The 141941-nt window shown below is 33.7% G+C and overlaps 9 protein-coding genes and 2 long non-coding RNA genes across 26 annotated transcripts; 5 read left to right on the plus strand and 6 right to left on the minus strand.

The window, feature by feature from the left end:
• Positions 1-4485: 4485 nt before the first annotated feature.
• Positions 4486-7841, minus strand: LOC110655098 (IQ domain-containing protein IQM6). The gene is made up of 9 exons (XM_058143452.1): positions 7356-7841; positions 7096-7210; positions 6947-7012; positions 6767-6855; positions 6578-6665; positions 5998-6237; positions 5793-5894; positions 5253-5580; positions 4486-5219 (listed from the first exon to the last, which is right to left on the minus strand). The coding sequence occupies exons 1-9, from the start codon at positions 7790-7792 to the stop codon at positions 4798-4800; spliced, it is 1887 nt and encodes a 628-aa protein (XP_057999435.1). The 5' UTR covers positions 7793-7841; the 3' UTR covers positions 4486-4797.
• A 2506-nt stretch (positions 7842-10347) lies between these two features.
• LOC110655107 (eukaryotic translation initiation factor 3 subunit C) lies at positions 10348-14702 on the plus strand. Of its 2 annotated transcripts, none has more exons than XM_021811286.2 (4): positions 10348-10568; positions 11053-11120; positions 11212-13014; positions 13511-14702. In XM_021811286.2, exons 2-4 carry the CDS (start codon positions 11097-11099, stop codon positions 14483-14485), a joined length of 2802 nt encoding a protein of 933 aa, XP_021666978.2. In that variant the 5' UTR covers positions 10348-10568; positions 11053-11096; the 3' UTR covers positions 14486-14702. The 2 variants fall into 2 exon arrangements, with proteins under 2 accessions (XP_021666978.2, XP_021666979.2); XM_021811287.2 differs by having other exon boundaries at positions 10348-10546.
• A 782-nt stretch (positions 14703-15484) lies between these two features.
• LOC110655108 (uncharacterized) lies at positions 15485-20121 on the minus strand. 4 transcript variants are annotated; one of them, XM_058143732.1, is made up of 4 exons: positions 19930-20121; positions 18705-18751; positions 17611-18541; positions 15485-16635 (listed from the first exon to the last, which is right to left on the minus strand). In XM_058143732.1, exons 3-4 carry the CDS (start codon positions 18538-18540, stop codon positions 15856-15858), a joined length of 1710 nt encoding a protein of 569 aa, XP_057999715.1. In that variant the 5' UTR covers position 18541; positions 18705-18751; positions 19930-20121; the 3' UTR covers positions 15485-15855. The 4 variants fall into 4 exon arrangements, with proteins under 4 accessions (XP_057999715.1, XP_057999717.1, XP_021666981.1 ...); XM_058143734.1 differs by having other exon boundaries at positions 17611-18503; positions 18603-18751; positions 19930-20119; XM_021811289.2 differs by lacking the exon at positions 18705-18751 and having other exon boundaries at positions 17611-18552.
• Positions 20122-20237: 116 nt separating this feature from the next.
• Positions 20238-23970, plus strand: LOC110655110 (uncharacterized). The gene is made up of 3 exons (XR_009147545.1): positions 20238-20713; positions 21354-21520; positions 23522-23970. It is a non-coding gene; the product is annotated as an uncharacterized LOC110655110 (long non-coding RNA).
• Positions 23971-29344: 5374 nt separating this feature from the next.
• LOC110655111 (strigolactone esterase D14) lies at positions 29345-30648 on the plus strand. The gene is made up of 2 exons (XM_021811290.2): positions 29345-29825; positions 29920-30648. Exons 1-2 carry the CDS (start codon positions 29422-29424, stop codon positions 30350-30352), a joined length of 837 nt encoding a protein of 278 aa, XP_021666982.2. The 5' UTR covers positions 29345-29421; the 3' UTR covers positions 30353-30648.
• A 3023-nt stretch (positions 30649-33671) lies between these two features.
• Positions 33672-44564, minus strand: LOC110655112 (syntaxin-61). Of its 6 annotated transcripts, none has more exons than XM_058143735.1 (10): positions 44440-44535; positions 43890-43943; positions 43561-43691; positions 42539-42617; positions 40940-41053; positions 40526-40639; positions 40101-40291; positions 34301-34391; positions 34059-34124; positions 33672-33973 (listed from the first exon to the last, which is right to left on the minus strand). In XM_058143735.1, the coding sequence occupies exons 4-10, from the start codon at positions 42590-42592 to the stop codon at positions 33863-33865; spliced, it is 741 nt and encodes a 246-aa protein (XP_057999718.1). In that variant the 5' UTR covers positions 42593-42617; positions 43561-43691; positions 43890-43943; positions 44440-44535; the 3' UTR covers positions 33672-33862. The 6 variants fall into 6 exon arrangements, with proteins under 6 accessions (XP_057999718.1, XP_057999720.1, XP_057999719.1 ...); XM_058143737.1 differs by having other exon boundaries at positions 43890-43935; positions 44440-44531; XM_058143736.1 differs by lacking the exon at positions 43890-43943 and having other exon boundaries at positions 44440-44564.
• Positions 44565-45916: 1352 nt separating this feature from the next.
• Positions 45917-90631, minus strand: LOC110655113 (rRNA biogenesis protein RRP5). Its single transcript, XM_021811296.2, has 40 exons — positions 90328-90631; positions 89830-90041; positions 85922-86062; positions 85632-85802; positions 84106-84205; positions 83394-83512; positions 83183-83305; positions 82975-83046; positions 82539-82631; positions 81829-81942; positions 81624-81746; positions 81093-81278; positions 80885-80959; positions 80565-80701; positions 79366-79500; positions 78827-78969; positions 78679-78744; positions 64200-64306; positions 63972-64052; positions 63536-63610; positions 63351-63452; positions 62973-63141; positions 62743-62891; positions 61986-62069; positions 61805-61905; positions 60853-61006; positions 60588-60662; positions 60310-60457; positions 56430-57075; positions 55659-55719; positions 49110-49255; positions 48847-49030; positions 48529-48627; positions 47926-48299; positions 47631-47807; positions 47302-47398; positions 47059-47214; positions 46732-46962; positions 46546-46629; positions 45917-46447 (listed from the first exon to the last, which is right to left on the minus strand). The coding sequence occupies exons 1-40, from the start codon at positions 90500-90502 to the stop codon at positions 46340-46342; spliced, it is 5793 nt and encodes a 1930-aa protein (XP_021666988.2). The 5' UTR covers positions 90503-90631; the 3' UTR covers positions 45917-46339.
• A 250-nt stretch (positions 90632-90881) lies between these two features.
• On the plus strand, positions 90882-94002 carry LOC110655116 (serine/arginine-rich SC35-like splicing factor SCL33). Of its 6 annotated transcripts, none has more exons than XM_021811302.2 (6): positions 90882-91038; positions 91840-92010; positions 92303-92380; positions 92963-93127; positions 93430-93552; positions 93673-94002. In XM_021811302.2, exons 2-6 carry the CDS (start codon positions 91862-91864, stop codon positions 93779-93781), a joined length of 624 nt encoding a protein of 207 aa, XP_021666994.2. In that variant the 5' UTR covers positions 90882-91038; positions 91840-91861; the 3' UTR covers positions 93782-94002. The 6 variants fall into 6 exon arrangements, with proteins under 6 accessions (XP_021666994.2, XP_021666995.2, XP_021666990.2 ...); XM_021811303.2 differs by having other exon boundaries at positions 93679-94002; XM_021811298.2 differs by having other exon boundaries at positions 90883-91038; positions 93658-94002.
• Positions 94003-94590: 588 nt separating this feature from the next.
• Positions 94591-95901, minus strand: LOC110655115 (F-box/kelch-repeat protein At1g15670). Its single transcript, XM_021811297.2, has one exon. It carries the CDS (start codon positions 95765-95767, stop codon positions 94748-94750), a length of 1020 nt encoding a protein of 339 aa, XP_021666989.2. The 5' UTR covers positions 95768-95901; the 3' UTR covers positions 94591-94747.
• Positions 95902-102119: 6218 nt separating this feature from the next.
• LOC131178613 (uncharacterized) lies at positions 102120-102467 on the plus strand. The gene is made up of 2 exons (XR_009147546.1): positions 102120-102176; positions 102278-102467. It is a non-coding gene; the product is annotated as an uncharacterized LOC131178613 (long non-coding RNA).
• A 135-nt stretch (positions 102468-102602) lies between these two features.
• On the minus strand, positions 102603-109291 carry LOC110655118 (serine/threonine-protein phosphatase PP2A-4 catalytic subunit). 2 transcript variants are annotated; one of them, XM_021811306.2, is made up of 11 exons: positions 109021-109290; positions 108489-108545; positions 108024-108107; positions 107383-107454; positions 106173-106244; positions 105760-105800; positions 104768-104834; positions 103610-103801; positions 103380-103469; positions 103173-103280; positions 102603-103085 (listed from the first exon to the last, which is right to left on the minus strand). In XM_021811306.2, the coding sequence occupies exons 1-11, from the start codon at positions 109111-109113 to the stop codon at positions 103020-103022; spliced, it is 942 nt and encodes a 313-aa protein (XP_021666998.1). In that variant the 5' UTR covers positions 109114-109290; the 3' UTR covers positions 102603-103019. The 2 variants fall into 2 exon arrangements, with proteins under 2 accessions (XP_021666998.1, XP_021666999.1); XM_021811307.2 differs by lacking the exon at positions 108024-108107 and having other exon boundaries at positions 109021-109291.
• Between the last annotated feature and the right edge of the window lie 32650 nt (positions 109292-141941).

A 141941-nucleotide genomic window follows, 5' to 3' on the forward strand; every position in this document is an offset into this window, starting at 1 on the left:
ACAATGGACTCTAAGATGATAGAGAGAGCTTCATTAACAATTGATTTTTGAACAATTTTACAAATCTTGACACGCTTTATTCCAAAACCAAAACCAATAATGCAATCGCCTTCAACTATGGCGCTGTCAGGTTCTGGGTTGATGGCGTGAGGGAGATGGAGCTCTCCCTTACTCCACTCTCATATCCCACATTTCTCACAATGCCCAAAGTAACTCCTGAGCTCCACACACTTGCACACAAATCCATTTATGGTCCCTACACCCACCTGTGACATCACACTAATATGATGCTCCACCTTCGAGTTCCTTTTCCTCCAGGCATCATTAGATCTCCAACACCACTCGCAGAAGCTTATTGAGCTTTAATTCCCATAATTTGCCTCCCAAATCTTTAGTACTAGACCTCGGCACCACTCATACCCATCACATACGCACTGCCCCATGAAAATCAACATAGTCAATCTCACTTCACAAAACACCCCTTGTCCTCAGCATCATCAACAGTTGCATGTGATTGTGGGAATCGACGCATGGGAAAAGACCTTTGAGCTATTAAAGAGGCGAGGGACCATAGAAGCGAATAGGGGAAGTAGAAAAGGAAATGCAATGAAGCCTAATGGAACAGGGGAAGTAGGTCTACTTGAAGGAACGAAAGCGTGAAAAACACAAGTTTATACCATTGAATTCAAAAATTTTCACCTAGGGTCACATGCATCATGCAAGATTTATTTTTATGTATTTGATTTCAATGATAAACAACATATTAAAACTCTTTTAATATGTTTTTGAATCTGTATTTGCCATTTAAGATTTTAAAATTAATCAGATTAATTTTAGAACCCTAGATTAAATCAAGAACGATTACACTAACCTCTTGATGCAATCGCAATGTCTCGCGCTTTGAGATTCGTCTTCGTGACACGGATGTTGTCCCTCTAGCTTGTCCACACCAAGAACACCTATGGCAGCCCTTGAACAGCTTCTAAAGCTTTTTCTATTAATTAGAAATTCAAGTTACGCTTTTAAGAGATTAGAGATGTAAACAGGACACTAGAAACAATTTCTAGCGTTCTTAATTCAAGAGATTGATGGCTAATCTCTTTGAATTGATGAGAGATGAAGAAGAATAGATGAAAACCCTCAAAGTGGCTGCTGGTTATTTTTTTTTTTCATAACCACACTTAAATAGCTAGGTTAACACATTAAACCCTTGTCACATGTCACCCTTTGATTAGCTTTAGGTTTAAGTGACCCAATCACATTGTGCCAAGTGTCAAACCTATATTTAATCTTGATTTTAATCATCTTACATGATTAAAAATCATTTGGCAAGCTTATGTGTTATGCCACGTGTCACCATCTCATGGTGCCACGTGTCACACTGCAAAATGACCAAAATGCCCATGTGTCTTAATTTTGAGTTCTCAACCCAAAATAATTATTTTTCTTCTTCTAATTAATTTATATCAAATATAAATCAATTAATTAATCTCTATTAATTAATTTCTCATCAATTAAATTCATATTTAAACACTTTAAATATAAATTTAATTTATACTACACATCCAATAATCTAGATTTGGTTTCAAGTCATGCTAGGAACTTTGCAATTTAATTGCAAACCAAACCTATTTAATTAATCAATTGAACTCTTTAATTAATTAATTAAATCATATTTAAATAGGTGATAACTTGTGTATGTGTGTGACTTACTAGGCTCATCACTAATTGGCAATGAGACATGATATCAACTCTTAATATCATCAGAACTCTTTCATACCATAAATGATTTCTCTAAATCATTTTATGAACCTCATAGACCATGGTTAACACCTAGCATAGCATGCCATGGCCACCCAATTAGTAATAAGGTTTACCTTAAATGAACCTATAATCATATGTTACCATGCACTCGAATCTCTCTGTTACAAAATCCCAACTCAAGCTGGAGTCATAGTTTATGTCAAACTCCATTTGCTATGAATATTATGTTCTCTTTTAATTCCAGTTCTTGATTAAAAAGATTTTCTCATCAGAAACTCTTTTCTGAATAAATCTATCTGTCCTGGCCAGGAACTTGAAATATCAAGAACAATTAAATGAACATAAGATTTTATCTCTATTTACTTAGAGGAACAGATTTCATCTTGATCAACACCTACCTCCATATATAACTAGTAGGAGCCAACACATGCCCATATACCCATACACAGTACAAGTATGAAAGCAGTATCAAACTCAAACTACCTATATACAAGATAACTGTGCTATCTCAGGTCTAAAGATTATATGTACTGATATGATTTATGACAAAACATTGACAAGAGTAAACTCCATGTGCTTGTCATAAGTGTCACTGGTTCGGCCTACTTATCATTTATAAGTGCTTATCATGTTTGTTATATGGCATGAGACTCACCATTCCATCTTATTTATATCTCATATAAATAACTTGGTAACAAACATGAATACAATCTTTTTGGATAAGTCATGTCCTTATTATGAAGTATCCTCGATTGTGAACCTATTTATGATACTTTGTACTAGAAATATTGTCACTCATATTCTTAACAACTTAAGAATAATATTTCTAACAAAATATCAATGGACCTTTTCTATTACACATAAATATATTATGTAAACGGAAAAGTGAAAATGCCTTTTATTAATAAAATATGTACAAGATACATACTAAATGATATGCTCTAGGGCATACTATTAACACTACTTGTTGTGCTATTAAGGGCTTATTTGGTTTAACCGTTGAATACAACCGATAGCTGTTAGCTAATAGCTATTACTGTTAGCTGATAACTGATAGCTGTTACTATTAGCTGATAGCTGTTTTATGTTAAGTGTTTAGTAAAATTATATTTAACTATTACTATTGATATTGATATGTGAAATGACTAATAAGGTTATATATCATATAATTTATTTTATTATTTAAATAAATATAAAATTATAAATTTATTACATTATATTATTTATTTTATTATTAAATTAAATATATAATTATTAAATTAATATATTATATTATTTAAATAAATATATAATTATTAATTTATTATATTATATCATTTATTTTATTATTAAAATAAGAAAATAATTATTTTTTAAGATAATTAAATAATTTTAAAAATATAGATAAAATAATAAAATAATTATTATTGTTAGAAAAATTTATAATTAATTTTAAGTTTTTAGATATAAATAAATATTTTATATTTTATGTTATTAATAAAAAATATTTTAACAAAGTTGAAATATGTTAATTAAAATATTAAAATTATAAATAAAAAATAAAAATATTAATTTTCAAGTTAAATAAAAAAGAATAATATGGTCAAAATAAAAAATAAAATCAAATCAGCTATCAGCTGATGTTTCGCTCTAAAAATAGAGCTGATACAAACTGCAGCTGATGAGTATCATATCAGTTGTCCATCAGCTATCAGCTCTATTTTTTTAAGCTTATCAAATACTATAATTTACCTGTTTGGGTGTCTATCAGCTATCAGCTGCACCCAACAGGTAAACCAAACACCTCCTAAGTAGTGGGCTTTTATTTTTTTAGTTAGGAATGAGTTAGAGTAAAAACAAGAAGAAGAACAAGAAGCAAACATCGATTTTAGGTTAGGAATTCTTTTGGTTCAGAGATTTTGGTAGGGGAGAGCAGTTTTTGGTTTAAACCGAAAAATCGAACCGAACCGATTAATTCGCTTTAATCGGTTCGGTTTTAAAATTTAATCGGTTCGGTTCGGTTTATAATTTTGATAATTTCAGTTAATCGGTTCGGTTCGGTTATTTTCATAAAAAAAAATCAAAAAAATCAAACCGAACTGAAATTATTAATATATATAGGAAATCAAAAAAATCGAATCAAATTGAATCGAACCGAATCGAACCGAACCGAAATCAAAGAAAACCGAACCGAACCTTAAGATTTTTGAGTTTTGATTTCTAATTTTTTTTGTTTTTATGTTTTTATTATTTAGATTTAATGTTAAAAATATGAAATTTTATAAATTTTGGTTTGATCGGTTTAAAACTAAACCGAACCGATATTTATCAGTTCGATTCAGTTTGGTTTTCTCTTATCAATTGGTTCGGTTCGGTTTTTAAAATTTTTGATTTTCGATTTTCGGTTTTATCGGTTCGGTTTGGTTCGGAACCGAACCCACCGTTTGCACACCCCTAGATTTTGGGATTATTAGGGCTGATTAGATGTTATAAAATTGGTTTCTAAAGATCAGGGTGAAATTGATAAAAAAAAAAGTATGGGGTAAAATTATAAAAAGGCAAAAGGTTGGGATTTTTTTTTTGCCATTTCCTTGTAGTTTAAGATCTTATTCCTTGTTTCCTTTAACAAGAGGATAATAATAATAATAACAATAATAATTATAATAATAAACATGACCAAATGCCTAGTGACAATAACAGAGTATCTATTAATAAACAAAGAGTCGTTATATTAACTTTTAGAATGATACAATAGCAATAACAGAGAACTCATCGAGGAGCTCTATTAGAAGCTTAAGAGGCAAACATTCCTACTCTGGCATAACATGCATGTAAACAAATGCATGGACTGAAAATGCTAGGGAATATATAAATTTGGGGACAACAAAAAATTATTAAAAAAAAAAAACTGAACCTCTGGCTGGCTTTCAGAGTGGGATGTACAATGGAAACAAAAAAAAGCAGAAAAATATAAAAAGAAATCCTATGTCACCTTCTCTATCGCAGATGAAGATTTAAATCATTTGAAGGAACCTTTCTTGCATCTGAAACAGCCTAGGGTGACAATACCACCTGACCTGGAGGAGCAAGGGAGCTTCTGAATATTGTTTCCCTGCATACTGAAGTTGGTGTCAAAGCCTTTGGGCTAAAACGGGATGTCATCCAAGGAGTTGAGTTAGCTCTTCTAAATCTTGGAGACAAGTTTACATGCTCTAAGACCCGGAGTTGAAGCTCTGATGGATAGTCCCTCATACACCCAATTCGTGGCCCTGCCCCTGTAGTCCATTTAGAGGATAACTGGTTAGCCAGCTGATATGACTTCATTTCTTTATGCGAATTTATCCTTTTCATGATTTTTTCTTTCGGAATGGCTTCTTCATCTTCTTCTTCTTGATCTTCATCAAAAAGATTCATCTTAAGAAACATGAAATCTTCCTCAGTAAAAAATGAATCTTCTGCTGAGTCATAACCATCATCTTGGCAAAATGCATCTTTTGCTGATTCATAACCGTTGTTAATGGGAGATTTAGGAGACTTGGCATTGCAGCTTGGTTCAGTTGCAGCCTTTTTGAAAATTTCATACATGTCATCTCTATTTGGTATCTCAAGTTTAGTAATCTTCGAGCATAATTCAGGAGACAATTTTGTAGAGTGTAGATCAGTATTTTCTTCAACATTAGAATCTTTTTCTCGAAAATATATGTTTTGCTGAGGCAAGCTTTCAATGTTCATTACTTTTGTGTCTTGACCTAAATCTGCATATTGTTGGTTGTACCGAACACTACTCCTGCCGCCCTTTTTGGTAATGGGTTCTTCTTCCTCCTCCTGGGGGCTTTCCTTTGAAATAACATAAGTAGAGAAGTGCATCAATGGTTAGTCTCTACATTTGTAAAAATACATCAAAAGGAGAAAGACATTGTTCTTCTGTCAACCCCAGTAACGATGCTTCAGAAACCTACATACTGCTATCGAAACTCCCTATCCCAAACTGACAGCACATTTGAACTTTATTGAAATTACTGAAAGCAAATCTAGTTGTGTGCTTATACCTTTACATCTGTGAGGTCTATGTTTTGTTCCCTGAGAAAGGACTTGAACTCCTGAAAGTTTTCTTCTGTTGGAAGATAATGTCCACTATGAGGCCAGACTGCCTATGGATTTGAAAGAATCATATGAATATATAGAGAAAGTCCCAATGTAAGAAAAACAATGCAATTCATCATCCTAAAACACTAGATATAGTTTCTGTTCTACCTTCAAAACACCATCTTCCACAACTAATCTTCCAGCAGATAGCGTAGCTCCACCGGCCAAAAAACTTGAATGTTGAAATGTTCCTTTCTTCTTTAAACCCACATATAATGTCTTTGACGTACTGAGAACAAAAATCCACTTAGCATCTCTTGGTCCCACTGTTGTATCAACAATCTTCCCACTTTGCTTGTAGGCAAACTTCCCATTCTCCACTACTACCTCGTACATCTCCCTTTCAGTCTGGACAAGGTACAAATACAACTAATAAATAGATGTTCAACAGCCAACTAATCCAAATGAAAGAGATAACAAGCTAGATGTGAACATAACTTATAATTTTTTTTTGACATTTCATTCATTTTCCAACCCAGGTAATAGAAAGAAATTGTCATGTTGAACTAATCTTTTCAGAATCTCTTTTAAACTTATATATATATATATATATTTAGTTTGAAATCAGGACATGCTTTAGATTAAATTAAATGAAATTAAAGGGAGGGGGGAGGGGGGGGGGGGGGGGGGGGGTGGGTGGGGGGCGTGGGGGTGGGGGGGGGGGGGGTGGAGAGTGGGGAGAACTCACAGGACCAAGATACTTTATGCACTGTTGTTGAAGCTTTGATCTTGGACACCTATCAAGGTTGACTTCTTTCCCTTCTCCAATATCAAGCCTGCGGGTTTAGAGTTGGCTCATTAACAGTAAGTAGCATATTCCTTATTGCAGAGCAATGATATCTTTCACATTTAAGTCGTCAATGGCAAGAAATCTTACCAATAAAAGAAAGGTTGTTCACTTTGACAGTGGAGCCACTTGACATAATAAAATTGAAGATTATGGCCATAACGGTGCCGAGGATCAATCTATTAATAGGAAACAATAAAACCAGAATAAGAAAAAAGAGCACCAGCAGCTTGCTTCATTGAGAGGTTTTATTTTAAGACTGGAACTTACTGCCTCGAGCCAATGCTGTAAGGCAAGCTTTCGAGCCTTTGCATCCTTAGACAAACCTTTTCCTACCTGTCCGAATTATAAAACATCTAGCAGATTAGAACACAAGTAGAACTATAATCAAACCACACCTCAAGTTTTTGAAAATTTACCTTGGCAGCTCTTGTTCTTGCTCTGGACCAACGTGAAATAGCAGTCTCTGGTTTCTCAATGTCAAAGAAAGATATAGAGCTTCGCTTGAGTTCAGCAAAATCAAGCAGCTTCCACCTACAAAATGTGATAATCTTATGTTAATAAACACATCCAATCAATAGAAAATTAAACAAATGATAATTGTTCCTTTAAATTTTCAATAGTGAAGATAATGATTTATTATTTCTGCTAAGTAACCAAAGAGTTATGCAAATGATACCATTTCTGCTCAACAACAATTGCACAATCTGCCAGTTGCCTTCTAGTTCTGAAACTTTTGTACACTTTCTGCAACTTGACTGCAGCCTGGAGCCTTTGGTTCCCTGATTCAGTCAATGGTATTTGGCGTTTTATCTCGGAGAAGCTATCAAATCTTGTTAATTGGTCAACCTTATCTCCACTTTCAGGGCTAACGGATCTATAAAACATCTCATTTTCCATTTTTGAAGTAAGAGATTTAAAGGAGAATGTGGTATTCAATTCTCTTCCTCTAAAGCTTATCGTAGCGGGTTCTGAATCACGACCATTGAAACTGACAGAACGTAAAGCAGTCCTCATATCTTTATCCTCTAAACTCATTGATCTCACTAGAACATTATCTAAACGACTATCCAAATCATCAAAATCAGCAAATGGGCAAGAAAGTACTACCCCCATTTTATTCAAGATAAGGAATTTAGTGATATGTTCTTAACGTCTCCCAACAACCAATATCGCAAACAATATAAGGTGGTCTTGATAACTGTAAAACAAGCATGGAATAAAAAAAAAGAACATTAATTCTAACTCCAAATGCAACAAACTAATATCTATAAATAGCATTGTAAGCCGGGGACATGAAGACCAATTCTCAGTATTCCTAAACTAAGGTTCATTAACACCATTGTTTTTCCCTTCTCTGATAGATTGCTATTGTTTACATGGATTTTAATTAAGGCTTCATTTTTTTTTCTGGCAAATAATGACACAAAAGAAAACCTTTAACTCAAAACATCAAAAATAAAAAAAAGGATATTAAATGAAAAAAAAAAAAACAACAAGTATAGAAGGAAAAGAAAGGATGTAATAGGCTTACCTCAATCAGAGACAAAGAGAAACAGGGAAGCAAAGTGACTTAAGACAAAATACAAGATACAGAGAGCCAAGAAAAGGTAGGGACTGAAAATGGATACACCAATGAAAAGAAAAACAAACAACAAAAAAGAAGCAAAACCCAAAAGAGAAAACTGCACAAATGTCTGAGATTGGAACCTTTTTGGGGGAAAAATGTGAGAGAGAGCGAAAAATGTGGGTTCATTTGTGATTTTTGGAGGTTCTTATTATATTTAACAGATTGGTTTTCTATTAGAGCTCTCTCCCAATGGTTTGTGAATTTTTGAAAGCAAATTAATGCTGGTGCCCGGCTCCATGCCATACTTGCAAATTTATATATAGAAGAAAGATAAAGAAAATTATATATAAAAAATTTCATAGCAACAGGGAGAGAGAAGTGATGTATCAGACACACATCTGCCCTTAAGTCCAAATAATAATAATCATAATAATGAGAGGAGGTGGAGGCTAAATGATATTAAATTATTTATATTATTTTTAATTTTAATAATAAATTTCATTAAAATAATTAAATTCATCCATTAACAATAATTTAATTTTTATTTTATTATCAATCTTTTTAATTTTATTAATTTATTCAATAATTTTAATAAATTTTATATTAATAGAAAAATATTTAATAATAAAAAAATATATTTAATATTTGTTATCTTAACTTTTAATTTTTTTTATTTATAAATTTAATTAATATTTTTTAATATTTTATAATAAATATAAAAAAATTCAAATATAAAATAAGTGTAAATAACATCAACAAAAGAAAACTAATTATAACTTTTAAAACAATATGCATTTTATCAAGAAAAAAACAATATTTGTTTCTAAAATAAGTGTTTATATATAAATAAATAATTAATTAAAATAATATTTAATTTAATTTAATAAAATAAAATAATATTTTATCAATTTAACAAAAATTATTAAAATTATAAAAAATTAAAAGAATTAGATAATATTAATAATATAAGAAAATATTTAAATTATTTTTATCAATTAAACCATCTAATTAAGTTAATTATTAAAATTAAAACTAATATAAAATTATGAGAATTGAATTAATAAAACTAAAAGATTTGATTAAAGATAAAAAAAAGGTTGCAGAGGTTTAGATTTTTTTTAATAATTTAGTTTCGTTAAAAAAATTTATAAACATAAAATTCTTAATAATTCTTTTAAAATTATATTAATATATAAATAAAATAAAATAATTATAAATTTAAAAAATAATTATTTAATAAAGATGATAAAATTGCACGGCGTGCTATAAAAAACTTGTTAAAAAATATAAGCCAAGGGATGAAATAGTAAATAGAAATAAAAAGTTAGAAATATACTAATGAATTTTTTAAAATGGAGAAATAATGAATAAATAATTACAATACTAAAAAACTTGAGAGCAATTCAAAAAAAATTTTTTTATTCAGTTTGATGGGTTATTATTATTATTATTTTTACTATTCACCCCTAATTTTAAAAAAATTATATAATAAAATTAGGAAAGAGCATTCGATCGGTTCGATTTCGAACGGAACCGAATACCAATAATCGAAAAATTGAATCCCTTAAAAATATAAACCAAACCGAACTGATCACCTAAGAATAACCGAATCGAATTAAACAGAAAAATAACGGTTCGTTTCGATTTCGATCCGTTAAACCAAAAATATTATATTTTTTATTTTTTGGACTAGACTTATGCATCTTAGGTCTTGAAATTTATACATCTTGGATTGAAAAATTAGTTGGACACTTTACTATTTAGTTTAATTGGTTTTAACCGATAAAAAATCGAACCGAATTAAAAATCGAATATATTAAAAATTTCAAATCAAACTGAATTAACAAAACTAAAAAACCGAACTAATTGAATCAAAATAAATTCCATTCAATTTTTTAATTTACACCAAAAATTATACACCCCTAGATAAAATTAATTTATAATTAAACTAACATATGAATAACAGTCGTACTGATAAAAATTCCTAGTTTTGACAGAGTTTCGAAATCCAAAATTAAAACGGCATAGTTTTGAATTGGAGATTGAAACGAGCCAATACTACGTCGTTGTCACTTAGGGTTTTAATACTACCTAAGCCACCGCGCCCTTTATCATTCTCTAGAATCTCTCCTTCCCTTGCCTCTCTCCTTTACTTCACTACATCGCTCTCTCTATCCCTCTGTTGCTGCTTTCACTGACGACGACAAGGCCTGCCGTTTTCCCAGCAAAGACAGCACCTTTACCCGCAGCCTTCCATCCCTTTCAGATCGCCGTCGTCGAGCTCGCGCCCTTCTCTTGCGGTACTGCCTTTGTCAATCTCAGGCATCGTCGACTAACCTCGTTTATCCTTAGTATTCTTCAATTTTTTTGCTTGATTTATGAGTATTGTACTGTTCCATTTTTTTTAGTTTTAACATTTCTGTTAATGTTTTCTATTATTATTATTATTATTATTATTATTATTATTATTATTATTATCTGTAAATCAAATGCTCGTCGATTTCTTTATTAGAGAAATATGAAGCAAAATTTTATTGAATGCCAACGCGATTTAAAATTTTGGTTACCTAATAGCTTCATTTTATTAGGGTTTTGAGGGATTATTAAGTTGATTAAAGATTCCGATTATTAATTAGTATCTGGAAATTAGGATTTTTGAGGGAAAACCAAGTTTAATTCTAACTAAGGGTTTGGGATATCTGGAAATTACGGCAGTTCTGATATTTTAATATTCTTTTAATTTATTAAAAATGCTTTTCTTTGGTTTATCTTATTATCTTTTCGGTGTTTACTTTCGTTATTTCAGATTCTTGCGCTTTTCTGGTTCTTGCATTTAATTTCTACTAGAAGATGGCATCGCGATTCTGGGGACAGGTTTGTTGTAGTTGCAAGTCGTTATGTTGGGATTGTGTATTCTAGGGGAATATAAATGACATTGTATCATCTTGATCTTGTCTTTTTTCAGGGTGGCAGCGACTCTGAGGAGGAAGAGAGTGAATTTGAAGAAGATATTGATAATGGGGAAGAAGGCGAGTCTACCACTCAAGCCCCACAAAACAGGTATCTCAGAGGAACTGCTAGTGACAGCGATGACTCGGATGATCAAAAGCGTGTTGTCAGGTCAGCCAAAGACAAACGATTTGAGGAGATGTCGGCTACTGTTGATCAAATGAAGAATGCAATGAAGATCAATGATTGGGTCAGTTTGCAAGAGAGCTTCGACAAAATCAATAAACAGCTTGAGAAAGTCATGCGGTTGACAGAATCTGACAAGGTCCCTAATCTTTACATCAAAGCTCTTGTGATGTTGGAGGATTTCTTGAATCAGGCTTTGGCAAATAAGGAAGCAAAGAAGAAGATGAGCAGTAGTAATGCTAAGGCCTTGAACTCGATGAAACAAAAACTGAAGAAGAACAATAAGCAGTATGAGGATTTGATTAATAAGTATAGGGAGAATCCGGAGAGTGAGGAGGAACTAGAGGGAGATGAGGAGACAGAAGAAGAGGAAGATTCGGATTTGGAGTTTGTGGAGGACCCTTCAAAAATTGCTGTGTCTGATGAGGATGAAGAAGAAGATGAGGATCGCCAGGATAATAGAACTGAGATTGAAGGTGATTGGCAGAAGATGATGAGCAAGAGAGATAAACTCATGGATAGACAGTTTATGAAAGATCCTAGTGAAATCACCTGGGATACAGTGAACAAAAAGTTTAAGGAGGTTGTTGCTGCTCGAGGTAGGAAGGGAACTGGAAGGTTTGAGCAGGTTGAGCAACTAACCTTCCTGACCAAGGTTGCTAAGACCCCTGCACAGAAGCTTGAGATTCTTTTTAGCGTGGTCTCTGCTCAGTTTGATGTGAACCCAGGACTTAGTGGTCATATGCCTATAAATGTATGGAAGAAATGTTTGCAGAATATGCTGGTTATTCTTGATATTCTGGTCCAGTATCCTAACATTGTAGTGGATGATATGGTTGAGCCTGATGAGAATGAAACCCAGAAGGGGGCAGACTACAATGGGACTATTCGGGTTTGGGGGAACTTGGTGGCTTTCCTTGAGCGGATAGATGCTGAGTTCTTCAAGAGTTTGCAATGCATTGATCCACATACGCGTGAGTATGTTGAGAGACTGAGGGATGAACCTATGTTTTTGGTTCTTGCTCAGAATGTCCAAGAGTATCTAGAGAGGGTTGGAGACTTTAAAGCTGCATCAAAGGTTGCCCTTAGGCGGGTTGAGCTGATCTACTACAAACCACAAGAGGTTTATGATGCCATGAGGAAATTGGCTGAACAAGCAGATGATGGGGATAATGGTGAAAAGTCAGGGGAGGAACCTAAGGTTGAGGAAAGTAGGGGTCCATCTGCTTTTGTTGTCACTCCTGAGCTTGTGCCTCGAAAGCCTACCTTCCCTGAGAGTAGCAGAACAATGATGGATATATTAGTCTCACTCATATACAAGTATGGAGATGAGCGAACTAAAGCTCGTGCAATGCTTTGTGATATCTACCACCATGCTCTATTGGATGAGTTCTCAACTGCCCGTGACTTGCTATTGATGAGTCACCTGCAGGATAGTATCCAGCATATGGACATTTCAACCCAGATTCTTTTCAACAGGGCTATGGCACAGCTTGGTTTATGTGCATTCCGTGTTGGGCTAGTCACTGAAGGACATGGCTGCCTTTCTGAACTGTATTCTGGTGGAAGGGTAAAGGAGTTGCTTGCACAAGGTGTTTCACAAAATCGGTATCATGAGAAGACTCCAGAGCAGGTGCTATTCTTTCTGTATTATATTCATCTATATGTTTCATACTTGCTGCCCATAATGGAATGTTGTCTCGATTTTGTTATTTCAAGTTCTCAACTTGATAACTTTGAAATTGCAGAAGAATCTCTTGTTACTGTTATCTTTAGGGTTTTAAAGTTAACAACAGAGTGCATGCAACTACATGCCCATAACACTTACACTTTAGTTCATGTAATATGGTTGTCCGTTCTGCCCATTTGTGTTTCATCTTGTGTAAAGTGTTAAGCATCATGAACTGGATAAGAAGCCCTAGGGTGGCACAAAACATGTTATATGATGCTAGATTTGTTTTCATTTGTTGGATTACTTAATTGTGTGATATCAAGGATTAGTAGTGTTTTATGCATTTTATTGTGAAAATATTGTTTCTTATATTTGATCCAAATGTACCCTAGCTGCTAAAGCATGTGTATATTATTTTCTCAAGTATCCACTGACAGTTGTAAATTGATTATAACAGGAAAGGTTGGAAAGGAGACGCCAAATGCCATATCATATGCACATAAATCTTGAGCTTCTGGAGGCTGTCCATCTCATCTGTGCCATGCTACTGGAGGTCCCCAACATGGCAGCCAACACTCATGATGCTAAGCGCAAAGTCATTAGCAAGACATTTAGGCGATTGCTTGAGGTGAGTGAGAGGCAAACTTTTACTGGCCCTCCTGAAAATGTCAGGGATCATGTGATGGCTGCCACTCGGGCTCTTAGCAAGGGAGATTTCCAGAAGGCCTTTGATGTTATCAATTCTCTTGATGTCTGGAGGCTTCTTAGGAACAGAGACAGTGTCCTTGAGATGCTTAAGGCCAAGATTAAAGAAGAAGCTCTGAGGACCTACCTTTTCACCTACTCATCGTCTTATGAGTCACTTAGCTTGGACCAACTCACCAAAATGTTCGATCTCTCTGGAGCCCAGACTCACAGCATTGTTAGCAAAATGATGATCAATGAGGAGCTCCATGCAAGTTGGGACCAGCCAACACAGTGCATTGTCTTCCATGATGTTGAGCACACAAGATTGCAGGTTCTGGCATTCCAGTTAACAGAGAAGCTTTCGGTACTTGCTGAAAGTAATGAAAGGGCAATAGAGGCCAGGATTGGTGGTGGTGGTGGTTTGGATTTGCCTATGAGGCGGAAAGATAGCCAGGATTATGCTACCATGGCTGCTGCAGGTGGCAAGTGGCAAGACAATTTATCTTTCACTCACGGAAGGCAAGGCTCAGGGCGTTCAGGGTATAATGTTGGTGGTGGGAGACCACCGGCATTAGGCCAAGGTGCTGGTGGTGGTTATTCGAGAGGGTCGCGTGCTGGTGGATATCCTGGTGGGTCACGATATCAAGATGCTGCATATAGTGGGTCTGGAAGAACTGCAGTGAGGGGATCTCAATTAGATGTTTCTAACCGCATGGTTAGTCTCAACAGAGGGGTTCGTGCTTAAGGCTCTATATATATGCACATATTTTAAGGAAGTGCTGAAAGAAGAGAAGCCATCAATTTTCGTTTAAGTAGCAAGTCTTTTCTTCTGTTGGTACCAGAGATTTGTTTTGTTGTTGCTTCTTCATTGCATTTTTTTTATAAGCTGAATTTGAACCTCTAGTAGACTTGTAAGTTTTATTTTTGGCTAAAATCTGATGTTCTATTCCTGTTTTGAATTATTGAATGCTTTGTCAAAATGATGCATTGAAACGAACGCATGTAGTTCCATTGTGTTCTAGGAGAAATTATGTTTGAACTCTAGCATCCTTCAGGTGGCTAATGACTTAGATTGGCATCTTTCTGGGAGAAGGTGAGAGCAGTGTCTATTTTCTTCTTATTTTCATGAACAAAATACAAATCTTAAAATATAACACAAAAAAGTTGCAACTTCGAGGCCATTGGTCCTGTCTATATGTTGGGAATCTGTACTTATAATATAGCTAAGCAAACCTGCTTTTTTTCTATTTGGTTGTTATCCACCATCAACCTATAAACAATGGGCCTATCGGTTATGGTTGCACTTGAGGTACAGAAGGCCGTCCTGTACCTTGTAGCACTCCTGTCGCGCTTTATAATTTTGGGACCAAGTCACGAAAGCCTTTGCCCAACAACTAAAGGGGAGGTAAAATTGCAGCAGAATCATTAACATGGAGAGAGCTTTTCATTGCTGAAGACGCAAGATAATCGAGTTTGCACTTGTCTGCCTTTGTTAATCAGATTCAGAGATCCTTCGGAGAAATAACGTCTATTTCCTTCTCATTTTTTATTTCCTCCTAGCCTGATAGCCTGGCAATCAGCAGAAGGAATCCAACAAATTGGCAACTTGCATCCTTTAAGGACAAAAACTGAGCTTCCTGAAAGAACATGCAAGGAGAGGTGATTCTGAAGGGAAGAGGCTTAGATGGTGCTTGGTACTTAATGCCTACAGATTGAGCAACAACAATTATCTGCAAGACATCAGTTTACATCATCCACACAACCATTTAAATTTCTGTAATTGTGTTTACCCATTTGACAATTGGGATCATCATGTTCTGATACAGATACCTCACATTAATTGATGCTGCAGATACACGCCATAGCGACAACTACAAAGTACATAGTATTGCCATTTAAATTATATGATTTCAAAAAAAGAAAAAAATCATTGTCAAAAAAGAACTTGATGAAAGAAAAGGTATAGAAGGGAAGGAACAAAACCAAGATCTCAAGAGCAAAAGTTTTGCGGAGGAACCAGTGTTTGAGCATCTGAGAAGTTGCATGATTGAGCTTCCTCCTAGATAAGATTTCTAACATTTCATTTATAATGTCTACTGAGAAATCACAATTGATTTATGTTGGAACTTGGCTTCTAGCTTCCTCTGAAGCATAAGCTGTTACATTTGAAGTCTCCGTAGAGCCGCCACCAACCTTGTCTTTTGTGTTGGTCCATTTTTCAATAACACTATTTCCAGCCTCAGATGATTCTTCAATTGCCTCATTTATAGCCTCAGAGGATTTGTCAGTGATGTTATTTGCAGCCTTTGTGGACTCTTCACCAACATTGTTTGTGGTATTGATCGATTTTTCAATAACATTATTTCCAGCCTCAGATGATTCTTCAAATGCCTTGTTTACAGCCTCAGTGGACTCTTCATCAACCTTGTTTGTGATATTGGTTGATTTTTCAATAACACTATTTCCAGCCTCAGATGATTCTTCAAATGCCTTGTTTACAGCCTCAGTGGACTCCTCATCAACCTTGTTTGTGGGATTGGTCAATTTTTCAACACCACCATTTCCAGCCTCAGATGATTCTTCAATTGCCTCATTTATAGAATCAGTGGGTATGTTGGTAATGTTATTTGCAGCCTCAGTGAACTCTTCACCAACATTGTTTGTGGTGTTTGTCAATTTTTCAACACCATCATTTCCAGCCTCAGATGATTCTTCAATTGCCTTGTTTATAGCCTCAGTGGATTTGTCAATAATGTTATTTGTAGCCTCAGTGGCATCTTCACTAACCTTTTTGGCAGTACTAACTTCTAATGGCCCAAGCTTTGCATCAATATCCCTGACTCTAAGGGTTAGAGATCTTGCATCTCTAGTTGCTTCTAGCTGACCAGAAGATGACTGTCATGGAAAATCAAAAGTTTCACCTCTGGTTAGAAATTATGTGTCGATTCAAGCACTATTATATTAACAGGGCATATAGAACATGTGCTAGTGAATAACAAATGAGTGATCAAGAATCAAAATGTGAAGGAGGATGAATCTGTCTACCAAAAGGCCATGCAAATAAGTTAATAACATCACATGTACCGGGACTCCACCCAAAACCAGCAACAATTTGAAAGAACAAAAGACAACCATTTTTCAAATGCTTAGAACTTTATGCCTCAAGTTAGATCTGTGTCCACAACAGATGGATGATCCCCTATTTTACCTTGTGAAAGAACGCCATTCTCTTTCATTGTACCCTTGTGGATGGAATGGAAATTTGCAGGAAGCTAATCATGCAGAGCACAAGATGAAATTTATTGTGGCCTATTAAATATAATTTCAACAGGAAAAAAATGGCAATCTCATGTCAAATTTTGATGCTGGATGTTGACTGATTGCTAATTTTCAAGGGGATTTTTTGTGGAGAAATTAAAAGAATGGTCAAGTTGTAAAGCAGTGGTTGTGAGTGTAGTGATATTAAAAAAAAAATGGCAGATCCCATAATCTCCTTTGTCCTCCTCAAGGAACCAATACACAGACAGGGAGAGAGATTCAAAGAAAGAAAAAAGTTTCAGCAGATATCGATAACAGAACCTTTCAGGTTTCTATGTCTATAATAAATAAGTAAATATATATATTGGTTACAAAAATTACTCATCCTATATGGCAATCAGGTAAATAAGAATGTAGAATATAGATAAGTTGAAGTACCCGGTAAACGCCCCATCAGGTACTCACTATAATTTCATACACATTTTGACATTCCAAAATGTGTGAGAATTTTTTTGTGTTTCTTGCTGGTCTACAATCATTCGTGGTCCTACAGTTGGTATAGGTTGGATTGATATTTATAGCTTAAATGTATATGTTAAAACTATGACACACCTTCACTATCTGATCCACCCGTTGTTTTAGGTCCTCCTCAGTAGCTCCCTTGTGAATATTTTTAAGAGCATATACCAAGTGCAAATGGAGGTCGTCTAAACAATGTTGCTTTATCATACACCGGGCTATGGTGGATTGACAACCCACAGAATAGAAAGGACAATTCACAAGCTTCATTGGACAGACAGTTATACAATGCCGGTCCATTTCGCATCTCATGATGCTATCTGAGCACTTCTGTTCACATGGGATTATTTTGAAAGGACAAACACAATCATGATTCTCCATTTGGCTTGCACAAAAGACAACAGTGCACCCCTCATTTTTGCAGTTCATGGACCTAAAGTCACAGTTGACAACATGCCCAGCTAGCTCTTCTGCTGTGTTGAATTTCTTGTCACAGTGAGATGTGTTCTTAAAGTCAACATTCTTAACCAATGTCTGAGCAATTGCTTCTGTCCTGTCTGTCAGCCAAAACCCATTTTCTTCCATCTCCTGTACGAAATCATCTATCTTGTCTTCTCTCTTTTCACTTAGTAGCCATCCTGAAACCCGACTAAAGATATTTCTCTTTGAACTTGCAAAGTCATCAACAAAATCAGAAATGATATCATAAGGATGGTCAGATACCTCTGTATTTGTACCACCTTCCAAGATAACAGTCTCAGCAACAAAACTTTCGCTTCGCTGGGTGAGGTAGTCAATCATTTCTTTTCTCAAATCAACAGCCACTGAAGCAGGGGACCTGAATATACCACCTGTTGTGTTGTCGACACAAGCTGCTGCTAATCCAGGAAGGAACACTTGGGCTATTTTGTGAACTATTTCTGTGTCATAAAGGTCACAATGGAATGCAGGGCATCCTTCTTTTCCATCTTCAATCGTCTCTTTTTCTGGAACAAGTTCAATGATGGTTGTGGGAAGATCCATGCTGAAAGAGACCTACAGTAAGTTTTTTTTTTTTTTTTTTGAAAAAAGCAAAAGAAACTTACAAATGCATCCAGAAATCAGCATCAAGTGAATGCACTATTGATTCAGAAATAGGAAGCCACCAGGACTTTTACTAAACCAATCTTTGTGGTGAATGTCCAAACCTTTGCTGTTGAACTGTTACTTGGGAGCCTTTCCCCTTGCCCCTTACCTTTTCGTATTGTAAATAGTTTAAAAACAAAACAATAAATGGATTTGCATTATATTTCCACATTAGAAAGAATTAAAACAGTTTGAATAGCATATGAGTTGCTATTTATTCCCTCGAAAATCAGCATCTGCTTTTAAGGGAGGCAAGTACGCTTCTCATCATATCATTGCTCTCCAATTTTCTAACTTTTCCCATTCATAAACAACTTCATGGACACTATCCAGTTTAAAATAGAAAAAGTGTAGATAACTTGAAATAAGAAAAAAGAAAATCATCTAGTTGAGACACACATCATTGTCCAAAGTTATTTTTTATCATCTTCACATTGGGTGCCAGGTTATTTGTTGACATTACAAAATCATTCCCACAGTTGCGCTTCTCATCTTGTCAAGTGGCATGGTTGTTCTGATTCCGATGCTACTTGGATTACTAAAGAGGAGTTTTGAACTTTGGATGTTTCTCTCTTGGATTCTCACTTGCAGTTCGACTCTTTGGAGTCAGAATCAAGTTCTTGTCAGCCAGGAGGAATGATGTACGAAATACTAGGGATTTTAGGACCACCTATTTTATGAAAAAAATATAGGAAGTGGAGTTTTATTTTATTTAGAATTTTGCGTGATTTGTGATTCCTAAATCCTAATTAGAATTAGATTTAGGGGTTCCTAATCCTAATGTTAGTAAAATTATAAACACCTTATATATAGGCCAAGGTTCTCTATTTGATAGATTTTTGATATGATTGACAATTGCTTTGAGCTAATAAACTGAGAATGTGTTTCTCTACCTTTAAGATATGTTTCTCACCCTCGTTCCTCATAAATCTACTGGTTCTACATCAATATTATTTCTCCAAAATCTGATTCTCTCCTTCATACTCTAGATGGAATGTTGTTTACATGTTAACTAAATCAAATTTAGCTTTCTCCAAAAACGCCTCATTTGAAAAGAGGGGCAAAAGTTTTGAAATTTCCATTGATAACAACAGCATTTATGCCCCATTTCAATCCACCCACAGAATTTCAGTTCTAGTGCTGGATCTATCCTTATCTTTCTACTGCTCAAAAACCCCAATTCCCACCTTTTTTGTCTTTTGATGAATCGAAAATTTGTTTAAAACAGAAAAGGAAATTCAATGCATGTACACAAAAAAAAAAGGGAAAGCAAGCCTGAAGATTTACCTGGAAAAATGGTTCAGAGATCTGAAAAATGGGAAACCCACCAATTGGATTGGGCACTAAAATTCAAGTTTCAATCAGAAAGAGATCAACAGCAAGTTTAGGCGTCATTTCCCATCTCTTTGCTTACGCCGGAGGAGGAGAGAGAGAGAGAGAGAGAGAGGGGAAAACTTTACTGTATTTTGAGGTGGCCCATCCTTCCTTTTTTGTATTGTTTGTTTTATATGTCAACTGCTTTAACGGTCCTCTTTGACCTCATCGTTTCTTATTTTACTATTTTACCCCTACTTTAATTTCCAAACCTTACCATATCGCAAATACGCCGCCGGTTTGCCAATCCTCTCTCAAATCTAGCCTCCAGCGGCAGGCCGCTCTCTCTCCCTACCAAACCAACTCCTTGCAAACGACGTGGTCTTCTTTCTTGTAGAAGGCCGAAAGAGGAGAATTTTTTTTTTTTATTTTTTTTCTAAGCGAAAGAGGAGAATTTGCAATGGCCACAGCTACATACTACCCACCCCCACCACCGTATTATATAGATTGCACGAAGATTACTTACAAAACCCTAAGTCCGCTCCTGAGCCTCCTCCAATTGAAGGGACCTACATCTGTTTTGGTGGAAATTACACCGTAAGATCCTTCAGTCCATGGCATACACTTACCTAGAAATTATGTTTCCATGGTTGTTTGTTCTTTTGATTATTGGAATTTTTTTTATATACTGATTATGTGCTTCCAAGCTTGGAAGAGCAAGGAGTGCGTCGGCTCTATCCCAAGGGACCCAATGTAGGTATGTTTACTCTAATTTTGCTTAAATTTTGGAAATTGTGGCGAGTATTGAGTAGTGGTGTTGATTGATGAAGTTGATGAAGTATTATTGAGAGCTAACTGAGCACTGCTGAATTGTGTCCTTCAATTTGTTACGTCCCTTCTGCTTTACTCCCCTACATTCGACCCTTTTCAGATGATCCTTGTTTGGATAATGGTTTGTTATGGTTTCATATTGAATGGCATGGTTATATTAGATTGTTCCTGAAGTAAGACGGTTCTGGGTTGTAAACCATCAAATTGGTTGTTTAAGATGGTTTTAAAGTTTTTATATTTCCATTTTATATAATAACCATTTATATATTTAAAATAAAAACAAGGATATTTTAGTAATCTTTATATTTATTTTATCATACCATTACTATATAACTAAACAACAACAACAACAAACAACAAATAAGAAAAAGGTTATTAAACCATCTTATACCATATAGCTAATAATAAAAGCTATATCATTCAATATAATATGATACAATACATTAATAAACCACGCTACACTCAATCCAAATGAGGTGTTAGTGGTTTCATTCTTTTTCTTGCACATTTTTGTCACCGAATGTGGCGCAAAGCTACTGTTTGATAGATGGTGTTATCTTTTCTAGATTTCAAGAAAGAACTGAGGTCGCTTAATAGAGAATTGCAGTTGCACATTTTGGAGCTTGCAGATACTGTTATTGAGAGACCATCGCAATATGCTAGAAGAGTAGACGACATATCCCTCATATTTAAGAACTTGCATCACCTGCTCAATTCATTGAGACCCCATCAGGTATAAATATTTTTTGAGTTGTTTGGACATCTTTTATTTCTGTTATATGCTTGAGGGTTTGATTCTTTATGTTCCCCCTTCCATGCTCGATCTATGTTGATTCATATTCTAGAGCTTCAGATACAACGCCGTAAACAAGCAGTGAGGATATCAAGAGGTATCTTTTTACTTGTTAAAATTTAAGAAGTAGAAGATTTAAGAATTAGAAGTTAAAAGGAAGAAAGTGAAGAAAGGAAGAGGAGGAAAATAACTTGAAAGGCTACATCTTTTTTCTCATTAATTTCAAAGCAACTTACACTGATATATCTATATCTATATATATATATATATATATATATATATATAGAGAGAGAGAGAGAGAGAGAGAGAGAGAGAGAGAGAGAGAGACACACACACACACACACACACAATTCTTTCCTATAATTGTGCTGTACTATACCGACTAGGAATTCTTTACTAATTAGGAATCCTTTTCTAATTAGGACTATAAATCCTACACTAGATAGTAATATAACTAAATATAATATTGACTTTCCATAACACTTCCCCTTAAAATGGAGTCTCATCAATTCCCAACATTACCGAAATGGTTCAAACTGCCAATACTGTGAATGAAAGAGTCTCCTTTATTCCAGAGCACTTGAAATGATTTTGTTTCACTATTTGATCCTTTTTTATTCTAAGTTGGGTTATGCAGTTTTTCCTGGGTGAAACCATTTTTAAGGCTTTAATTTTATTGATAATATTGCAATTATTCTGCAGTTGGTCTGGAGAAAGACCACTTAATTATTCAGATTTCAGTAGTAATTCTGTGATTGTTGTGATGAGTGCATCTTGCTTGCTAAATTTATAGGTAATGGCATAAAAATCAAAGCCTAAACTTATATAACAGGAGTAGATGACCAGCATGTGCAGCTTTTTTCTTGTTTTATAGCTGGGCAAGTTTAGCCAACTAAGCTTGACCTTTTTTTAACATCTTGTCCACCTGTTGACCTAAGAAATGGTTAGAGAACAAGCAAAAATATATTTTATGTTAGAGCTCACTGATCAAACTTAAGCAACTAACTACATGGAATGGCTTGTTTTTGTCATCATGATGACCGTGAGATGTTGGCGTAAGGCTGAGTGAAGTACTGTTACTGTAGCCTCTTTACACTCTGATATGGTAGAATGTGTTTAGTAAATCTTCTATGCAATGACATGACTTTTCTATATTCTTGCACATGGAGCAGAAGGAAATTCATATGTAGATTGGATTTCTGATTGCAGCCTAGTTTTGGGGAGGCTGGTATAGGGCTTACTATTTTAAATTTAGGAGGCAGGTTGTGTGCTCAGTTTCCATTATTTTCTTTCCAGCTTTAGTGCATCAGAATCATCGTCTGATCAGAATTGTTCTTCACTATGGCATAATCATTGGAGTAAATTGTTGTGCAAGATTTGGTTGGATCATCATTGAGTAGGCTGACTATATGTGCAGCCTATTTATTGCCTGTTATGGATTAAAATTTATGAGAAAAAGGTTAGCACAATAATTGGTTTGACCTTTGTTCCTCCTTTAATTTATTGCCAAGTGAATCTTCTTATAATATTTTCACATCATGTGAAGTGTAGACATACGGAGGCTCCAGTTAGACAAGTAGAGCACATTAGGTTAGAGGATAGAAAGAAAAAAATGTGTAGACCTAAATTGACTTGGAGGAGAGTAGTACAACATGACCTAGAAGCATTACACATTTATGAGGATTTAACCCAAAATCGTTCAGAGTGGAGAAAGCGAATCCATATAGCCGATCCCAAATTTTTGGGATAAAGGCTTAGTTGAGTTGAGTTGAGTTGAGTTGAGTTGAGTTATGAGCTATACTTTCACAAGGTTATTTTGATATCGGTTGGCAAGTGTTCATGTTGTGTTTGTTTGTCGATAGGATGAACATTATTCAAACACTAACTTCCCTGATATATTTATAGTTTAAATTCTGAATATTGCTTCCTACACTTGTCTAGGAGGAGAGTTGAAGCGCAGAAACTTCTCAAGGAGGCTCTTGGAACTTTGGAGTCAGTAGCGCATAAATTGTTCACTGAGTTTAAAAGTAGAATGGTGTGTGCTGGTAGTTGCCACTTACCATCGATGGTTTTTCCCTGAAAATTTGTGGAGGTCTCTAAATTCCAATACTTGTAGATTGCAGTTTCATACCATAAAGATGTGACAAATTTTCAAGGCTTGAGTTGAGTAGATTGCAGTTTCAGTTGGCATCTCAAGAGGGTTTATGCTGACAGTTTCAATCTTGCAGTTACCTTTTATGTAGACTAGAAATTCTTGATGTTAGATCCTGAAGTTCTGACTTGTAAAACAATCTTTGTGTAGAATCTTAATGCCATTTTGAGATGTTATTCATGTGCTGTTGTAAAATTTTCCTATACTATGTCATATCTGAGAATTTTGTGCCTGGCAATTTATCCTCAAACAAGGCAAGCTTTCAACCTCCCTCTGGTGGTAATTGAACTAACCGTTTGCTTCATTTGCTGCAAAAAATGCTCCTATATCCCTAATTGGTAAAAATAATAAAATATTATTTTATAAATTAATTATAGGTAAAAAACATCTCTACTCCCCTACCAGGAGCCATCTTCTTATGCTTTACTTTCATCTTTATCTCTTGCTAAGTGCCAAATCCAGCCGCTCCTAAAAATTTCTCTGTTGATAAGTTTATAAAATTTTTTGATAAATTGAAATTACTAACAAATTATTAATAATATTTTACAAATGGATTTGAAATTCATTGGTAATTACCAAAGGATTTAAATCCATTGGTATTTGGTAATACTCATGGATTTCAAATCTGTTATTAAATCGGTAAAAAAATAAAAAAAATAAAAAAAATCAAATATTATAATCCATTAGCTAAATTCAAGAATGGATTTTAAATCCGTTAGTGAACTAGAAAAATTATTTTCAATTAAAATAATAAATTTTATTTTTTTTATTTAGATTATTTTTTTCTCAAATTATTTTATTATTAGAAATATGATATTATTTTATCACTAATAATTATTATAAATAAATTACAATATGAGGAAAAAGTGGTAGAAAAGAGAATAAAATGAGAAAAGAGAAAAAATGATGAGAGTGAAAAAAAAAAAGAGAAAATCGAAGAAAATAGAAGAGAAAAGCAAAGAAAATGATGATAGAAAAAACAAGGAGATGAGAGAAAGGATAAAAAAAATTGAAATGGTAAAAAGGAAAATGAGTGAATGAATGAAATGAGAAAAAAAAAAAAAGGTATTTGTAAGTATTTATAAACTTAATTTTATATAATAGCGAATTTAACTACAATTAAATATAATTTAAATATAAATATTTAATTTAATAAATTTAATTTTATTTTTATATAACTTACAATATCCACACCCAAAGAACAAAATGTATCTAACATCTTATATCATATAGCTGGAGTGATTCCATTTCTTGAATTTCATTTCATTTGCCAAACACAACCTGAATTGTTGACAATTGCCATTGACACTCAAAAGGAATGTTTTGAGTACATTACTTCCCTCCATGAATGCCTCTTAACCCATATCTCATAGCAACAAAACTATTATTTTATTTTATTTTATTTTATTTTTATTATAAATCACAATACTTCAATCCATCTCTCTTACTATTCCATAAAAAAATATTCATATTAAAATTAAAAATAAAACTTAATAAAATTCTTATAATAATTTAATTTGACCTCAAATTAAATCTAATCAATAAAGCAAAAAATAAAAAAAATTACCTAAATTTGAAAAAATCAAAATAAATGATTGAGAAAATCGATTCTTGAGAACCTCCGAGGTACTGTAAAAGAAAAAATTACATAATTTTATCTAATTTATCGTAATCTATTAATTAATATGTTGATTAATCGTATTCTGAAACACAAAAACAAAAAAAATAAACGAGTGAGTTATTGTTTATGATTTATTTTAAGTTATATCGAATTGATCTAGATAAAAATTAAAGAAAAAAAAGAGTCGGTTGCCTATGATTGAGGCAATTAGGTACAACCAACTCATTTATTGATACAGTTGAATGAAAAAGAGATGAAATCGAACATCTGGCGTGCAGAAAATTGAAGCAAGAAATATGGAAATAAATCTGTTGGGATGAGTTTGGTTGTTGCATAGAGCCACCAAGAAATAAAGAACAACACCTAAAAGCATTGAATGAGGAAGAGGTGCCAGAACCAGAAAAGCAAGCATCATTCAAATCAAAAAGCTTTTTGCAGCAGACGAGCAATAAAGCCTGGGATGGCAAGTTTGTTGGATTGTAGTTATGGTGCTCTATCAAATACCCAAAAGAAATGGCAGAATCCCTCTTGTATTTTCATTTCATCAATATCAATTTCAGCCCTTTATGGCAAAAATTGATGGGTCAGTTATAGTACCTGCAAAAGTATACACGTTACAGAGATATTGCTTTTATCACTATAAACACAGCTGAAACCAAGCATGGCTGAAAGCTTAAGGGACTAAACGAAACTCTCTGCAGGTACGTGCTTGCAACATAATAGAACATCGGGCGGATTAACTTGAGTAATATCTTTGTGTTCGGATTGTCTACTAATTTTTTAACTTTAGATTTAAAATATATTTTTTAATTTATAAATTAATTTAAAAATAAATAATTAATTATTTAATAAAATTACTTAAAATTAATTTTTAAATAGTTTAAATATTTAGTAAAAGACATTTAAAAATAATTTAATTTATTAAAATTACAAAAAAAGATATATTATTAAATGTTATATTGTTAAAATAAGAATAGTATTAATATTTTGAAATAAATAAATAAGTTATAAGTAAGATATACTTATTTTGAAATAATATTGATATAACTTACGATTTATTTTAAGTAATTTTTTAATTTATAAATTAAATCAAATATTAATCTATTTATAATTTATAATTTATAAATAGGTTTGATCAACTTATAAGCCAAATCAAATACCATTTAAATCAATAAGGGATCTGAGATTAAATCAATGGAACTTTTCATAAATATATTTGTTACTCCTAGCATATGATTGAGGATCCCCAATTAGAGTAGAATTTAATATCCCAAATAAAATGAGATGTATACCTTTAGCTGATAGAGTCAGTGTAGGATTAGGAAATGCATTGTTTGATCTTTCGACTATGCAGATGTAATAGAGTGTGATCCTTAAAACTCAATAACCGAATCAGGTGAATGTCCAAGCCTTGATTCGAATCTTAATTGCTTGAGTACCCAATTAATCGAACCCAACCTTCAATAAAATTTTTTTTATTTAATTACTAAAGGAGATTGATTCTAGGGGAGAGCAGTTTTCGGTTTAAACCGAAAAACCGAACCGAACCGATTAATTCGGTTCAATCAGTTCAGTTTTAAAATTTAATTGGTTCGGTTCGGTTTATAATTTTGATAATTTCGGTTAATCGGTTCGGTTCGGTTATTTTCATAAAAAAATCAAAAAAATCGAACCGAACCGAAATTATTAATATATATAGGACATCAAAAAAAAATTGAATCAAATTGAATCGAACCAAATCAAACCGAACCGAAATCAATGAAAACCGAACCGAACCTTACGATTTTTGAGTTTTGATTTCTAATTTTTTTTGTTTTTATATTTTTATTATTTAGATTTAATGTTAAAAATATGAAATTTTATAAATTTCGGTTTGATCGGTTTAAAACCGAACCGAACCGATATTTATCGGTTCGATTCGGTTCGATTTTCTCTTATCAATCAGTTCGGTTCGATTTTTAAAAATTATGATTTTCGATTTTCTGTTTTGTCGGTTCGGTTCGGTTAACCGAACCGACCGTTTGCACACCCCTAATTGATTCATTAGTTTTGAAGAGAAGTCTTCATGTATCATGCTCTCCTTACATATATCCATCAAATTTGTTATTTTTATGTGGCTTAAATTTTGGATATATTTTTATGGATCCGAATTATGAACTGACTCAAAACCCACCACTGATTTCTTTGGGGGTACGGGGGCAATGCTTCATGGTATGAACCAGTATAAATATTGTAATATTCTGTCCTTTGCGGTAGAGTTGTGAGATACTCGGAAAACACACTGGGGTTAGGGTTGTATCTTGTTCTTTTCATCATAATCAAATCAAATCAAGTTAAATTCTGTATTATTCTTTTTTTTTTTATATATGCTGTGTGATTGTACAATTTATGTGTGTATCTTAAATTTGCTTGCTTATTATAACAAAATCAATTAACATTTTCCCTAAGTGAAAGATTTTGTTAATAATTTGATAGCAAATTTAGTATTTAGGAAAAAAAAAAAACATTCTTAGTCTACATCCACCCTAAAGGCATTGTCTTGTATTGTGAGTAGTCAATTTTATTAGTGGTTGGAACATTTAATTCCAAAAGAAACCTTTTGTTTATTGTAATATTTTGCCTTTTGCGGTGGAGTTGTAAGATACTAAGAAAATACACTGGAGTTAGGGTCTGAGAGTATTGAGTAATTGTATCTTATTCTTTTCATCATAATCAAATCAAATTATGTTAAATTCTGTTTTATTCTTCTTCTTTTTTATATACTGTGTAATTGTATAATTTATGTGTGTCTTAGATTTACGTGCTTATTACAACAAAATCAATTAACATTTTCCCTTATATAAGTGAAAGATTTTGTTAATAATTTGATAGCAAATTTAGTATTTAGGAAAAAAAAAAAAAACACCTTCTTAGTCTACATCCACCCTAAAGGCATTGTCTTGCATTGTGAGTAGTCAATTTTATTGGTGGTTGGAACATTTAATTCCAAAAGAAACCTTTTGTTTAATTGTTGTTACTCAACCCTCCTTGTCTATAGAATTAGCATGCAGATAGATTGTTTTAGTACACACTAAACAACATTTATTAATCATACAATATTTTACAAGAAAAAAAAATCTTACTATTTGGCTTATAATATATATTATTTATTCTAATTAATATGACATCTTTCTATACTTGTAATGATTTATATTTATTCACAGAGTTTTAGCATGGATAGTTATCCTTATATTTATTCAAGTTTTATTAGTTTTGAGATTTTTCCATGAGATCAATCATAAAATAATTGAATATTTTTTTAATATGCAATAAAATTTTGTAAAATATTATCTCCAAGTGTTGATAAATTCAAAATAAAATATGAATTACATAATTCTTTTTATAAAATAATAATATTTTGTTATTTACTTAATTTTTTTAAAATATAAAATATATCCCATGATATATATATATATATATATATATATATATATATATATATATATATATATATATATTAAATTCCTTTTAATAAAATCTTAAAACTATATGCTTGACTAAATTCAATAATAAAAAATGTATAATTTAGATTTAGATTTCAATCTTCACTTCCTCAATCCCTTGAAAAACAAAATTCTTAAAACCACATATATTAGGACTCCGTCAAATTTATTATTATCCTTTTTAAATTTCATGTTGGGTGGAACCAAATATGTCAGGAAAAAAAAATTATATGCCAAATTAACAATTATAACAGCTTTATGACATTTAGCAATGCAGTGCTAAGAGCAATACAACTCAACTCAACTAAACCTTTATCCCAAAAAATTTGGGGTCGGCAATACTAAGAGCAATGCTACAGAAAATTAAAGAGTCAAGAAAAACCCTTAGCCTCATTTAATAAAATCATGAAATCATATAGTCTAAAAAAAATAATGAAATCATATGGTATTTTTCCATGATTTTTGAAAATTTTAAACTTGTGTAGGAGATACATGAAAAACCCTATTTATATAGCCCAAGAAACCGAAGCCAAACAACTAGGTGAGTCATTTTTGAGTAGTGTTGATCTTCTCTACTGTTGCACTAATGAGTGCTAACATGGGTGTGTTTTTTGAGCATGGTAGAGGAGGTATTGTTGAATCTCTAAACGCTAAGGTGTATGGAAATGGCAGTGAGACCTTAGTTCTTGCTCATGGGTTTGGTTCAGACCAGAGTGTTTGGCACTTTCTTATACCTTATCTTGCATTATACTTCAAGATTGTGGTTTTTGACTTGGTTTTCTCACCAAATGTAAACCCCAAATTTTATGATCCAAACAAGTACTCCAACTTCACTGGATATGCAAGAGACTTGGTGACCCTTCTTGATGAGCTAAATGTAAACAAGACCATCTATATGGGTCATTCTATGTCAGCCATGATTGGGTGCTTAGCTGCAATAGAAAGGCCAGAACTCTTTCAGCACCTTATTTTACTCAGTGGCTCGCCAAGGTCTGTGATCTTTTCCTTTAAATTTCACAGATACAAATGTATTATATCATCTCTTGTTTCTTGTTTCAGAGAATTTTATTTTATTTTTGTTCAGGTACCTTAATGCAAAAGGATATGAAGGAGGCTTTGAGAGATCAGGTATCAATGAAATACTTAGAAACATAAATAACAATTTTTCAAGTTGGGTTCAAGACTTTGCTCCAAGAGCTGTTGGTGTGAAGAACAAACAAGCAATATCAGAGTTTGAAGATAGCTTAAAGAGAATGAAACCCAAGATAGCGTTTAGTACTGCTAAAACCGTGTTTTCAAGTGATCTACGAAGCATTCTTCCAACAGTTTTAGTACCTTGTACCATAATCCAGTCCGAGAAAGACTTTGCAGTTCCACAATTCGTTGCCCATTACATGAAGAGTAAGGTGGGAGGTCATGCCAGCGTTGAGATACTCAAAACAGAAGGCCATTTGCCCCACCTGACAGCTTACCCTTTGCTTTTGAAGGCTTTGAAGACAGTTCATGTCATTAAGTAGCTAATACTCTGCTCGTTTCAAGACTTGCTTGCTTCTTAAGGAAAATGGTAGCCACCTGAAAGGTGTTTAGGAAATAGGATTAATTCTTCTCGTGATGTGTAACTCGTTTGATGATTTCCTTTTTCTTTTCCTTTGCTTTTATCATTTAAGTGTAGGTTCGTCGAATGCCTGCTAGAAAATAGAGAAGACTGAACCTGAAATGGCAAGTCTCTTGCCATTCTTGAATCTTTGTTTTAAGAAAAAATAGTTGTGTGTTTATCAAGTTTGTTAGTGCAAGTAAGATTCAAGTTTCAGAACATCTCAACTCAAAATGAATCAAGAAATAGGAAAAACAAGTAATAACAATCAAGTCTTGATCCCAAACTAATTTGATTTATATGAATTATTTTTCGCCATTCAGCTTTGTTAGACACTAAATCTACCAACTCAAAATCAGAAAAATTATTGTGTTTGAATTATCTTTTTTTTTGTCCTCCCTTTAATATGAGAATTACAACCGAAAGGGGGGAAGAAAATTCCTCTTCTGTTGTCTAATAGGTAAATAAATAATTAAAAACCATTTTTAACACATTAATTTGCATCCACCATTAAAACCAACATGTGAGTTACTCCTAAACTTCTAGTTTTTGTTTGGATTGGATCAGAAAATGCAGAAAGTCCTCTATCCCTTCTCTCTCCAAGTTCCATATCAATTATTTTCAACTGTTTTACGTCCTTTTCATGCTACTTTTGCAATTTTTTTTTTAATTTTTTACAAATAGTTATGATTGGGAATAAGAACTCAAAACCTCAACCTGAAGACTTTTACTACTCTAATACTACTAAGTTTTTTATTTTTTCTTTTTTAACAATCAAGAGGTGTATCTAGCTATTAGCTAACCAGACTAATAACTCTCTGAACCTCGCAATAACTTGAAAATCATAAGAGCCAGAGAGTAAGATCCGAGCCAAATGGTACATTTACAATTCAGATTCGAACCTGAAATCTCTTCCCACTCACCTTATCATTAACTACTAAACCAGCGAATCATTGGTTAATACTAGTGAGTTAAAAGCTCATTGATTTTATCTTTTTTTTTTATTATTAGATGTGAGGGAAGAAAACTGAGATGTAAGACCCGGTACCAACAGGTCCAACCTCATACACCCGCCAAAGCTATTACCAGTAGATGATGAAAATCCCGTCACAGAGACAAAACTTAAGAAGCAGACATACAACGCCGTAGGAAAACGTAGCCAGAAAAGCTAAAGGAAGGCAATAAAATCCTCATAGTGATGTGACCCTGATTTTTCAAAGTGATTTTCATAGGAGTTCGCTCACTTCATGCAATGCATGGACAACAGAGACTTGAGGCGGCGAGGTTGAGAGATTCACTGTGGACTTAATCCAACAGCTTAGTTTCCAAGGTCCCGCACCGTATAGATCCCGGTAGCCAAGATAAAACGTTTCTTGAGTCGGTCTCAATAATAATGGCATCACTCTAGAATTCGGGCTTTTTGTTCCCAAAAAAAAAAAAGTCTAAAAATTAAAAAAAAAATTATTTTGGGGTGATTTAAAAATTATTTACCATACACGTGTGAGGGAGAGAGTGGAAATCACTATTCAAACTTGCGATCAAATAATAAAAAATGCCTACAATAAAAATTAACATGAAAGGGAAACAATTAATAAAAAAGTAGAGTAGCATCTCGGTTTAATGTAGCATCTTGCGAAGATCACACACACACACACACACACATATATATATATATATATATATATATATATATATATATATATATATATATATAATCGGATGCTCATTTTGGTTTAACATATATTTTTTCAAGTTACAATATGAGTATTTTTCTATAGAGTCTAATCTACATGTTTATCTGCATATATATTGTGGAATTATTTAGTAGTAGTTTTTATTGTGTTTTGTTAATTATTTACTTATTTATTTATTTCATTCTTAGAAATTCACTATGGCACTAATATATAATAATATATTGTATTAATTGATAACAATAAATAAATTAATTAAATATATTAGATATTAGGATCGAGTCAAGTTAATGTGTTGTAAATTGAGTTGAGTTGGATTTTTCATATTATATTATAATATATTATATATATATATTTTTATATATTGAGCTTTGAGTTTGAGTCTAGTTATGGGTTTATAGGTTTAGGAACGATGAGTTTGATTATAGACTTTAGGCTTTAAAAGCTTTACTCTGGCCTAAATTCTAGTGCCAGTCCGGTCTCCAAAGTCGGATCTTGACACTCGAGGGTTGTCCTCATTCTACTGCCATTCTCAGAATGGGTAGGGGTCAACTTTTCTTGCCCCATGAATGGGTTCTCCCTTCTCACCTCCAGGCAAGGTTGTTTATAGTTTTGGTTTCGCTAAATGTTTGATCTTCATTGAAGACAGAACCAGGAATCTGCTTATGTGTGTTTCTTTTCTACTTAAATATTTGAAGCTATGACGAGGAGATTTTTTACTGTTTGTGGTTATTATTGCTTGGGCTGCTTCGGATCAATGGGTTAACGAGTTCTGATTATTTGTGGCACGATACCTCTCTGAGACGCTATTCATGTCATCTTTAAGGCGTCAGTCCCTCAAGAGCTAGAAAGCAAAAGAGCTGTCTTACCGCTCGTTCGTACCTTTTATTTCGATCTTTTGGTTCCAGAGGCTTGGGTGCTAGATGGGAAATGGTCTCCGCTTGCTCAGTTTGGGATTCCCTGCGTCGCCTGGTTTTTTCCTTTCCCTTTTGACATTCCAGCTCAGTGAAGGATGATTGACGGTGCTGAAGAGAGGAAGATGGTGAGTCTTCTGCTTGTGATTCTTGGGGTTTATTGTAATGGCGATGGGCTGTTGTTTGGGCTTGCTATTCTAGGCCTCCTGAATGCAATGCCTTCTCTTGAAGGCCTTTGTTTGCAATGTGATTTTCTGTACAGTGAGAGATCATCTTTTGTCCAGTCAATCCTTTTCATAATTATTTTTAAGTAGTCAGACAGACATTTTTGGATTTACGAATTTGTTTTTTTGAAAATTATTTTTTTTTATTTCACTAATGTCTCAATTTTTGGACTTTTGAATAATAGAATTAAAGCTAGGGGATCCTATTACAATTTCATTCAAATATATTTATGATTTTATTGTAATTTATCCTCAAAATTATTAACTATTAGAAACTAAATAAAATAATTATAAAAAAAAAAAGGAAAAACAATGGAACTTTGTCCACCATATGCATACACCTAATATCTTTGAAAAACAAATATTACTAATTACATGCAATGATGCAAAGAAGAAACAAACGGATAACCATATGAACCAATCATGCATGATATTTCATGACTAGAAACTGCAACAAATCAAATGGCAGTCAAGTTCAAATGCTGCCGAAACCTTCAACAGCTATCTCGTTTCAGTTCAGTATTTCTAGGCTTGACTCCAATTTCCTCGTTGCACATTCTCTTGTGTAGGCACATCGCAGGCTGTGGCTGCTTATTTTATAGGTTTAAGTAAGAAAGACCAGAACAAATAAAATGATGAACAAAACTATCAAAAATAAAATCATCATGATCTGCCCCTTCGCACTGGCTTTCTTCATGACCATAGCCACTTTTTTCTGCAAGTATAGAATGACCAAGAACTTAACATCTGAAGAAGAAAAGAAGGTCCTTTTTCATACAAAGCTACAGAGAGAAAATTACCTGAACAAAATCGAGACGATTTGATGTACTGTCCATTTCCATACCCAAATCATCTATAATCTTTTCCTGAAACAACCAAAGTTTGGATTTTAGCACTTAAAACTCAGGACAACTGGAGTCTGTTAGTTGAGATTACTAATTTGCTTTTCAAAGAACACAAGCACTAATAACTTTTATGCAAGTTTATGCCATTTGGATTGAGGTTGACACTTTACAGAGAACATCAACCCACAAAATCAAACCTGTGCAAGGAGTTCTTCATGTATAGTAAGCCCAACACCTCCAATACGCTCCACACTTGCACTAAGCTCATCCAACTCCTCATCCTGTTGCCTGCAATCACCAACAATCATAAAGATCTATGATTCTTTTTGCCTCATTAACTTGAAACAAATAAAAGAATGAATCAAAATCTTGTTTGTTATTGATTGATTCATTTTGGTCCATGGCAATACAACATGATAATATAATATACATCTTGGACACACAGATAACCTCTACATCTGAAGACTGATAAGAGGGAAAGACACTACAAACCGCATTAACAACATTTACTGCAATATAAAAATAAACATTTCTTTCCTAGCCCTAAATTACAACAAGCACCAGACAAGTCAAGATGACTGTAAGTCTGTAACATCATGAAAAGCAACTCAACTACAAATTACTCACTTTTGCCCAGTAACCAGTTTTTCAATTGAAAATGCCAATTTATTGTCAAATATTTATGCAAAACAATCAGGAAATTATCACCATAGGTTCTACATAGCCAAATCCAACTAAAATGTCTAAAAAGGGAGGTGTGTTCACTTCAAGAAAGATGAGGTTTAGCAGATCTAAAAAAAAAAAAAAAAAAAGAAAAGGATTGTCATTTCTAAAATCTCAAGAAACTTGATGATGCAATGTGAAGCTCACAAAGAACACACACTCACAAACATAGTGAAAATAGAGAGAAAAATTCTCCGCTGGATTTCTATTAACTGCAAACTACAACTAGATTACATAGAATTTAGGGGAATTTATAGAGTTTTAAGTCTCCCAAACTAACTAGGAATATATGTAATGCAGAATAGGAAGTTTAGAATTTTATTTAAGAATTTTAATTATTATAGAATTAAGAAATGTAAAGAATCTTTATTGTTTAAGAATTTTATTATTATTAGGTCTATTGTTTTCTAATTTATCTTATTTAGTATTCCTAATTAGAGTTAAATTAGGATTTCTATTCCTAATTTGATTAGGGTTGCAAGCTCTATAAATAGAGCTAATTTTTATTATTCAATAGCTTTGGATTACGATTATTATTGAGAATTAGTTCTCTTTTTTAAGGATTGGTCCTTGATTTCTCTTCTTCTTGATTTTTTTCTTTTTGTTCTACATCAATTTTGGTATCAGAGTCTAAATTCAATTCAAATTTCCATAGCTTCCGCAAACTTTCAAAAATCCTTCAACCTGTGTTCTAACCTATTTCAAAATTTCCTTCGTTTTCCCTGTCAAAATTTTCATTCAGCCTTCAAAACATATACTGCCTAGTTTACAATTTATTATAAAAAAAAAAACAAAAGCCAGAAACAAATTTTCCGGTCATCTGACCCCCAAGCCCTTCTCCGACTGTTGATCTACCCATCCCTATTGTTGAAAGTACCGTCCACTGCTCCTAGCACCAATTCCTTTAAAGTCGGGTCAAATCCAACTCCTGAACTCGCCACAGCTTGAACTAGATCTCACGCAGCTCACTCTAGGTTGTGTTGCATTGGATTCCATTCTCTATTGTAGGGGTGGCCACGGTCCGGTTTTGAACCGGAATCGAACAGGAACTGGTTCGGTCAAAACCGGACCAAAACCAGAACCGGCTTCGAACCGGACCGAAACCGTCCTTCTGCGGTTTGGTTCAAGTTCATTTTTTTTTTCGAACCGTGAACCGGCGATTCCGAACCGAATTGTACCGACGATTTCGAACCGAATTAAACCGGCGATTTAAATATAAAAAAATTTAATAAATATGTTACCTCACTCCTAATTCATTTATATATATCATTAATTCTCTACACAATTATTCTCTGCATTTTCTTCAATTCTTAATATTTTTTCAATTTTTCTCAAATTCTCTAAATAATTATTTTCTACACTCATTTTAATTTTCAATATTCTCTCAATTCTCCTACTTTATTATTTTATATACTTACTGAAATTTTCAATACTATATCAATTACTTTGTTATTACTTTAAATTCTCAATAAAATTTCCAATACCCTCTATTTTAATTTTTTTTCTCTTTTATACTTTTTAATTATTAATTATTATATAATTTTTAAAAAAAGGCAAGTAATAGAACAAAAAATTTTTATTCCTCTAAATCCTAAAGGGATATTTAGGCAAAATTAAGTTCATACACTTTTTGCTAATTTCTTTAAAAAAAATTAATTTCATCTCTAGTTTTTTAATCAAGTTCAAGTCTTTATTTATTAAATTTTTCTTAAAGATAAATTATTTTCTTTCTTTTTTTTTCTTATTTTATTTTGATTGAAAGATTTCTAAGAAAAATTAAAATATTTTTACAAATATAACTTAAATTTTGAATCAATAAAATTTTTCTCTAATTTTTTTTGTCTAAGCTACTCTTAAGCCATCCCTAAACCGCTTCCAAACTGTCCTCCAAACTGTCTTGAACCGTTCTTTTTCGAACCGCCCTTCAAACCGTTTTAAACCGGGGCTCAAACCGGAGCCGGCGGTTCAGGAACCTTCCAAACCGTCCCCTAGCGGTTTGGTTCAGGTTCATGATTTCATTGAACCTAAACCGGCGGTTCAGGAACTGTAACCGGCGGTTCCTGAACCGTGGCCACCCCTACTCTATTGCTCTCCTTTGCCTCCCACATCACTCTCCAACAGCAGATTGTGCCACAACTAAAAAGAGAAGTTGGAGTTTTCTTGGATGAGGTATGCTTCTTTAATTTGAATATCATGTAGTGGACCAATAATGAAGGACTACATAATGAAATTAATGATTCTAAGGTACAATCAGATGAATTATGGGATACAAGTCAAAGAATACAAGTTGAAATCGATAACTATTATGAACAACTTGATGAAATATCTTATTTGATAGATTTACATAGTGGTCCTAGTTATGCTCCTTACAGTTTATTTGATGAGTATCAAGATATACGAATCTTACAATATAGGGAGAGAGCACTTGAAGAATGTAAGAATAAGTATCATGATCAACAAGCTCATCAAGAAGTTAAGGATAAAGAAGTTGAATGTTTTGAAGCATGGAAAGAAGCACAATTGTTTCAATTGAGACAACATTTGGATACAATAAAAAGTATTGAAAATATAAAAGCAAAAAAGTCTTGAAAAAGCAACGCAACAACAAGAACAACATCAAGAGAAGCTTGAATTTGAAAAGCAACTTGAGGTTGAAGATGAAAGTGAAAAGGAACAACTTGAAGAATCTGAAGATTTGAGTATTGAACATACACCTATTGAAGAGCCTATTCTAGAGCAAGAAACTGATGAGGCTATTCAAGCCATGGAAACTTTAAAGGAGAATGAAGAAAATCAAGTTATTCCCAATGATTTGAAGAGCCTTTCAACTGTTAATAAGCTTGATTTTATTTATCTAGATTCTTTTAGAGATGCAAAGGAAAGCATGAAGTGCTTGATTTCAAGCTTGGTGCTACTATACAAGAATGAAGAGTTGATTGTTCTCCTAATGCAGACTCTGATTCTCTCGCACTTCCAAGACTCGAGGTCGAGTTTTTTCCAACCAAGGGAGAATAATGCAGAATAGGAAGTTTAAAATTTTATTTATGAATTTTAATAATTATAGAATTAAGAAATTTAAAGAGTTTTTATTATTTAGGATTTTTTTTATTATTAGGTCTATTGTTTTCTAATTTATTTTATTTAGTATTCCTAATTAGAGTTGAATTAGGATTTCTATTCCTAATTTGATTAGGGTTGTAAGCTCTATAAATAGAGCTAATTTTTATTATTTAACAGTTTTGGATTATGATTATTATTGAGATTAAATAAAATTATTGAGAATTAATTCTCTTTTTTAAGGATTGGTCCATGATTTCTCTTCTTCTTTATTTTTTTTTTCCTTTGTTCTACATCAATATACCTGCTATTTAGGAAATTTAGTTAAGCTAAAATACATTAGGTATCCTAAACTAAATAGGAAAAAACTAAATCCTAATTAAAACAGGAAACCTAAATAACTAATCCTAGGTAGGGCAGAGCAAATGATAGGTTCGGTTTGGTTCGGTTCAATTCATCGGTTCTTGAATCAAAGAAAACCCATCACAAGCTACTACTCAAAAACCGCTCTGCAACTACACAAACAATAACATAAACACAAAAATATATGTGTATCACAACAATATTATCAATTCAAGAAACAAAAAGGAGCCCTCATGATCTAAGAATTCCACAATCATAGAAAAAGAAAAAGAAATCAAGCGTGGGAGACTCCAAGCATAGACATAAATCAAGCATGCAGGCCCATCAAAGCCTTCACCCATTGATATTCATTGCACAAAGCCACAGATCCCTTCGACCTTCGTGGCAAAATCAGCGAAGCATGAAGGTGAACGATACTTCCAACGTGTGAATCCCTCTAGCCATTACAACCGTTGTCCATTGATTAAGCCAGCCACTACCATTGATGATGCTGCGTCAATCAAGTTTGAGCCACAACCATTGATGATGTTGCATCTATATAGAGAATAAAAGAACTAGAAATGGAGGAGAAGAAGAAGAGGAAGAAAACTCAAAAAATCTAGGAGGGGAGGCATCTAAGAGAAGCGAGAGAATGAGAGGAAATGGGTACTAAGTAAAACAAGTTGCATTTATTTATGTTTATTTATTGAGCAAAACGCAACATATGAAGTGAGCACATGACAAACGTTAGTAATACTACGTCCCTAAAATCGAGTGATAGGTCAGTTGTTTAGATGTCTAACCCATGTACATTGACCTATATGATTCGACTCATGCGTATAGCTCGGACATTCAATGACTAAAGGATTAGGGTTCCAAGATACTTGGGATGATCAAGTAACAGTCTTGAACCTAGATGGACTTTGATACAAGGAGATCAATCCCATAATACTCAGACTCCAAATCCTAATCCAATTAACACTCCTACTTTTACAGGAGTCTATATGTTGCCCATATAAGGGGACTATTAGGTATGCTTACCTTACCTTAGTTCTCTCTTACTCCATATTATCTTCGATTCTTTTACTGATTTAATATCGCAGAGGTTACTTAAGCCAACCCACCAATGTTTGCTCCTGTATTGCAGATCTATACCCGTATAGAGTTAGAACAATATCAATTAGTATGTAGTTTCAGTCAGTTCAGTTTTCTAATTAAATTAACTGAACCGAACTGAAAAACTGAAATTATCTAAAATCCTAATTCAAACCAAACCGACTAGACTGAAAAACCAAACGTATTGAACCAAATTGGTTTGGTTCGGTTTTTCAGTTTAAACCAAAAACTGCACGCCCCTAATACTAGGTACTATGGGAAAACAAAAAATAAATCTTTCTAAGAGTTGGAAAGCTCCTAAATTGATTCTACACTGATTTCCACCTAACAAAACTGGAAGTCCTAAGTGAAATAGGACCGTTGGAGAAGTCTTTGGACCAAAAAACCCTTCTGCCCGCTGCTGGACAGAAGAACACACATTAGGCATGTTTTTGGGTCCTCGTACATGCCCCAGTGTGTACTATTCTGTCGTGACATTCTTCTTTTGTTTTTGGATCCAACAGCACTGCGTCACCTGCCCTGATTGAGTCTTCTATTCAAAAAAACAAGTAAATTCTTTTCATCTAACCTTCCATCAAACATAGAAACACTTACAAAAACAACTATACATTTAAACAAGTGAATGCTGATTATGTAGACATCAATTGAAGCACCTACACACACACACACACACACACACACACACAGAGAGAGAGAGAGAGAGAGAGAGAGAGAGAGAGAGAGAAGCAAGCCTGAGTAGGAGAATGAGGAAAAGATTACTTTATAAGAAGCATTTGTCGATCTGATTCTGATTGTATGAAATCATCATTATCTTGAGTATACAGGTTGGATTTATCTGTCTGGTGAGAATTTTGCAGCCTCATTAACTCTCTGCGCATCCCATTTACGCTGGTAGTTCCATTACTGTTCACCTCTTTTCCAGCTACAACTGCTTTCTTCACATTGCCCACCTTATAAAGTAATAAAATCCTTCAGGAAATGCATATGGAGATAAAGCAAACCTAAGGCTCTAGTTATGTTTTCAACCAATAGTTTGTAAAATAAAAGTTTGTTATGCCAATTAGCTAACAAAAAATAGGGCTCACCATCCTCAAAAAATGAGGAAAAATTAAAAACTGAAAGGAAATAAAACACATTTACATTTCTGTAACCTTTTTGACATAAAAAAATTACAAAGATGATACCTGAACACGAGCAGTGCTAGTCCATCTCTTTCGTTTTTCGAGCTCCACCTCATCAATCCCATACCAAGAAGGATCTCTAGCTGCTACAGAAATTGTTTTGTCTAGCTCATCCACCTTCCTATCATGAAGAAAGTTTTCAGCAGTTGCAGACAGCAATTAAATTGTTAAATTAAAAGACACAATGTCACATGGAGTACACAATGCCAACTTTGCCTAAATAATTATCTTAGTTTATTAATAGAGTTGCACAAGTAGAAGTAACGATAATAGAAATTGGTTAATCAACTTAGGATTACACTCGACTTTTCTTCTAACTGACTTTCTAAGCACTCAACCAAGAAGAGAAATTGATTGCTGACTTCCAATGAAATATAAGGAGAAGTGCTCCAAGAACACTATAGCAATATCTGGTACCTGCCATGCAATGCTCTCACAACCAGTAACTAGCTCATTTGCCAGATGCATTTGGTCTTCAGGATCAGAAGAAGCCCGTTCCCATTGGTGAAAAGTAGATAGCAGCTTATCAATCTAACAAAAACATCAAAAGAAGGTGAAGGATTAGGGGAATCAGCCCAATAGAAAATATCCCATAGAACTGAAAAAGGCAAAGACATCACAAATATATGCAAATATCAAAATGATTTTCATAAAAGCTTAAAGACATTTGAATGCAAAGGTATGCATGAACGAGCAAGAGACTTTTCCTCTTTTTTATTATTATTTTTTTAACCAGTAGGAGTGGCGTGTTGATGACTCCAGAGATTAAGAGATTATATAATATATTATAGTCCATTGTCTTAAAAGTGAAAGTTCACTAGTAATTATCACATCATTGATTATTGATAATACCAAAAGGAAAAAGTTCAACAGATACATTGTTAGCCAAAACAGAGTAGTGTTATGGCTCATATTTGTTAGAGAAGAAATTATTATTCACTAAAGGATCCCAGCAAAGGGGAGGAGTGTAGTACGGTTAGGCCTGACCACAGGCCGGGTAGGGCACGGTACCAGTTTGGTCAAACCCATGACCAAAACCAGTCAACTGTTCACAGACTCGACTCAGGTGCGCACACACACTACACCACGACAGGTACTTTCAATTATATACAACTTTTCAACTGAGTTAAGGGTTTATATATATATATATATATATATGAAAGTCACCATTTTACCCTTACTCATAGCTATATAACAGCTAGTTTCAGGGATATTTTGAGAAGATGAAAATTTTAAATTTGCCAATAAATACCCACAATCAAATTTTCTTACCACACTAACAATTCTCCATCTTCTTCTCATTCTTCCAATTTCTCAAGCTCTCAATTCCACTCTCTCATTCCTCTAATTACATTCATTTGCCATTATTTCTAACAATTCCCAAATAATTCATATTTTCAACAAATTTTCATCCATTATTTTTTCCCACATTCTCTATATTTTAAAATTATATTTTCTTTCTAAATCCCAGTTCTCTACTTTTGTTACTAATCCAAACATTTATAGAAAATGTTAATTGAATGTTCTTCGAGGTGTCTAAAGAAGCTATAAGAGTAAGGGAAAAATTAAGAAAACCAATTTTCTTTTGATCCAAATTTTCAACCAATGAACACTGACATTATTGATCACATGTTGCAAATTCAATTACCCTTCAGTCTCAACCTAGGCAATTTCCTCCACAAGAGATTCAACACATAGACCTAAATGAAGAGGAAAACGAAGCTCTAACACAAATGGAGCAAGGATGAAAGACTCAAATCTAATATTTTCAAGATGTGTTTTACCAAAATTCATCATTTAGAGTATAATGCAACTATTTAAGTTCAAGGAAGGATGGTATGACCCTTTTAAACAGCACTAGCAAAATAAGTATCCTTTTGATACAAATATTTTTACATTGTAAGTTGTAACTAAAAATAAAATTAGCCAGAAATTAAATATATGCACATATTAACACATTGGAGCTATATTTCAAGAGCAACAGCACAATCTACAAATAATGACAAAAAAACTTACAGATTCTTGAATTTCCTCCTTCACTATATAAAATGGATCTTGAGCTGAAGACATCGCGTGTCAGTAACTATAGCTTATCCTATACACACAAAACAAGCTTCAATGAGAAATAATATATGAATATCATGGTTCCTGCCAAATTACAGACAAAAAGACAAGTTAACTTGAATTTGTTTATCTAGAGTTCCAGCTAACCATCAAATTATGTTATCAACAGAAACAATTATTTATTCAAATGTGAGAATCAACAGAAACACCCAAGCATCAATCAATCAAGTATTGGATCCCACCAAATCTTGTATACATTCAAAAAATTATTTCTTCCATCAGTTTTGGCCATGCTTAAGCTTTGTAGAAGAAAAAAAAAAAGAACTGATTTTATAAGCGTTGTCAAAAGCGCTAGGCACCCTTAGGATGAGAAGGTCCTTCATCGTCCAAGGGGCTAGGCGCTTGCCCGAGCGAATTGAGGAGCTAATTTATTCTAAAATAATAAATAATTAAATATACAATGAAAAACGGTCTAACATATTACACAATCAATAAATTGCCAAATTTTATATTCATGTTTCATAATATATTATATGTTTTAAGCTTTAAGATCAAAAGCATTCCTCTAATAACACAAAATGTTAAAGCAAAAACCATAAAACACATAATACAATTTAAAATTTTAGATGCATTGTTCAATTTCATTCCCTATGTCATGCAAACTCAAAATCCTTATTTTCTAGTCATCATGTGGATGCCAAAAGGTGAAAACAAATAAGGTTAGTTTCACTCTCTCTCAACTTTTCTTTTTTAATTTCTCGCTTGGGGGCGCTGGTGACGCCTCGCCTTGACCTCACCTGGGTGCTTATGCTGCGCCTAGTTGAAGGTGCCTTGCCTAGAGGCTTCCTAGGCGAGGTGCCCAGATTCCACCTCGCCAGGGCACCTAGGTGAGCACCTGGGCGCCTCTTGACAACACTGAATTTATACTGGACTTTCTAAGTTCCTAGAACCAGAGCATGAACCACAATCCTTACCAAGGCACTCAGAACTGAACACCATCAACAGAGAATACAATAATTGATGACATTCACATAAATCCTGTTCTTTAACATTTGCACACAAGTCCCAGAACACAATGAGAGCACGAATTCTCTTCAATGAAAACCTGAAAATGAGAAGTCAGGCAGTAGCTTTCATCAACAAAATTACTGTTCATATCTTTTAGCATGTAGATTGAATCTAAACAGGAACAGCTTAACTGTTCATAGCTAAAATAAAAATAAAAACCAAATCTACCAGTTCAAATGATCAGCTCTAACAATATGATTAAATAATACAAGTAATTGCAATTCCAATAACTTACAATGAAGGTAGAGCACATTTCGATAAAAAATTCAACCTTCCAGCAACTGCAATTCTAGAGATCCAAGGACTCAGATCGAAGATAAGAAGAGAGTATAGAAGGTAAAAATTCTCCCAGAAAATGAAATTCTATTGCTTTAAAAAAAAGATGCCAATTACAGTGATATCCAAAGCTACCCATGAAATTCTGAGATAAGATTAATGGAGGTTTTATACATCTACTAAGTACGTTGAAAAATGAAAGGAATTCACAACCTCAATTTCGTCTCTAATTCCATTTCCGCAACTACCCAAATCAAAGAAACCAAAAAAAAAAAAAAATGCATATTAAATATCGATCAACACATTGCATCCATCTCATCACCGTAAACAACAGTAAGCGTCTCTAGGATTAGCTAAGCTATAATATTTTAAAAACTGTAAGATTAATGAATTGATCAGCTGAACTACACAAGCTCATCAAATCGTCAAAACTCATCAGAACAAGCAAAGCTGAAAGTAAATTTGAAGCACAGATCTGCAAAGTAAGACGCAAGATTGAGAAGATTTACCAGAAATCAAAAAGTTAGATCAAGACAGTGAGACAGAAGGAGTTAGTGAAATTTTCATGATGGAGATTACAGATGTTTGGATTTAGAGAAAGTTGAAGAGAAAGAAGAGTACAGGCGAGGGACAGACGAAAAAAACAAAAATACGAAAGAGAAAAAAAAGGATCTGTAGGGTAATTAACTAATTTTATTTTTTTTTAAACAAAGTAATTTTAATATAAATAACTTTAATTAAAATTATTTATTGTAAAATCTGATTAATTTTAGTCAGATTTATTTTAAATTTAAAATTAATTATTATTAAAATTAATAAAATTAAATTTTATATTAATTCAATTAAAGTTTACAAAATTTTAAAAAATTGAATTAAAACGAATTTAATCAAATAAGCTTGAATTTTCGCACTAAGCCCAGCCCCAATAAATCAGCTCTAAACAACTTAACTCAGACCAGCCCATATGACTCAAACTTTCTTTAAAAAAGAAAAAGTTTAAATTGATCCTCCAACTTCATAGAAAAATCAATTAAGTCTATTTTTTTTTAATTATTTAACCTAATTAGGGCTACATTTATTTTATGAAAAATATTTGATTATAAAACATTTTTTATATTTTCTAGCATTTAAGAAACTTAAAAAATTGAGCCAATAAAAAATATTTTCCTAATTAAAATGAAAGCTAAATTATTTTTTATTTTTTATATTTTAATAATCTTATTAAAATATGAACATTCATACATTCCTGACATAAATATATACTATTAATTTAATATTATAAATAAATAACAAAAAATATTTTTTAAAAAAATATTTTTTATATATAAATTATTTTTTGCGAAACAAAATCTAGTTACATGCGGCACATTGAAACTAATATTAATATATTAAAAGGTATAAAATAAAACTCTTCCAAATTAGAAATTTTTATTTAAAATTTGGAAATTTTTATTTTCTCCATTTTTAATATACACGAATATTATATTAAATTAATATTTATGTGTTTTATATGATATTAATACCATTAATTTTAAGAAATATATGCTTCAATTGTCAAATTTTATAAGGTGCAACTGAGCCAAATTGAAATATAATTTATATCATCGAGCAGTTGGGCGGGCTAAAAAATTTCACAAGACATTTTTTCATCTTTGATGTACAATTCCCTTGCCATTTTTATTCTGCTTTTGCCAGTCTTCAACTGTAGGCTCATGTGATGCTTGCTGGTGAAAAGAGATTATAGTAAATAAATCAGAAAATGAGCTAAAATGGCAAGAGCCCTGCCATTCTTGGATCTGCATTTTGATAGCATCTGAGATTTGATCATATTCATGGTGCACCTGAGCTATGAAGGATGTTTCTTTCTCTTTTGTCTTGCCTGTGATCAAAACTCAATTTCTAGACCATCTGAGATTTGAATCGAAATGAGCTAAGCATCAAAAGTTTAGACTCTTCAGATTCGACAAAATGCAAGCAGGAAAGGAGTAGGAAAAAAAGCAGGCAAAAACAAGAAAATTGATACATTTGGATGGCCATTCCCCTTCATTTTTACATCATTAATTTTCTAAATAGTACAAGAAAAGCCCTTGGGATCAAAATTAGGGCTCAGTTCACAACATATCTTGAGTTCTTGACATTAATGTCCATTTGCATCCATTTCTTCTAACATTATCCATACTGCCAATTAGCACTCGGGCAATTTCTGAAACTTCATATCAATGCAATGGCCTCTAAGTTAGCCACACCTCAATGTTATGCTCAATTAGCTTGACATAATTTACGCAGCCTTTCTTTCATTTTGCTTGTGAAAGAACATGGAATAAATTCACTGATATCTTTGGACTGTACAAGGCCAATTAACTGATTCCCATTTTGTTGCAAGTTGAAACTGGAAACTTAGGACCAATATCAAGCCAGAGTGTTCTCAACATATTCCATTGCCTTTTGTCTCACAGAGTCGATTTGTTCCTCATCACCAAGAGACTTCTCATACTCGAGATATTTCTTGAATAAGAACTGCAAAAATACAGAAAATGATACATACAAAAATGCAAAAATAGGAAGACGCAAAACGAGAACATTTATGCAAAACCTAGTGTATAAATTGAACATACCTTCATCTTTTTAGGTGGGAGGCTCAGACTAATGGCCCTCTCAAATAGAGAGCGAGTTACATCCACATCTCCGAGTCTAATCTCCTGTCATTTTGTGAAACCAGAACAAAAGTTATGGGCAGTGGAATAACAAAGTAACAAAATGAAGTAATTGTCTAAAGTAACTAAATAAAGTAACCATCTTACCTGATCAAGATAAACACTCCACAAATCTGTTCTCTTTGGGTACTCCCGCAAAATTCCTTCAAACATGGATCGCCCTCTATCAGGAACCCCGCATTTGAATTCAAGGATAGCTGATTGTGAGATGAATTTGATATGCCTATGACGGGGAAGGCATAACAGGGCACGCTGAATAACAGACTGAACCCCATCTTGCTCTTGCTTCAAAAGTCTCTGTACCCGTCTCAGCCAAATCTAGGATTCCATAAAAGGTAACACTTAAAGGTTCAACAATGTGTCAAACAAAAACTTTCAATAGAAGGGAAACAAAAAACAGAAACCATAATATACCTTGCATGAGTGCTTGAACTTCTTGACCATTCTTTCAAGAAGCTCATCAGCCAAACTATGCTGCTCAGTCCTTTCATATACTCCCAAAAGTGCTAGATGTACTTTCTTAGGGTCACAATACTGCAGAGCTCTTTGAAATACTTTTTTAACAGCTTCCTGAAAAGAAACTCTAAATTGCTGAATGACCAATTCATGTTATGAAAAAAAGGTAACAAACATGAAATTCAAGTCATTTTCTATTACCTCTGGAGGATTTCCATATTCATTTTCCAAATTGAAGTAGGCAACCCAGATGTTTAGCTTCTCATTTTCTTCACGAATATTTATTGTTCTCAGAGCCCTTAAAAAGTAAATAAAAACAGCACTCAAGTTATTTTACATCTCAAGACAATCACAGTATCCTACAATGCATTTCCATATAATCAACTTGTGCGACAGTATTACAAATATGCACTATAAGTTCTGTTATTGCCCAAAGAAAAATATTAAAATCAAGCAGATGGATAAAAGGTCTCAATCAGCAATTAGCATTCACATTTCCAATAGATAGCCATTCTTGTAAGCAAAAATACCTTTCGGCAATCAAGCGAGCTTTCTCAACATCAGCCAAATTAAGCATGAAAGCCATGTATTTTATCCAAACAAAACTGCTATTAGGAGAACTTCGAACCAGTTTCTCAAATTCATCAGCAGTTCTTGGTATATCCTTTTCCAGCAGTCTTTCTTCAGCAGCTCTAATTTCTTGCTCCCTGCAGAGATAATTCCAGAATTAAATGTCAAAATAAAAAAAATCAAAAGGATAAAAATAACCCCTCAAAGATAAGGGGGCAGGGGAGAAGAGAACTCAAGCATGATATGTAAAATAACCTCTCTTCCTTTGCCTTCTTTTCCCTTCTCTTCTTCTCACCTACGATCTTTGCCTCACCAGTATGTTCTTTATTTTTGTCAATCACATCATCCACATCAGAGTGCTCCATGTCATCAAGGGTGACATCAAGTGGAGGAATGTAAGCCCTTGATTCTGCTTGTGCAAGAACTGGACATTCTTCATTTTCAGATTCAATATCCATATCTTGGATCCCAACTGAACTGCTCGCATGTGGTTTAGAACCACTGTCATCAATAGTACCATTTTCACTAATGGTATCATCAGATTCTGCTTTTAAATGCAGAATGTTAATATCATTTCCAAGATCCAAATTTTTCATGCCAAGAGAGATTCGACGTCTTTCCTCATCCACCTAAAAAATGATATTGATAAAGAGATGAAAATAAGCACAGAAATTCTGTTCCATATTTAGCCCACACAATGTGCTAAAGGGAAAGAGCAGATCACCAAAAAAAACTGATTAAATTTATAAAAATTGAGGTTATTGCCAACCTACTTATGGAGAAACAAACCCGATATGATGGCACATATAGTTTCAATAATATATTAAATAATGTTTCCAAAATTGCAAAAATTCCTACCTTCAAAATCCTTGCAGTAACCATCTCCCCCACTCCATATTTAGTTTCAATATTGTCAACACAACCATCTGGAAGCTCTGACACATGACATAATCCAACCTAGGCAGAGAGAGAGACAGAGAGAGCACGCAAAGTCAGAATTCGTAAATGGCAATTTAAGGTTAGAAAAAAAAAAGCACCAAAATATACAAGAACATTTAGATAGGGTCCACTGAATATTGGTCACTAGTGCCTTAGGCAACAGAGAAATAGTACTTAATTTAAACCTATTTATTTGGCAACATAAGGTCAGTTATTCATAAATAATTTGTTCTTTACCAAGTTTGTGTGGTCAATTGTGATAAACAGACCATATGATTCCACCCGTTTAATCCGGCCGGAAATTATGTCTCCAACATGTAGAGAACTCAAATTATTAGTTTCAGATTCTGCGGCACTGCTTGCACTCAATTTCTTCAAGGTAACTTCAACTCGCTTGGACAAAGGCTCCACAGATAATACCCTGGAATAAAGTTTCTAAGTGCAACGAACCATAAATATCATCATTTTTGAGATAGGAAGAAGGACAAAGGAACACCAACCTGCCAATTACAAGTTTCCCTATAGGGAATTCTTTTTCAGGATTGTCAATATACTCATCCGATAAGTTTGAGATGAGAATTTTGGCATCAATCTTCCTTGAAAGCATAATGAAACACCCTTTTGATGTCACATTCTTAACATAACCCTGTCAGACAAAAAACAAGAGGTAAACGATATCCCCGAAATAAACCATTGCCAGCAATCAATAAAAAGCAACAACTATATTTACCATTACAAGGTATGGATCAGAATGCTTAGTTCATGGAATAAGAAATCCAAAATGAGTAAGCAGGAGGCAAAATCCACTATCATGATAAAGGGATACTTCAGGGAAAAGGTAAGGCTAGAATAAAGAAATGCATGCACAAAGTATCATGATGATGGTGTCATCTTCTACCTAGGCAACCTGGTTCAGATTCACTAAAAAAAATGTTCCTGGTGTTTTTGCTCAGTTGACATAATGCACATGCTTGTGGAGCTCTCCCTGAGTGAGACATATTGGCAAAAAGGCATAAATCATGCAAGTATATAATATGATGTCGTTAGTTGCCTCATATCATGCTATTGCAGATTGGACATGCTGACATATGACACACAAAGAAAGTCGTTAATATATGGATGTGCGTACTAGCATGCCATTACGTGCCTCATCTTTAAAAAAGTATTCACTTTTGTTGACAATATTAGCATACCTGAGATTAAAAGGTGGACTTTTTAAGATGAGGCACATTATAGCTCCTAAGTTTATAAAAGGTGGATTTTTTAAGATAAGGCACATTATAGCTCGTAAGTTTGATTTTACATCTGAACAAAGTGCCCTTAATGCAAACTGCAACACAAATGAAGCAAATAATATTCAAAAGATGAAATTCAAAAAAAAAAAAAATCAAAAGATGAAGAACAATGGCATATTCCTTTAAAATAAAAGGAAATTCTCCAATTTTATCAATTTGCAATTATTCTGATACGCACCAGATGCTGGCTGAAGGAAAAGGTAGAGCAAAAAGGGAATGGAAGGTGTATTCTAGAAGACTCAAGGATCAAGAAAATAGGTGGACAGTGGCTGCTCAACAGAATGGGGCAAATATTTAGGAAATACAGCTGGAGTGGTTAACAAATTTGTAAAGGGAGGGAACTCTATATATAGGTTAATAGTAGAATAAAGAGGCATGGAATTGTAATACTGAATTACCAGCTTTTGTAAGCTCGGTGGGCAGAGAGATTCTGCTGGAGGAAAACATATTCTTGTATTGAGATTGTTTTTCCTAATTAATCAAAATTCCTTCTCTTCTTCTCCATTCTATTTCTTTTTTTCTTTTGTGGAAATTATAATTGGTGAAGAACGGGTCCTTACTCTAACAAATTGGTCAGACCTGCCGTTCGAATGCCCAATACACGAATGGACACCAGATTTGATACGTTAGAGAGGACCGTTTCCACTCTCGAAGACGGATTCGCTAAACTTCACACTGATCATGAGCTTTTTCATTCCAAATTTGCTGCTATTGAGGATCTATTAAGCACTATTGCGAGGGGAAAAACTGTGCTACCTGAAAGTGAGGTTACTCCTTCCCCCAACTCAATTCCCTTGCCATCTGCGCCTGCGTCTTCTAGTGATGGTTCTATATGTTGCCCAAAAGAATTCCAAAATTTGGATCAAACTCTTCTTGCAGGTCGTCGTATTGAACTTCCACTTTTTGATGGTACTGATCCTTTGGGTTGGCTCACTAGGGCTGAACAATTCTTTGAGTTAAATGGTACTCGATCAGAGCACAAGATCCATTTGGCCGTTATATGCATGGATGGCAATACTGTTCATTGGCTTCGCTGGCTTCGTCAACGACTTCCAACACTGACATGGGAGCAATTTTCAATGGAGCTATTGAATCGTTATGGGTCTGATGGTATTACCAGTCCTTATGAACGGATGGCCGCGGTCAAACAGACTGGTTCCGTCGATGCATACATTGATGATTTTGTGGCCAGAGCGGTGCAGGTCCCTCACTTTACAGATCCCCATTATTTGGGTTATTTTTTGAATGGTCTTCGTGACGACATCCGGGCTCAATTACGCAGTCATGAAACTACAGATCTATCACACACCATGACTCTTGCTCGAGAGGTTGAGCATACTCTCCAAATCTCGTCGGCATTTTCAGAACCTCGACGTACTTCCTCTCCTTTGGGGAAGATGGCTAATTCTTTTGGATATGGCTCTAAGTCATTCTTGAGCTCAGGTGCAAAATATCAAGCCCATTTTACTCCTACCCAATCTTTTTCTTCGGTCCATAAGCCCACACCTGTGGATAAGCCCCCTGGGTCTAGTCTCCGACCTTCCACTTCTTCTTCACCATCGTCTCTTACACTTAACACCACCATAGAGTCTCAAGGGCAGAAACTATCGCCAATATTCCAATCAGGAACTTCAAGATCTTCGTGCTAAGGGCCTCTGTTTTCGCTGTAAGCTTCCATATTCTCCATTGCACCAATGCCCTAACAAGTCCTTGCGTTTGTTAATTGCTGGCGAAGATGATGACCTATCAAGTATTGGGGATCTGGACTCTGTTGACATTTCTGCTTCTTTATCCGATTATCCAACGGTAATTGAGTCCCATTTCACTCGAATGGACCTTCCTTTGTTTTCGGTGGGAGGCATCAGTCATCCTCGGACTATGAAATTACAGGGCACGGTAGCTAATACTCTAGTCATTGTAATGGTGGATAGTGACGCTAGCCACTATTTTGTTTCTGAAAAATTAGTTACCACTTTACAGTTGCAAACTCGGTTGACTTCTCCTTTTGTGGTGCGATTGGGGGATGGGCATTGTGAAACTTCTTCTGGGCTTTGTAAGGCTCTCTCTATTATTCTAAGTGATTTTTCTATCTCCACTGACTGCTATATATTTCCTTTGGGAGGCGTCGACATCATTTTGGGTATTTCTTGGTTGGAAACGTTAGGTGATGTTTGTGTTAATTGGCAGAAAATGTCTATGAAATTTTCACAGGGAGGATGCGAAATTACTCTCACTGGGGATCCGTCTCTGATCCACTCCCCCGTTTCACTCCATTCTCTTATTAAAATGGCAGATGTTGAATACGGTATTTTGCTTTTAAATTGCTCTTCTTTGATGCCTACATCTAAGGAATTTTTTCGATTTCTCTCCTCTTCTCAAACTGATCAACTTAATGCATTATTGGCCAGGTATTCTTTTGTGTTTACTGAATCTAGTACTTTACCACCTTCTCAGGTAACTGACCATGGTATTCCATTACAAGCTGGGGTTGGTCCAATTTCAGTCAAACCTTACCGTTATGGCCACTATCAGAAGGATGAGATAGAACGATTGATTTCAGAAATGTTAGCAGTCGGTATTATACGCCCCAGCACTAGCCCGTTTTCTAGTCCGGTCTTACTTGTTCTGAAAAAAGATGGGAGTTGGAGGTTTTGTGTAGACTATCGCAAATTGAACAAAGCCACGGTTCCTGATAAGTACCCTATTCCGGTGATTCAGGAGTTGCTTGATGAATTACATGGGGCAACTTATTTTTCCAAAATTGACCTGCATTCAGGCTACCATCAGATTCGGGTCAAGACTGAGGACATTCCCAAAACGGCTTTTCGAACGCATTCTGGCCACTACGAGTTCCTTGTTATGCCATTCGGATTAACCAATGCCCCTGCCGCCTTTCAAGCCACTATGAATGATATATTTCGCCCGTTTTTGAGACACTTTGTGCTGGTTTTTTTTTATGATATTCTTATTTACAGTAAAACATGGTTAGATCATTTGCATCATTTGGACATAGTTCTTCAGACCCTACAACAACACTAGTTTCATGTCAATAAAAAGAAATGTGCAATGGGCCATCGTACCATTGAATATTTAGGGCATATCATTTCTCCCAAGGGTGTCGCAATGGATCCTAAAAAGATTTCTGTTATACTTCAATGGCCCATTCCTATATCAGTTCGAGGTGTTCGAGGTTTTCTTGGTCTTACAGGCTATTACCGTCGGTTTATTAATGGGTATGGCGAAATTGCTCAACCCCTTACTTCATTGACTACTAAAGCAGCTCAACATCACTTTCAATGGAATTCTCAAGCTCACATTGCTTTTGAGAAGCTCAAGATAGCCATTGTCTCTGCTCCAGTTTTGGTGATGCCCAATTTTCAACAACAATTTGAAATCGAATGTGATGCATCGTGTAACGGTATTGGGGCCGTTCTTATGCAGGGCGGTCACCCTGTTGCCTATTTTATTCGTGCTCTTTCTTCCCACACTTTATCTAATTCGGCTTATGAGAAGGAATTAATGGCCCTAGTGTTGGCTATTCGGCATTGGAGACCCTATTTGTTAGGCCAGAAATTTATTGTTAAAACAGACCAACGAATCTTGAAACATATCTTGGAGCAGCACATTATCACCCCTGCCCAACAATGTTGGGTTTCTAAGTTATTGGGGTTTCAATTTGAGGTGCATTATAAACCTAGCAAATTGAATTCTGTTGCTGATGCTTTATCTCGTCGAGGTGATTTTGATAATATGCAATTAGCTACTATAAGTCAACCTCACTGGCTCAATTTAGATGTTGTATCTCATGCCGTACAACAAGATCTAGACCTACAACCCATTATTGCAGCTTTACGACATGATGCTCATTCTAGGCCCTCATATTCTCTCATCCAGCAGCCTTTATTTATAGAGGCCATTTGGTCATTCCATCAACCTCTTCTTGGGTGCACCGTCTTATTTCAGAGTTTCATTCCACCCCTATTGGAGGTCATTTTGGGACATTCCGAACATATAGAAGGTTGGCTACAGGGTTATACTGGCGTGGGATGATGAAATCAGTCCAACAATTTGTTGCTTCTTGTCTTATTTGTCAACAACACAAGTATGAGACTCTCTCTCCTGCTGGCCTCTTACATCCTCTTCCTATTCCAACAAATATCTAGGCAGATATCTCTTTGGATTTTATTACTGGATTGCCAAAATCTCAAGGCGTGGACTGTATATTAGTTGTGGTTGATCGACTTTCTAAATACGGCCACTTCCTCCCTCTGCGGCATCCTTTTACAGCTGCTACTGTTACTAATCTTTTTGTTCAAGAAATCATCAAGCTCCATGGTGTTCCTCATTCTATTGTCAGTGATTGCGATCCGGTGTTTGTTAGTAATTTTTGGACTGAAATTTTCAGATTGATGGGTACCCAGTTACGAATGAGTTCTGCCTATCATCCGCAGACTGATGGTCAGACTGAAGTCTTAAATCGGAGTGTGGAACAATATGTTCGGTGTTTTGCTTCTGAACAACCCAAAGGTTGGGTTAAATGGCTTCATTGGGCTGAGTATTGGTATAATACTAGTTTTCAAGGGCTGCAAAGCTCACTCCCTTTCAGATTGTATATGGTAAACCTCCTCCCTCACTCATTCAGTATTTGCCAGGAGAAACAAGGGTGGAAGCTATTTCTCATGCTTTGATGGATAGAGATGAGATACTTAGGCAATTGAGATACAATTTACAGCAAGTACAAGTTATGATGGTGTAGCACGCTAATAAAAAACGTCGTGATCTTGAGTTTCATGTAGGCGAAACCGTTTTCTTGAAATTACGGCCTTATAGGCAGCAAACAGTGCATTCTTGCATCAGTCCAAAACTTGCTGCAAGATTTTATGGGCCTTTTCGTATTACAGCTCGCATTGGGCCTGTTGCTTACCGTTTACAACTACCTGCTACTGCTAGAATTCATCCTATTTTTCATGTATCTCAATTGAAACGAGTAATGGGAGATCATCCTGTAGTAACAGACCTCCCTGCTACACTGGCTGTTGATGAACCTATTCCTACTCTTCCTGAAACTATTTTGGCTCATAGGGACTTTGTTCAAAATGGCACTACAGTTCACCAAGTATTGGTTCGTTGGCAAGGACATCCTATCGAGGAAGCCACTTGGATTGATGTTAGTGATTTTCACGGCCAATTTCCAGATTTCAGCCTTGAGGACAAGGCTGTTTCAGTAGCAGGTGGCAATGATACGCACCAGATGCTGGCTGAAGGAAGAGATAGAGCAAAAAGGGAATGGAAGGTGTATTCTAAAAGACTCAAGGATCAAGAAAATAGGTGGACAGTGGCTGCTCAACAGAATGGGGCGAATATTTAGGAAATACAGCTGGAGTGGTTAACAAATTTGTAAAGGGAGGGAACTCTATATATAGGTTAATAGTAGAATAAAGAGGTGTGGAATTGTAATACTGAATTACCAGCTTTTGTAAGCTCGGTGGGCAGAGAGACTCTGCTAGAGGAAAACATATTCTTGTATTGAGATTGTTTTTCCTGATTAATCAAAATTCCTTCTCTTCTTCTCCATTCTATTTCTTTTTTTCTTTTCTGGAAATTATAATTGGTGAAGAACAGGTCCTTACTCTAACATATTCAGATTAACAGCAAATGGTGTTAATGAGATTAAAAGAACTCCAATTTATATGAAGATCTAAGTCATAAAATCACCCCTATTAGAAAATATGGAGAAAAAAAATTGTCTAGTACCTGTACAACTGTATCAGGGTGAAGATCCTCAATCTTTTCCACACGCTTTGTTAGAGCATCCCTAGAAATCATATCACAGCAATTCAATGACGGAGTTTTTATTTTCTCTCCTTAAAAAAAATTATAAAAAAATAAAATCAGGAAGCCCACACATTGAGCCCTAATAATTCCAAATGTAAGTGACAAAGTGGAATTAAACATATTATTTATTAATGATAGAAAAATCTTAGTAGTTTATAAATAGAATATTTTGTTCAATAATTAAGACCTCAAATGATTTAATGCTGCAGTCAAAAGCATTCACTGTTAAAAACTGAAGGACTTAACCATGAGCTACAAGCTTGAGAGATGGCCTTTACCCAAAAGTAGAAGATGACAAACTGTGAAATATTATGGAGTGTCACCTACATATTCATTATACATCATAAAGCTTCAGTTCCAATCAACATCAAGCTCATTACATGATAGTCCTGACCTTAGTTAAATTCAACATTTCATCATAGCAAATACAGAACCTAGAATCCCAGATGCAATAAAACTGTTATCAACACAATTTCAGCAGTAATTTTTTATAAAACAATGCCTTTTTTATTTTGCAAACCAGCTTTCTTTGCATAAATGAATACAGTGACCAACTTCGCGATTTCACAAAATCATTTGTACCCATAAATGCAACAGCAAGTTTCATCAGTAAGGACATGCCAAATGGGTTAATCCTGATAATTTAAATATGAAAAGGACACAAAAATGATCAGAGATTTTAAGACATACGCATTCTTTGAGAGCTCAGCCGAATTCTGACTAAGCATGCCATCTAAAGAGAAACATAGTGACAGATCAATGTGAACAGTGCCCCTGACAGATTGACTGATCTCCAAGACCTTGCATTTGACAAATTTGCCTTCATGATATCCAGACAATGGGTCAGGCACCCATGTGTCCTGAAGTTCAGTAAAATGAACTCTACCATGTAAGTGGGGACCAATCTGCACAAGTAATCCACCAACATTGGGAAGTATTTTGGAAATTCTGCCACCTACAATATCTCCTTCTTGAATATGAGAAGTAACATTGAAATGTTGAACACCATTTTGTGCATCATCCATGTTTAGAACTTTGCCATCAACATGTCTACTAGATAAAGCACATAGTGGATGCAGCACCAGACGTAACAATGTATTATCTTTTTTGTGACTTAGAACATGGCCTCTAACAGCTTTTCCCACAAAAAACCGTTTCTGGAATTCTTGAAGTTCACTCGGTTCATGTGCACTGTCAAGTACAAAAAGCTGTGCATTTACATGTCGAGATATAGTTAACCAGGCCCATTCATCGTCCACTTTATACACATAACCAGCGACACATTGTCCAGATGAAAATTCACACTTGGACATTTTATCGCCCGACTCACAGAAATCTGCATAGTATAGGATTTCAAAAACCCAAAGGAAAATAAGACTTAGTGGCCATAGTAAACAAGTAAACCATATTTCACAGGTACATTATCTATCACAAAGAAGTAAAACCATGAAAAAAAAATTCTGGTAAGTTAAGAAGAAAAGGTTTGCCAAATCACATACATGAGCAAGCCTTAAGAATACATCAATGAGTAGAATCTTGTATTAATAGATTAGTTTCATCAAACACAAATCATATAGATGGGCAAGCCCAGTGTTCGCCCAAAATGGAACCACGATTCTGATCGCATGTTCCCAAAGGTGATCTGTTTGCTCACTGGAACACCAATGATACTACCAGATTTTTAAGTTGTTTCTTTAATATTAATGCACCTCAAACTACAAAAATCATCTATTTAGTTATATTATTAATTGTAGCTCATATGTACATATATACACATCCAAAAAAGTTATCCAAGTAAACCTACTCCCCTGTACCATGCACCAAAAGGGATCAAAATTCTGATTATTGTCAACAAATTTTCAGTGATTTCATGTGATAGCATAAATGGATGGCCGCAGTATTCAGGGGCATTCTGATATCACTGAAAAATATGAGGGGGGAGAGAGAGAGAGAGAGAGAGAGAGAGAGAGAGAGAGAGAGAGCCTTGACAGGCTTTGGTATGATATTGAAACATGCAATAGAAATCTAGTCCTTGGACTTGGAGATAGAACTAAAAAAAAAATGCATTTAGAACAGGAACAATTACATTATAGATTTTTTAAAGGAGCTCCAAACATGGTTTTAAATAATGGCCATTACATAACATAACAGTCGTTAAATACAGGTTTTGAAGGCTACCATTACCGTTATATGCAGGTGTGACATGAATAATGGCCATTACTCACGTGGAATGCTTTTTATTTTGGAGCTATTGGGAAATCCCACATTGAAAATATATATAGTGAAAGAGCAAAATATAAATAGTTGAGTTATAACATTGAATTTGCTAATCATTTTGATAAGCAGCTCAATCACTTATATATACTCTTATTAAAAATGAATTACTAGGTGATATGCTTAACAATTTCTCCAAGTTTATCAAGAGCAAAGAGGCAGACAACTTATTTCTTTCTAATTTCTAAGTTCCCTCTTCTATTTCTCTCAACTTTCCATCTTTCACCTTCATTTCTTGAGCTAAGATCATCAATTAATGAAGGCTTATTTGAGGTGAAGGAGAGCAATTAATCACACTTATACGTCGATATTTTTCTAAGGGTGAGTTATTTGTTTTTGTTTTTGGTGTTTTTGCTTATTTGTATAAGAAAATTATGGTTTATGTTAGGTTGTTTATAATATTTATAATATGAAGCATTAGTTTGCCCAATCTATATGTTGTCTTTTTTTTTTTTTTTCTAATTTTGAACTATTTCGGAATGACTTTTAATACAATATATAAGTAATTGGAAAATAACATCAAAGAAAGTTGCATAGATATTTCTAGTATCAACATCATCAAGCTAATTATTAGAACTCTTAGAATCAAAATCAAGATAATCAAGAACCTTCTGAACACTCATTTTTGTGATAATAAGGATAGTTCTTTACTATCTACCAATGTTTTCAAACCCAGCCAGGTCATTGAACCGGTGAAGGTAAAGGGTTAAGTATTTAAGATTCAATCGGGGTTGAACCGAGATACCAATATACTATTAAATAAATATTATAAAATTATTAATAATAGTATTTTATAATAGTTAGTAGTTTTATATATTTTATAAATATTTATTAAAATAAATTTAGCTAAATTTTACTATGTAAAAATTTTTTAAAAATAATTTAGATCTTAATTAAGCTTATAATAGTTATTAATTATTTTAAATCAATAAAATATAATTTAAATTAATGAAAGAAATAATTATATAGCAATTAAGTTGATTATTTTATATATACATGCTAAACAATGCTCATTAATGGCATAGAAGAGATGGTCTTTGATCACAAAAGGCAATCCTTAGGTTTTGGGTTCGATACCCAGCGCCCACACCTCATATTTTTTTTAACTGAAGTGCTGGAAAACTGGACCATACCCAGTCGGTCAACCGGTTCACCAATTACCCAACCGGTTCTATTGAAATTAGAATTTGTAAGTGAACCGAACCGGACCAAGCTTTGGTTTCTGGTTAAACTGGTCCGACCAGGCGGTCTGGTCCCGTTTATAAAAAAATGCCATCCACATAGTTATTTTAGTTTTAAATTGATTAATGACAATGATATCTAAAAATGATGGATTTAGTATTTTTATTCGATATATTTATGCTTTTTTTTAGTTGTGTATCTTAGTTTTACTTACATCTTTAAATATCTATTCATTCCATAAACTTTGCATATTTTTTATAAAAAAAAATATGCGTAGCGATAGACAGTTACCATTACGGCCTGTTTCCGCTACCCGCAAACACAGCTACGATTGCGATTTAAATCCATGCCTTGGATGTGGTGGCAGCTGTCTATTTTTCTCTGACGGGTAGAATTGGCCTCTTCAGATTGCATTGAATCAAAGATGAAGAAAGGATAGTTAAAATGTTTATATATATATATATATATTTGGGTCTTGTTCCTGGTTAGAAATATGGTGAAATTACTTATCTGTTCACTTGGGATTCCAGCTACAAAGAAACATGTTTACTTTTCAAAATCAATTATACATGCATGCAAGAGCAACAACAAGTGATAAATTCTACAAACGCAGATATGGTAAGGAAAATCATGCAAAAAAAAAAAAAATCCCCTGGGGTTGGGCCAGGTGGAGGGGGTTTACACAAGCGAAACACAAAAGATTTCAACATGACACATTATTTTCCCATCAATGAGAGAACCCAAGCACCAACTTGAAATCCATGGGAAACTAAAGGAGGGGTAACTTAGAGCAACAAGTTAAAATGGTTGTTCATGTATAACTTCTCAATTACTTTGGAACACCGATGCAGGTTAAGAAAATTATGACTGAAAGCCCGATAGCATGCAACTCAAGAAAGTGTTGTACACTTGTACCAGGGACTAGGAATGATGTGTGGACCACAAGTCAAAGGAAATTACGCCCTTGAGGCAAAAATGACCAATAACCGAAAACACCAACAATTTTGAACCATGTTTAGACATGTGAAGGGATTTCAAAAACAAGTAATATAAATTTGGTTTGCTTAAGTTCAAATTAGAAAGCAAAGAAAGTTCCACCATATTAATATTCTACCTGTAAGAATTTTTGGTTTAATAGATAGCTCCCAGAGCTTCATTTTTTTATTATCTCCTTTACTAGCTTTAGCAACAATCCTTGCAGTAACTGTTTGACCGATTCTGAAGTTAGCAAATGGATCATCCAAAATAGAATCATCATTGACCTGTCGTTCGATTAATAGAAATTAAATCCAACCCAACAATAAAAAAACCATCAAACCAACAAGCAAATGAAGGTTGTTCACATAAAAGCACAAATAACAATATCCAAATCAACTTATTTAAAGAATTCACCTCAGTTATATGAATCCTCCCACGGAAACCAATACCAAATTTCAATCTCATTTCAAGAGGCTTTTTTTCAGTAATCTGAAAAGCAATAACATGAAATAACAACAAAAGTAGTACAATTTGTCAGTACAAAAAGTAAATAAATACATAATACTAATAAACCTGATCAGGCATATAAAAAAGAATTAAAACTTTCATTATGCAATGCTGTAACAATTTGTTCACAAATATGTAAAGAAAGCATTCAGTAAATACCGAAGTTCACTACCTCTGCTTGAACGAGGGATCCCACATTATAGCTAGACTTCTTTTTTGCCTTCTTTGAACTGGATGTCTCAGTTGGGTCACTAATTGATTTCAGAAGCAAAAGCAACCTCCCTGCAGTTGAAGGGCTTGGGAGTGCCATAACAGTTGCAATCACACTGCACAAAGCAAATCATTATAAGTTGGACTGAACAGTGATACCTCGATCGGAATAATGAACAGATATTAAGCTACATAAAGCAATAGCATACATAACAAAATTTCAATATAAACTAGCAAAAGTTGAGGTAAAGACAAATAGGTAGAGAAATCTCACAGAAAATGAGCATGTTTTACAGTCTGTTGGATGGGAACAAATGGAAGTTAAGGCAGTTACCATCTGATTGCTTCGCTAGAGGGTGAAGAAAAAAAGAAGGATAAAGAGGGTCAAAACCTTCCACTCATTTAGTTAAGCAATGAAGGCTAAAGAAGGGATAGGAATGGGTAAAGCTATTAAAGTACCAAGAGACAAAAGTAACGTTGTCTTTGGAATTGCAATTGAAAAAAAAAAATTATAAACCACCCATCCCCTCAACCCTTATCCATCTCTCCCCAAATTATAAGAAAATGTATCCTGACGGAATGAAAGTAAATGGAGTATCTTCCATTTTTCTTTGCTCTTTAAAAGAAACTCTCAAACAGGTTTCTTCACTCTTTAAAAGAAACTCTCAAACAGCAGGGTTAAAAGATTTTCTTCCTCTCCATTGTCCACCCCTGTATATCTCTCACCAAAGCCAACATAGTGTTGAACCCCACTTAGCAACTAATTTTAGTCAAGCTGGAAAGAAGTATTTTGTATCTGTACAGTTTAGCATAATTTACCAATTCACACGTCTATACAACAAATAAGGGGGAAAAACGAGTAAAGGAATTAGAGATAATAATTGTAAAAGATTAATCATCTAAAACACATCCACCTCTGTCCATTAAAAAATTGTTTCTGTGGGAGCTTCTGTATGTTGTAGTCTGATACCGATGCATATCCTATAGCATAGTTATGCTCAGGAATTGAAAGAACCTGCTTTCAGCAGAGCAGATCAGTATGAAGATATGTATGAATCATTTGCAGCAATCTATTACCAGAAAGGAAATACTTACCAAGTAGTTTTCTTTCACAATCTCCACAACAGCATTTACTGTCTGGTGTACCTCCAAGCTCTTAGACACTTCTCTTTTCCGTTTCTGGGATCAAGAATGGTGTAAATTAGGCCCAAACAATAGAAGCACCAAAAAAGAAGAAAATATTCCCAGAATTTACATTTGGCAGGGAGGAAACAACACATAAACCAGCCACAATGGCAAATTGATAATTGAAGTGCTAAGAACATAGGATGTGCATAGCTTACAAAATATTTATTTATTGCTGACGAATAAATTGTTCTCCTTTTTCACATGCTTTTTCCTAGGAAGTGTTAAAAAATTTTTGTTTGTATCACCTGTTTTCTGGGTAGTACAGGAACATACAATAATGCTTTTACTTTCTTAGTACACATTTATTTTAGGATAGTATTTGAATACTTTTTTTAAGTAATTTTATCCTACATACACTCAGAAAGTTAAACTTATGACCTCCTCAGAAAGTTACTTAGAATAAAGGAAGTTGAGTGGTCAAAATGAAATTTTAAACCCTGACTGTACTTGTGAATAATTAACAAATATGTTTCACCTGCTTCCAGGAAAGTCAATTTCCTGAGCCTACTTCTCACCAAACAGAGAAGGCCACAATATCAATCTTTAAAACTTCCTTCTATTCTTCTTCATTTTTTCTCTTTCACTTCTTTTTTTTGGCTCTTATCTTATCAGAAAGCCAATACACAGAAATAAAACAAGTGAAAGACAAGATTCAAGGATTAACCTTTTTGTTAGTCTGGCTGTTAGAACTCTTAACCCTCGATTTATCAAGAAACTCTGGCTTTAGAGATAAATCAACAAGGTGTTCAGTCTTGGCAACATCAAGAACCGCGGCTTGAACAGTAGAGCCTATTTCCACTTTTGTTCCGCCTACTGTAGCAATCATAACGCATAGATATTAGCAGTCGAAAGGCAATTCCAAAAGTCAATAAAATATACCAAAAAAAGTATTACATTGATAAAGTGTAATAAAACCAAGGACATCATTATAGTTATCAAAGCTGACGACAATTCCAACTTCCTTAGACTCCTGAACTTTTGTCTCAATGACACTGCCAATTTTAAATCCTTCAACCCACTTTAAATCAGGCCCTTTGGAGTCTGAATATTGTAGCTCAGCAATCTGGCAAAGATGATAATAGAAAAAAAGAGAAGTAGGAGATCAGTATAACTTAGACAGTAAGGCAGAAGATGGAAACAAGGGGCATGTTATATTTTTATGTGATAATCAAAGATCAACAGAATCAATAAAGAAAATGACATTTCAGCCTTAAAATTGCATAAAGATATAGTATAAAAAATAATTAAGCAAATACAGCACACTAACTTTACCTTCTCCTCTAGTTGAAAATATCCTTGAAGAAAGGATGCATCTGTAGATGAACAGCCTGATTGCTTCAGAGACACTGTTATTCTATTTTTTTCACTATTTACCTGGAAATGATAGTAATAAAATAATCACTAAAAGCTCAAAAAGGCATAGTTTAGGAAACTTTAGTCTCAGCTAGTTTACTGACATCAATTATGTTGCTACGAATGGATTGTCCAAGATAAAAGGCTTCTGCAAGCTGAGCTCTTTGGTCATCCATTGCCTGCAAAATGACAATTAGACAGATTGGAATAAGCCAAATATCTCCTTTTTGCAAACAGTATAACATTGTTCTGTCCCATTAAGTTTCCAGCTTTAAACTACATAGACCTTCTGGCATTAACAAGTCCAACATATAAGCAGTGCATTGTTTGCTTGTTTTGTGTTTGTGCATTTATTCATTTATTGCAATACACAACATTTGGTTCACACCATTAGAGATATAAAACTTATTATTGGAGCTTCACCAAAAAGTTTGAACCAATAGGAATGGTTCTTTAAAATATGATCTACTAAATTTATCATTTCTTGCTCAAAATGTTAGAACATAATTATTAATGATAAAAAATTTAAAAAAAAATTACCTTGCTTCGAGGGGAGAAACCAGTCAAGCGACCAAGAAATCGAACAAAACAGCCAGTTTCAATTAAGTTACAAATGTACCCCTGATCCACAACACAATAAATCCATAAACATAAAGCAGTAAAAGTCAATTGCATTGTTAATGGAAACATTCAAAACCACATCAACACATAAGATATATCTACAAACAAGACTAGAATAATTACAAGAGAGTAACCTGTAATACTCACATGGACTATTGACTGAGGATGAATCTGACTAAGATCTGAAGGAAGATGCTGAGCGGACTTGACAAGAGAATATTTCGCAGAAAGAATCAAATTGTTGCTCTCGATATCTATTGCAATGCATCAACATATTCCAAAATAATTAATTGATATATCATACTTAGTGTAAACAATCTTGCACACAGCAACAGAAAAAAAATGAAAAGGGGGACAGGGATCACGGGGCAAATCAGGCCTTTACATTTTGGTAGCTTCAAATTCACAAAGCACCACAACAGTGGCATGGTGCTTCATGATGCTCACATAGAACATACAGGTTTGTACAACAGGGCAGGAATTTTAGGGATTTTGCTCCTTTTGCACTGATTAGTATTATAGCAAACCTAATTTATTCAAGTGCAAATAACAAAGAACAACAAAATAGGGGGGAAAAACCATACAAATTTACAAGGTTAATGAATAGCATAGATCCACGGGTGAAGGAGAGCAAAAAAAACAAAATCTCTCAAAACCTAAACCTCTGTACACCCAGTCTTTCAAGTTAAAATTTAAAAAAATAAAAAAAGAGGGTACAGAGATAATTAGACTAAAAAACCTTGTGAAAGTACATATATGCATGAAAAATGAATCATACCAGATTTCCTAATGATAGAGTGATTTGGGTTGACAGGTCCACATCAAGCTCCAAAATGTTTCAGATTGAGTCAACTATCAGATTCAATTAAAGAATCTGTCGTATATGCATAATAATTGGATTTCATAAAGATCAAAATACAATTCTACCAGCATGTCTCCAAACTTTTTAAGGTTGGACCACATATTGGATCCAGTTCAAAGATTTCAAGGCACACAACAATTTGGTTTTGAATACATATCAACATAAAATCCCTGAACGTGAAGACAGCTGTCCAGCTTACAGTACATTATTAGAGAATCAAATGTATGCACTGTGATGAGGACAATTAAGCCAAGAAAATTCAAATTTAAAGACTCAGGAAACAGAGTTATGGTCCAAATGTCATATAGGGCTTATGTAGGACATTACTAACTATTTTCTGGTCCTTAAAGTCTCTTTTATGTGTGTGTGTGGGCGTGCCACTGATTTAAAATTTTACAATTTTGTCTCATGCATTTTTGTAATCTCCGCATTAATGGTCTAGATGTCATTAATAGCCCACTATTTGTTTAGGAGAACATTTTTTTTAGTTTTCTTAGGGGGTCCAAATCCTCAGAGGATTATCAACAGTTTTTCGAGTCCAATGTTTTAAAGGTTTACAGTTACTTTGAGTCTATATATACTCATGCTTTGTAATGCTTACTATTCAGTTTGCGACCAATAAAAGTCCCAGCAGTTATAAGCTTCATTGGATTGTGCGATGCAATTCAACACTAGGTGTAGATGTCTACGGGAACCCTGATATGATGCCCAAGTGATGCTGAATAAGAAGTTGGAACTTCGGAATTATATTCATTGTAGAACCAAGAAATTTAGAATTCTATTAGGCTTAGAATTTATGATTTATAAACTCTAAAGGACTTATAAGTGTATGTGTAGAACCTTCTATATTTTTCTTTTATTTTTAACTGCAAACAGACCTGAAAACCAGCAATTAATTACATATTTCAGCCATCCATCATTTTATTTTTAAGAGAAGAAATGTTTTATTTTGAGAGAATGGGAGTTAATACACTGTGCAGGACAAGAAATCTTCCTAAAAACTCCAGAGAAAATTACAAACAAGAACATGAAAACAAGCTAAAAAAAAAAGGCAATGAACTCCAATCAAGTAGGATGCCCTACAAGTCCCAAAAGTATGGGGGCCACATTGAAGCCAAAAATGCCGCTATGCCCCATAAACTAATTAAAAAGAAAAGCTCTACTTTGAGCCAGCCACCCAAAGTTAGCCTTAGCTGTTTATTTGAGATTCTACCCCTTCCCAGCCTTTAAATTGACTCAAACCAGACCTAGAAGACAAAACCTGTAAAGTTGTCTTGACCCACTAAGCAAGAATATGCACATACAATTCTTGCAATCTTTTGATGTAAACTCCTCAACCATAGCTTGACCACAAAAATGTGTTAAAACCAGTTTTTTTTTTTTTTTGGAGAAATATTGAGCATGAGCATAGAGGGTGGCTTTTGTGTAATGGTAAAGTTATTCCAATTGTGACCAAGAGGTCACGGGTTTGAGCAACAAAAACATCATCTCTACAAAGTGATTAAGTCAAATTATATAGACATTTAAGGTTAACATTCATTGCATTTTGTTGGCATTTAGTCTCCTTTCATGTTTCTTTCATGTTTATTTTTATGTGTTTTCATTATTATTTTAGAAAACATGTTAATCCAACTCAATTCATTGATTTTTATATTTTATCAGGTGTTTTTATGTGGTTCTAGAATCAAAGACGAGTTTGGAAGAGATTTAGAGGTCAAAACGTGAAGAATACAGGGCCAGAAGCATTACACGGGCCGTGTAACCTGCCCCGTGTAACTTCCTGGACCCCGTGCAACTTTCTGGACTGAAGAAAACTTGAGAAACAAAGTGGAAGAAAGTTACACGGGGCGTGTATCACTACACGGCCCATATAAAGTACCCTGACAACAATTTTGATGGGGTTTTCTTGCTTACAACCCGACCCGGATAGACTCCTAATGCTTCTAGGACTCTGAAATTAGGGTTTTTACACCAGATATAAATATAACAAGTCAAGAATTGAAAGAAGGAGAAAAAGAATTTACATTCAAGGATGCACATCAACTTCAAGAGAGGCATGGGAGAAACAAGATCTGCAAGATTGCCAGAAGGGATTTTCAGCTGAAATTCCGAAAGTCCAAGGCTGCAACTCTCCTTTTGGGTTCTTTCACTCTATTTTCTTCTGATGTCTTCTCTTTATCTTTTTATAAACTTGATTGTAAAACTCACCATGTGTGAGCAGTTTCTTTGATCTAGGGTTAAGGATGTAGCGCTCTCAATTTAATTATGGATCTGATTTTATTTTATTTAATATATTGGGGGTTTTGTCCTTTGATTCAATCTCGTGTTCTTAATGCATGCTATATGTTGGTACCCACCTAGCTATGATCTAAGATACTAATTAAAGAACTGAAAGGTGAAGATTAGTATTAGAAAATCAAGATTTTGAACCTAGGAAATCTGACCTAGAGATAGGCTAATAACCTTTATAGAGTTCCAAAATTAATCATAGATCTCAAAGGATGTTGATTAGGACTAATCACCAATGAAAGTAGGGTTTTGCTATAATTGAAATACAATTTAGATACCTTGAGAGAAGATCTAGGATACTTTAGGATTAATTTCCATCAAAATAATAATCTCCCATTTATTGAATGAATTAGATTAATTCAATAATTGATTGAAGTGTGAACCCCTAACTCTGGATTGTTTTCATCCATTGGTATTTTAGATAATTGTTTTAGACTTTATTTCTTTTAGTTTAGATTTAATTATTATTTCTCCATAACTCAATCGTCTAGATAATTAAAATCACTATAATTTGATACTCAACACGGTCCTCGTGAGAACGATACTCTACTCATCACTTCATTACTTGTTAGCGATCCGTGCACTTGCGGTGGTTGTAAAACCAGCAAACAAGTTTTTGGCGCCGTTGCCGGTGACCGGTGCTTGATATCAAGCGATTAGCGATTTGATTATTCTAGACATTCTTATTTCTTTTATAGTTTATTTCTTGTCTAATTTTATTTTTACTTGTTTTTCTTGTGAGGTACATTGAGATGTTTTATCAACAGGTTTTCACAAGTTTTATTCAACAATACAATGAACCATTTTACAATGCTTGGAGAAGATTCAATAAATTGGTAGAGCAATGTGCCAATCATAGTCTTTCAAATTATGAACTCACTCTAAATTTCTACAATGGTCTGGATGAAGTGACAAGGAATTGGATAGATTATGGAGCTTGGGCTATCGGTGATCATGTTCTTCAAAGAAACCATGAGAATGCCATTCACTTGTTGAATGACATGGTAGATTTTGATTACCATTGACATTGGGATCCTTCACTGTAAAGTTGGAGCCACCAATACCCTCTCCCCCAACACACCTATCAATCTAATATTTCACACCAACCATTCGAGCTGTAATTAGAGAATAGAGTGGGACTTGAAGAGGCAGTATCTCCATTGAAAAATTTTGACAATCTAATGGTAAACAATGAGCTATCACTTTATGAGGAGGAATCAAATCAACAAAGTTGGGAAAATGAAGAAGCTTCATGGGAATTTGAACCTATAGAAGAAGTTGAGCTTCAAGAACAAAATTCCTTTGAAGATGACTTACCATTAGAGTTCTCACAAGAGCAGAAGTTACTTGAAGAAGAAATTGAACCTAAAGTTGAAGAAAACAACTCCTTTATTATTAGTGGGTCATTGGAAGAGTGCTTACATGAAGACAAATCAGAGATTAAGGTGGTAGATGAAGAAATTAATGAGACTATCAATTTAAGTTCATTAATGATGCTTACACATACACCACCAGAAGACCCTTTTCCATCATGGATACCTCCTACATCATCATATGTCCTCCATGAGCTAAAACAGTCCTCATCCCAAGCATATCATTCCAAGCCATGCGTTGTTCGTGCTATGTGCAATTTTGTTTCAGATCTTGCCAATCTTGAGGGTACCACAAATCAAGACCCATATGTGGTATTACATGACAACTACTATGGGCGAAAGCCACTTTTTGATTAGCAATTTTAAAAGGGGTCAAGCTAATGACCTTAAATTAGCACTTTTTGGAAGGCAACTCAAGTTTTAAATTTAATCTTTGCATTTGTCTATTTCTTATATTTTATCACCCTCCCAAACTTGTTTTGATATTTGTTTACTTTGTCGCTTCAAGAAGCACTTGAAGGGAGCGATGGAGATCAAACTCACAAATCTTCAAGGGAAAGCGAGCTTTAAGGGAGAGTATTCTATATCCATTAGCTTTTCCTTGTTATTACATTTATGATGTTGCTGTTGACCTGATTATGATATCTTGATGACATTGAGGACAATGTCAAATTTGAGTTTGGAGGTGCATTTCATGCATTGCATTCATATATTGCATTTCATTCTGCATCACCTTATTATGTCTATATCATATTTGTGTGTCAAAAATCCAGAAAATTTTTAAAAATTTTAAAAATTCTGAACTTTTTCAAAAGGTTTTTAACTTAAAATTATAACTAAAAACTTGATGAGCTAATGATTGAACTCTCTGAGAAAGAGGAATGAATGTAACTGAATGGGCGAAAAGGCTTTAATATGTTGTTTGTGAAAAACTAAATCACCTAAATGGAATTAAACTAGTTAAACCTCTTCATAGCCATTAATCTGTCATATTGAACTGGCAAAATTAGGAGAAAACTTTTGAAGTACAAGCAAAACTAAAAATGCCTCACCAGCTCTAGAACATGTCTCTTGGACCTATCGAGGCGAAATCCCAGCATACGCTTGATGATGAAATTATCAAGGCATTCTTTGATATAGCTTCACTAAGCCTTAGCCACTCCTAATTAAAATATATATCCCTTGCAGCCAACTTGAAACCTATATTTATCCCTTAGAATTTATTATTTACCTATATTAATTACCTATCTCCTAGCCTAAACACCTACCATACCCTTTTGAGGAAGCTAAATGCACAAGTAAAAAGTATATTAGGTGCAAAAAAAAAAAATGGAGAGAGGATGTCGAACTCAAGAAAGAGTGCAAGTGTGCAATTAAAATCAAATAAAAATTTGTTTTTCCAACCCAGCAAAAACAATGAGTTTGGGAGAGAGGACAAAAGGGACCAAAAAAAAAGGAAGAAGAAGAAGATGTCCCAAGATAAGTATCACAGAAGCATGCTTGGCACTACAAAAACCAAAAGCCCCTCCTCTCCATACAAAATCAGTAAAAATAAACTTAGTATACTTGGTAGTTTATGCATAAATGTTATCCTTATATTTGCATTCCCTATAAACCTTTCATTGACAACCAAGTCATTATCCCTTTAGCCCTATTACAACCCTTTTAAAGACCTTTTGATTTTTTTGAAAAGTGTATGCTACATTAGCGGAAATAGAAAATTGAGATATGCCTATGGAGTTGGAATTGAGTCACTTCATCACAGTTATCCACAATAGAGGCAACAATTTAGGGGAGCAAGTGTTTCTCAAGTCTATTCTGATAAAACAGATTATTTGTGACTTATTAATGGCCTTGTATAGATGAATAACTAGTTAAAACACCATAAAGAAGGTAAGGTTCTAGCAGGCAACTGTTGAGGTCCCTATGCCTTGAAAGTGGGAATTGGTATGAAGGTTGAAGAGTGTCCAACTATGTGCAAGTCAAGTTTTTTGTTATGCTTCTAAGTATCCCAATGAGTTTTTAAAAAGTTTTGTTTTGCTTGAAGACAAGCAAAAGTTTGAGTTTAGGGGCATTTGATTAAGTCAAATTATATAGATATTTAAAGCTAACATTCATTGCATTTTGTTGGCATTTAGTCTCATTTCGTGTTTATTTTTATGTGCTTTCATTATTATTTTAAAAAACATGTTAATCCAACTCAATTCATTGATTTTTATATTTTATCAGATGTTTTTATGTGGTTCTAAAATCAAAGACAAGTTTGAAAGAGATTTGAAGGTCAAAACATGAACAATACAGGGGCAGAAGCATTACACAGGTCATGTAACCTGCCCCGTGTAACTTCCTGGACCCCTTACAACTTTCTGGACTGAAGAAAACTTGGAAAACAAAGTGGCAGAAAATTACACGTGGCGTGTATCACTACACGGCCCGTGTAAGGTCCCCTGACAGTAATTCTAATGTGACTTTTCTTGCTTCCAACCTGATCCGAATGGACTCCTAATGCTTCTAGGACTCTGAAATTAGGGTTTTTATAACTCAACTCAACTCAACTAAACTAAACTTTTATCTCAAAAATTTAGGGATTTTACAACTCAACTCAACTAAACTAAACTAAACTTTTATCTCAAAAATTTGGGGTCGGCTATATGGATTCTCTTTACACCAGATATGGACTCTGAAATTAAGGTTTTTACACCACATATAAATATAACAAGTCAAGAATTGAAAGAGGGAGAAAAAGAATTTACATTCAAGGATACACATCAACTTCAAGAGAGGCAAGGGAGAAACAAGATCTGCAAGATTACTAGAAGGGATTTTCAGCTGAAGTTCCAAAAGTCCAAGGTTGCAACTCTCCTTCTGGGTTCTTTCACTCTATTTTCTTTTCATATCTTCTCTTTATCTTTTTATAAACTTAATTGTGAAACTCACCATGCGTTAGTAGTTTCTTTGTTCCAGGGTTAGGGATGTAGCACTCTCAATTTAATTATGGATCTGATTTGATTTTATTTAATATATTGGGAGGTTTTGTTCTTTGATTCAATCTCTTGTGTTCTTAATGCATGCTGTTATAGGAAGTCAATCCTATAATTATGTAAATAATATTCTTTCTTAATTAGTTAGCATAATTAGTGGGATATCACCCCAATTAGAATACTTTATTATAGGATTCAGAATACTTAATTAGAGGATCCTTTGTCTATAAATACCTTGTATCTTATTCAATAAAACACATAGAAAATATTCACTACATGGTATCAGAGCTTTGTTAAAAAAGAATTCTTTTTTGTTTCTATCAGAAGCGTCACTGTGGAGTTAGGTCACCATCTCAAGGTGACATTTAAGTCTCACCGCCCACCCAAGAAGGAAGGTCCCTTGCCGGCAACCTCACCCAGAAAATCCGATCACTAGAAGATCGGCGAATGAGGCTCACGTGCCGGTACAAGCTCCTGTCGCCGTCCCACTTGCCCGCGGGTGGACGCGCGTTTGACGTCCTCTGCCGCTCCGATTGCTCTCGCTAGCATCGCCTTGGGTGTATACTGCATCCCTGTTAGTTGTTTTGCCATAGGGTGCCTTTGTGGAGGTGATTTGTCTTGGTCCACCTACTGTTGGGTCTGTTTATGGCTTCTGTTACACTGAACTGCTTTAAAATTGTGTCTTGAGGTGTGTTTTCTCTGTGTTTATTGGTTTGGGAAAGAAGATTTCTGTGATTGGCTGTTGTGAAATTTTTTTAATGGTAGAAAGTAAAAGTGAATAGCTGATGTGATTCTTGTGATGACGAAAATCATGAACACAAACTTAATGGTTCTAATTATCTAGATTGGAGTAAGACGGTTCAGGTTTATTTGCAGAGTATCGACAAGGATGATCATCTCACCCATGATCCACCTACTGATGATACAAAGCAAACTTGTATGAGGGAGAATGCTCGTTTGTTCCTGCAAATTCGCAATTCCATTAACAGTGAGGTAATTAGCTTAATTAATCACTGTGAGTTTGTTAAAGAATTGATGGATTGTTTAGAATTTTTATATTCGGGTAAAGGAAATATCTCTCGTATTTATGAGATATGTAAAGCATTTTATCGTGCAGAGAAACAAGATAGGTCTCTCACAACCTATTTTATGGATTTTAAAAGGATCTATGAAGAACTTAATGTCTTAATGCCGTTTAATCATGATGTGAAAGTTCAACAAGCTCAACGAGAATAAATGGCTATCATGAGTTTTTTGGCAAGTCTTCCCCCAGAGTTTGAAACTGCTAAATCTTAAATTCTTTCTGGTTCTGAAATTTCATCTCTGCATGATACTTTCTCAAGAGTACTTTGCACTGAAGCGCCCCAATTCTCCCAATCTGTTAATAGTGCTCTTGTTAGTCGTACTAACAGTGGCAGGTAAAGTCATAAAGGAAGCAGTAAATGAGGGTATAGTGGCAATAGGGGTAACCAGCCTAATGGGGAGGTTGCCCCTAATCGTGACTCTGGAGGAATTGAATGTTACTATTGCCATGAGCCAGGTCATACAAAAAGGTATTGTCCAAAACTTCAAAATAAGAACCCACGATCTCGGATGGCCACTATGGTAGTTGATGACTCTTCAGTAGCTCCTTCTGAGAAAGCAGTTTTAGTATCCGCTGAAGGATATGCACAGTTCTCACAGTATCAGGCCTCTCTAAAGTCCTCTAGTTCCCCAGTCACTGCAATAGCTGAGTCAGGTAAATCTACTATATGCCTTGTCTCCTCCAAATGGGTCATTGATTCTGATGCTACAGACCACATGACAGGTAATTCTAACCTTCTATCTACATTTCAACCTCATCATCCTTCATCCTCTGTTATTTTGGCCGATGGGTCCAAGTCTTGTGTCATTGGTTTTGGCATTGCAAATCTCACACCATCCATTTCTGTATCATATGTTTTGTGTCTACCCAAATTCGCCTTTAATTTACTCTCTTGTCAGTAAACTTACTCGAGTCTTAAATTATAGTCTCATTTTTTCTTGATCATTGTTTGTTTCAGGATCTTACAACGAAGCAGATTATTAGTAGAGGATATGAGATGTCCTTGACAAATAGGTGCCAAGATCTCTTGTGTGTTCCAATATTTTAAAAGTCCATTATCGGTTAGAACATTCATCTTTATCTGTCTTGAAGAAGTTATATCCACAATTTCAGTCTTTGTCAGTTTGAGATTGTGAGCCCTGTCAGTTTGCTAAACTTCATCGTTTGTCTAAAGTGTCTCGAGTTAATAAACGGGCTTCTTCCCCTTTTGAGTTAGTTCATTCTGATGTATAGGGTCTATGTCCTGTTATTTTAAACTCTAGATTTTAGTATTTTGTTACATTTATTGATGATTATTCTCGTGTTACTTGGTTATTTTTAATAAAGAATCGTTCAGAATTGTTTTCTATTTTTTGTGCTTTTTGTGCTAAGATTCAAAATCAATTTAATACGTCTGTGCATATATTGAGAAGCGATAATGCTAAGGAATATCTTTCTGACAATTTTCAAACCTATATGTCACAAAAAGGCATTCTTCATCAGACATCTTGTGTTGATACTCCATCCCAGAATGGGGTTGCTGAAAGGAAAAATAAACATCTCCTTGGGGTAACACGGGCACTGCTTTTTCAAATGAAGGCTCCTAAACAATTTTAGGCTGATATAATTTCTACAGCTTGTTTCCTGATTAATCGTATGCCATCATCTGTCCTTAACTGTGACATTCCTTATACCATTTTGTTTCCTTCTAAATCTTTGTTTCCCATTGAACCTCGTATCTTTGGTAGTACTTATTTTGTGCCAGATGTTCGTCCACAGGTTACTAAACTGGATCCCATGTCTCTTAGGTGCCTCTTCCTTGGATATTCTTGACTTCAAAAAGGGTACAAATGTTTTTCTCCAACCCTTAATCGTTATATTGTGTCTGCTGATGTTACCTTTTTTGAATCTACTCCATTCTTTCCTCCCTCACCTATTTATGAGAGTTCGAGGGAGGAAGATGATCTCTTAGTCTATTCTGTCCATCCAGTCACAAGTCCTCACCCAGGTCCTCAGAATTCTCTTGCACCAGCACCGGCTCAACCCCCTCGCCCACCTGTTGTTCATGTTTATTCTAGGAGATTGGAGACTCTTGACTCAGATCCTCCACTAGATTCTTTGTCAGAAGATCCAGTTCCATCCACTACTCCTCAGTTTAACTTAGATCTTCCCATTATTCTTCGCAAAGGTAAACGTCAATGTACTTATCCTATCTCTTCCTTTGTATGTTATGATCACTTGTCTCCATCATCTCATTGTTTTATCAGCTCTCTAGATACTATTTCTATTCCTAAAACTGTTGCTGAGGCATTGTCCCATCCTGGTTGGCGTGTTGCAATAGAAGAGGAAATAGTGACTTTAGATACTAATGGTACTTGAGAATTGGTACATCTGCCCCCGGATAAGAAAGCTATTGGATGTAAATGGGTTTTTATAGTCAAAGTGAATCCCGATGGTACTGTGGCTCGTCTCAAGGCTCGCCTTGTTGCTAAAGGATATACTCAGACTTATGGCACTGATTACTCTAACACTTTCTCTCCTATTGCTAAACTAGCTTCTGTTTGCTTGTTTGTTTCTTTGGCAGCTAGATATGATTGGCCTTTACATCAGTTAGATATAAAAAATGCTTTCGTTCATGGTGATCTCCAGGAGGAAGTTTATATGGAGCAATCACCAGGTTTTGTTGCTCAAGGGGAGTTAGGCAAAGTTTGCAAGCTTTAAAAATCCCTTTATCGCTTGAAACAGAGTCCTCGAGCTAGGTTTGACAGATTCAGTGAGGTAGTTCAGCAGTTTGGTATGAAAAAGAGCAAGTCCGATCATTCGGTGTTTTTTAGACACTTTAAAGCTGGACTAATCTGACTTATAATATATGTTGATGATATTGTTATTACTGGAAATGACTTTGCAGGCATTTCATCACTTAAGTCATTCCTTCAGACTCAGTTTCAAACAAAAGATTTAGGTTTGTTGAAATATTTATTAGGCATTGAAGTTTCAAGGTGTAAGAAATGCATCTTCTTATCTCAGAGGAAGTATGTCCTTGATTTATTAGCAGAAACAGGAAAAATAGATGCCAAACCATACAGTGCACCAATGACTCCAAATCTTCAGCTCACAGCAGGAGATGGTGAACTATCTGAGGACCCTGAGATGTATAAGAGATTGGTTGGCAAGCTTAATTATCTCATTGTGACTCGTCCGGATATTGCATATTCAGTTAGTGTTGTAAGTCAATTTATGTCTTCTCCTACTGTTAACCATTGGGAAGCTTTGGGGCAAATTTTATGTTACTTGAAGGGTGCTCCAGGTCGTGGTCTCTTATATAGCAATCATGGGCACTTAAATATTGAGTGTTTTTCAGATGCAGATTGGGCAGGTTCAAAGATTGATAGGAGATCCATTACAGGATATTGTATCTTTGTTGGAGGAAACTTAGTATCTTGGTGAAGTAAGAAACAGACTATAGTTTCTCGTTCGAGTGCTGAATCAGAATATCGAACTATGGCCCAAGCTATGTGTGAAGTAATGTGAACACGTCAATTATTGGAAGAAGTGGGTTTTGAAACCTCATCTCCTACCAAACTATAGTGTGACAATCAATCTGCTCTCCATATCGCCTCAAATTCAGTGTTTCATGAGTGTGTTAAACATATTGAAATTGATTGTCACTTCCCTCAAGAAAAAATTCAACAGAAGATCATCTCAACAAACAGGGCATGTCAAAACCGGGGAGCATTTAGGAGATATCTTCACAAAGGCTTTGAATAGGGCTCGGGTTGACTACATTTGTAACAAGTTGGGCATGATTAATATCTATGCTCCAACTTCAGGGGGAGTGTTATAGGAAGTCAATCCTATAATTATGTAAATAATATTCTTTCTTAATTAGTTAGCTAATTAGTTAGCATAATTAGTGGGATATCACCCTAATTAGAATACTTAATTATAGGATTCAGAATACTTAATTATAGGATCCTTTGTATATAAATACCTTGTATCTCATTCAACAAAACACACAGAAAATATTCACTAAACATGCTATGTGTTGGCACCTACCTAGCTATGATCTAAGATACTGATTGAAGAACTGAAAGGTGAAGATTAGTATTAAAAAATCAAGATTTTGAACCTAGGAAATCTGATCTAGAAATAGGATGATAACCTTTGTGGAGTTCCAAAATTAATCATAGATCTCAAAGGGTTTTAATTAGGACTAATCACCAATGAAAGTAGGGTTTGGCTCTAATTGAAATACACCTTAGAAACCTTGAGAGAGGATCTAGGATACTTTAGGATTAATTTCCATCAAAGTAATAATCTCCCATTTGTTAAATGGATTAGATTGATTCCATAATTGATTGAAGTGTGAACCCCTAACTCTGGGTTGTTTTCATCCATTGGTATTTTAGATAATTGTTTTAGACTTTATTTCTTTTAGTTTAAATTTAATTATTATTTCTCTATAACTTGATCGTCTAGATAATTAAAATCACTATAGTTTGGTACTCAACACGGTCCTTGTGGGAACGATACTCTACTCATCACTTTATTACTTTTTAGCGATCCGTGCACTTGCTATGGTTATAAAACCAGCAAACACAAAGCATGGGTAAGACTGCATACATCAACCCTTTTCAAAGCACACAAGTGTGGGATGCTTCATGCACTTAGTCACCTTTTCCGTTGAGCATGAACAAACTGTGGAGGCAAGAACCCTCCAACACAGAACTAACAAGAACATGTGAACAAGCCAAAAAAAGGTAATGCTCTAAAAGGGACAATACTCAAGGGAACCACCTAAAAGGGCCTAAAGCATATGCCCACATAGAAGCCAAAAAAATATCACTATATCCAACAAACAACTTAAAAGACAAGCTCTGATTTGAATCAGCCACAAAATTATCCTTAGTTGTTTATTTGAGTTTCTACCCCTTCCTAACTTTTAAATTGACTCCAGCCAGAGCTACAAGCCAAAAGCTGCAAACTGTCTTGCATTAGTATGCAAGAAAGAAAGCACATAAATTTTTGCAGTCCTTACATATGCATTCCTCAACTATAGCTTTAAGCCTTTAGCACAAGAATGTGCTTCAAATCAAGGATACAAGTAGGATTATAATAGAGCCACGCTAGGTTAATCATCAGAACATGTAAGTTTGGTTTGTTTAAATCTAATTCAACCTCAAACAAAACTCCACCATAATAAAAACCTCAGCAAATTGTTCAAGTTTTATATGTAAATTTTCAAACAAGTTTGAGCTTTTTCACATGCTTAAATAAATAAAAATAAGTGTATTTTATACATAATCTTATATAGCAATAAGATTTTTATCTCAATAATATTTATCAATTGCCATTTATAAATTCAAAATTCATAAACTACTAAAATATTTATATTTTGAGTTATTTAAAAGCTCAAATCTGGTTTGAGTTCAATTTCTCAAGTTAGTGAATGATCTCCAGATCCAGTAAGCATTTTCATGGGTCAAATTCAAGCCAAGCTTAAGCAATTTGGATCATTTCACAGCACACTACAGAATGCCTCAACTACATCCTTAAAGAGTCATCTTCCATCCGCTTATGCCTCTTCACAATATACACACAAATATCCCTTGGCAAGCCATGGGGAAGATGAAAGTGCTGTCTTTATCTTCCAGAAACACCACTAAGCTAATATCCTCACCATATTTAATAGGAAGCTTTATTTTCTTACAGGCAGGGAATCCACCCACCTCCCACTATGTCAAACATACCCCAATAAAAGAACTTGAGAAGACAAGAAGAAAAAATAAATAAATAAATAAAGCCAAGAAAATATTTTTTTTCGATAATACTATTATGAGGGATGGTTTGATTGAGGTGAACTTGTCCACCTCAGTCATGGTCTGTGCTGGAAATTAAGACAGATCAATATTTCTTTGGACCATCTCTTTTAATTCTTGTTTCTTATGGAGAAAAAGAAAAGTTGCCTTTAAAGTGGAACCAATCTTTCTCAATTCAAATGGAACATGCAAAACGGTGGGAAAATAATAAAACTCCAGGACAAGCATTCAAAAAGTACCTAGGACCAGAAGCTGATCAAACTCATATCCAGGCTTCAAGACTGACTTCAACAAAGAAGCTTGGTCTGCAAAATGGAAAACCATAATTACACCTAATAAGAAGCAGCAAAGCTAATGATAAAATTTACAAAAGGAAAATATCAATACCATGGTGATCAGCCAAATGTTCGGTCGATATTGTACCCTTCATGTAACCTTTGGCATTAATATATACTACTACACCAAAAGGGGCTACTTTCTCAACAACTCCTGCAACAACACTACCCAACTTCACAGCTTCTTCAGATACCCTGTCATTTTGAATTCCTAAGTCAATATAATAATTTAATAAGAAAAACTAATCATAAATTCATTTCTTGCAGGCTATAGATAAATGCATCAATGCAAAAAATTTGAGTAAAACCTTGGATACCACCACATATGAGGTAGATCAACAATAACATCAATCCCAGAACATAGATTTAACTACCAGCTTAGAACTACCCCAGAGCCCATGTTTAAAAGTCAACCAGGTAATTACCTATGAGGTTTATGTAGTATTGCATGTAGACTCAGGCATCCAGAACAGATAGAGAGGCAGATATGATGAGCAACAATATGAGGGTATCATAATGAAAATGTCAATTTTACGTTTACTTTAAGAATCTATACAGAAAAGAGAAAAATAAATGTGTGAACAAGCAAACCTTGTAGGCTTCATTATGAAACTAAGGTTGATCCTGTGTGAAGCAGGAATAGAACTCAATACTCTGCATTTGACAACTTGTCCAGCATGATACACAGAACCTGCATCATCTCCTGGTTCTAGTCCAAGCTCTGATCTGGTTTAGAATAAGAATAATCAATCACCAACTTCTGATGATCACACAAAATATAGCAAATCTAACTTAATGATAAAATAGACCAACAAGGCTTCACTAAATTGAAAGGAAAGGCATTGAAGGCAAAAGAAGATATTCGTAAAAATTAAACAAACAAGTAAATACTATTGAACACTAGTACAGAACATAAATTAGCATTTTCCTCCTATTCACCAACCATGACAAAATGTTAAGCATTGGCAACTTTTCAAACTAGCATCATCTAACCCTGATCCTAAAGTCGAGCAAATGTAAACTATCAGTTAACATTAATGGATCCACCTGAAGCAGTTATGCTTGCATCACATCAGAAATAAAAAGAAAGTGAAAAAAAATGTTTGCTTAAGCTATAGTAACAATTTGAAGGCTATAGCTAAAAAGAATAAAGATTTACAGATAAACAAGGACTTTCAAAATAAAAACAAGAGCCACGGAATTATCAAAATCAAATTCAGTCTTGTAATTCTCTAGTCTTCTTTTCCTTTTTACAAAGAAGGGGAGGAAAATTCTACGTTCTCAAAATACATTCACCTATCATGCAATTTTTCCACATACTGCCTTTATGTTAAGCCTCATTTCACCTAAACTATCATTTTAGCATGTTTCTCAGTGGCACAGCATTCCAACCATAAAGCATATTCCTAGATTTGTACCATAAAATATAGCTATTTCAGTTATATATTAGCCATACTTGCTGCTATTCCATCTTGTACTTGATCCTAGTTTCCACCTCTACCTAATGCAACCATTAGAACCTTCAGATTCCTACTCAAGCTAATTAATCCATCTATACTCCACATAAAACAACCTCAAAAAATTATTAACATGCATTTTCAAAAACCATGCCCATGAAAAAATTCAAACACAGACATGGATATATGACTAGTCTGCACAAATTCTAATGAACAAATGACAAAAAGAGAAGATGAATTGCAAACAGTGAATTAACATAATAATGGCTTTCTTCTTGCAGAATTAAAATTGAAGAGGTAATTAGAATGTGAACTGGATGTTTTGAGACTTGCCTGGGAGCAAATCCCTGGACTCCATTATAAAAATGGACAAAGCAGCCATGCTTTTCAATCTTTGTTATCCAGCCATGTGTTATTAGCCCATCTGTTACATCAACGTATGAGCTAAGAATTGCAAGTTTTGATTTGACCTGTCAAATCAGCAATTAATAATCTTCACATTAGAAAATAATTAGAAGAATTGTCTAAAAACATTGCAAAAAATAATGAACCATTTATAATTCTGATTAAGTTCCTTGTGTAGTGTAGCACCACTCATTAATGAAAATTCTAAATCTAAACACTGGCATAGAGCAGTTCCAGAATAAACATACAAGAGTTTTCTTGTGAGTTACAGTAATTCTCTTGGACTTGCAACCAAGCACCCGGAACACCAGTTCAGCTCCAACCTGAATAGCAACAACACAGGTCAGCTTTAAAATCCTTGACATGAGTTAAAAGAACTATTCCATGATTAGCATCATTATTTCATTATCTATCACAAAAGTAAATCTCAAAAGGCAAATTTTTTCAGCAAGTGACCTTAAATTTTTTTCTAGGCTTTGCAATTTCAAATTCAGACATATGGCGAAGAGGACAGAGTGCCTTCACCCCACCAGGAAATTGCACAATGGCACCAAAGCTGTCCACGGCTAAGATTTTGGCCCGCACTATCATCCCAGGCTTAACATCTGAGTGGGTGAATACAGTGCCTTCAAAAGCACTTGCCTGCATGATAAAAAACAGAAAAAAACAAAATGAAAACATAGTAACAAATAATCTTAGATTATTAAAGGCTTAGAGCACTGAACAGATAGCTAGCAATAATGGGCATTGCTAAAAGATGCAGCACCCGTTTAAAATAGAAAAACCTAAAAGATGCAAAAAGAAATGAGCATTGTACATGTGAGCAGGTAATTTCAACAAATTCTTCCAACCACTCGACAGAGAAGATCAGTTTTACTCAGACTATAAGCACATCAATTTAATCAACAGCAATATAGTCCAGGGCAATATTGCAAAGCAATATAATTTTCACATTATAGTTTATAAATGCACTTCATGTAGGAGAACCTTCAAAATCCCGGTAGCAAGACCTTCCAAATGCTTATATCCAAGAATTCGAACACGAATTTTACTTCCTTCCTTAAACTTTTTCTCAAGCTTGCCAACTTCATTTTCAGCCACATCAGATATCTGTAGTTGACACAAACCCTAATTAGCCACAATCAAGATATCAGTGATTTAAAAAAAAAAATGTAAGAGAGAGAGAACATACACTAACATAAGCTGGTGTTGACACTGGAGTGGATGGGATTTCAAGCAGAAGACCCAAGCCTTTATCTACCCTGACTACTTTTGCACTGTCATAAATATCTCCAACTTTAACATGCTGCATTTCAAGTCAAACATCAGTCCACGAGGGAAAGAGAACCTAGATGAAAACTAATAAGCAAAGCCTGAGACAACTTGTCAAATGCATGAGCATTACAATATACTGGGGGAGACAACTTAGCAAAAACAGTAGCATATTTCTCAACCAAAGCTCCAGTACCAATAAGAATAACCTTAAGTCCTGAAATACTAGGTATAACCAAAGAATCTCATATGCCCAGTTCTCAGGAAGTAATAGTCAACTTTCCTAAATGTATGGGAAGACTTGAACTTTGTCCTGTGCAACAAACTAAAGGATCACAAGTCACAACTCAACCCTACAAACAATATTTAAGAGAAAGCAAACACATCCAAGCCCAGAATTGATCCATGCCAAAGCTCTATTGCATTTGAGTTGTTGTGGCTCAAGTTAATTCCCATTTATAAACAAACCAGCATACACTTAGCTCCATAAAAGTGTAAAGAGTCCCACTTTAGAGGTGCACCATGCAACAATAATGCAAAGAAAAATTTGCTGATTGCAAAAGCTCAATTGTGAAGGCTAAAATATCAATACAGAAGCATAAAATTTTCATAAATTTTTAGTGTACTTACCATCAGAGGAGTATTATTATGAACAAGATGTTGATTCAGGGTCAAGCCAACTGCTCTAGTTGAGGGATCAATAAATAATATCCTAGCATTGACCTAAACCAAAATAATATAGGTGTATCTTAGTTAAATCAAACAGAATAAAACTACTAATATTGCAGCTTGAACATTGCCGGCCATATACCAGCTAAAATTAAAGATTTAAAACAATGTCTAGAATAAATAATAAAAGCGCAGTAAAGAATAAAGCATAATACCACAATAAGCAGACAATGCTTGCAGGAAAGAAAATACTACAGAAAAAGAGAAATAAATTGACATATAGTTGCAATATGTAACCATTTATTTCTGGCTATATTCAATGAAAGCAAAACATCGAGTAAAATATTGATACTGTGAGATTCAACAGTATCAAACATTTCAAAATCAGTTAAAGGACCTTCTTATTATTGTTGTAATCATCTTTCCAGTTTGAAGTAGGAAAAGCATTTTGCAAATGAAGCACATCAACCTGTAAAACAGAGACGGAGAAAAAAATGTATTTACAGAGACATAAAGGAACAATCAAAATCAAAGGCTATGAAGCCATGACTGCATCTAGATTCTATAACTGTTATGATTAGCTGACAAGATTACAGAAAACTTACAGTTCCAGTAAAATAGGTAAGGAATGATAACATAATCCCATTTTCTAGGGTTGACTGTACGCGGGCATTAACCATCATGCCGGGAATCAGAAGATCAATTGAAATTCCCTTAAGATCCTTCATCTGTATGGGAATTTAACAAAAAAACATTAGAACAGCAGGGTTATCACACAGGGAGAAAGAAAAAAAATAAGAAAAAAAATAAGCATACCACACATTTTGACACGGCATCTGGTTCAGAACTTAGATAAACAACTTTACGAGTTTTATCAATGCTTCTAACAATTCCTTGCAGCAGTTGCCCAGCTTTCATTTCAGCATGCCTGCTTTCTACAACCACAGGGGACAGTATAAGAATTAGATGAGTCAAAAAGCACGACAGCAGTATCTGTGTGTGTTTCATGCACAAGTGGAAAATACATGAGATAAGGCTCATGGCCTGCAATATTGGCATAAAATAAAATATTCCTTTTTTTTTCTTCAGGAAATAAAATATGCATAACACTAAAATGTACACAAAGAGCACCTATATGTATGTATAAAAAGAAGCTGGGCTACAAGACAAAAAGACAATCTGCAAATCCAAATACAGCTTCCCACTGGACCAAAAATTTCAGTTTAATAAGCCATCTATGTAAATAATTGGATAGTGATAGTTCCCATCCTTCATAAATTCACTCAGTTCTTTCCCTCTGCTAAACTCAAAAGATGGTCAAAGGGATCAACATCAGAACTTCTTTCCTCGCTTTCAAAATAAGAAACCTTGCAAGCACTATAAACTTATAATTTTTAACACCTTTAAAATAGTGTAGGAGGAGAGCAGAAGAGAAAACAAAAGCAAGTAACCTGTAAGTCAAACTACATAGAAAGGTATTAATAAAAATTTACACAAACAAGACCATAAAAGCCAGGCTGTTATTTACCAGCTTGGCTATTCTTTGGCAAAAACCCCATAAAAGAAGGCAATCCAAAATGAAGAATGTAGCCATGGTCTTCAATGCTCTTCACATAGGCAGTTAGGACCTGCAGTAATAAACAATGGTTAGACACAATTAGAAAAACTATGGAAAGCCTATAAATAAAAGAAGAAGAAGACACGTTATATCCTTGGTAGTTGTTATTTTTGTGCATAGACAACAAATCTATGCCCCACAGTTTCTAAATTAAATAGATGTTAGTTGCATTAGTACCATTTCTCTATGCAACAAAGTTGCCACAAAAGGTTCAAATAGGAGATAATTACCAAAAAATGTTTTTTTAAACATTTAAGTGGAGAAACAGAGGCTCCCAATTTTGTGAGATTTGGAAACGGTCAGATATACAGAACATTTCTCCACTCACAAATTCATTATGATATTTTAATTCAATGTTACATTAAAAAGATAAATAACTTGGTTCACTACACTCACCATATCAAAGTTTAAACATCAGCAACATGTTTTGCTAGATTTATGACCCAATTGGAAAAATTATCTCACAAGTCTCTCTTTACAGTTAAATTTATAATTGTCATTTTACTTGGCTAACATCAACAGTTAACTGGGGTACATATAAATGTGAGTTGTACAGCAGATATAAACATCACCAAGGTCCTATTGCCTGACTAGTTTTGATTGGTTGAACAAGATATTAATTCTTGATGGATCATGATGCCAAGAGAGACTGGTTTGGGATAATCAGATTCTCTCATATTGGAGAGGTTGTTGAACAAACAATACTAAGTGTTTTGTATATTTTTTTGGCAGGCTTCTAAAGATATAATTGTAATTGATATCACACCACATATGAGACTTACAGCAATCCTATGCATTTTCAGGTCCAAATACTACACTGAACATGCCAATACATTAATCATCATAAAATACAATAAACAGCAAGAAGATAACAAAATCTTTAAGTAAGATTGCTTGCGTGCATATAAATGCGGATGCTGCATACTTATAAGACATGCTGGATCCTGGAGGAGCTCTGTAAACTATCCAATTATTTTAAATTATGTTGATCATGCTAGTTATACAAGCAGTCAACAGTATCTACCTTAACAGCTTGACCTAGATACAGGTTGGCCTAGGCCCCATGATATTGCTATTTCTTTGACCAGGTTGGACTAGTTGCAATAGAGAAATTATTGCTCACAAATACAAGAATGAACCTTTCTATGTAACTCACTCAACATCAAACAACAAATATCAGGCAAGCACCTACTGTCGTTTGTTTTTATCAATACCATTCATAAACTCATAAACCACCAAAGAACTAGAACATCAATTGATATAAATATATAAAAGTTGATTAAAAAACCTTGTTCAATATGAATCCTAGTTCAGCCTTAAGTTGACATGCCCTCACACAGTAACTCAACTATAGAATTCATCATCCAACATGACATACAGAATTAAAAAAACCAGCCACCACACATCAAATATTCTTGTCATTTGAATTTTCATACCATCCCTTCCTGAATGGCATCTAATGAGAAGCCTTTGTGCAACAATGAAAGGTGCAAAGAAAGCCAGATTTTTCTTTTCCCATTATCTTTCTTATCATCATCCAATTGCAACACAGTGCATGAAACCAACTGCCCAACATGGAATATGCTTGGAAGGTTGCCTTCGATATCCTGAAAGGATGAAAATAACAAAAGACGATAAACAAATTATTGAACATACATACTAAAATTGTAATAATTACAAACTTAAAAAAAATATAGAAAGAATAGTGATTTCATATATTTAGTACCTCAGTTCCATCACCCAAAACAGGATCAAGTGCATCTATGGAACGTACTAAACCACGCAAGCCCCAAGGTAGACTAATCACAAGGTCCTTCTCATTTACTTCAGCAACAACACCCCAAAGCTTCATTCCAGGAGAAATATTCTGCACATGCATTAGGAGGAAGTTTAAACCAAACTTTTAGACAATTAATTATATCTATATTGTGATAGAACTATTCAAACGGTGAGAAAGTATCATAAACAAAAAGTTGGAGAAGCAAAAGACATAACAAATTCAATATAAATTACAGCTCTTATGATTATGATACATAAAACTGAAATAAATTGAAACAAAGTCCTAATCAATGTGATCCTGTTATGATAAGCCACCTTAAAAATAATAATAATAATAATAATAATAATAAAAAGGCACCCACAGAAATCAATGAGAATGTTCGTAGGCAAGAAATTGCCTGTTCAGATGATATAACAACAAATTACCTAACTGCCAGCTATGAAACATTATCTAAACCTATAAAGAACATTGAAAATATGACATTAGGTCCAATCATTTACGTATTCCTCATTGGCCCATAAAATTCATGTTTTTTTATTTTTTTTAATTATAAATAAGCAACCGAGTTTTTAAAAAATCAACAAATAAATATTGTGAACCAAAACAAAGGAAGTGACAGATTCACAAGCTTATGGAAACTTGTGATAATGTAATTGGCACCCATATATCATGGAAATAAACTCCATCCCAACTCAAGGACATTAAAAACAAAAACAAGTTCAAAAGTATGAACAAAATTCACAAGATGACTAGGGTGTGCAAACTATTGGTTTGGTTTTGAACTAAACTGAAAAAACTGAACAACTAAAGTTTCAAAGTATATAAACCAGACCAAACCAATTGGTTAGGTTTGGTTCAATTTTTCAATTTTGGGGTAATTTGGCAAAAATCTGCAATCCATGAAAATTGAAAAGAGATAGGCTGTAGGCTTGAAGACCAAATTCTTCTAAGCATAGTCCAAAAACCCAGTGCAAAGTACCAAATATTGAGATAGAACAAGAAAGAAAAATAAAACTGGTCGCATTATCATCTACCACTTACAGATCAAATCAACTCAACTCATCAATTATCATTCACGATAATGGTAACCAATCACATTAAGGATACATTGAAGAGCAATTAAAAGCAATAAATAACCAAATAATAAAATCCAGTTATCCTTTATTATTTTTTCAGACAGAAAAAATGAAAAATACAAAAAAATACTAATTATTTTTCAATTTTGCACCCCAAGGAATAAACAAGCCCCCTTTAGCAACCCAAAAAATTTTGAATTCAAACAGAAAAACTTTTGATACCTTTGACTTTTTGAGAGGAAGGGTCCAACTCATTGAGGTAGACAAGAACAGGGGAGATGAGACAAGAGGTGAGGTGAGGTGAGACAAGGAAGGCGACAGGGCCTGCAATAGGGAGCCATAGATGCACAATTGTAATGAAGCATGACAGGGGTTGCCCATGAGGAAGGCAAGCAATGTGAGAGGAGCAAAGCGATACGAGAGAGTTGTGAAGCCATGCTTATGAGCAGTGAACCTTTGAGATCAATGATTCAGAGTGATAGAGGAGAGTTGAGAACTGAGAGCGAGAGAAAATGGAAACTAGGAGTTTTAGTTCGGGGTTGTTTGTTTAACACATCAAAGTCTGTGGGAACATCATGATTCTTGAAACGACACATGCCAATGTATTAAACAGCAGAAACAGCAAACTATGTATTTGTTTAAGAAATATGATAAGACAATTACTCATATTAATAGCATAAACAATTAAAACTCTACCACCAATGTTCTTAACTTCAAACAGAAACAAAATTCCTTCAGGTCTGCAACTGATTAGCACAAATACTTCCATGTTCCATGGATCCCTTTCTGACAAGTCACAAGATTGGCAATTCAACTTAAATATGAACAAACACCAGTAAAATCATCAGCAAGCAGTCACTACCAATTGGCAGTGGCAAAAGAGGATATGTCAAACTCCGACGTGGTAGAGCTTTTTCATTTTATTTTTCACTATTTCTGCTGTATGTGTAAGCTTGCACAGGTGCTCAACGGGTACCAATTTTGCCTAATAGCAGCACCAAAATTCACGCAAACAAAATAAATGTATATGGGAAATCAAAGATAGAAACAAGCATTAATGACTCACCAAGCACAAGTATATGCATCCAAATGCAATACAATGTCCACATTGATCTAATTATCCAAAGCCTACTAATCATCCCATCAAGAGCCATTTAATGGGCTTTCTTTCCAAAAAAAGAGCATATGAAGTAATTCATCCAACCTCAAGGACTTTCTATCAATCACCAGATCATAGATAGGCAAATCTCCATAGCAAAAAGTTTTGCTCATTCCATATTTCCTTAATGACTGAAACTTAACAACCTCATCATGATGGCACCAAAAGAAGTATGTATGTTCAACAATACAAAAGATTACACTCACTCAAATGAATCTAATTACATCATAATCCTAATTTAGTTAAGGTCAGCCAAGCGTATTCTTTTCCTTCATTCTACTAAGCTTGGAGCCGCTTTTATAAATCTGATTTGGCTAAAGCTTTCTTCATCACTTTGCCCCAAGTCATCTTAAGTCTAACTTTCTTTTTCTTCAATCCTCTGACTTGAACATGCTCACCTTCCATCCTGATGCATCAACTAGCATATGCCAGGCATGTCCAAACCACCCTAATAACTGCTCTCTCAACTTACCAACATTCCATTTGAATGGAAGTTTAACCCAACAATTAGGAGGGTTTAGGAGGTAAGGTTTTCAAACTATAAATTTTTTTTGTAATGTCACTGCCTCTTTTACCCTTATTTTATAAACTACTTTTTTCATAAAGGAGGATATTTTTGTAACGTTGATATTAACCCTCCTTTACTTTAACTTATCACCAACAAGATAGAGATGGCTAACCCATCATTTAGCATACCGCTTCTTCAAACAAGAAAAGGTTAAATGTCTGACCTTACCTTTCTAAACCTTAGCTTATTCTACCCTCTATTTTGCCAAACAATAGTGTTAGCGGGTGCCATCCAACTCCCTACAAATTCACTCATTCTACTTTTAGCCCTTTCTTGTATCATACAAATCCATCATAGTATTCTCATGCTAACACTGATTTTATGGACATGTTTCCTCATTGCCCAATAGTTTTGCCATACGTCAGCCGATCAAATTGCAAATTATGGAAACTTGCTCACTCCAACTTAGATGGAATCTCGCAATCACAAGTTTCCAGTGCATGTGTCCATGTCAACCACCATGCTTTGATCATATGCTAGTCATCCTCCTGGCTACAATCATCCTTCTTGTATAATAGAACTTATCAAAAAATGCACCTTGAAAACCTTTGCACTGTTTCTAGATCAACCCTGCTACACTCATTTAGTTCTAATTAGATGAAACCTCAAAATCTAAGATGCTCCTCCATTGCTCTAACTTCTCATTATCATTAACCCCACATATCCCATTGAGTTTCACCACTATAAACTGCGTCATGAGCAAGCAGCACGAAAAGAAACGCTCCTTGCTCTAATTATCAATGTACATGGAAGTCAAACCTATGAATATATTGGCCAAAAGAAAGTAATTAAAAAAACCCTCAAATCGCACTATACATTTTGCAATTGAATTCCTACACCGCCTGTTTTGCAAGTAGGTCTACCCCTAACTTCAAGTTTGGCATACAAGAAGAATTACGCATTTAGTTGTTGTGATCAGAAAAGTGGACCATAAACCTCCTACTCCCATATGTGAGTTGACATTGACACTTGTACCATAACATAAACCCAAAAGAAGATGGATTTTCGTCAGCAAATTGGAGAGAGAGAGAGAGAGAGATTAGCTCCCTACCTTCAAGGTGATCTTATTCGCAAATCGAGGTAGATTGCCAGTTAAGCCATCACCAAAAAGCGAACCCAACTCATCAGGCTCAGAATGACTCTTGTTTTGCAATTTCTTCCCCTTCTTCCTTTTCATCAAAACCCTCTCCTCAGCCTCGAATTCTGCATCAACTTCTGCACGGATTTCCTCACGTTCTCTTTTACTCAGTGAGCTTCCTCCACCTGAAAACATTTAACAATCAGTAAAACAAAAACTGCTCTCTGAACAAAAAGTATGTTTTATCAGCTTCTTTAGTATCCACCCAATGCGTGTAACGTAAAAATTTGATTCAATTTAACTAAATTCCGTTTACATTACTTTACCAAGAAAGATATCTAATTTAAGGTCAATATCCCCCTTTTCCCCCTCAAGAAAAGCAAAAGTTAACTAAACTCATTTTCTTCTTTCCGTATTTGCTCAGTTTTCTCAGTAAACAATCAGAAAATTAGGACATTAAAGTCCAGCAACCTCTAGGAAAGTCAGGAACATCATCTTCCAGCTGCAAGGCTAAGGCTTCAGGTGGAACGACGTCGTTTGAGTCCTTCTTCTTAGATTTGAAAGACTTCTTCGACTCCTTATTAAATTTTGAGCCACCTTCCATCTTCCTATTCTGAGATTTCTTCTTTAAAGAAGGAGCAGCCATTTTCTGTTAGATTAAGAAACTCGAAACCCTAGCGAAGCTTGCCCCTGCGTTTTCAGGTTAATATCAACACAACAAGCTAGCTCTCCCCGCGTTTCTTTTCGCAGAGAGGGTTTTGAAGGGTTTAAGAAAAACGAAGAGAGGAGTTATATACCAGAGTTTCAGAGTTCAGACTCCATTGCCCTAGACATGCGATCCGGGTCGGGTTAGTTCTAAATGGGCTAACTGGATCCGATTTCGTTGCTCAAAATGGGCTGGGCCTCCGGCCTTGTTCAAAATAGTCCATGAACCCTGAGCTTGGACAGGTCAAAAAGTTGTATAACAATCAGGGAATCAAGACCGTCGCTCCTATCAGACTTTCAGATCGAACGGGTAGATTTCTAGTAAATATCATGAATCGCGACGCACGATAACAAACCCTCTGCAACACGAAGCTTCTCGAACTTTAACTGCCTTTATGATCACCATAAAGCAGAGAAGTAACAGAGCCCAAAGATTTGTCTTTCGCCTGCTCTTTCTGTCTATCACCGAAACCAAACGTAAGTTTCTGTATTTTGATATAAAATTGTTGTAAATTTATTGATTTGTTTATGGTGGTTTGTATTATCTATTGTTGATCAAGTTTGATTTGCTTAGCGTTCGTCTAGGGTTTGTTGATTCTCGATTTATTTGGATGCTTTATTTTTATTTCTATTGCATGTTAGGTTAGAAAATTGGGAAATCGAGGGAAATTTTGGAAATTTTGGTTAATTTTTGTAATTTCAAATTGTGTTTCTGGGCCTTTCATATGCGAGATAATGTTTGCATATTTATATTTTTGGGGCTACTCAAGATCCATGGTTAGAGATTAAAAGGATAAGCAATCTATTTTATGGCTAAAAGTGCCTGGTTGTGGAGCAGAATATTCTTCTTTTATTTTTCTTAGGTGGACAGATTGTTGAAATTCTTGATGGAATGATAATATGTGCATAGCCTATTTCATAAAGGTTCTGGTTTGCTTGCAGGGTTTAAAAGTTGTTTCATTATTATAAATTGCATCCTTTTAGCCTAAACAAATTAAACAACAATCTTTAAAGAGAACTTCTAATAGAATTTTGTTGCAACTTAGTAGTGGTTCATATCTGGTGTCAATTGTCCCTCTTTCTACCATTTTTTTTCTTTTAAATTGTCTATCACTTCTGGTAGTCCATATAAATGTTTCCATTCCATATAAATGATTGTATTCAAAAAGTATAGTCATGGATCACCAGAAACCTTTTTCTTTTTTTTTTTTTTTTAACGGTTGATGGATCTCAACTCTTTGGCTTTCAGTGGTTATCAATCATTTCATTTACTGGCAGTAGGTTTTGATATTGGATAATAATGAGAAGCAGAAGCTACAGTTATAGTCCTTCACCCCCTAGGGGTTATGGAAGGAGACGCCGTAGTCTGAGTCCTAGGGGTCGTTATGGAGGCCGTGCAAGGGACCTTCCTACTAGTCTTCTGGTTCGCAACCTTCGGCATGATTGCAGGTTTGATATCTTTGCTTTCATAGTGGCTGAATTTCTATTATCTTTCTTTTGAAATCCTTCCAGAATGTAAACCTGTAAAGTGTAAACCAAAATATTGGTGCACCCATATGTAATTTTGGGAAAAGTGTATTACGAGTTTCTATGTCAGGATGTTACATTTTATGTAAAGAAGGCATTATGAGGTTCTGTGCCAACATCTGCAGCAGCCAAGTCTGGCTTTGTTGTCTACTGGTATGTTATTTTTATCCTCTGCTGCTATTTCATTATATATATTTTTAATGCTTCTGTGCAGGCCAGAAGATCTACGTGGACCCTTTGGGCAATTTGGTCCTCTCAAGGATATATACTTGCCTCGGGATTACCATACTGGGTAAAGCATAAACTCTTTTACGCTTTAAGTAGTTTGCCTATTAGATATTGTCGATTTAGTGCACTTGTTAAGTTTTGTCAACTGGTCTTATGTCTCTCAAAACCATTTGATGATGGGGTTGTTTCTATTTATCTACAACTGGTTTGTGGGAATGTTTATGGGAATTTGGTTGTTTTTATTGAAAGTTTTGGAAGACACAAATGAAGTAATAAGAGAACTGTGATGAAGACAACAATGAAGTAATAAGAGTACTTGAAGACACCAATCGAGTAATAAGAGTACTGTTCAAGATGATCTTAATGAACATCGAGATTGAAGGGAAGTTGGATTTGAATACATTCTGGAGAAGTTCCAAGTGTTGAAGAATATCCAACTCAATTAAAATATTGGCTCCATCAAGGTTAGCGGCCATTATTATTTTTATTTTAATGGCATGAGGTGTTGACTAGTGTTGTTGTGATCGTCCTGTTACACTGGAGTTGCAATCTTTTTTGACGGTCAGCTCACATATAAGGCTTATTGATATGTGATTCTATTATTTATTTGTATCACTGTTGTGTCTCTTGATGTATGATGTTGCAGGGAGCCACGCGGCTTTGGATTTGTCCAATATGTAGATCCAGCTGATGCTGCAGACGCTAAGCATCATATGGATGGTGAAATTCTTCTTGGTCGGGAGCTGACTGTTGTCTTTGCTGAGGAAAATAGGAAGAAACCAGCAGAAATGAGGGATAGGGAACGTTTAAGGTAACACTGGTTTTTGGTTTTTATTGGCTGTTTGTAGAAATTGTTGCTCTTTAGAATGTTTGATATGATATGTGAAATTGGAACTGAATTACAACTATTTTTTTATGCATCCTGTTTGTTGCAGTAAATGCTTATAGATATTTTTCGAGGACCTCATATTTACTCTTGTTAGGGTTGGTCCTGCATGTCGGTATTGATGTTTACTATAGTGAATACAGGAAGTTTCCCTATGGACAATGACAACTTATTTCCAATCTTGAAATCTGGGATTAGCATCAATGACATGTATTATTTTTTACTAGGGATCAGGCATATGACCGCAGGCGGTCTCCACTCCGTTATTCACGATCACCACGTTACAGACGAAGCTATTCTCGTAGCCCAGTGTATTATTCCCCTTCTCCTAGGCGAAGGCATTATTCAAGGTATGCTGCCCAATTCATCTTTTTGAGTTCTAATTCTGAACGCTGCATAAAAAAATGTTTGTAAAATTCAGTCTACAAATGTTGGAACTTTTTTCATTGCAATAGGTCAATTTCTCCTAGGGACAGAAGGTACAGGGGGCAATCTTACTCAAGGTCAACTTATGCTCCAAGGAGCCATAGCAGGACTCCAAGTAGGAGCCCGAGCAGGAGCCTAGACTACTCAAGATAATGGATTATTATGAGTTAGTAAGCATCATAAAGAGAGATCCTCATCGGTAGGAGTTTGATGTAACCATTATGAGCTGGTAGCAGATTTTCTAGAGTAGGCTACTTGGTAGAAATAATGTTGACTGTAAACTTAATGATTAATTCAGTTTCTACACTGATCAATTAATGTTCTTGATTGTTATCTTGACATAGATTTAACCCTTCATCCCCATTGGCATACAAGTAATTAGATGATCTGTGTGAATGGTAGTGTACTAGTGTTGAAGTGGTTTTTGTATGTTGCATTCTTGGTTGTGTTTTTTGTTGGGAATGTAATGAACTTGGTTAATTAGTAGTAGTGTTAAACTTTGCTTTTTAATAAGTTTGTTGCATAATCATTTCAAAGTTAAACTTGGTTTTCTGCGATTTAGAAGCCTCTTGGAATTCGTAAATGTTTTTTCTCCCTTTTTCTTTTTTGTTGGATTCATTCGAGTTGAACTTGGGACGACAGGGACACCACAGCCTGGAGATGGTTTTAGACTTTTAGTACTACTAAGCTTTTCTTTTTTCTTTAAAAAAAAAAAAATACTACTGAGCGTTTGAAAATGCTTAATTTTGTTAAGTACAAATTTTTTTTTTTTTTTCATTCACTAAAATGAAGGGTGTGGAGGTACGTGTAAGAATTTTTCAAACAGGTGGATAGATATTATCTTTGGCTAAAGTCGTTGAGAATTTATGAGTCATGGATTGAAAGTGGACTGTCAAGTAGTTCAATGACAAAATGCAGTATGGAAAGGGATGAGTTTGACGTTGATGCTATGGCTGACATGATTGTCTATATTGCAATTTTATAAAATTTCATTACATTCAGGGCAGCTTATGAATCCAAGGAAGAATTACATTTGCATACCCGATGACACAAATATCTTCGACAGTGGAAACTTTCTATGGGACCGCGGACGCCCGCTTTCAATGCTAGCCTGGCTCTTCAGATCTCCACAAAGCACCCGGATTGCACAAGTCCCGAGAACCCCTCTTGCACGTCCAGCCTCTTCCATTTACCATTTTGTCCTTCCATCATATAAAACCCTTGTGGACCACCTTGATATTCTGATCCGGACACCATTGTCCATTCACTAGAATGGACCCCACATACCCCAGCTTTAACCACTCTCTCAGACCCACTCCATATCAGAAACTTCCCATCTTCATCCACTCCGATACAGGATTTTGGGCACCGATTCTCCTTCCATGCGTTTTCAACTTTCCTCCATTGAGTCACTCCGATTTCGAATAACTCAGCACTTCCCTCGAATTGTCCTTGAGTATCTGTTTTGTATCCGCTTACGACGCAGAATTGAGACCCGATTACCAAGCCTTCACACTCGTCTCGTTCCTGGCTCATCTTTGGTAATTCAGTCCACTGGTTCTGAGTCACGTCATATACCCACGCTGTATTCAACGCGTTCTTGTTCTCATCGTGGCCTCCAGCGATTATAACTTGGCCGTTTATCTCGCCTAAAGCAAAGAAAGAACGGGTATCCGGCATGTCCTTGGCTTGCTTCCATTTCCGAGTCGTGAAGTCGTACAAAAAAACATGACTTAGCGGTTCATAATTAACCGGATCCCACCCTCCCATGAGTACAAGCATCCCTTCCGAGCTCGTAATCTTGCAGAACAAAGGTAGACCATCTGGGTATTGAGGAACTGGTTCGATTCGCTCCCAAGTCCCATTAACTGGGTCGACTAAAGAAACTCCATATGTAGGTGTCATTGATTTACATTCACTGGAAGCAAATTGGACGGGAAGTGATTGGATGAAGCAAGCAGCTTTATGGGTGTGGCCAGATTGCTTTCGGTGGTTGTAAAAATCTTTGCTTAAAAGAAGGTTGCGCCAGCGCCAGCAAACTCGGGCAGCAACTGGGTGAGTGGAGTAATGCAGCCGAGTGAGGCACTCCAAAGCTATTTCTTCTGGAAGACCCGGTATCAACTCGGATAACTCGGACATGTTTGAAAAATCAAAAATAGAATTACGGCTATTGTTTGTGTAGAACAAAGGATATCCTACGCGGGATATTTATAGTAAAGGGCCTCTTAACCGAAAGTAGGATATGGACGTATGTTATGGCAATTTTGACTTTTTTTTTTAAATATGAGAAAATATAAATATTTTTTAGAAAAACAAATTTAATAACTTTGTTTTTAATATTCTGCAGGGGCACGTTATCTTTTTCGGATTGAATATTCGATTAAATCGAATAATAATAATAATAAATGAGAAGATGTGGATAATGTAAGGGTTGAAAAAAGGAAGATGTAAATGCAAAAAGTTGTCAATCGGATGAGATAAATATGATAAAAACAAGCGCTACGTATGATGAATCGGATAAGTTGACATGTCACTTTCTTATAACATCATGATTCACGCTGCATTTGTCGTTTGCCCCATTTGACAAGAAAACACTGTTCTTTTGATCCTCCGATGAGGGGAAATTAAATAATATCCTGTGATTTTATGTCTGATTTCGGAAAAAAAAAAAAGTATATATACGTCTGATGGTTTATATGAGGTAAACAAGTCCCGAAACTTTTAATTATTAAATAATTTTTAAAAATAATTATTATTTTTATATATTTAATCAATTTATGATTTTATTTGATATTATTATTAAAAAATTATTTTTAAAATATATTAATTAAAAAAGTATTGAAAATAATTTAAATTTAATTTTGATAAATTTTAATTATAATAATAAAAAAATAATTTTTTTAATTATTTTTTAATAATATTTTTATTCATAAAAGTAATTTATCCTTCCAATCTCAATACTAAATAGGTATTATACATCTTACATTATAATCACGGTGGTAAAGTAAGAGTTAGGTATTTATAATATTTAATTTGATTATTTTTTATTAATTCTATTTAAAAATAGATAATTAAAATTAAAATTAAAATTAATTTATATTTAAAATATTTTCATCAACTAATCATTGAATTTATTGATCTAATCATATATATAGATCACACATTGATAAATTTTAAGGAAATCAAATAACTAAATATCATGTAAACATTTCACAAAATTAAATAATTTATTAATATAATTTTCACTAGGTTTGATATTATAGACGAAACAATAATTTATATTTGATTGATCTGAAATTTAGCATTTACAAGCACGATTCCATTACATAAAATATAAATTTGTGTTAATTTTGTAAGTATTAAATCATAAAAATGTAAGAATTTAAATTTTTAAAACTTCATTATTTTAAATTGATTATATTTTTTAAAAAAAATTATGAAAATATTATTAGTACATAAATTCATTTTTAATATGTTATTTAATAAACAATGTATACTTAGCAAAAATTAAAAATAGTTATATATTTTAATATAATATATTTTTTATTATTTAAAAGATGGTCAATAAATTAAATAATAACTATAAATATTTTTCAAAATATAAATAATTTATTTTATGTGAATTCCTATTTTATTATAGGTGATCAATCTTACATAGTATATTTATTTTATTTCTTATTAATTAACTTTTAAGAGGTTAAAAGTTAGTTCAAGTGTTTAACTTATTGATAAATATTATACAGAGATCTTAAAAATTTTAAAGTTTGGCTAAATTTAATAAATTATATAGCGAATCATATCCATTAAAAATATATATATTTTCATTAGAAAATTTATGAAATTTATTAATAAAAAAATGTAATTATAATGTTATGAAACTCAAATTTTTATCATGCATATGAAACGAATATATATGGTATATTTATAGTTGTAACATTAATAATTATATTTTTTCTATGATTATTTAAAATTAAATATTATATTTTAATTTAAATAAAATTTTTTTATTTGAATTTTTAAATTAAAACTATTATTTTAATTTCATCTTAATTTTTTTGAATATAATTAAAATAAACAATGCTAACTTCTTTATTAACCTTAGTTGAGTGAATGAAAGGTCTAGTAGAGATTTGTGTTAATGGGGAAAATGACATCATACAGGATTGCACCAAATGAAGTGCAAGAGGAGGAGAATAAACTGGTTTAATAGGGGGTAGTTTCTTTCTTTATTTTCTGATGATCTTACTAAGTTTAATTTTAAATTGTTTATTAATATTTTTATTTTTTCTATATTTATTATAATCTCAATTTGTAATATTATTTTGTATCACTCTTTTCATATTTTTTTATATAATTACATAAGATTTTACACTAAAATACTTAAGAATGAGCAAGAAGAAATTCAATATCACTCATAATAATATTTTAATATTTAATATCTATAATTTATCTCATTTGAAGTATAAATTTTTTAATTTCAAAATCAAAATCAAAGTAAAATATCAATTTTCTCAATTTTTACTTAAATAATGAAATTAAAATTAATATAAGTAATTTTTTCTTTAATCAAATAGCATAAAAATAAGATTTCTCTATTGATAATCGACATATTATAAATTATATAAAAATTTAAGAGTAATAATGATCTACATATATATAAAAATAATATTACCATTAAAATTATAAATTTAATATTATTAAATTTTATATTATATAAAATATTATAGAAATTAAATATTTATATTTATTTATTTAAGTTTATTTGCTGTGAAAATAATTTGACTGATGAATATATTGAAATTTAGGAGTATGCCAAATATTGAGTATATTAATTAAATTGTGTTTCTAATATTATGAATCAAATAATTGTAAAAACTAACTACAATCATCTTTGATTGCAAATAAAAAAAAAAAGAGGTTGTCTTGCTAGAATTGGAATTAAAATTAAAATATATATTTGAAATTGGAATTTTTTTAAAAAATGTATTACTTGATTAAAAGTAAATACAATTATTTGAAATTGAAATAGATAATAAGTGGAAATTGAAAATGACTGTTGGAGTTTTAAATTGTTTAAATTACTAGTTTTAATAAGTTTTAAACTGTTAGAAATTGAAATGATTCTAGAAATTTATATAAGGTTTTTTATAATATTATTATTAAAATTGTTGTTCAAAATATTTTAATAAAAAATATTAAAATTTAATATAAAATTTTCTTTTACATGTAACACCCCTAATTTTTTTTATAAATTATTTTATATGTAAATAATAGTATTTTATTGTATTAAATATTTTGAGAATTTGTTTGGAATTTTCTGAATTTTTAGAATCGGGTTTTATTTTTTTTGAAAATGTGAAATTTTGATATTTTTAAAAATTAATTTTAAAACCACGTAGGAAAACTGAAAATATATTTTGACTCTACAAATTTTTTTGAGTTTTTTAAAATTTTTTCAAAATTTTTGGGTCTCGTTTTTTGTCCCCAAGGCAGAGTAAAAATTCAATTTCCGATATTCTGAATCGGACCAGCCAAATGGAACTAGATTAGGTCGGACCTGTCAAATCAGACTTGCCTTCTTCTTTTCTTCTTCCTTCTCCCCGCGCATCCCGACTCCCTCTCTTCCCTCTCTATTTTCTCTTTCCTCCCTCCTCCCCTTGCCGACCAACCACCACCCCTCCCTCCCCAGTTAACCGGCACGCCCCCAGAGACCATTACCACCATCGGCCGCTGCTCCAGTGGTCGAAAAAGCGCGCGCGAAGTCCCTTCAATGTGCCACGTGACTCCTCGTCTTTCCTGATCGATTCCGGCCGATCTGACCACCGATTGGATCGGATCTTGTCTCAAAACCCATCTACACCTCAAAAGCTTTCCATAGACACTAAAAACACAAAAATCCATCAAGTGGTTTATCTAATTTTTGTCCGGAAAGTTTACTTTTGGGCTAGATTTCTTGCAAACCGTGAACCCTATGAAAAATTCAAGAGTATCGGAGTACTCTCCTCCATGAGAGCTTCGCGACAATACCCATTTCAAAATTTTTCGACATCATTCTCCGATGAATCCCACGGAACTTCGCAATGTTTTTCTGAGCATTAAATGAGCTTAATAAACCGCAAAAATTATGTACTAACCCCTATATTGTGGACTTCTCGTTGGTACACTAATTTTGGTGAAAATTCGACAACAATTGCTCAGGTTTGAAATTTCAGGCCCGGCATACATGAAAAAGAAAATTCTGAGAGCTAAATCGACATTATCTATTCCTAGAAGAAGATAGTCTCAGTGTAGTGAATTCACCAATTTCGGTACTAATCTTTTTGGTAGATCATAATTGAAGAGGAAGAGTACGATAGCACAGATGTGTGCAAATGCTGCACAATTGCACACGCACACAAGAGGATGAGATAGCAGAGTTGCACGTTCAAACAGAGTGGTTAAATTAAATATTGTCGCAGGAGAGAGGGGAATGGAAAAATATGTGGAAAATTCTATCCATGTTGCTTCCTTCCTTAATACTGTTAGAAATCCAAAATCAAATAGAATTAGGATTTGAAGTAGAAATTAGTTAGGAAGTAGAATTAAATTTATATTAGGAAGTTTTTTTTTTTGAAAATTTTTTTTTGAAAAAAAAAAGGGAATTTGTTTCCTTAATTCGGTCAAAACTGAATTTGATAAGCAGTAGTAGTCCAAGTCCAATTTGGACTTGTATTCGTGTCATGGCCTATAAAAGTGAGCGGCCATATTTGGTGTAAGAGGCATGTCAGAGAAAGCATGTGCTAGGCCATCAAGTTGTGAGTATTTATAAGAGAAGTGCAATGCAGTGTTGAGCCAAGTGGTAAGATAGTGGCGATGGAGAGAAAAATAATCAGAGTGAATGTAATTATTTTTCTTTTTGATAGTGAATTTATTAATAGAGTAGACTTATGTTGAACTACGTTATATTTTGTGTAAGTGACTTTCACAACAGATACCATTAGTGTTTGTCTATGGTTCTCAATAGAAACATTAGTGCCAGGGACCATCAGGAACTAATGTAGCGTGTTACATGTATGATGGAAATGTTAGAACATCATGGCTTGAGAACCACCCCTCACCCACCCCTTAAAAATGTTATACATATACACACACTCTGAAATCATTTTCATGTTATTGAAGAGTGACAATTTGTTTGGTTACATGTGGCTGGAAGAAAAAAGAAAGCGAAGGAAAATCTTTGAGGTGTGGTCTTTATGCATTGCACAATGGAAGACAAAGAAGAAACAATGAATGCAAAAGTTGGCACTACTCTTATGGAAGATGTAGTGGAATTAAGAAATGTCAAATTGTTAGAACTGCTGACAGTTCTGTCAGTGTCACTGCAATGAAGTTTTCCTTGAGAAGTTGCTTTTCACCCACGTACCATAATGAAATCTAAAGGTGTAGATGGAATGTGTAAGGTCCCAGCATCCTGTAAATGATTGTCGACTGTCATCTTATCCCTTTAAAATGAAATTTCCAACATTAGTCCTGGTAACTGTGGGGAAGGAAATATCCCTTGAGTTTTATTTGCTTCGACTCTGGTACATGTTTCTGATACAGACATGTTTCTGAGGTCAGAGATGCCTGTTTTCCATAACACCATAGACATAGAGGTGCTCACTATTTTAAGAGTCAAAGCGTCCTCTATATCTGAGTGTCCTTATCTTACACAAGTATTTTAAAGTAAAGCGGAGTTGAAGTAACAATTCCCTCAGAGGATGAGGTTCAAATGCATGATATGCCTGTCTAGGACTGATAAATGCATGATTGCACAATCAGTTGTTTATGTATAGGCTTGATGGGGCATTTGCCAGGTTTCACCGTTTAGAAGTGCAGAATCTAGTTACAATAGGAAATAGTTTATCTGAACTCATTCACGTTAGCAAAATCACTTTAATTTACCCATCATTTTTCAGCATTGAGTTGGAAAATAATTTTAAGAATTTCAATCAACTCCAAATTTGCGATGTTATTCAGGTGGCTGGGATTCAGCAAACATACCACCAGTTCCACCATGAAGCTGTGCCACGCATATTCACACAACTCACTGCCCCTGCATTTTTTGGAAGAATGCTTGTAGGAATACCAACAATACTCATTGTGAAGTTCTGTAGCAAGTCCCTGGCGAAATGGGTTCTTCCTGTGATATCAAACACCCTGGGCATTCCCAACAAATCAACAAGCTACATACCCATGCTAAATGGATCAGTTAGTGGTAAAATATCAGACAAGATCAGGCAATCAAGTTATATCCAGAAGTTACTCTTCTTCTCTTACCAGCATTCATTTGATGTCTATACGGGTATTGGATTCCTCCAATATGCAGGCCTTGCTTGGTCAGTGGTAGATCTAGTTCCTTCTCTTTTCTGCCACCTGAGGTTGTGGCGCTTGGTGGCTTTTGCGCTATGGAACGCTCTTTTTTTTTTTTTTTTTTTTTTTTTTTTGGGGGGGGGGGGGGGGTGTGTGGTTGGGGGTGGTGGTGGTGGTGATTAGCACGGCTCTAGTACATGTCAATTTTGTGAATCAGGTGATTTTGTCCGGGAAGAAAACCAATCGATTCATCCTACTTGTAGTGGAATTTATGCTCTAGCAAGTAAATGATGAAACAATATTAGATTTGTGAATCAGGTGATTTTGTCCGGGAAGAAAACCAATCGATTCGTCCTACTTGTAGTGGAATTTATGCTCTAGCAAGTAAATGATGAAACAATATTAGATACAAGCTTTAGAAGTCTAAATGCATGAAAAGACAGTTCATGGTATTTGTAACAAGAACATATCAATTGGCACACAAGTTACAAGATTTTCAATCTCAAAATCTGTTTGTGGAGGATATTGAATAAGTAATCTGATTACTTTTGTTTCGTCACTCGAGCTTTTTTCCCTCACTTGCAACATAATCATCAATATACTCCACATAATGGGTGTCTGAGGAAGACGGTAAGAAAGAGAGTAATCAAACTTCTAAACAACTTTCTAGAAAATTACAAAGTGAAAAAACAGAGCATTCACCAGGTATCAAATCCATTTATCACTCTGCACGCCCCCAAAAGGTTGGGACAAGTGATCCACAATTCTGCTAAAGAAGGTACAATCTAATGCTGATGGTCTGCCATAAGCTTTAGCCAATTGTGGAGACTATCCAGCGTGGTTTAAATACAAGACGCAACAAAAAACACAAAATCTTGCCCTATTACACATGCTTTTGGGCTCCCATAGGCCATTGCCACCAGAAAAGCATGCTAAGAAAGTTCTGAGATATTAAACTTTATAGATATCTATTGCAACTAGGATCCGCGACCACCTGAGCATGAAATAGGGAGAAGGGGCAGCTGAGATGCAGGTGATATTGGAGCAACAGAAAGCTGATTCACAGGAAGTAATCAGGTGTTCTCCGGGTAACATCAGGCTCTCCCCTCCTAGGAGCTGGCTCGAACTGCAATGCATCAAAGATCCAACCTAAGATTTCACCAGAGTACAGCATAATTGATTGAGAAGAAATTTGGGAAAGAGACGGACTAACCTGGATGAAAGTGTGAGCCTTGCAGTCATCAACTTCCAAAATCGAAGCCATATTTCCACAGCGATAGCAATAATTAGGTGCACTAAAAATGGTAACCACCTTTTGTTCCTGCACCCAGAAAACAAATGAAATGTCTTAAAGACTAAACTTACTGTCCTGAAAACATAATCCAGAAGGACATTCATGAACTGCAAGAATGATAAATACATGTGCCCAATTAAATCCATCCATAACAAGCTGATGTGCCCTAGCAATCAACTTCAAGTTGTTTGTATGGTTAAATTGCTCGGATATATCCTACACCAAATAATAAAAATTACATTAGAGAAATTTCAGAAGTGAGTTCACCAACATAACTCAAGAAAGATTAAAAGAGAAAAGAACAAAGAATAGAACAGAGAGAGAGAAGCACCCCCTTAGTGATAAAGAGGAGTTACCTGGCCAAAAGTATATCCAGCACCACGTGGTGATATACCCCAGCCACATCGGTCATCTGGATCAGACCATAAAAGATCACACATTGCCCCTTCATGAGGAACCTCCTGAACACGATCAAAGTTTCGTATGCTGTCGAGGGTTTCTATTGATGGGGACAATCCACCATGTAGGCAAAATATTTCCGACTCAACCTACCAAGGAGAAAATAGGACTTTCAGATGTATATTTTTTTATTCATGCTACCTTTGACCTAGCTTTCTTAACCAACAAATAAAGCAGAAAATTTCATCCAAGTGATCCTACAAATATTATGAGAGGTTTTCTGTCACTGCTTTGTTCGGATTGAGGGAAATGGAGAGAAAAGAAAAGATATTTGATTTCTCTCCATTCCCTTGTTTGGACATCAAGTAAAAGAAAGAAAGAGGAATAAAAAGAAATGAGAAGAAATGAAATTTCTCCTCTCCTTTGTGATTAACTCACACCATTTCTCTCCAAATTGATGGGAAATGGAGAGAAATGGAGAGATTTATAGTAAATATACTAAAATGTCCTTCTACAACATAATAGACATAAGAAAGAAAATGATATAATAGTTATTTCCTCTCTCTTTTTTTTAAAGGGAGAAATTGCATTTCTCTCCAATTCTAATAATCTATTTAAACAATAGAAAGTAAATTAAATTTCTGTTCTTTTCTCTTCATTTCTCTTGTTTAATTTCTCTCCAATTCCCTTGCACAATTAAGGATCCAAACATAGGGTAAGTGATTTCAGATATGCACATTCATAATCATTAGCCAAAGTTTGCCTATGCATTTGTATTTTAGGGAGAAGCATTTCAAGTGCAAGGAACTGCAGCTGAATTGAGCAATTGGAACAGTCATAGATCTCCGCATTAGAACATAAAGACAATAATGGTGCACTCAATGACATAACATAGAACAAGGACAACATACACAAATATTATACAGGGGAGAGCAGAACAATGATTATGGTGAACTTCAGAAACAAAAGAAAAGCACCCACCATAATTAGCTAAAAGATATCTCTAACCTTGTATCTCAGAATTAACACGAGTGGTAAATCTCTATGTATTCTCTCCACACCTATCCAAATTTCTGTTAACTTAAAAAACACCACCTAAAATAAGTCTTACTAACCAAGGCAGTCAGTGGAAAATAGTCAAAAAGGTCTGTGAAGATCTTCCAAACATTAGCATTGCCGTACCTGTAAAAAAATCATATAAAGAAAATAGCATCACAAAGTTGCAAGAGAAGCATGAAGCAATCGTATCTGAAAGCAAGAAGCAAATTTATAAATTCAGTATGACTGCAAGCAAGCAAATCAAATCATCCAAATATCTCCGAAAGGGCATTTCTCAATAAACCTTACATTAATTTGTGATATCACTTATAACCAACATAATCACCAAACCAACTAACTTGGCCTTCATTGACATTCAATTATTGCATTTCTTAAATACATATTTACTTATATGGCAAAAATAAATGCACATCACATCACAATGTCATTTAGAGACCGTTTGGCATTGAGGTTAACACTGGTTTTTTGGAAAAACACCATAGATGTTGTTGGAAAAAGTAGCTTTGAAATAGTTTTGCTGATTTAACGTTATTATAACTAAAACATGTTAAATTTAAATTAAAATCAAAATTTAAAGGTCCATAATAAACAATTTTAAGATAGTGTTTTTCTCAACAGCAACCAACAATACCTAGGATCCTTGATTTTGCATATTTTGACCATATATGAGGAGTCTTGAAATGAAATCTAGGATATAATCTCCTGAAAAGAGATTCCAAGTAAACCATGTATCTCACAAGCCATCCTCAAATATTAAAATCAAAACAGATACTCGAAAGTTCACTTGTAAGCATAAGAAATCTTCAACATAAACTTAAGAACACTGATGTTGATAGAGAATCTTCTTCTTCTTTTTTTTTTTTTTTTTTTTGGGTTTGGGGGCCGGTGGGGGTGTATATTGATAGAGAATCATTGTTGTTGCAAATTATCTGTAACATAACATATAGAAGAATACACACATGCTCACACATATTCTTACCATTCAGGTTACTACCGCTATTAGCACATAGCAAGTGACAAAAAAAAAGGCTGTGTACAGAATACTCACTTTCGTAAACATTCATCATAAAACCCATAGACCTGAGTAATCTGCCAAGAGGAAAAACAAAAATGAAGCAATGTGTAGATTGATATCCAGTCTAGCAGTGTTATAATTCCAGGTCAATAAAGTTAAAAGCAAATTAAAAGTTTAACTCAACAATCTACAATAACAAGAAGCATCCATTATTTATAAAACATATTGAACAAACTGAAACAAATCAAAATGCAAATGATGATTAGAAGGATCCATATTCAAAATGCAATTGATGCAGAATTGGTTTCAAACAGAAGTGAATGGCGAAAAAGAACCCATATGGCCGATCCCAACTAGTTTGGGATAAATGCTTAGCTGTTGTTGTATTACCATAGTTGTTGATTAAAAGTGGAAACTCAATGATGTAGAATACAAATGAAAATTACCTGGCGACTTTCATGGTTTCCTCTGAGAATGGTTATTCGCTGTGGATAACGTACTTTCAATGCCACTAAGAGCTGAATTAAAGAAACAAATCAGTATCATTATCTAAAAATGCAAAAGTTTCAAACATTTACTGGGCTTCAAGAAAGCTACAATTGATAGCGCAAGCACAACTATGATCAACCCAAATATGAGAATAAAAAAAGATCTGAACATGTGTATTCAACATCTAAAGTTCAAAACCAAACATCAAAGGCTGGTATACAATTCAAAGATTCATTAAAAGTGATCACCAAGCCATGACATGAGGATCAACCTTATATCAAAATCCAAAACGGTGATTATATATTTGCGCCAACAACAATATAGTGCAATTTTTTCTGCAAATGCTTCACCCACTATACAGAACAATTGAAACCCAATTTTTTTTTTTTAAAAAAAAAAAAGAACTAACCAAACCGATCAGCTTGGTGTTGATTTAACATTTAAAAAAAAATGATGATTAACCAATACCATAGCATATTACAAATTCATATTTTAGAACTTATTATATGTAAATATTCTAAATAAATAAACATTCTTCCAACACATTTAACTTTTTAACTATAAATCCTATAATTTTATAATTTAATATTTCAATGTGTTATACAATTAATTTAAAAAGTAAGAATATAATATAATGATAGTAAAAAAAAACTTGTTTACGTATGTATATATATATATATATGATAGAATGAATTTTTTACTTAAAAACTACCATTAGTTAAGATTTTGCTTTTAAAGTAAATACTATAAACTGAATTTGGATCATTCGGGGGCGCCCGAGGGGAGCGGGGGGAGAGTTCGGGGGGGCGGGGGGGGGGGGGAGAGGAGAAGAGAACCTTCACTATTTAATTAACCAAATTCTAATCACCCCTAGTCAAAATCCAGGTTTAGGTATCAAACTCATCTTGCATCAAAAGTTTCAGGCAATAGCATTTGAGCAGAAATGAACACAATGTAATTAATATCTGAGACATAAACTAAAGCACAAATATGACTGATTTTTAAATGAGTAAGATAACAGCATATGCATAGCAACCATAGCAAAATTAGTATAAACAAGGCAACTAGAGTATCATGGCTAGTTTTTGCTTCCTTCTGTTGGAATTGTAAAGATGGAAATTGGTACCCAAATAATAATAGCAAAGACAGAATTGAAGATATACTTACTGTCACAGTTTCAACAGAGTAATAACCACGATCCACATAATCTCCCATAAATAAATAATTGGTATCTGGACACTGTCCACAAAATTTCAAAAAATGGTCAGAAGTCTTAAATCTGGATGTGAAAGGAAGAATCCAACAAATGTCTTACCAAAATATCCAAGGAAGAGAGGAAAGAAAAGGCCAAAAATAACTAAATTTGCAATTTGTTATACTCAAACATAAACACAAATGTCTTAAAAGCCCAACGACATAAAGCATTTTTGTTTTTTGTGAGGAATTCTACGAGTGCCAGATGAAATGAAAGTAAAATCATATGAGCTCAGCTGAAACTAAGAGAAAATTTTAGTAAACAATATTAATGGACCATCAAGCAAAAAGATTAAAAATGGAACGGACCTATGCTTAAAATCTTTGACATTGAAACTGATTGTTGGATGTCTTCAAATGAAATGCAGTAAAAATATCCATGATAAAATGAATAAAAACAAGCAGTTTCCTGACCAGCAGCAATTCACTTGACTATACCTCATGAATACTTCGACCTTCAAAAGCATTGGCAGGTCTCAATAAATTATTTTAGACAATCCCTCAGCTGAAACAGAAGAGTTAAAATACAAAGTGGTCATGGTCAGAACTGATACCTTCCCTCCAATTCGAAAAAGTTCTGCAAGATCATGAAACTGCCCATGAATATCGCCACAGATTGTCACAGGGCTTTTCACAGGCTGAGATACAGCAAAAAATATATTTTACTAGTTATTATCAAGTAATTTGACGCTTAAAAGTGCATGAAAAATTGAGTACTCTTAATAGTAGCCAAAGACACGCTGCATCTGGAATTATAAATACAAAAGAAAATGTTCCAAAGATTAGCCACTCTTCAAATGAAACAATTCTGAAAATTCAGTCCAGTGACGCAAATGAAAATTTTTCAAAGACTATGCATCATGTATGCTACAGAGATTTCTTAAAGCGACCCCAATTCCCACCCGCACAATGAATAACTACTAAAAGGATATTCTATTTTCACCAAATATAAAATGTTAGTAAATTCAGCACCACAATTGAATTCAAGTTCAAGGCAAAAAGGGTCAAAAGGGCTGCACCTGAACATTGCTTTCTTGCATCAGTATCTCCTTAGCCTTGTCACACAATGCTCTGACCTGGACGGAAAGAAATCAACATCAATGAGATATACCATTCTCACACAATCGTACATATAAACTCAATTCAGCAATCGTGAATCTTGACTTGCACCCATGAACAAGAAAAGAACTTTGCAACGGATAAAGCATTAAAATCTGTTTCTAGTCATATTCCTTCATTTCAATCACATTTTTGCAAAGGTAAAATCTGTCAGTTCTCCTAGGATGAAATGAGAATTACAAATGACCTCCAGGAATCCTTCCCCAAAAAAAAAAAAGAAATATTTTGCGAATCGGCTAGATTTTCCTAACGCGGCACTCCATTTTCAACCCAATAAAACAAATAGGAACAGATCAGCCGAAATATAAATACTACAGAAATGAATTGCTAAACCAACAAACATAAATCAGTGGACTGCATTATTAAAATTAGGAATTTGATACCATTTTCTTTACTAGACTCTCGGAAAACAAACATAAATTGAAGCAAAACCTGGGGCTCGGAGAGTGGCTTGCACTGCATGAGTTGCGAGATCTGCTCATCGAGATCGGAAATTGAATCTGAAGATAACGAATTCGCGCCCATCTTGGTTGTTCCTCTTCGGCTCTAAGACCGCGAACCGGTTTAACGGTAGCCGGATTAGGGACGACCCTAACCCTAAGATTGAATGAGCTGCTTCTTGTGTTTTCCTTTCAGTTTCTCGCAGTTCGCATGCGCAGTTCCCGAAGATGAAATGGAAGAGCGCGTGAAGGAGGAAGCGAGTGAGATAATTAGCTAATCACGTGAGAAGCTGGATTCTTCTTTTATTTATTTTTTATTTATTTTAAATGGATGGTAGAGAATTTTTTTTTAAATTATTATTTATATTATTTTCTTTTCTTTTATAGCAAATACATAAAAAAAATACACCTGTCATTTTATTTATCAATTTTTCTTGAAAAATTTTTCAGAGTAAACTTGATTCAATGATTGAAACATGTCTAGCCATTCGTTTGGCAGCAGACCTAGTTTTATCAAAGATCACGGGATTGTTTGTGATAATGTAGTTATTAATAATTTTAATATATAAATAATTTTAATTTATAAATATTTTTTAATTTTAATATATAAAAATTAAATAATATTTTAATTTTTTATTCATTATTTCATATTTTATTTTTATCAATTAAATAATATTTTTATTAATTTTTTTATAAAGATTTTATAATAAAAATATAATAATATAATAGAAATATTATTTGAAGATATAATTATTTTTTTATATAGATATAATTATTTTTTTATATTTTTTATTTTTTTATTAATTAAATACTATTTTATTATTTTTATTAATTTTTTATTTTTCAAAATTTTTAATTAAAATTTCATAATAAAAATAATAAAAATATAATAATATAATAGAAACATTACTTAAATATATATAATTATTTGAAATTAATTCAATCATATGATTATTTTTATCATTTTAAATATTAAAATTTTATTATACAATTAAAAGAAGAGAAAAGGAGAATTAAATAGAGAAATGTCATGTGTCAATATTATAAAAGAGAATGTCATATAGTAATATTATGAAAATATATTTCTGATTTATATATATATATATATATATATATATATATATATATATATTTTATTATATAGTTAAAGGAAAAGTAAAAGAAAATTAGATGGAGAAATGCCACGTGACAAAATTATAGACAATGCTATATGATAATACTGTGAAAAAGAATGTTACATGGCAGTATCATTGAAATACATTTCCACTTTATATAGATATTGTCATGACCTGATCCCATGGGTTAGACTGACACTAAGATCTGAGTCAATATAAGGCCCCCGAAACCCGTAATAAGCTTTACTTTTTCCAAATTTATAACCAAGGCTCAACAGGTAAATAAAATAAAATAAAAATATTTCATTTTAATTCAAGTCAACCCAACCTGATGATTAACAGCTACTAAAGCGAGGGGAGCCCAGGTCAACCCTACTACCACCATTTACAAATTATTTATATATCATAAAAATTTGTGTCATTCAGTGAAAAACCAAAAACTCAATTTAACACTGTCTCTAATAAGATCCACAATACTACTAACACATGCAAGGTTCTAAATTACAAATTTAAAAATAATATTACAAATAAATAACTGGTAATAGATCTGCGAGAAAAAAGATAGGTTATTCGAAAAAAGAACTCCTCATGTATTTTAGAAAAATAGAGTGAACAAGAGTGACCGTTCGACTTAGAGAGTAAATATTTATTTTACATACAATTTCTATAGCTATCTAATTCTAATACACCCTTATAAATGAAATGTATTATCTTCATACAAGTCATAAAAATCATATTAAGTCACAGCAAAGATAATCTAGAGTACTCACACACCCGTGTCAAATCCATACTCACGCATACATATATGGGGAGCTGATCCCCCTACCCAGCTCTTTTAATCTAAGGCCTGCCAGTGAGATTAACTCAAGCCGGATTTTCGATTAATAATCTAAATGCGGGGGGTCAGCAAGATTAACTCAAAGCTGTACTCATTTCAACTTTCTCAAAAAAGACCGGGCCCCAAGCGAGACTAGCTCAAGCTGATTTGCCGGTCCTACCCATATTCATATACACCACATACACACCCACTCACATACACAGCTCCAGATTATCAAAACATAGCAACCAAAGTAATATCATCAAGTATAAATGCAAAGCAAGGCATACCTAATATTTAACTACATAAATATAAGTATAAGTGATGCATGAGCATGCCAGAAATATAATAATATTGATTTTGTAAATAAAATAAATATTTACTCACAAATTGACCCGAAACTGCTGTGGTGGCTAAGGAGAGAAGGATGGCTGATCCTGATCACCTAGACAATTATATTATAAATCCATAAGTGCTAACCCAAATCAAGGATTTTAAAGAAATAAGGACACTCTAATTTTGTGTCGAAAATTCCGCAGAGTATCCCCTATACTTAAGACCTACACAACCTACAAAGTAATTCAAATAACATTTTTAAAATCACAAGTCTCACATTCACATCCCATCAATATCACATAGCCCCTTCGGGGCCCTCCAATCCAAGCAATTTTCACAAAATCAAAAATTATGCTTTTGCCCCTAAAATTGATATTCTGTAAAAATTACTCAAATGAGCTCTAAAAATTCTAAAACTTTGTCCCGCGATCTTTAACAATATTATAAAGCTATTGCAAAAAGAATTACAATTTTCTAATAACCCTTGAACATTTTATGAATTTTTACTCAAGAATATTACTCAATTCAATAAGTTTTCGACAGCTAATATATTCTTAATTCAACCCAATTCAATATTCACATATTTAACTTTTCATTCTCAAGTTTCAACTAATCATATAAAATTTAAATACCAAAAATTCATATAATTTTTATATGCCCGTATACTAAAAATTCAACTAAAACCCATATATATTTTTCAAAAATATTCCACTATCATTCTAAAATTCAACAAATACCATAGAATATCTTCAAATCATTTTACTTCCATCATATATTTTTCTTAAAATTTTTTTCTAATTTTTCATGTCCAAGAAATACTGCATTTAAGCACCATAGACTGAGAAATAAGAAAAATAATCTTACAAAAAACTTATCTATATCTTTAAAATTTTAAAAATTTTTGAGAAAGCCTCTGGAAATTGAATCATCCTCAAAGCTCACCGAAACCATCGCCTACAATGGCCGGCGACATCTGTAGGAACTGGTCACTCCAAAATGTTATTCTCCTCCTCCTGAGTCCATAAGTGGTTTTGGATCGTCGATCCAACGGTCGGATTGTCCTGGATCTGATAAAAAAACTTGAAAAAACTAAAACTTCTTTCCTCCATATCTCACTCATCCGACCTCCATTTGCTGCAAAATTAGTATCAAAAGAAAGCTCTAGGAACAAGTTTTCCAACGCTACCTGAATAGTCTTGATCGGATGTCGGATGAAGTTGAAATCGCGCCTAGAAATTGGACCACCTGCACGCACATTTTTTGAGGAAATTCCTCCATTTGCGCCACTCACAGCCTTTGCTCTGCCGTGACTGGTCGTGGCCGCCAGTGGGGAGGCTCCTTGCCGGCTGTGGTGGTGGGTGGTTGCCGGAAAGAGAGAGAAAGAGAGGGAGAGAAGTGGGAGAAGGAAGAAGAAGATGAGGGAGAGGGAGAGAGAAACGCTGCTGCGTTTTCTTCCCATCTCCCCCCCCCCCCTTCCTTTATTATTTTACTGCTGGGAATGAATCTGGACAATACATTATCTAGATTTATTCTTGGAAAATTTTAACTATTTTCTCTTTTTTTTTAATAATAGTAATAATATATTTAAATAAATTCTTGGAAATGTTTATAATTAAATCCCTAAAATCTATTTAAATTTCAAAAAAATAGTAATTTTATTAAAATAACATTCCAATTAAAACATACTATTAAAAATAATATTTGAATTTAAGGAAATATAATTTAAGAAAAAAATCGGGTTGTTACATTCTTTTCCCCTTAAAAAATATTCGTCCTCGAATTTTCAAACAAAACGGGAATAAAGAAAAGAAGGATATTGGGATAGATGTGGACATTTACTCTTCCAGCTATGCAGAAATGGCTGAAACATTTTATTCTTCAAACTCTTCATTTACTATAGATCACATTTCACTATTCTCTAATTCTACTGTAGTGTCCTAACTGTCATTATCTCTTCCTAGAGAAGCTCTTATCTCTTAATTATTCATTGATCATTTTTCTGACATCTCAAGTATTCACTATACCTCACTAAGCTTAATTTGATGCCTCATAACATCCATTAACTTTGATGCTTATCTCTCTTCCATTGTGCCCTAACATATCTCTTAGTGATTTTAGCCCCTATTCCTCTGTTTCAACAATTTCTGCTCCCCAAATATATGACTTGTGTTCCTTATTCTATAATATCCTATGAGATGCTTTCTTGTAGCATCTATCATAGGCATCTTGTTCTAAATCTTTACTTGTCTTATGGCCCCAATGTTCAACACCTATGCATCTTCTCACTCTCATGATACCTTGAATTTGTGATTTACTTTGTGTTATTACTAAGGTCCTTAAATCAACTCCTGTCCATCTTATGTAACTAGTTATGTAGAGCTCCATCCAAGTGCTGAGTGTTCATATTCTATCTATTAATATTATAAAATGGGTTGGGCCTCTTCTTTGACCTAATAAAAGTCTAAGTATTCCTAATCCATCCTGTCAAAACAACTTATCATATCCTACTTCTTTTTTAAAAAGAGAGTCCCTAGCATACTTATTCCTTCTTATTCTCATTATTGTAACCAACTCTACTGAGTTTTTCTTTCGTCATTTGGATCTTATCCACTTCCTTTTCTTGTTTCTGCTATTGTTGATATCCTTTCAACCTACTATACTTGTTCTTTAACCTTTCTCCTCTCTCATTCTTATACTTTTCCTTCAAGGATGCCCATCCCATCATTAATTTTAACCTTCCTTTTATTTCTTCGTCCTATCTTGATTATCAGTTCTATTACTTCTAGAATTCTAACCTTATGATTGGCTCCTACTACCACTTCTTTCACATTATGTAATACTTGTAATTGACCATAGAAAATTTTTTTTGTACCTCCTTCTCAGCTTGATCATTAGAACATTATCATTCGCTACTATCCTTAGTAAGAAATTACTCATTCTGGTTAGATAGAAGCGCCAGAAACTATAAGTTCCATCTGAACTAACATAGCTGTGGGAAATGTGTGCTATGCCTTAATTCCATACAAGATACTTCACGTGTTCATTCTCCCTAATATAACCATATATACTGCCCACAGCTTTCCAAACTTCAGCCTGAAATTTATCCATCAGCAATAATTTCATCCACTAAAACTTATTCACAGCTAACACTTCCTCCAGCTTATGGTTCAAAAGGGTTGCAAGCCCCGGGCAACTAACTTGACTTAACTTTTGTCACAACTCTGATCATCCTTTCATACTTAACATCAGGTACTTACTTTCCATATTTTATTTTCATTCATGTTTCCTTATAATGTGACACTTTGGTCCTACTGAAAATGCTTATCTAACCCTTGATCGTAGACCCCATAATTGTTATCTCACCATCTCTACTCAGGTCTTAAGCTTATGTCCCACTTTCCGCCATCCTTTTTGTTCGTCCTGCCTATTTGAATTAATAGGTTTAATTTTATTTAACTTAGTACTTATTAATTCACTTCTTTGCCTAATGGGACCATTCAAGACACCATTGCACATCCTATAACCTCTTCTTGCTCTGGTTGCGTTTCTCAACTAACTTTCCTCACTCATGTAATCTCATTTTGAGCTTTCTAATAGTGCCTCTCAGTTCGTCCTATTTACCTTGCCCAGGATGGCACTTTATGTGCTTTATATCTCACTTTGATCTTCCTAATCTTGTCCTATTCTTGGCTATTCAGTTTGCTCTTTAATTCACCTCTTTTATCTTATCCAAAATAGAACTTGACTACTTTATTCTTTAGCTCTACTCTCTTTCTTGACCTGACTTTTATGTCAGAAACTTATACCTTATTCATTGTCCCTACCACGTCGTCTACACCTTGATGTCACTCAGATTTGGTCTTTTAACCATTCTGATTAGCACTGCCACTAGCATTCGTGTTATTTCTCTGCTACGTAAAAATCAACTATTTAATTTTTCATTTCTATATTTTTTTTTTATTTACTGATATTCTATGACTTATTTTTATTGACTTGCAGTCATTGTCCTTTTCCTCTGCTTAACTACAAACTACCTTCTATTACCTCAAGGAAATAATCTATAGGATCCAATTTTTCCTTGCTACTCAAAAGCTCTGCATTTATTATAATCTGATCCCTTATGATCCTTACAATGAAAATCGTACTCTCCCTAAGGGGGGTGCCTGAGCTAACTATTCTCTATCATACTATAGTCCCATTTAGGATATCATTCCATATATTATTATATTAATGGTACTCTTCTGTCTCTTCCGGGAAGACATTTCCATACTCTACCGCATAACTGACTGTAAGAGAGGTACTACATCTACTGCATTACCACAACTATATATAAGGTTGTTAGCTCGCTTTTTTATATTATAAACTTTCCCAGAATGCCATTTCGTAGGCTATGAATATTATTCATAACCTCTTGTCTCCTTTAGGGAGTAGAGCCGTACTTATGTTTTACTATCATGCAAAGGAGGTGCTATCTTCATTAAACTTCAGGTAATACGTCCATCGTAACACCAATACTGCCAAAGATCTCATATCAGATACCAGATGATCCCACTAAGTAGGTGTCATCTTTACACTATAACCATACTAAAAACCTTCAGTCTTATGCCATTTATGCTATAATTCTGCACTCAAGTTAGGTTAATTGAATCACTGACTCTAGTTACCGCCCAATTGTGACCTTCGATGTTATAGCACAAGGGTTTTTAAATCGCTAACTAAGAGTTCCAAACTCTTCTGCAGAAATAAAACTCTGTTGTGGCATAACTATACCAAAACAAAGACAATCTGCAAACACCCTCACCTTGATGCATTACGGGAAAAGCACGCAACTCTATACAATAATCTGATATTGGTACTGTAATCTGCAGCTTACAGCACAAACATCGAGAATATTGTATAGTTACTATGATATGTCCCGACAGACTAGGTCTCCTAATATCTTATCTCTCTTGAATCTACTGATATTATAAACTTACTTTGAGTGGGTCATCCACTGACGACTGCTAGTGGTGGTATCCTCACCCTTATCTAAGGTAACTGTATTATCAAAACTCACCTTTATATACTTGTGCCTAGCACCAGATAGGCACACCATTTAGACCCACACTGACAGAAACATAGCATTTTTTGGAGTATGTATTTCCATTGTAGACCTCAACACGTCTACTAAATCTATTTCACGTCACCATGTACTTCGTAAAATCGAGGTGCTAAATTGAAGCACTCTTAAACTACTCAAGGAATAATGTAGAATCTAGAAGCAAGGAATTACAAAAAAAGACAAAAAAGGATTCTATACTCCGCATGTAACATCCTAACAAGACTCCTTTTACACTCCCAAGTATACTCTCTCACATGTATATGGAGCTTAAGCTTTGATACTAACTTTGTCATGACTCGATCCCACAGGCTGGATCGACACTAGGACCTAGACCGGCATAAGGCTCCCGAGGCCCGTAGTAAGCCTTACTGTTTCCAAATCCATAACCAAGGCCTAAAACTAAGGCCCAACATATAAATAAAATAAAATAAAAATATTTCATTTTAATTCAGGTCAACCCAACCCGATGATTATCAACTATTAAAGTGAGGGGTACCCAGCTCAACCCTATTACCACCATTTACAAATTATTTATATATCATAAAAAATTTTATCATTCAATGAAAAACCAAAAACTCAATTTAACACTGTCTCTAACAAGATTCATAATACTGATAACACATGCGGAGTTCTAGATTATAAATTTAAAAATAATATTACAAATAAATAACTGGAAATAGACCTGCGAGAAAAAAGGCAGATTATTCGGAAAAAGAACTCCTCCTATATCCTGAAAAAATAAGGTGAGCAGGAGTGAGCGTTCGACTCAGAGAGTAAATATTTATTTTACATACAATTTCTATAACTATCTAATTCTAATGCACCCTTAAAAATGAAATGTATCATCTTCATACAAGTCATACAAATCATATTAAATCACATCAAAGATAATCTGGAGCACTCACGCACCCGTGTCAAATCCATACTCACACATACATATGGAGCTGATCCCCCTACCTAGCTCTCTTAATCCAAAGCCTGCCAGCGAGATCAACTCAAGCTAGACTTTCGCTTAATAATCTATATGCAAGAGTCAGCGAGATCAACTCAAAGCCATACTCACCCCGACTTTTTCAAAAAGGACTGGGCCCCAAGTAAGACTAGCTCAAGCCGATTTGCCCGTCCTACCCATATTCATATACACCACATACACACCCACTCATACAAATAACTCCAGATTATCAAAACACAGCAACCAAAGTAATATGATCAATTATAAATGCAAAGCAAGGCATGCCTAATATTTAACTACATAAATATAAGTATAAGTGATGCAGAGCATGCCAGAAATATAATAATATTGAATTTGTAAATAAAATAAATATCTAATGGAACTGGTCACACCAAAGTGTTTCTCTCCTCCTTCTGAGTCCATAGGTGATCTCGGATCATCGATCTAACGGTCGAATCGTCCTAGATCTGACCAAAAAGCTTGAAACCTGAAACTTCTCTCCTCTATATCTCACTCATCCGACCTCTATTTGCTGCAAAATTGGTATTAAAAGAAAGCTCTCGAAACAAGCTTTCTAACATCACTTGAATCGCCTCGATTGGATGTTGGATGAACCCGAAATCGCACCTGGAATTTGGACCACCTGTGCGCTCATTTTTGGAGGGAATTCCTCCATTTATCTTCCATACTTATAATTATTTATTCAATGCTCCTTATACTTGGTTATATTCTAGAAGATAAAAGCACTCACAAATTCTTTCAGATCTACTCCAATCTTACCAACAATCACTCCTCTAATCCATGTACTTCTCAATATCTTATAATTACACCTATACCTATCTTGTCCTATTCTGACCTTTACTAGCGTTCTGCTACATATTATCATACTATTATTTATTTATTTATTTATTATTACTCTTTTTTTTTTACATAATTATCCTATCGAACACATTGAAAATATCTATTTAACTCCAATTTTAGACTCTAAGTCTCACCATTCTAAATTTTAACATCAAGCCTCTGTGACATTATCCCTCATCTTGCATATGCAAATCCCTTATATTGAATTTTATCCGACTTACTCCTACTGATCTTGTTTCTTTATCTGACAATACAATTCAAGTTACCATAGCACGCTCAACAGTTACTACCTACTTTGGTCGCACACCTCACCTAATTTCCATTATACTGTCAATAACCAAAAGGGTTCTTATGTCATCGCCTCCTTATTCTAACTTGGGGACAAAAAAATAGATAAGATCTAATCCAGATCTTACAACTCTAAGCTCTAGGTTCAAGCTCCTAACACTGCATCAATTATGACTTGCTCTGAGTTCTGCACTTTGGAGTCCTATACCATGACAAACATTCTCTCTAATGTCATCCTTTTCTAAGCTCTCATATCCTTATTTTTTTTTTTGTTTATCTCGTTTACCCTTCCAAGAACCACATTCACCTCCTCGGTATCTTGGCTTTATTCTTCTTAATCTTATCCTAATCTTTTTTTTTTCTAGTTTATTCTTTAGTTAACTCTTTTTATTTTATACAAATCCGAACTTTCACTCTTCCATTCTTTAGCTCTATTTTCTTTTTGAACCTAATTGTCATGTTAGAAACTTATACCTTTCCACTATCCCTACCATGTCATCTATACCTCAATGTTACTCAGAATTGATCTTCTAACTACCCTAACTAAACTTCTACTGGCATTCAGGCTATCTCTCCTGTTGCATTTGAACCACACTCCATCTATATATATATATATACATATTCTATGATTCATCGATGCTAACTTTTGTCCTTTTTCTTTTACTTTATTTGGAGTATACTTTTGTCTTAAGCATTAAGAAGCTAAGAATGAACTTAGGGAATAACAGTCATACTCCTCTTGCCTGATCTCTGTCCTTACCCTTTTGGACTACATACTACCCCCTACTACCTTAGGGAGGGGATCTGTAGCAACTCTAATTTTTCATATCTATTTAATTAGCTGAAACTTAAAATACTAGGTATCCAAACTCGTCATTCAATTTAAAGGCTTACATTCATCTTGATCTTATATCTTATGATTCCTACATGAAACTTGTACCCTCTCCAGAACACATGAGCTAACAACTCTCTATCTCACACAACAGTCCCATTTGGGACACTATTGTCACACCCTACCCCTCCATAAGGCATGACATGATTCCGTAGTATACCTAATGAATTATCAAACTTCGTCTACTGATAACCCATTAAATACACTACAAGGGATTTTAAACATTTTCTTACTTCTTTTTACAGTGGTGAGCACTATTGACAGGTGTTAAAAATTTTCTTTTACTAAAGTGAAACCAAATAACAATTTAAAGTATTAATAATTTATGTAAAAATTTTGGCAGGGTGCCATCTGTATTTTGAATAAAGCAGTTCTTCAAAAACCTGTAAAAAGCACTTTCAATATATTTCTCAATCCCAAACTCCAATAAATTTGCTCAACACAATAAATTTCTCAACATTATCAATTCAGTTCAACAATCAATTTTTCAGTGTTTCCAAAAGCTGAGATAAGATAAATATACCACAATATTTTTACAAGCCAAAATAATTTACAATTTTAGTTTACAACTGCTCAAGACCAAGCACAATATATACATACAGTATAAATACATTACAACAAAAACTACAAAATATGATACACTCAATATACCCGGTGAAATCTCAAAATGTAGCACAAGCAGCCTACTCTGCTGCTCTGTCCATCTGTCTACCTGCGACAGCAATGAAAAACTATCGCTGAGTAAAATTTACTCAGTGGTGCACAATAACAATTTAAAATGTGGTATACAAAACTTTTATTGATAATTTATAATTCAAATAATTCACAATTTCATGTCACGATTTTCAAAGCTCGTATAACACAAATTTGATCAAATAATTGAATAACACAGTGTTGCCAATCAATAACACAACTTAGGTTATGACACAAATTTTCTGAACATGCCGTGTTGTACATCACGACAAGGCATACTCACCCCACTAATCGAAATCAATGAGGGAGGTGGCTAGCTAGCTAATGAGTACTCATCCATACTCACCTCAGACTGACAAGTCAAAGAGGGAGAAATATAGTCATACTCACCCCATAAATGGAGGAGGAAAATAGTCATACTCACCCCATAAATGGAGGAGGAAAATAGTAATATTGTCATGCCAAGTGTGAATCAAAACAATTCCAAATCACAATATTTAAATATTTCATACAAATCACAAATTATATTTTAACTCAAAATTTCCCTTTGCAAAGTAGGCAACACAATAATTCTCAAATAAAATTCCCAAAGCCAAAATAATAAAAAATGATTCATAACTCATTTCTCCAAATAAATTTTCTGGTAAAAGCAGTGAATATAAAAAGTATTGTGCATAAACCTCTGATAAATACCTCTTGGCCCTGACTCAGTGTTCCTTATGCTTCTCAATATCTTTTTCAACTGAAACACACAATTTAAAGTGTTTCAGTACTCAATGAATTTATTTCTAACAATAAAATCCAATATTTAAATTTTCTTGGTACTATTCCCTTCAATTCATTTCATTAGTCAACCTATAATGTTAACCCTTGATGCACTCTAAGTGAGTCAATTCTAATGTTATCAATATGTCACATTTTATAGCCCTTTAGTGTTGGTGTATGTTACCAATTTCATTTCCAAGTATATTGCATTTTATTGCAATTTTTCGGATTTCGGTATACTATTTTGACCTAGCCGGATGACCTAGTTCCCTCGGTTTTCGGATTTCGGTCCAAACTACAAACTTGTATGTTTATGTTTTATTGCACGCGGGGCAAAATTTCAGGTCATTCTGAGTTGTGCAGACCAAGATATGGTCAATTTACCAATGCTGGACAGAATGCACTAAAATTGTAAGCTTAGGTCATTTTTAGGTCATTTTCATTTCAGCCAGTTTTGGTACCCAAACTTGTGTAAGCTATTTGGCTTAGTTCTGGCCGTTTTTGGGCTTTGGTGTCTTCATAAGAATTGTAGATCTATGTCTAAACTATTCATGGTAAAAATTTCAGGTCAATTGGACCTGTTTTGAGTGAGTTATAGTCATGCTAATGACTACTGTTCATATGATCGAAAATTCTGGCCTGCACTTACCTATTCCGGATTTGGTCAATTCTTATGTCACTTTGTGGATAGATTTTAGGTAGGCTTTCTTCATGAAAGTTGGCACATTTTGTGCCTAGTTTTACTTCCAATTGGTCTCATACCAATTAAAGTCACACACTTAAGGTTCTAAGCTAAAACATACACTGCCCTGTTACACATTATTCAACACTTACCAATTGCACATTCTATACTTACCAAGCTAACTCTTTCATGCCAATTCTGTTTTGTACCATACCATTAACACACTTAATAACACATTTTGGTCATTTTGGATAGCTTGTAACCATTCTCAATTTACACACTATAACACAGAATTTTTCCAAAGTCCATTTACACAATTTAACCACATGAACATACCCCATTTACATATCCAATTCCAAACTATTATACACATATACATTCTGCTACAACAAACACCATAATTCAACAAACCATTCCATGAAATTACACATTTCCAACCACTCTTTAAAATTGCCGATTCACCTCATGGAATATATCTCCTTCAAATTTGCTTTCAAGCTTCCAAAACCAAGTGCACTATCACACATATACTTAGTATACATTATCTAAATTATTTCTATACACAAAGTCCATTTACACAATTTAACCACATGAACATACCCCATTTACATATCCAATTCCAAACTATTATACACATATACATTCTGCTACAACAAACACCATAATTCAACAAACCATTCCATGAAATTACACATTTCCAACCACTCTTTAAAATTGCCGATTCACCTCATGGAATATATCTCCTTCAAATTTGCTTTCAAGCTTCCAAAACCAAGTGCACTATCACACATATACTTAGTATACATTATCTAAATTATTTCTATACACATAGACACCTATACTTACATCTTAAACAACCATTTACAAGTGAAAACAAACAACAAAAAGTAAGTTTCCATGGCTGCCAAAATGGCGAACCACCATTACTCCATCAAACTTCAAAATTTCTTCCACAAAATAACTCCCTACAATATCCACTCAAAGTTTAATGAAGCAAGATTGAAAAATACACATTTATCTCTTTTGGACTTCTTCAAAACTTCACTAAAACTTATCTTTCTTGCTCCCTTATTGTTGCCCAAGGTGTGCAGGTAAGGTTTAGTGAAAGAACCTAGTGAAAAATATGGCTAAATCATGGTTGCATGGAGCTTGGTTAAGCTTTGGCCATGGAGTCCCATTGAGTTTTGAGAGGAAAATGGGTTCGGCTGGTTTTTTGTGAAGGTTAAAGATGATCAACTTCTACCCACTACAACTTATTTTATGTCTCTTATAATTTAGTTAGTGGAGCACTAAACTTTGGTTAATGATTTAATAATCCAAAGTTTCCAATTTTGCAATTTTGTCACCATTCTTCCACTATTTAAATTATGTACCATAATTTAATTTTTTTATGACATTTTCATAGTTTAATATCATTTATTTTTAATGGATATTTAGGTCAAAAGACAACTCGAGGTGTCAATTTACCAAAATGCCCCTATTTGGGTTTATTCCTAATTTTTCGATAACACCGAATGTTGTCGTTTTCTCGATTTCTCGTTTTTCTTTGTACTAATTAATTAATTTTTCTTTGATATTTCTAATGACATTTATACTTCAATAAGTCTTTAATTATGTCTCGAAACTAAATTCTGAGGGTTCCCTGATCTCCGGGTCACTATTGCTCGCGCTGTAACTTCCGTCATGATTACCCATCATTTGCGGTCGGCTCGTTTAACTTAGTTTCATTTCATTGCTATTATTTTTCCTTTATTTTTCTTGTATTTTCTTTTCTTGTGTTTCACTACCTTATATCTCCACACTAATATTTAAATATAATTCCAATCATCCTAGCTATCCGGATAGACACTGGTCACCGAAACAGTAGAATGCACTATCGAACATAGGGGTGTTACAATTTTCCCTCCCTTAAAATAAATTTCGTCCGTGAAATTTTACTTAATAGCCGTCTTACAATATTCACACGTTTATTTTCTCCTTTCTATATGATCGTATAATCTTCTTTTCTTTGAATTTGTATAAGACTTTTAACAATCTAATATAATATTTACTTTGTTTATACAACACTAATCTTTTCTTACTATCGTTCTGTCTAATATTTCGATTCATGTTCCCTTCTTGAATGACCATTATGGTCGTATTAGAATTACTTATCTAATCATGGGTCCTTTGACCATTCTAGTCAACAATCTTACTCACATTCGTAACATTTTTGTTATATCTGAACCAATTGTTCAATTTTTTTTTTTACTTCCACAACTCTTTTTTATCTATTAATATTCTATAGCTTACTTCCTTTTGTACTAAACTATAACCTTTCGATATTCTAACTTTTGAGTTTTAAATCCCCAAGTAGGATTTCCAAACTCATTTCCAATAATAAAATTTTATCCTGACATAACTATACCAATACAGATGCCGTTGGCAACTATTCTCATATTGGTGCACTATCAGTAGTACGTAGCTCTACACAATAATCTCAAGTCAGTACTGTAATCTACAGCTTACAGTATAAACATCAAGAACATTGCATAGTTACTACGATACATTCCAATAGATCAAACTTTCATATCTTTGTCCTCATCTAAAGTAATTCCATTACTGTAACTTACTTTTTAAGTAACTGAATTTTTTTTTTTTATATGAGGGACAGCAGGAAGGTAAACAATGCTGACCCTAAGGTAAAAGTATGTAGACCCCAAGTCAAACAATACATATACAAATCTTAGTTACTAATTGAGAAAGTACCAGTAACAATGTCAAAAGTCTCAGCCTCTTCTCTCTGTCTCATTACATAGACTCTGACCGGAGCACTGCCTTGCTCTGACTGATTCACTGTGCCTTGGTTGCTTGATGGATTACCTCTACCCCTGCCTCTACCTCTGCTAGGTGGTTGTGAACCTCTGGTGGCAGGATTCTGAACTGACCCTTTAGTAGTAGTAGGAGGTGGCCCAACTCTAAGGGCACTGGTGCAGTCCTTGGCAAAGTGTCCTTTGCCTCCACAGTTATAACAAGATCCTATGGCCTTGTAGCATACCCCACCATGATTTCTACCATAAGTTTCACATTGGCGGGGAGGGTAGGAAATTCTAGTTGTTCGACGACTGGACCTTGGTGGTCTCTGCCTTGATGATCCACCTCTATTATATCCCTGAGCTTGGGGCTCCTCAAATTATTTTCTCTTTCCCAAATTACTGCTCGAGCTCTGACCCATAGGTTTCTCCCTCTTCTCTATTTCACACTGCCCTTGTGGGGGTTGGGTTTGTACTTGGGCTTGGGTTGACAGATTATCAGCCATTTATTGAAAGAAAGTGGCCATTTGCTGGGCCATTTATGCAGTAATTTGTACAGGTGGGGCGGGTAAAATCGAGCTTCTGATTCTTTGAGGGGCTGGGGCATCCCCTTGTACCTTAGCCTCTATTGATTGATCGACTAAACGGTCCCCTTCTTCCATAGTTAATTAGAGAATATTATACCTCCTGAACAAATAACATAAGGAGATTTCCTCCCGTTAGTGCATATTTATAATGTAATGTACTGTATGTATCAAACCATGACATTAAGTAGTTGTACTATGAAGAAAGAATATTCAAATTACAAGTCAAAACAGAATTTAAAAACTAGTTCTAATGCCACTAAAACATGTCACACCCTACCCTTCCGTAAGGCATGACATGATCCCGTAGTATACCTAATGAATTACCAAACTTCGTCTACTGATAACACATTAAATACACTACAAGGGATTTTAAATATTTTCTTACTTCTTTTTACAGTGGTGAGCACTATTGACAGGTGTTAAAAATTTTCTTTTACTAAAGTGAAACCAATTAACAATTTAAAGTATTAATAATTTCTGTAAAAATTTTGACAGGGTGTCATTTGTATTTTGAATAAAACAGTTTTTCAAAAACCTGTAAAAAGCACTTCCAATATATTTCTCAATCCCAAACTCCAATAAATTTGTTCAACACAATAAATTTCTCAACATTATCAATTCAGTTCAACAATCAATTTTCCAGTGTTTTCAAAAGCTGAGATAAGATAAATATACCATAATATTTTTACAAGCCAAAATAATTTACAATTTTAGTTTACAACTGCTCAAGACCAAGTACAATATATACATACAGTGCAAATACATTACAACAAAAATTACAAAATATGGTATACTCAATATACACGGTGAAATCTCAAAATGTAACACAAGCAGCCTACTCTGCTGCTCTATCCGTCTGTCTACCTGCGACAGCAATGAAAACACTATCGCTGAGTAAAATTTACTCAGTGGTGCACAATAACAATTTAAAATGCGGTATATAAAACTTTTATTGACAATTTATAATTCAAATAATTCACAATTTCATGTCACGATTTTTAAAGCTCATATAACACAAATTTGATCAAATAATTGAATAACACAGTGTTGCCAATCAATAACACAACTTAGGTCATGACACAAATTTTTCGAATATGCCGTGTTGTACACCACGACAAGGCATACTCACCCCACTAATCGAAATCAATGAGGGAGGTGGCTAGCTAGCTAATGAGTACTCATCCATACTCACCTCAGACTAACAAGTCAAAGAGCGAGGAATATAGTCATACTCACCCCATAAATGGAGGAGAAAAATAGTCATACTTACCCCATAAATGGAGGAGGAAAATAGTAATATTGTCATGCCAAGTGTGAATAAAAACAATTCCAAATAACAATATTTAAATATTTCATACAAATCACAAATCATATTTTAACTCAAAATTTCCATTTGCAAAGTAGGCAACACAATAATTCTCAAATAAAATTCCCAAAGCCAAAACAGTCAAAAATTATTTATAACTCATTTCTCCAAATAAATTTTCTGATAAAAGCAGTGAATATAAAAAGTATTGTGCACAGACCTCTGATAAATGCCTCTTGGCCCTGACTCAGTGTTCCTTATGCTTTTCAATATCATTTTCAACTGAAACACACAATTTAAAGTGTTTCAGTACTCAATGAATTTTTGTTTCTAACAATAAAATCCAATATTTAAATTTTTTTTGTTCTATTCCCTTTAATTCATTTCATTAGTCCATCTATAATGTTGACCCTTGATACACTCTAAGTGAGTCAATTCTAATGTTACCAATATATCACATTTTATAGCCCTTTAGTGTTGGTATATGTTACCAATTTCATTTTCAAGTGTATTGCATTTTATTGCAATTTACCGGATTTCGGTATACTATTTTGACCTAACTGGATGACTTAGTTCCCTCAGTTTTCGGGTTTCGGTCCAAACTAAAAACTTGTAGGTCTATGTCTTATTTCACGCGAGGCAAAATTTCAGGTCATTCTGAGTTGTGTAGATCAAGATATGGTCAATTTACCAATGCTGGACAGAATGCACTAAAATGGTAAGCTTAGGTCATTTTTAGGTCATTTTCATTTTGGCCAGTTTTGGTAGCCGAATTTGTGCAAACTATTTGGCTTGGTTCTGGCCATTTCTGGGCTTTGGTGTCTTCATAAGAATTGTAGATCTATGTCTAAACTATTTATGGTAAAAATTTCAGGTCAATTGGACCTGTTTTGAGTGAGTTTTGGTCATGCTAATAACTACTATTCATATGATCAAAAATTCTGGCCTGCACTTACCTATTCCGGATTTGGTCAATTCTTATGCCACTTTGTGGATAGATTTTAGGTAGACTTCCTTCATGAAAGTTGGCACATTTTGTGCTTAGTTTCACTTCCAATTGGTCTCGTACCAATTGAAGTCACACACTTAAGGTTCTAAGCTAAAACATACATTGCCCTGTTACACATTATTCAAAACTTACCAATTAAATATTCTATACTTACCAAGCTAACTCTTTCATGCCAATTCTGTTTTGTACCATACCATTAACACACTTAACAACATATTTTGGTCATTTTGGATAGCTTGTAACCATTCTCAATATACACACTATAACACAGAATTTTTCCAAAGTCCATTTACACAATTTAACCACATGAACATACCCCATTTACATATCTAATTCCAAACTATTATACACATATACATGCTGCCACAACAAACACTATAATTCAACAAACCATTCCATGAAATTACACATTTCCAACCACTCTTTAAAATTATTGATTCACCTCATGGAAAATATCTCCTTCAAATTTGCTTTCAAGCTTCCAAAACCAAGTGCACTATCACACATACACTTAGTATACATTATCTAAATTATTTCTATACACATAAACACCTATACCAACATCTTAAACAACCATTTACAAGTGAAAACAAACAACAAATAGTAAGTTTTCATGGCTGCCGAAATGGTGTACCACCATTACTCTATCAAACTTCAAAATTTCCTCCACAAAATAACTCCCTACAACATCCACTCAAAGTTTAATGAAGCAAGATTGAAAAATACACATTTACCTCTTTTGGACTTCTTCAAAACTTCACCAAAACTTATCTTTCTTGCTCCCTTATTGCTGCCCAAGGTGTGTAGGTAAGGTTTAGTGAAGGAACCTAGTGAAAAATATGGCTAAATCATGGTTGCATGGAGCTTGGTATAGCTTTAGCCATGGAGTCCCATGGGGTTTTGAGAGGAAAATGGGTTCGGCTGGTTTTTTGTGAAGGTTGAAGATGATCAACTTCTGCCCACTACAACTTATTTTATGTCTCTCATAATGTAGTTAGTGGAGCACTAAACTTTGGTTAATGATTTAATAGTCCAAAGTTTCCAATTTTGCAATTTTGTCACCATTCTTCCACTATTTATATTATGTACCACAATTTAATTTTATGACATTTTCAAAGTTTAATATCATTTATTTTTAATGGACGTTTAGGTCAAAAGACAACTCGGGGTGTCAATTTATCAAAATGCCCCTATTCGGGTTGTATTTCTGATTTTTTGATAACACCGAGTTTTGTCATTTTCTTGATTTCTCGTTTTTCTTTGTATTAATTAATTAATTTTTCTTTGATATTTCTAATGATATTTATACTTCAATAAGTCTTTAATTATGTCTCGAAACTAAATTCCGAGGGTTTCTGTGATCCTGGCTATTGCTCGCGCTGTAACTTCCGTCATGGTCACCCATCACTGCGGTGCTAGCTCATTTAACTTAGTTTCATTTCATTGCTATTATTTTTCCTTTATTTTTCTTGTATTTTCTTTTTTTGTATTTCACTACCTTATATCTCCACACTAATATTTAAATATAATTCCAAGCATCCTAGCTGTCCGGACAGACACTTGTCATCGAAACAGTAGAACGCACTACCGAACATAGGGGTGTTACAACTATTCTATAAGTCATCATTATCAGTAATAACCTTCTATCTCTTCTGAAAAGATAGGACTATACCCTAACTTACTGCAACAAAGGTACTATATTTACCACCTTGCCAAAACCATGTCAAATTAATGACTCTCTTATAATATCATGGCTATGTAAATCATCAATTCATAGTTTTGACCTTCTCTAGGTAGTAGGGTTATACTTTACACCTTGCTGATACACATAAGGTATACTATTCTCACTAAGCTCTAAGCAAAACGTCTGTCGTACTGTAAAAACCATCCAAAATTCTATACCGAAGACCAGATGGTCTCACTCTATAAATGTCACCTTTACTTTGCAACTAATTCACAACCTTTGGTCTGATGGCAACTTTTGATGTAACTCTAGCTCATGCTAGGATAACCGAGTCACTGACTCTAGTTATCACCCAATTGTGACCTTTCAATATTCTAACTCTAGACCCCGAATCAGGAGTTCCTAACTTCTCTGCAGATATAGAACTCTATTATGGCATAACTGTACCAAAATAGAGGCCATCCTCAAAACACCCTCATTATGAAACACCACAGGGATACACAAAGCTCTACACAATAATCTCATGTCGGTACTGTAATCTACGGCTTACAGAGTAGACATCGAAAACATTGTATAGTTACTACGATACATCCTGACAGACTAGGTCTCCCAATCTCTTATCTCTCTTGAATCTACTGATATCATAAACTTACTCTGACTGGGTCATCCACTGATGACTGCCAGCAGTGGTATCCTCACCCTTATCTAGGGCAACTGTACCATCAAAACTCACATTTATGTACTCGTGCCTAGCACCAAATAGGCACAACACTTAGACCCATACTGATAGGAACATAGCATTTCTTAGAGTACGTATTTCCATGACGGACCTAAACACATCGGCTAAATCTATTTCACGTCTCCATGTACTCCATAAAAATTAAGATACTAACTAAAGCACTCTTATATTACCCGAGGTATAACGTAAAAGCTAGAAACAAGAAGCTATAGAAAAAAGATGAAATAGGATCCTATACTCTGCATGTGACAACTCTGGGTGCACATTTTCTCATGAATCTAAAGCCTAAACTCTGACACCACATTTGTCATGACTCAACCTATGGGCCGGACCAGCACTAGGACCTGGGCCGGCATAAAGCCTCCGAGGCCCGTAGTAAGCCTTACTGTTCCCAAACCCATGACTAGACCCACAATTTAGGCCCAACATGCATATAAAATAATTTTAATTAAACTATTATAATTTAAATTCGAGCCAACTTAACTCAATAATTATCAGAAACTGAAATTAGGGGAGCCCAGCTCAACCCTATTACATCATTTATAAACCATTTAAAAATCTTCAAAAAATTTTATTTATTAATGCAAAAGCTTAAATTCATACAGTCCCTGACAAGATTAATGCTACTACTAGTACATGCGGAGTTCTAAATTACAAATTTAGAGAATAATAATAAAATTAAGTAATTATTGAGAACCTGTGAGAAAAGAAGCAAGTTATTCTGAAAAATGTCTTCTCCTGTAGCTTGAAAAAATAGGGTGAACAGGAGTGAGCGTTCGACTCAGAGAATAAAATACCAATTTTAACTACAATTTTTATAGCTATCTAAAGCTAATGCATCATAAGGAGTAGAATGCAGTATCATAAGGAGTGAAATGCAACATCATCAAAATTTTCATACAAATCACATCATAACAGTAAAAAGGAAATTTGGAGCACTCACATACCCAATACTGTTCAAATAGTACATATATGGGAGCTGATCCCCTACACAGCTCTCTTAATTCAACATCTGCTAGCGAGTGTCTCTCAAGCTGGATTTTCGCTTAATAAACCAAATGCGAGGGCCAGCGAGTGTCTCTCAAGCCATGCCTACCCCGACTTATCCATAAAGGACTGGGTCCCAGTGAGTGTCTCTCAAGCCGCGTCTACCTGTCCTATCCATATCCGATACTATACACCACACGCACGCCAACGCACGCACACTGCTTCAAATTACCATAAACAATAACCATGGCACTTCATCAATTAAGAATGCATTATAAAATATGCCTAGTATTTAACTACATAGATACATATTTATAAGTGATGCATGGACATGCTTGAACATATAATAATATTGAAATTATAATTAAAATTAATATTTTACTCACAGTACACTAAAGACTACTGTAGAGGTTGGGTGAAGGAAGAAGGAAGATGGTTGACCTTGATCACCTATATAATTTTATTGTGAATTTATTAGTGCTAATTTAAATAAAAATAAATTTAAAGAGGCAATCCTAATTTATGCCGAAAATTCGGTAGAGTTTTCCCTATACTTAGGACCTACCCAACCTGCAAAGTGGTTCAAATCACACTTCTAAAATCACATATCTCAATCCACATCTCATCAACAACACAGGGCCCCTCCTGGGGCCTCCAATCAGACAATAGTCATAAACTTAAAAAATTACGTTTTAGTCCCTATAATTGACATTTTATAAAAAATCCACTCAAATAAGCTTTAAAAATTCTAAAATTTTACCTCGCAGTCCTTAATAAAATTATAAATCTATCGCAAAAAGAATTGTAATTTTCTAATCACCCATGAATATTTTATTCAAGAATATTATTCATTTTTATAAGTTTTCAACAGCTAACATATTCTTAATTTAACCTAATTCAATATTCACATATTTAAACCTCCATCCTCATGCTTCAATAAATCATATAAAATTTAAATACCATAAATCCAGATGATCTTATATGCTCAGATGCTAAAAATCTAACTAAAACCCACATATATTTTTCAAAAATATTTCACAATCACTTAAAAATTCAACAAATACCATAAAACATCTCCAAATAATTTTAATTTTATTATATATTTTTCTTAGAATTTTTCTCTAATTTTTCCTGTTTAAGAAACACTACATTTAAGCACCGCAGACTGAGAAATAATGAAAATATTCTTATTCAAAGCTTATCTGTCTCTCAAAAATTTCAAAAATTTATAAGAAAACCTCTGGAAGTTGAATCATCCCCAAAGCTCGCCGAAGCCACCGTCGGAACCACCATGCACAGTGGCTGGATGCCGGTCGACGGTGACATCTGCCAGAACTGGTTACATCAAAATGTTCCTCTCCTCCTCCTGAGTCCATAGGTGATCTTGGATCGTCGATCCAACGGTCGGATTGTCATAAATCTCGTAGGAAAGTCAAAAAAAGCTTATTTTCTCTCTCCTCGTTGGCGTCAGAAACGGCCACCAAATCTGGCGAGGCTGGTCTCATCTGAAAGAGCTCTCTCTTAAGAGTCCATAGCCACTAGAATCACTCCAATCAGAAATCGAGATCGTCGGATACGAGCATTCAAAGTTTAGGACCCATTCTCTCTCTCTCTCTCTCTCTCTCTCTCTCTCTCTCTCTCCCCCTTGCCGCTGCTGGAGGCCGCCTTAAGGGTCGCCGGAGTTGTACCGTGCTAGTGGGAATCGCCGGAATAAATAATAATACATGTAAAAATAATAACCATTTAATACAAATTATCATTATAAAATATTAATTTAAATTCATGAATAAAATATTAATAAATTATTAGCTCAATAAAATAAAAATATTTTTATTTGAAAAATTGGATTGTTATAGGGGAAGGGGGAGAGAAACGCTGTTGCGTTTTCTTCCCTTTTTTTTTTTTTACTGTTAGGAATGAATCTAAATATACACGTTATCTAGATTCATTCTTCGAAAATTTTAACTCTTCTCTTTTGTTTTTTAATAATAATAATATATTTAAATAAATTCTTAGAAATATTTATAATTAAATCCCTAACATTAATTTAAATTTCTAAAAAAAATAGTAATTTTATTAAAATAACATTCCAATTAAAACATTTTATTAAAAATAATATTTGAATTTAAGGAAATATAATTTAAGAAAAAATCTGGTTGTTGCATATATATAGATTTGATTCGGTGAATTGATTATAATTTGGGAATAATAGAAAGTAAATTTTTTATTTTAAAATTTTTTTAAAGTATAAAATTATCGCAATTTAATTTTTCAGTTTTTCATAATTATAAAATTCATACTTTGAAAAGCTATTACAATGATATTCCATTTTACTTTTTTAAAGTTAAAATATTTTGATTAAAAAATTCAATTCATAATTTGAAAAAAAAATGGCATTTATGAAATTTAGAAAGAAGAGAAGGTTGAGAATGTACTTTTATTGTCAAAATAGGTTCTCTTCTAGCATATTATAATAATTTTAATATATATATATATATATAGAAAGAAAGAAAATAAAAGGAAAAAAAGGAAATATTAATTAATTGAATTGTGCTTTTGATTATAATTATTAAAAAAATTAAAATTAAGATAAGTTAAATTATAATATAATTTTTGTAAGGCTTCTTGAGTCGTTTGAGAGATTAAAATATTAATGTAAAAAATTATTTCATTCAATAAATATTTTTAAATGTTATTTTAAAAAATTATGAAGTTTTTATGATTAAGTTATAATAAATTTAAATTTAAAAAATTTTAATAAATATTTTTAATATAATAATTTTGTTTGACATAATTATAATTATAAACATAATCTTTATACCCATGTAATTTGTCCACTCAAGATCACAAATTTTTCTAATTCTCGGTCTCATTATAGATTGATTATCTCATTAAGACAAAGGGTACTGGCTTTGAGTGCAAATTTTTGTTTCTATAATGGCAAAGTTGCCATTTTACTGTTCTAACGATAAAAGATTGCTCTCTTTTAGATAATAATAATAATAATAATAATAATAATAATAATAATAATAATAATAATAAGTATGCAGAAATTAATTTTTTATATTTAATTTAAATTTTTTAATATTTATTTTTTATTAAAATTATTTATAATATTTTTTATATAATTTAATTATTAAATTTTATAGCATGTAATTGCAATACTTTTATTTTAATTCTTTATTTTAATTTTTATTCATGCAATTTGAATTTTCAATAAAATTATATTTTTTATTACTTTTACAATCCACTTAAAAAAAGAAAAACAAATTACTAGACATATGTAATTAAAATATATCATCACTCATAAAACTAAATAAATGAAAAATATTAAAAAATATAAAAATTTCATTATAATGATTAATAAATAAATGATAAAAAAATAAAAAAAATAAAGTTACGAGGAAATATATACAAAACTAACATTGAAAACTCATCTTTACATCCATTTACAAATAGTTATATTTACCTTATTACTATTACACTTTTTTTTTTTTTTGTAGTTAGTGTTACTTGAATTTTTTATTTTAAATTCAGTGACATTTTTATAATATTATAGAGAATCAGAAATCAATATAAATATAAATAAATTTTGAATTTTTCAATAAAACATGAATAGAAACAAATAAAAATATAGTAAATCAAAGAACAATTTGAAGCATTGGATGATGATGAAACTTCTACTTGCTTTACATATGCAAATTGATTGATTGATTAAAGAAAAATAAAATAAAATATTAATGTAATAACAACAAAGAGAAAGTACTATATATATATATATATACATAAATAATACTAAGTCGAGCTTTTTATAGAAAATATCGCGTCAAAGTTTTTAAGGAAAATTTGACTTGCTTTATATATAGAAATGCATATATAGATTTAAATTGACTCCTCATAAATTTAATTATTAAATCATCATATTTTTCATAAAAATTAGAACTAAATAAGTATAAATAATATATTTTTAAGTTATAGGATATTTAAATTTCAATATTAATTGATGAATGACTTTAGTTATATATAGAGAAATATATTTAATAACATTAATTATAATGCTCCATCTGTCCCATAAATATATGTTTACTTTTCTTTTTCTTCTATCCTAAAATTATAAACCATTTTCCTTTTTAAAATAATAGTTTATAAGTAAATTGCATAGACGGTACCTTAATTTAGGGGTGTATAATAGTAAGGTATTTAAATTTTAATTTATAATCTAAAATCTCATAATTTTTAATTTAAGTAACATAAAATTCCTCAATAATTAGTTTTTAGGTTATTTTTATTAATGTGGCACTTGTTATATTAAAAATTTATATTTTCTCTTTATTGATTTGATATTTATTAGGAAATAAATTTTAATTAATTAAAATAATATTTTATAATTAATTTATCTCTTGTTTTTCTCTCTCATGCTCTCTCTCTCTACCCTCAATTCTGATTATCCAAATTATGTAGATTGAGGCTTAAATAACCTATAACTTATTTTTACTCTGAGCTACATTAGCATAAATAGCCTAAAAATCAAACTATTAAAGGACACAATGAAATTTTATAATATTTAAATTAAAAATTAGAAAATTTTACATTACAAATTAAAGTTTATATACGTTACTATAACATACCTCTAAATAGAGGTACTCTGTATACAATTTACCCAATAGTTCATGTATAGGCTTACAAATATACCCCTATTCAATATACATTGAAAAAGTCAAATCTATTAGTTTCAAGAATAATTTAATAACATAAATTATTTAATATTTAATGGAGCACTATTAGTAAAGGTTATATTAGGAAAAAAATTGAACAAAATTTATTGTTTTAACCATATTAACTCTATTTTCTTAATTTATATAAAAATAGAAGTAAGCCTATTTTTACGAGATGAATGGAGTATAATTCTTGATAATTTTTAGGATACTAGACCTAATTGAATTCAGTGTTAAGATATTAGTATTACGTTATCAACTTTTTTATAATATTTTTCACATGTTGACCTAAAAAAAAAAAAGATTTGCCATTGTGTTTTACTATATATTTTTTGGAAATAATAGAGACTAATTACTTTTCATATTGTACTATGAAATGTTTTTCCATAGATTAGGCATAATTAATTAAATTACATGTTTGTATTATATTGATTATCTTGAGTTTTTTTTTTTTGTTTTAAAAAAGAAGTTATCTTGAGTAGAATCTTGAAGTGGCCAATGTTATTTTTAGCAAGAGTTAAATGTAAAACTAATATTTTAGTTATATTGAAAAGGAATTGAAAGGAATAGGTAAAAAAAGAAAAAAAAAAAAAAGAACTCTCTCTAAGAGAGAGGTTTTTCTCTAGTGTGGTTTCCGTTCTTTTGAGACAAGGTATCGCCTTTGCCGAGGTTTCATCAGCTGTCCCCCGTCCCTATGGGTAGGGGATAACTCTCCTTCCCCCTGCTCATAAGTGGGCTACCGTCCCATCCTCTAGGTAGGGTTGTATATATTATTTTTGGGTTGGCTTTTGTTGCATGTAGGGTCGTTTTGTATTGAGAGGGTAACCTACAAATACTATGGTCTCCATGTGCAGCAGTGGTGTTGTTGGACTATGGTTGTAGTCCTCTTTTATTGGGTCATAGGTGTTGCTTTAGGTGTTTAGTTTTTAGTGGTTCTTGGCACTTCAGGCATTAGTGAGACATCTGGGTTTTCATGACGAAAGGTTGTTTTCCTTGGTTAAGGTTGGTATATCGCTGGGTAGAATGTTGGCCAAAAGGCCATAGAAGATCACCAGAGAGTTTACCACCACCGTCCTCTACTAGTGCAGAGATGCTCTGATGGTATCATGCTTTCCCTTAGCCTGGAGTGTTTTTCGGCTATTATCATGAAGCTCTAGTAGACGACAATGGCTAGAGAGTTTCCTTTTGATCTTTAGTTGGAAAGCAAGCCAAGCATGGCAATCGTAGTGGGAGATTCTCTGTCGAACCATAGTTTTAGATCTGTATGTCATCTCTAGCACCGATGAAAGGTTGGCTTGGTTGCAACATTCTGGAACTGCAACCTTCTCTTCCATGCCGGGTCATGGTATATAGGTCAAATACCTATTGCAGATTAGGGTTTGGTTTCATTTAGGCCCATCTTTGGATGGACTAATTAGCTTATTTCAATTGTATTGATTGTATTTTTTCAGTATTTAGGCCCCATGCCTTTTTAATTAATGAAATACCATCTATCTTATGAAAAAAAAAAAAAAAGAAAAGGAACAGATGATTTGTGTTGTAATTTTTTTTCCTTGTTCTAATTCCAATATAGTTCAATACTATGTCTCAAATTTAGGCAATTTCAATCTCTATGTTCAAATCATGTTCATCCATTTAAATATTTGCAATTTTGCACAATTTGCAGGAAAAAATTATTATCTAATATTATAAAGTAATCCAACAAAACACACAATCATAGCAAATCAAATTCAAAACTATACTAAATAACGAGTTTAAAAAAAAGCATCTAATTAAATGCATGTAATATTAAAATAAACAAGCCATTTTACCTCTTTTCTTACAGAATATTTAATTGTATTAAATAAAATAAAAATCGAGAGAGAACAAAATAAGAATCTTAAGCATTGAAAAATGAACTGATATATAGGGCTCATTTGGTCAAAATGATCTATTTTTTGGGAAGTTTATTATCCAAGAAATATAATTTCAGAAAATTTACTTTTCTAGAAAGAATGATTTAAATATATTTGGCATATAATTATACAAATTAATTTCATAAGAAGTGAATTTATAATAATGCCCATAATATAATTTAAAATGTTAAATTAAATGATAAATTGATAAATTATATTGCACATAATTAAGAAAATACAACTTACCAAGGGAAGCGTAATGGCTTATTTCTCAGGAAGTTGATTTGATAATGGAAACCAAACGAGAAAGTTTTTTGCATTTCCTGAAAAAAGTTCTACTTCCTCAATTCAGTTACCTTCCCAACCAAACAAAGCCTACAAGAAACATATAATATAAAGAATATGGAATGAAACACCACATTGAAGAAACTCATGCCATTAGTACATTCATATGCTGATGCAAAAACAACTCTAATATACTCCATTATAAATAGAGATAGAATTAAGTGCTTTTTGATTTGAGGAGGGAATTAGATATAAGAGAGTAGCCTTGGTAATAGATTCGGTATGGGCCTATTTTGGGCTAGAGTCAATTGTTTGAGTTCTAAGGAGGGAGAAAACTAGAATTGAATTAGATTAATTCAATTCTAGTAAATTTTGATTTCTAATCGATTTTAATCCCATTTAAAGGCGATTTTGATATTAATTTTTGACAATTTCATTTTTGTTTCGATAACAGTTTGGTCCACATAGTGCCATCTAATGCTACCACATATAAATTTTTTAAAATGTTTAAATCAGATGGGAATATGTAGTTCAAACTGTTGATTTTAGTCTGACTTTGATTCAAGGTTTAAGGAGGGAATTAAGATTGGCCCCTTATAATTGGTCTTATTTCAATTCAAACACTTAAACAGTTAACCTAATTGATTTCAAATTTAATCAAAATCAATCTAAATATAATTATAGACTTTTTTTGGCCTTAACTAGATTTATAAGAGGGGGGAGTGAACTCCCTTTAGACAACCACATACACAAATACACAATAACAACCTTCCCTAATTCATATTTGGTTGCAACGCAAATTAATGTTGCATCATTGAACGCCTTAACTGATTCTTTAGTATAGGCAAAACAAAACACAACACGTAACAAAAGAAAAAAGAAAAAAAGCCAAAAGAGAGGAAAAGAGGTTTTCTTTTTTTTTTTTTCCGTCAAATATAGAATGCATTCAATAAATAGCTAAAACAATATTAACTCAAGGCTCAAGGCCTGGTTACATAGTAGAGATCCTATCTATCCCAAACCACCCAAAGCCCACATAAAAGAACTAGGCCTAAAGGCCAAACAAATGAAACCCTAAAGTTGTCTGACCCGAATAGCAAAAATGGTAACCTACTAACCTCGCTGAAGCCAAGGCCCAATCAATGCCAAGAAAAAGCCCTTGATACTGATCTTTGTTGGAAAACCATTTATGTGCTTAAATATAGGAAACCAACCATAAAGACTCTATAGGGAGGCATAGCAAAGCTCCTTGCATTCTTAATATCTTATAGCCATGGAAGGACTAGAGGCAATGAATTAGGGATGTGCAATTAGTCAGTTTAGGATTCGATTAGAATTGAAATACAAAAATTTTAAGAATCGAACTAAAGTATAGACAAAATTGAAAAATCAAGCCAAACATTTTGGTTCAATTTAGTTCATCAGTTTCATTCAATCTCAAGATCCAAAACAAAATCCAAGTCATAGAATGAAGAGTGACCAAACAAAAAACAACAATTAAAACAATTTCTATAGCAATTGGCAAAACCCAATCTACACAGATGCAAAAAATGAACAATCAACAAAATAAACAGCTTAAATTTTCAATTAGGCCAAGAAAAAAATCCAATAGTATACAATAGATCCAACAATATATAACAACCTCAAATTCAACAATCAATAAAATAAATATATCAAATAAAAAAAAATTCAAAACCTACATGCAAACAAGCAGAATAAGGATCAAAGGCTTGGAGCAAAGATTGGCATAAAAAACAAACAGTTGATGAGAACTTGCATCATTGAGGAGTAGCTTATGGGCATATGTGTCATCGAGGAACAATCTAGTAGCAAAAAAAAAAAAAAAAGGTAATGGGACACCTCAAGCGTTCAGCTAGAGACAAGAAATAGATATGAGAGACTCTAAATCATAGATGAGAAACAAAGAAAGCAAGATACGAGATAGGAACTTATGAGATTTGCAAACTCGACTTGTGATAAATGTTGTAAACCTTGTTCACTCCCCACCCCCAAATTAGGAAATGCTGCAACTGTTATTAAGTCAAGACACAAGCGGGCGAGGGCTAAGGGAGGTGTTTATGTCCGAGAGTAGTGAGTATGAAGAAGAAGAAGAAAAATAAGAAGAAGAAAAGCCGACTATGTTTGTGGTAAGTGAGGGTGAAAGATATAAAGAAAAAGGAGATGACCAATTGAGGTTTGTGATCTGAGTTGAGGAGGAAATTTGAAAGGTTTATATATGTTTTATAAAACCCAGCATTTTGCAATTCAGTTCAATTCAGTTTTATCGAATTTTTTTATTTAAAATAAAACCAAACTAAATTAATCAAAAAATTATAAAAAAGAACCCAATTTATTTATCATATAAATGAACTAAATTACCGATTTAAATTAATTTGGCTGGTTATTTCGATTTAATTGAATAGTGCTCACCCTACCCTCAATTGGTGTCAAGAGCATCCCTGAAGTTGCTTACCTACTAATAATAAAACCCATAAGAAACTTAGAGAGAACCATACATCAATAGACCCCTTTCTAAGCTTCAGGTAACTGCATGAAAACACAAAGTAGGTCTCTCCTTAGTAGGGGTGAGGATTCAGTTCAAACCGAATCGAACCGAATAAAATTGAATTAAATTATGACAATCGAATTATATATTTTAAAAATCGAATCGAATCGAAATTGATGAAAAATCAAATCGAACCGAACCACTCTATTTCTGTTCGATTTGGTTCAAACTTATCGGTTTTGATTTTTGATTGATTTTTTAATTTAGACTTGATTTTCAAGTTATTTAGTATAATTTTGACTTTAGTTTGAACCTAATAAACATTAATCAATGAAATTAAATAATATATATATATATATATATAATTAAATACAATTCATAAATTCCGCATAAAAATAAATAAATTTAAAAATTGATTCGGTTTGATTTGATTCGATTTGAATATATAAAATTACAATTCGGTTCGGTTTAACCATTTTTTTCTCTTCAAAACTGAACCGAACTGAAATAACTAAAATTCTTATAATATAAAATCAAATTAAACTGAACCGATTAAATTTTAAAACTGAACCGATTAAACCGAATTAATTCGATTAGATTTGATTTTTCAGTTTAAACTGAAATCTCCTCACCTCTATTCCTTAATCTCTCTCCATGAAGCCTGGGCCTGCAACATAAAAAACATGGGGAAGAAACTATATATAGCCCACACTCCGGGCTAAGGGAAGAAGTTGTCCCTTACTTAGAAGTGACTGGGGTTGTTCTTTAAATGACAACAAGAAGAAAATGAGGCCTGTATAGGCAAACTAAAACCAAAGAGAATTTTCTCTCTTTATAAGCTAAAGAGAGAAATAAAAGGCTCAATTTCATCTAAGAAAAAAGGGAATTTACTATCAATGAAGAAGCAATTTGTAATAAAGGCAAAAAAATGAAATAAAATGGTTAGGTTTGCTAGCATATAAAAAAAAAAACAAGTAAATTTACTAGTGCTTTCTATAATAATAGTGAAATTACAATTAAAATTAATATTTTACTCATAAAAATTTTCTAAAATTTAAATAAAAATTAAAATACAAAAAATGCTCATAGAATAATAAAATTTAAAATTTTGGAGTGTTACACCATAATTCCTTTATTTTCACTTTATTATTTTTTTTACAAAATATAAATTATTTTTATTATCTAAAGATAGTTATCCCTTTATAGCTATCCTAAATCATCACAAAGATACCCATTTAAAGCCAATACGATTAATCTCTTATGAGGGTATTTATAAATATTCAACAAATAAAATCTATTAACTCATTCAAAACCAAAAGCTCGGATATAAAAAGATTGACTTACTAAATTTGGCTAAACCAAAATATAAAAAAATATTTTATAAATTTAAATTTTAATATTTTAGATAAAATGGAAATATGGTGGCGGGCATTTAGTAAACCTTTGGTTGCCATTCTTTCTCCAAGTCTAATGGATGCCTCTTCTCAACTATCGATGTGCCTGTTTAGCGTTAAAGTTAGAGGGTTAAAAATGATTTAAAAAAATATTATTTAAAATTATTTTTTTATTTAAATTTAATTTATTATAAATTTATATATTTAATAAATAAATTTGATCATATATTTTATATTTTAAATTTATAATAAATTAATTTAAATAAGAAAAATTCTTATTTTAAAAGTTATTGAATAATTAATTTAAAATTACTTTAATATTTTTATGATTAAAATTTATTCCTTCTATTTTATTTTAATAGTTTTTTAAAATTTTTCACAAGTATTAAGTAAATGATTAAGTAGTATCATTTTTATAAAAAAAATTAATAATTTTTAAAATACATTTGTAGTATTATTAGAAAAATAATTAATATTTTATTATTTTCTAAAATAATAAATAAAATAAAATA

The sequence above is a fragment of the Hevea brasiliensis genome, chromosome 3 (assembly GCF_030052815.1).
Source record: "Hevea brasiliensis isolate MT/VB/25A 57/8 chromosome 3, ASM3005281v1, whole genome shotgun sequence".
NCBI lineage: Eukaryota > Viridiplantae > Streptophyta > Magnoliopsida > Malpighiales > Euphorbiaceae > Hevea > Hevea brasiliensis.

Bases quoted from the DNA above. Each gene is read 5' to 3' on its own strand.
- LOC110655098 (XM_058143452.1), bottom strand. From the start codon at position 7,792: ATGGGGGTAGTACTTTCTTGCCCATTTGCTGATTTTGATGATTTGGAT. The intron at 7,013-7,095 runs GTAAATTTTCAA...TAATTCGGACAG, and splicing joins CAAGAACAAGAGCTGCCAAG to GTAGGAAAAGGTTTGTCTAA. The intron at 6,856-6,946 runs GTAAGTTCCAGT...TCCTATTAATAG, and splicing joins TACAGCATTGGCTCGAGGCA to ATTGATCCTCGGCACCGTTA.
- LOC110655107 (XM_021811286.2), top strand. From the start codon at position 11,097: ATGGCATCGCGATTCTGGGGACAG. The intron at 11,121-11,211 runs GTTTGTTGTAGT...GTCTTTTTTCAG, and splicing joins CATCGCGATTCTGGGGACAG to GGTGGCAGCGACTCTGAGGA. The intron at 13,015-13,510 runs GTGCTATTCTTT...TGATTATAACAG, and splicing joins ATGAGAAGACTCCAGAGCAG to GAAAGGTTGGAAAGGAGACG.
- LOC110655108 (XM_021811289.2), bottom strand. From the start codon at position 18,540: ATGGATCTTCCCACAACCATCATTGAACTTGTTCCAGAAAAAGAGACG. The intron at 16,636-17,610 runs GTGTGTCATAGT...TTTCCATGACAG, and splicing joins GGGTGGATCAGATAGTGAAG to TCATCTTCTGGTCAGCTAGA.
- LOC110655111 (XM_021811290.2), top strand. From the start codon at position 29,422: ATGAGTGCTAACATGGGTGTGTTTTTTGAGCATGGTAGAGGAGGTATT. The intron at 29,826-29,919 runs GTCTGTGATCTT...ATTTTTGTTCAG, and splicing joins TTACTCAGTGGCTCGCCAAG to GTACCTTAATGCAAAAGGAT.
- LOC110655112 (XM_058143736.1), bottom strand. From the start codon at position 42,592: ATGTCTTCAGCTCAAGATCCATTTTATATAGTGAAGGAGGAAATTCAA. The intron at 40,292-40,525 runs GTATCATCTTTG...TTACTTTATAAG, and splicing joins CTAGCACTGCTCGTGTTCAG to GTGGGCAATGTGAAGAAAGC. The intron at 34,392-40,100 runs GTAATCTTTTCC...TGGTGATTGCAG, and splicing joins CGACAAATGCTTCTTATAAA to GCAACAGGATGAGGAGTTGG.
- LOC110655113 (XM_021811296.2), bottom strand. From the start codon at position 90,502: ATGGCTGCTCCTTCTTTAAAGAAGAAATCTCAGAATAGGAAGATGGAA. The intron at 78,745-78,826 runs GTATTGATATTT...TCCATTTTGCAG, and splicing joins ACATTTGGCTGATCACCATG to ACCAAGCTTCTTTGTTGAAG. The intron at 47,808-47,925 runs GTTATTTTACAT...TTATCTCTGCAG, and splicing joins AAGAAGGCAAAGGAAGAGAG to GGAGCAAGAAATTAGAGCTG.
- LOC110655116 (XM_021811298.2), top strand. From the start codon at position 91,862: ATGAGAAGCAGAAGCTACAGTTATAGTCCTTCACCCCCTAGGGGTTAT. The intron at 92,011-92,302 runs GTTTGATATCTT...GCTTCTGTGCAG, and splicing joins AACCTTCGGCATGATTGCAG to GCCAGAAGATCTACGTGGAC. The intron at 93,553-93,657 runs GTATGCTGCCCA...TCATTGCAATAG, and splicing joins AGGCGAAGGCATTATTCAAG to GTCAATTTCTCCTAGGGACA.
- LOC110655115 (XM_021811297.2), bottom strand. From the start codon at position 95,767: ATGTCCGAGTTATCCGAGTTGATACCGGGTCTTCCAGAAGAAATAGCT.
- LOC110655118 (XM_021811306.2), bottom strand. From the start codon at position 109,113: ATGGGCGCGAATTCGTTATCTTCAGATTCAATTTCCGATCTCGATGAG. The intron at 105,801-106,172 runs GTAATTTTCATT...TCCTCTTGGCAG, and splicing joins GAAACCATGAAAGTCGCCAG to ATTACTCAGGTCTATGGGTT. The intron at 103,281-103,379 runs GTATTTATCATT...TTCTGGGTGCAG, and splicing joins ATGGATTTAATTGGGCACAT to GAACAAAAGGTGGTTACCAT.